Source organism: Dermacentor variabilis, chromosome 1 (genome assembly GCF_050947875.1).
Source record: "Dermacentor variabilis isolate Ectoservices chromosome 1, ASM5094787v1, whole genome shotgun sequence".
NCBI lineage: Eukaryota > Metazoa > Arthropoda > Arachnida > Ixodida > Ixodidae > Dermacentor > Dermacentor variabilis.
This window is the reverse complement of record NC_134568.1, coordinates 75,679,467-75,823,645: the sequence shown is the minus strand read 5'-3', so window position 1 is coordinate 75,823,645 and position 144,179 is coordinate 75,679,467. Positions and strand designations below refer to the sequence as shown.

The 144,179-nt window shown below is 46.5% G+C and overlaps 3 protein-coding genes and 1 long non-coding RNA gene across 4 annotated transcripts; 2 read left to right on the top strand and 2 right to left on the bottom strand.

Moving 5' to 3' along the window:
• Nucleotides 1-27,274: 27,274 nt before the first annotated feature.
• Nucleotides 27,275-28,192, top strand: LOC142571562 (uncharacterized). Its single transcript, XM_075680029.1, has one exon. It carries the CDS (start codon nt 27,275-27,277, stop codon nt 28,190-28,192), a length of 918 nt encoding a protein of 305 aa, XP_075536144.1.
• An 18,890-nt stretch (nt 28,193-47,082) lies between these two features.
• On the bottom strand, nt 47,083-59,306 carry LOC142579699 (uncharacterized). The gene is made up of 3 exons (XM_075690178.1): nt 59,118-59,306; nt 58,177-58,359; nt 47,083-50,872 (listed from the first exon to the last, which is right to left on the bottom strand). Exons 1-3 carry the CDS (start codon nt 59,182-59,184, stop codon nt 50,646-50,648), a joined length of 477 nt encoding a protein of 158 aa, XP_075546293.1. The 5' UTR covers nt 59,185-59,306; the 3' UTR covers nt 47,083-50,645.
• A 117-nt stretch (nt 59,307-59,423) lies between these two features.
• On the top strand, nt 59,424-107,988 carry LOC142579720 (uncharacterized). The gene is made up of 3 exons (XR_012827436.1): nt 59,424-59,550; nt 81,092-81,201; nt 107,721-107,988. It is a non-coding gene; the product is annotated as an uncharacterized LOC142579720 (long non-coding RNA).
• crok (crooked) lies at nt 94,513-124,623 on the bottom strand. The gene is made up of 3 exons (XM_075690203.1): nt 124,210-124,623; nt 103,789-103,947; nt 94,513-99,747 (listed from the first exon to the last, which is right to left on the bottom strand). The coding sequence occupies exons 1-3, from the start codon at nt 124,268-124,270 to the stop codon at nt 99,509-99,511; spliced, it is 459 nt and encodes a 152-aa protein (XP_075546318.1). The 5' UTR covers nt 124,271-124,623; the 3' UTR covers nt 94,513-99,508.
• Between the last annotated feature and the right edge of the window lie 19,556 nt (nt 124,624-144,179).

Below are 144,179 nucleotides of genomic sequence, written 5' to 3'. Positions count from 1 at the left end.
TTTCGTTTTTTTTTTGTTACTAATTACAAAATTTAGCCGAAGAGATTGCGCGGCGAAGTTGCCGCATTCTATTGCACAGAAGTGAACGCATATTGATTTGCGGCGATTATTTACCTCGCATTGACTTCCACGTGGTCTACCGGCTCTCCATGACGTCCTTTTATTAGCAGTTATCTCATGCATGCGCGTATCCTAATGCTAATTGAAACGTTCGAATATTTATTGTGCGTAATGAATGAAGTTAAACTTGATTATATAAGTAAGAGCTATTTGAAACAGGGGCATGTCAAGTGCTCTTATGAATGTGTAATAATGGAGACAGTAGAGCACCTTCACCCGAGCTTTCCGACATTTAAGGTGCGATGGTGTGTTTTTTAGCGAAGCAATGTTGCTCGGTTTAACATTTTTCCCCTCTCACGAACGTCTATCCACTTTGCAGAATTCCACTGAACTGATTTGGCATGCACTACGTACATGTCTAGATGTATAGAATCCACTTGCTCAACAACCTTCTAATTACTTGCCTTTGTGATCAGATGTTCGCGAAACACGGCGCCTCTGTCCTCGCGGTAACTGTACAGGCGTTGGCGGTTCATGTGCAGGATTTTTGGTTCGGAACCTTCATTTTATCTACAGCAGAAACTTGAACTTGAGGCACGTTTAAAGGCAAAGCAAGAGAATCGCTCACGAAGGCGGCGCATCATATACACCTCAAAAGAGAAAATGCCTGCGTGCTAGACAGCAAACTCATTACTTATTCTATATCCTGTTTTCAGAGGTTTGCGTAAAAAAAAATCTTACAGTAAAAATAAAAGACTGCTATATTACGCGTTTCTGAAGACACGAATGAAAAAAAACAACTGATCTGGTATTGCTGTCGAACCACGCCGTTCAGCAAATATTTAGTGCATTAAGCGCAGCGCATTTGCGTAAATTTACGACGCTATCAGACTCAAAACAACCTTACGGCACGCTATCAGCGAAAACGTACGTCGCTTGCCTTCCATAAGTTGCGCGCGGAAAATGAGAGACCTCGACGATAACGTGCGCATCCATTGAGCCTCTCACTACTTTCGGGCACAATATTTATGTAATTGGTCATCAAAAATTTCTTAGAGTAACGCTGCGATCGCCAGTAAACGCCGTAAGACGCATAGCTAGCGGTAGTGAGCCCGAAGCAAATTCCTCAAGTCTCTGGAGCCATTAGAAACATGCGCCATCGAAGCTCCACGAGGCCTGTAGCATAGCGAACTTGTTATGACAGCATGAGTGGTGCGCATTAGGCAGAAGGACAATGCTTATAAAGAGAAAATAACAGCGTCATTCCATTCCAAACGACACAGGACGCTGCGGTCGATCATCGCATGATTTTCTGTTAGAGTTGTGGCGTTTTATAACATTTTGGGAAACGTATTTCGTAATTATATTTCTGTGATGAAATCTGTAACACAACAGTACAATATTAATTTTATCCCCGAAGGTCGAACATTGTACGAGAAAAAAGTGAAAAAAAAAAGGACGGTAGAAAGAAAAAAATTAGGATTATTTCATTTCTGAACCAAACTATAGTTTACCGCAGAAGTGGCGGCTGCCGAGTGCCATAGTGACAGTAGTAGTAGCCACAAGTATGTTTGCAAGTACATTTATTTATTTATTTATTTATTTATTTATTTATTTATTTATTTATTTTATACAGTACTGCGGAAAACAAGTCCTAGCTGGAGAGGGTGTATCCAAAAATGCACTCAATATTATATATGGCGTTGAAATGCGTATTACTTAGGAAAGGAGAGTAAATTTTGGGCGCATCTCGACGACATAAGTGCAGCGCATTCCGGTGACAAACGCGGTCTGGAAGTTCCCGCGCAGGCGGCAGACGAACGCGACAGAAAAAAAAAATATTGAATTCCGGTTTTCTTGCGTGCCGAAAACTACCACGTGATTACGAGGCACGCCGTAGTGGTTGGATCGGGATAAGTTTTGACCACCCGGGGCTCTTTGACGCGTGCACTCAAAGCGTGGTACACGGGGCGTTTTTTTTTTTCTCTCTCTCTCTTTTTCGTTTCGCCCCCATTGAAATACGGCTGCCATGGGAACTCGAACGCGACACAGCTCGACATATACCAGCGACCACAGCATCGAAGCCTTCAGACACCATAAAGGTCTCGCGCGAAAACCCGTGCCTCACAAAGAGCGTTGGCATTCGACGAACAACGCGTCCTACAACTCGGTTCTGCAACGGTCAAGCGCCGTTGAGCGGAGAATATATAGTACGAGTCGCTGTAAGACCGGAGAGAGGGAGTCAAATAAATCCATTCGGTTTATTAAATACACGGTGGTGCGCACGACGGCGTGTATGCTTGTCGCGGTGAGGATATTTACGTAGCGTTTGTAGTTGCGTAATTCCTTAGAGTCGGTGACCGTCGCATCTCACTGTAAACTAATCTACACCCTTATGCACCTTCAAGAGTGTAAATTAGTTTACAGCGCTGGTGCGGTAGCTCTACAGGGACCGTAGCGGCAAAAGTGCCCAGACGGTTATTATAACGCGTACGCCGACGTGATATACGGGCGCTGTCCTGTGTTGTCGGGCGTTGACGTACACTTTCCATGAAACGGAAGTCTGAGGAAGACGTTGGCTAAAAAAAAAAAGCCGCTTCTGTGGTAAAAGTATAAAAGAATTGCTCCAACAAAAAGCTATTTCATAGACAATTTAACAGCCTCGTATTTTTGGTATGCGACCTTTTTAATGGGCTTTTCGTTCTTTGCTGTCGCGTTCATAGTAGCAGGAAATGAATAGAATAAGGCACAAATTTGAATGTAATATTCCAAAAAGGCGTTCATTTCTTCCGGTTTTTTTTTTTTCGGCTTTCTCCAGTCCCCTTAAATATATCTAATCGCCTTACATGTTTGGATGCACAGCCACCGATAAATGCGCGAGGAAAATTGTGAAGCTGAAAAAAAAGGACAGGAAAAAAAAAAAGTGGTGACGTGCTGCGCATTCAGTATTGAGCTGACTGAGGTATACAATGGCGATATAAGCGACAAAGAAAATTTAATAACGAATTGTATTAATTTCTGAAACTCTTATCAAAATTCATCTCAGAAGCTTTAAACTGAGCGATATTTTTCAAAGAGAGAAACTTCTTCACTTGAATAAACACTATTTTATATGGCGTAATCAATCCTTAATTGCGTATTGGAATGATCATTCGTAAAACAACAAAGGCAGGAAAGTAACGGAAGACAGTGAATTCGTCAGCAGTTTACTGCTGATCTCACATCAAAATTGGAGAACTTAACATTGCTTAATTGCTGTTATTTATTTATTTATTTATTTATTTATTTATTTATTTATTTATTTATTATTAGACCCACTGATTGAGGGAATTGCATAGGAGGTCTTGTACAATTAAGCGCAGGCGTATACAAAGCTCACTAAAAAAACTAATACAAAATAATACAGTAAAAAAAAAGAATACATAACAGGTGCAATAAAAAAATTATACAGAATAGTTACAAAAAAATATAAGTATTGCATATATATTTACACCTTACATGAATAACACAGAAGCGTAATAACTCGAGTTATTAAAGGAGAACGAATCAAGAACATTGTCAAACAATGGTAAGAAGTTCTGTAACGGTTAAAGTACAGAACAAAAGTATAAAGTAAAGCAAATTGAATAAAAGTGCAAAATACAATTAAACATATAGAAAAAGAAACTAGTGAATTAATAAACACGCTATGAGAAAAACAAACCAGCGGAATATTAATCTGGGATAGTTGGTAGCAAGTACGTTATTATGACTGAAGTCTTTAAATTTGCTGATCTCAGTTTCTGTAGCGATGTGTGATGGCAACTGGTTCCAATCCTTTAATGTGCGCTGTATGAAAGACTCGGCGTATAGTGTTTTGAGCGGCATATTATCTGTTTTACTTTCGTAGGATGTCCCCGGCGAGGATAGCTGCTGGTTGCAGGAAAAAGTCGTCATGGAGGGATGTGTGATTATATGGTTTATGGAAAATTGATAAGCGAGCAAGTTTACGGCGATGCGAAAGCTCTTGCAATTGAGCGCAATTTTGTAAAACAGTGACACTAGCGAAATGTGAGTATTCCGAGTAGATGAAGCGAACAGCACGGTTTTGAAGGACTTCGATGTCGTTGATAATGCAGCATTTATAAGAGTCCCAGATAGCAGAAACATATTCAATTTTAGGTCGGATTAACGTGGTGTAAGCAAGTTTACCAAGGTGAATAGGCGCTTGCCTAATGTTACGTTTAAGCCGGCCGAGAGAACGATTAGCGGAAGCAAGGTTGTGTTAATATGGTGATCCCATGTTAAGTCGGATTGTAAATGAAGGCCGAGGTACTTGTACGTTGATGTCAGCTATCGTTTAATTTTTAAGACGAAGGTACACGGCAAAATTGCTTTTGTTTTACTGTGGTTAAGTGGCATTAGCCAGTATGAGCAGCTTGAACTTGTCGTGTTAAGGTCGAATTGTAATGTCAGCTTGTCGGTGGCGCAGGATACATTACGATATATGACGCAATCATTGGCAAAGAATCTAATTCTGGATGACAGTAGATATGGAAGATCGTTCATATTGTTACGTTGCAGAAATCGCATGTAAGGGTTTATTTACGATATTTACAAGAGGGACAACGATGCATAAACAAGATGGCTCTCAAGACAGATTTTAGCTACACACGTCAAGTCGTCTTCTGACTGGTGCCACTCTTGGTTGCGCCGTAACAATATAGATTAAAGATAGTAACGGTCCAATCACACTGCCCTGGGGGACACCAGAAGTGACGTGTCCGAAAAATGAGGTAGTGTGATTAACAGAGGTGAATTGTACGCGAGCTGATCAGAAATATTTTATCCATGCTAGAGAAAAGACGGGGAATGCGGGAGATGGAAATTCAAGACGATGAGCAAAACGTGAACAAGGTGCCAACGTTTCGACAAGTGGACTTATCTTCTTCAAGGCGGCATATGCTTTCCTCGCCACAGTATATATAGGTGGGGTTCTTCTAAAGGGGAGAGGGAGTGAGGCGGGAGGACGCGGAAACGAGGGGAAATGTGTTAGCGTGTCGAATTGAGAGTAAAGAAACGCTGTGTACAAAGTCAAAGACAGCCCCCCCCCCTCCTACCCCGGTCTGTCAAGGGCGTCTGACAAAAAAAAAAAATGCTAGAACGTTAGGGTGAACGTTAAGCTTTTACAATTTGGGTCAGTAGCCGGTGGTGAGGCACGCGGTCAAAAGCCTTTGAGTAGTATAGAAAAATTGCATCTACTTGCAAACCCGCGTCTATTAATAATGGTATTAAACCAATGTTGTGTATGAAGGCGCCGCCGTGCAGTCTTGGAGCCCTTTCGACCACAAACGCAGTGTTGCAGCTCACAATGAACGAAACTGTACTTCTTTTTTGTTTACTTGCTAGCTTAATCTCTCTTTCTTTTTATTTTTCTTTTTAAGGTACAAAACGTTTTTTAGAGTTTCGCTCACCAGCTCTGCTCCGTCTGTCTTTACTGCATTTCAAATGGTGTGCGATACAGTTATATTAGGGGCAATCACTGCTGATTAACGATGACAACCAAGTTAGAGGAAACTCTTTGACTAGTGGCAGGAGATGCGTGTCTATCACGGAGCAGTGACAAATAAGTAGTTGAGGAATGCACATCGCTTGCTTCTTCATTCCTGTCATGGCAAGGAGCCTCGATATTTGCTTCATTTTTTCCTATTAATAACAAGAAGCTACATGACTGCAGCTCACGCCCAAGGGATGGCGCGACAACAATCAACAAAAATACACACTGGTATTGGGGACATCGTCGGATAGATACCGAGACATATCAAAACTTGTAAACTGTGGGAATCCTGTGGGAAACAGGCAGACAGACAAGATAGACAAGACAAGACAAGACAAGACAAGACAAGACAAGACAGGACAGGACAGGACAGGACAGGACAAGACAAGACAAGACAAGACAAGACAAGACAAGACAAGACAAGACAAGACAAGACAAGACAGGACAGGACAGGACAGGACAGGACAGGACAAGACAAGACAAGACAAGACAAGACAAGACAAGACAAGACAGGACAAGACAGGACAGGACAGGACAGGACAGGACAGGACAAGACAGGACAAGACAGGACAAGACAAGACAAGACAAGACAGGACAAGACAAGACAAGACAAGACAGGACAAGACAAGACAAGACAAGACAAGACAAGACAAGACAAGACAAGACAAGACAAGACAAGACAAGACAAGACAAGACAAGACAGGACAGGACAAGACAAGACAAGACAGGACAAGACAGGACAAGACAGGACAAGACAAGACAAGACAAGACAAGACAGGACAGGACAGGACAGGACAGGACAAGACAAGACAAGACAAGACAGGACAGGACAGGACAAGACAGGACAAGACAAGACAAGACAAGACAAGACAAGACAGGACAAGACAAGACAAGACAAGACAGGACAAGACAAGACAGGACAAGACAGGACAAGACAAGACAAGACAAGACAAGACAAGACAAGACAAGACAGGACAAGACAAGACAGGACAAGACAGGACAAGACAAGACAAGACAAGACAAGACAAGACAAGACAAGACGGACGGACGGACTATATGTCTGTTCTCCACGAATCCCATTCCCTATCTGTACCTGTTTCATATCAATCATACCGAATAACAAGCGCTGCCGGCACCAACGCCGAATGAGTGACGTGGAATTCCGGGGACCTCGCACAGCGCTTCTTGACCCCTAGCGAGCGGTGCGAGTACCATTGCTTATCCTCCCGCTTTTGCGCTGAAAGGTAAACATCGTCTTGCGTTGTCGTACAGAGTGCTGGCCTCCGTACCCCAACGGGCAACTCGAAAACCCCGCTCCACCAAGCGCTTTCTCTTCCAAGAATTCCTCACTTAAATTCTGTAAAGCTCGCTTTCCTGCTCCATGCACGCGTATTATAAGTTGCAAACGTAACAAAAGCTTTCCGAGCAACCCGCATCGCGACTGCCGAGCAGGAGACCGAGAACTGTATAGTGTCACCATTGACACCCCAGTAACGCTACAAGCCCCACGCTGACATTTGTTAGGTAATTCGTAAAATACGAACATTTTACTTCGCCTAATGCCACGGAGATAACAAACTTTGGTGTACACGCGCGCCATCGTGAGAGCCTCACTTCGCCGCGTTCACGACTGACCTTCAGTCCTTAGTCGTGCATAGAGGTGCGTGTGGAATAAAAGCTACGACCAACACTGTGGAGGTCACTTCGCAAATGCGACTATAACTGCGTGAGACTCTTTCAGGCGGCGTAGCGACCGCGCACGCAGGAGCCCCGAAGGAACGATGTTCACTCGTCGGGGTTCGCTTCAAGACTAAATGTTTATTTTACAAAGCACAGGTGCCAGTGAAAAGGAAGAGAAAATAAAACACAAAATCCAAGTTTTCCGTTGACCGCACCGACGCCTTCGTCCCTCTCGGAAGCGCCGGCGATTCGCACCCAGCAGGTGGTAAGCCGAAAACACCGGGCACGAGGCAGGTTGCTGGTCGAGGCGCCGGCCGGGACGCCATCCCAACGGCGCGGCCCTAGTCCGTTCGCCGGCTCTCTCTTGGTCCGTCGTCGGGCCCCCAACCTCGGTTACAACAAACGTTCGGCGGTCAGTGTGGTTCCATATACCCCATATAAAACGGTAGCAGGCACTGGTGCAACTTCCACCGAGGATAAGGAGAAGCATTCTGCCACTAATTTGGCATCTTTATGGCCTCAAATTGTGCATCACCGGCGCTGTTGTCAACTTCACAGCACTGCTACGAACAGACCGCCGATCACGCCCCATCACCCGAGAGCTGTGCACATGGAACGCGTCCCATATCGCAGCTTTAGGAATCGCTGGAGCGATGTGCTCAGCTTGCAACATTGGCTTCCCTCTGCCAGCACATCTGAATTCTCGGTCGCATCAGAGGAGAGAATTGTCACGCTGGCTGCTGACGACACGTCGGTGTGTCGCATCTCTTCTCTGTTATTAAAGCGAAGCTTTCTTAGTGAACCCTTCCAGACTTTCGCGACCGTGGTTGCTGCTGTCTTGCCGAATAGGCGCGTGCCTCACGTCACGTAGAACGTGCGCGCGAGACCATGTTAATTCGCGCGAAAGTATGTGCGTGTGCCAGCTTCCATTCTAGGCCATGGATTCGGGAATGAAACGGGGAAAAGAGTGGTCAACCTTACCCCTGTCTTTCGCGACGCACTTCTCTCAGCATATATGGGTACTCACCACCCACCATTCTTTCCTCGACAAACATTATATTCATCCTCGTGACGTCACTGCGTCGACGCCTCACCGTGTGCATTCACCTGAACTGCTGTTTGCATCTAAGCTTAGATTGTGAACGGTGTAGCGCATACGCATGAACATTGTGTCATATTTAAAGTTGTGACGGGCACGGTGCATGAACGTAAACATTGCAAGGAGAAAGCAAAAGAGAAAGCAAGGAGAAGAGAAAGGCAGGAAGGTCAACCAGACAAGCTTCCGGTTTGCTACCCCACATTTGGTGTAAGAGAAAGGGGGAATAGAAAGAGGAAAATAGGTATAGAGTGAACACTATGTGTGCACGCTGATTTGTGTGCAGCGAAGCGCCGTGACACCAAAGTCAAGTCTCATAGCTGGTGATGCGCGTCAAAGTCACCTGGGATGATCCATGGATGAGTGGTCGTTAGCAGTATGTCGCGGTACGTCGCAGTGTGTCTCATAATAGATCGCGGCCTTTTTGGCTTCAGTGTGAATAGAAGGCTGCGGGAGAGCTATGGTACTTACTTGAGACTTGCAAGCACTGGATTCAAAACATCAAGCACTTGCACTACACTTCGCGCTGACTGAGTATACAGCTTACTCAAGAGTGTACGAACGGTATTCATGAGAGACCGAAGCTTCACAACCACTTGCCGGCCTTCGGGCAACTTGTCAGGAGCCGGCGCTGCGGACTCTACCGCGGAGCGCTCTATCACTTGAAGCGGCTGTGGCATCAGCTGTGGCTTCGGCTGTGGCTTTGGTGAGATTACACCGCCGTCGCCACGACGTTCTGTATAAAATCCAAGTACGATAAGGTCGCGGCCGCGAGCCGTATGTTGTAGGTGCGAGTGGAATCATTCGAGGGTCAGCCGAGTAGGGTGGTCGCTTGATCTCGCGCGCGTATGGGAGTAAGGCTGGGAGGAAGCGCGCCCTCTTCAGTCACGCGTGAGCTATAGCGTGGGGAAGGGGGGGGGGGTTCTTACCCTGGGTCGCGGCTGCGTATGGCGCGGCTAAGCACGGCCGCGTGGGCCCTATCTTGAAAGTAATCTGCGGTGGGTACAAAGTCTAGGCACGCCGAGGGCTGGTGGCTTCGTGTGGGCTGTGATCTCGCGCGCCTAGTTCGCGTAGAAGCGAGAAGCAGCACGGAAGGGAATTCACTGGCTGCTGCTGCCACTCTTCCTCACTCCAGCGTTCTGACAGCGAGTGTCCGCAGTTATCAAGTGAGGTGTGTTCGTGTTTGCCTGTGCGCTCGTGACACCATGTTAATTTAGTTAGTAAGCGAATGTTTACACGTTTACATGGCCGATAAAGCTACTATGCTCACTTCGTATAGCTGTCTAATAATTTGCAATCGCTATCGATGCTTCGCCTTTCAAGCGAAACTGCGACATGTTTATTATTATAAAATAATAATAAACAAATATATTATAATAATAAAAAGATCCGATCTGGCGCCGCAGAGCGTGCACTTGCGGTGGCAGAGATCAATTGCGCCTGTATGCTCCTAAACCGGTGCTTCTACTTTAACCATATACCCTGACAGTGGCATCTCTCCAGCCCATAACTATGTTTGAAACGTTCGATTTTTTTTTTTTTACTGCGCGACTTCTCATTTTCTTCTGCTAAGTCAAGAGCATCGTAAGCGTCATCTGCTGACAAGCACACATCCACCACACGGACGCTCAATCTTCTGCATATAAGCGCGCCATAAGTATATGCTGCTAAACCCTCCCACTAATATTGACGTCCCTCAATCATCGTACCAACAGTGTGAGCAGGGGAGCCCCGTGAAGCAGAGTGGCGGCTGATGACGTCATGCTCCCTTCTGCGCTGAAGCCTCCCCTTTGTGAATAGCGCTTAAGCCACGCAACTGTAGTTTAACTATTTTATTTCTGGGCAGCAAAGTAAGCAAAGAACCAAACGTTATTAAAAAATGTGTTCAATAAAGGTTTGAAATGGAATAAGCTGGCAGAGGAGCATGCAGGGAGCACGCAGTGGACCCATAAGTACAAGATCGTGGGTTGCCTCTAGGAACTTAACCCGCTGCTACCGAAATGGTTACAAAAATTCTATACGATTATACTCACTCTTTAGTTCAAGACTAACGTATGTATAAAGCACACTTACAGAAACTAATAACAGAAAGTCATTAGTTCTGTTAAAAGAGCGACGCGCCTTCGAACAATATTATGTTCTTATTAGATATCAAAGGACTAGACAACTTCTAGAAAAATAGTCATTGCTAAAAACACATCAACTATACTGTTTGAAACTTCCGAATAGGTTAAGCAAAATAGGTCTGAGCGTTATCAGGATACGCCAGGAACTACATACTACAACATGTGTCAGCAGGGTAGAAGAATCTAAAAACTCGGGACAAATTGCGGAATACCTGCACATGCATTACATCCATTACTAAATGGACTAGCGAGCTCCACCGATATTAGTTACCACCAATATTACATAGAAATAAGTTGATATCATAAGTTTGTATAACTACAAAGGTGTTTTTCATACTAGTTTTTGTTAATGCAAGATCTTTCTATGATATTTCTCACTGTGCGATTCTGTATGTATTGGTCTCGTTAATGTACACGTCTTCTTTTCCACATATTTTTGTGAATGCTAACATGGCACAGTTCATCATAGCATGTCAACTTCAATATTTTGTCTGTCGTGAAATAGCGATGAAGTAATCACAGCCTTAGCCACCATATTTCAACTTGAGTTGATCGGCCTCCGTGCCTAACTGTAATAGTAGCGGACGCCTTTCTTAGGCTGTAAGCAGGTAGGATACAGAGAGATGTTCATCGTGGCAAAAAAAAATCCTATTCGTCTCGGCGCATAAACCATCAAAGCAAGAAACGTCCGGGTAGCTAGCATGGCGTTGTATTAAATTTACTGTTACCTTCGAAGGTACCGTGTGTAAGTTGGAGCCGTGAGAGCCCAGTGGCTGCATTTGCGTAGCTGCACTTCTTAGGTACAAACAGGTGCACCATCGAAGCCCTGCAGTGCATCTATATGCCCACATCGCTCTCTGACGATCTCGAACGAAACTTGCTTTCATCAGCGAGGACAAAATTTCTGGCACGATGCGTCACATCTCCCCAGGGCTTCGAGTCGTTGACGGCTTCATGCGACTGGCCGGAGTCGTGAAGGAACAAGTCGTCTGCCATCCACACAACTACCAGCACGTGCACTTGGCCACCGTGCATGAGCATTGCTAGAGGCTGGTCAGGCGCTACCTTACGATGGACAATGTGAGCGAGTGTACTGTGCTGCTGACCGAAGAGATCTGAAGGCGAGTGGGCAATCGGTCTCGCCCACGAAAAAAAAAAACGCGCGAACTACGAATGCGCCTGCACCGAGTGCATCGATGCGCATATAGCTTTCGTATAAGACCTACCTCTCCTCTCAAGTAAATTAATACCGTATTGTGTGTCAGCCATACGCGCACATTTTCGGATTTATCTATCCTCACTTCATTACACCTGTATTTTGTCAACCTTGAACGGGCATGCATTATACAAGCATACCACAGGAGAGGTCGATATCGGCTCGACAGGTCTGGCTTTCCTATAATGTTCACAGAGTGATACGCTGATCAAATGGAACCCCTTGAGCGTGTGGAGTCAGCCTAATAGCACTGCTCACGCACCTACATATCAAGCAGCGCCTATCCTGGCGCAGCAAGCGCTTTGCATAATAATGTAAATGCGCATTTCCTTATATATATATTTGCGACACTCTAAAACTAGTTTTCGGGGGATAGCAATTGGGCGGAACGCAAAAGCGCCCTGGGGCACCCTGATTTACAGGCATTTTAAAGAAGCCGATTTAGTCCCAAATTATTTGGAGCACTGCACTGCGACTTCTCTTAAAACCCTCGTGACAATTTTGGGCGCCAAACTCCCCGAATCATACGATACAAAAAAAGAAATGCTACGACGTTTTAACGTACTGTTACTATCCGTGCTTAACTTAAGCTCATGTGGGTCCACGCTTATCACATACCAAGATGCAACTACGCCGTCAACCCCTGGCGGAAATGAAATTGGCTTACCTCTGCTGGAATGCTAAAACGTTCCAAATTAAGTTATCTCTGAGTGACGAACTACATGTCCTACAAACAATGACCTCGCTGACATGCACAAGCTCTCATGCCAACCTGTGGGGCACAGCAAGCGTTTAAGATGGCAACGTGGTAGGCGGTTTCCGACATCGACACGCCCGTTGCGCGTTGAACAAGAAAACCCCCCCTCTCGCCTATAGTTTGAAATCGTGCCATTGAATGATGGCTTCATCGCTTCGTCACCTGCTCACTGCCAGCTGAATGATACAAAAGGTGTACGGAAGAGGTACATCGTGGGAAAGAACGTACAAAAGTTTTGCCACCAGAATACTTGAATCAACGTAGGCAAAGGCAAGCATTTTCTAACCTTTCTTATCCTCTTTATCACAGTCTCCGTTTCCCTCTCGTTTTCTGTTAGTCGCAGAGGCCTGCCCTCCAGAAAGACCTGAGCGAGACACGTGGGCGGTGCCAGTTGCACTACCTAGGGGTCCCAGTGGAGACAGCTGCGCATCGAAGGGAACGTGGAGCGAGACATAATAATAATAATATTTGGGGTTTTACGTGCCAAAACCACTTTCTGATTATGAGGCACGCCGTAGTGGAGGACTCCGGAAATTTTGACCACCTGGGGTTCTTTAACGTGCACCTAAATCTAAGCACACGGGTGTTTTCGCATTTCGCCCCCATCGAAATGCGGCCGCCGTGGCCGGGATGAGCGAGACATCCTCACGACCTGCTGGCGCAACTAGTTCTCAGATTTCTCACTCACGTGATGGACATAGGTTCAAGTCTCCCCCCTGGCCTCTTCGGTTTTTTTCAGTCTGTAACAGATTTGCTTGGGTACGTACGTAAGACAATATCACAAGTCAGGATTACTCTAACGAGCTGATAACAAGTAGCGCGGCAAAAGACGTTTCTTCGATTGCAGTGGACCTGATGTCAAGGTAGATGGGGTGCGAAGTTGTGCGCACACTACATATACACAAACAGAAACAGGCGCCTGTTCCTGTTTGTGCGTCAGTTGTGAGCGCATAGTTTCGCGCCTAATCTAATATGGCATGAAAGCTCATTTCGTGCAACGAGTTTTGCTGTATATAATTGCTTGTAAAAGTTAAGCCTTTGAAGATCGCTAGCTAAGTTCTCCCTAAAAATTTTGTGAGCCATAGTTTCTTTCTGCCTGTCCTGCACTGTCTCGTTTTTTCACACTTCCGCCACTTGAGGCAGGATATTAATCAAGAAGGCTTGTACACACGAACCTCGACGCGGTTTTGTAATGAATGTACCTGCCCTTATGCTGTAGACACCTGTGTATCTGGCTTCACCACACTAAGAATCATAATGGGGAGAAGCCTACTTACGCAAGTAGCCTCGTCTTGCAGGAAAATATATCCACAAGGTACCGCAGCTAACTTAAAGGTGGCTCAAAAAACTTTAAAAAAACACTGAGCTTGCAGCGAATTATTACAGTTTTCCCCCCTGAATACTACACGATTACGCCGCTGCCAAAAATAAACACTACCAGCGAAGCAGCATACACTTAGTTACTGCAATGTAAGCTCCGTGTTTGTCTGATTGAGTTCTGCGCCACCAGGTGGCTGCACCATGCACGCCGTTCATGTTTGCGCCCTCGCTCATCCGGTATAAAGCCCAGTCCGATTGCGTTTACCCGAATACCGGACACGCTACAATTGTATCGTCTTTCATCGACACTAGAGGTTGAACCGCCTTCCACGTTTTTTGATACTGAAGTGCGGTCACCGCAGTCAGCCGCCGAGGATTTGGGGTAGGGACAGCTATGCGTGTTCTCGGAGTGGAGCTGGCGGAAGATGTCACATTCAGCAGATGTGATTGATGGGTGCTTGCGAGGTCGCAGCGATGACTGCAGGGAAGCAGATCTTACGTGAGGGACCTCGTAGAAGGTGGATGCGGGCTGGAGAGTGGGAGGTTGTTTGTGCTTTGCGTTTGATACAACACTTTGGTGAAGGTATGAGAGATACTAAGCGGGCTTTTCGTCGTTGTGAATGGTTACATGAGAGCATGAAGCTCGTGAGGTGGCTTACTTAAAAGATAAAGAGAAAAAAAACATAAATTTCCTAGAGACCATACACATCCAGCCTCATTAGTGTAGACCGGAACACCAATGTCTCTATTTGTTTATCGCACTGAAATGATAACGTCACATAGTCCGAAACACTACTACAGTATATGGGGTGATCATTTTTAATTTTTACGGAATTTTCGAAAATCGCCTGCGACAGATAAACTATTTTTCCTTGAACTGGATTATTCGGAGAGGAGAACAGTAGTAGCAAGAGAAATCGAAATACATATACGACTCAATAAAAAGAACACTAATTAATTTCCTGGTTAATTAATTTATGGCACATATTGCAATTTACTAATTGTAGCCGGTGAGTTTGCAAGACGTATTGTTACGATCGGCCAGCGGAGGAACCTTCCAGTCTCTCCTACCCTGCTGCGACGAATCGCTTCGCGAAGCTAATAATGCGTGCCCTCGGACAGACCAGCGGCGACACCAAGGCGAGAGACGTTCGGCGAATAGGGTGTTGATGAATGGTACACTGCCACCGTCCCCGACGATGGGAGCAACAAATTCCTGGATAAAGACGTCCTACGCTGCTTCTTCACGGCCACGTACTGCTAGCCGCCAAGGCGGTTTGACAGACGCACCAGCTTCCTGGGCCATCCCAGGAACCAAGACACGCCAGTTTGAGTCGAGCGTGACAATCCCTGTCTACGAGACTGTATGTTCAGTGAACAAAGGTACGGGAGTGATTTTACGCACCCTCGCCCTCAATGCCGACCCTTTGGCGACTTTGGGCGCTCCGACTAGACGAAGGTATGAAGGCAGATTTCCCTGGTCTAGGGATCTATACGGAAGACAGAGGGGATTTAAGCGGACTTTTTCGGCTCCTCAGTGTGTGCTTGAATTCAGCTATGCTAGACTGTTCAGAAGTAACGTTCTCTACTCCTCATGTAGATACAGTGAATTCTCACTTGAGTGAACTTCAAGGGACCGAAGGAAATAGTTCACTTAACTGAAAGTTCACTAAACTGAATATTCACTAGACCAACATAAGACATGGCATACAGAGTCAAAAGTTTGAAGTGCAATTCATGGAGCAAAAGACATGGCATCCATAGTGCTAGAACTGTGTGAAATGGAATTTGTACATATTACCTAGTACAAGGTTCATAACAGTTATTATGCTGCCTTTCTCACTTAGAAAAAAAAAATCTGTAATCTTCTTTTGCACATGTACTTTTAAAGCACAGGATGTAAGAAAACTGTCCAAAGAGTCAATGTTTTTGTACGCTTCTTCTGGCACAGCTTGCTGTTTAGACGCAAATTATCTGCTTTCCAATGTACCATACAACCTCAGCTAGAGTTATAGGGCTTGAAACTGGCTCGGCAGTTGCCTCTTCTTCGTCTCTTCGTCTTCTTCGCCTCTTCTTCTTCTCCTCTTCGTCTTCCTCGCCTCTTCAGGGACGCTGTAGCGCCAGCGGCGTTACATTGCCGCTGGAGCGGCGGTTTGATGAGGGCGGGCATCGGTTCTGATCGTAAAAATAAGCCTTGGCCCTCTAAGCGAGTTCGTTAAACTGAAATATTGACTGTTCCGAAATTCGTTTAAGTGAAACGTTTTTGCATAGAATCTATAAGAAAACTGCCGGGGATATTTAAAAAGTTCGTTATTCTGAAATATTCGATAAACCGACGTTCGTACAACTGAGAATTTACTGTATTGTAAATAAACCCAGTGCTCTTCGTTCTCGATAAGAACATGTACCTCCGTTCAACAACGTCCTTAGCGTAGATGAGTCGGACGACAGCATGGGCCAGGTACCCCTGTTGATATGCCCGACCCCAACTCCTACAACTGGCTGGCAGCGGTGAAACGACTTTTCGACGTGGTGCTATGCCTGCGGTGAGGGCTTGGTTTTTGCTTTGACTCTCTAGGCTTCATTTTGTGGTTGTTCAGTTTAGAACTGTAGGGAAGCTGGATTGTTGATTATGAGTTAGGTTGTGTTTATCTAGTTGTGTTTAGCGAGTAGAACCAAAGCAGTAAAACGGAAATCATGGATTTGAGGACACTGCTGAGAGAGAGAGAGAGAGAGTCAACATTTATTACGCAGTCTCCCTCCGCCTAGCAGACGGCCAAGATCCCCTGGGTCTCAGCGGCTGCTTCGGCTAGCTGGACAGCCCAGACCTGGTCTCGCTGGTCTGAGCTCAGCACCGACGACTAACAATTCGTCTCTAAGCAGTGCCGGCAGCAGTGAGAGACACTACTGAGAAACGAATTGTTGGTTGTCGGTGAGAAACTGGGCCTAGAGATACACAAGGAAATGATGAAATCGGAAATATTAAAGCTGATTTCAGAACAGGCCAGTGAGGATGACATTGGAATTGGATTGGAATGTTTAGGAAAAGAGATAAACGAGAAATAGAGAAAGAGGAAAGGTACAGAGAGAGAAGAACAGAACGTAGAAACAAAGAAAGAAGAACAGGACAGAGAGGAACGCGAGAAAGATTGCGAGTTAAGAAAAATGCAACGTGACCTTGAAAGTAAACGTTTGTAGTTGTCTCGAGGGAGCGAAGGGGCTCTGGACCGATCAAGTGAGACAGAATCATACCGCATGGACAGGCTGTTAAAGCCATCTGAAGTCGAGAACAGCATAGGGTTGTTCCTAGGAAATTTTGAAAGGACTTGTTAGAAGAACTTCGCTGCGAGTACATGGCCACAGCGGTTGCCGTCTATGTTACCGTGTGAAGCTGCTGAAATAATCACCAGACTCAGTGCGCCAGATGTAAATGACGACGCGAAGGTTAAGGCTAGCCATTTGAAGAAGTACCGCCTTTCAGCCGAAGCTTTTCAGCAAAGGTTTCGAAGCACGGTCAAGAAGGACAGCGAGGGATATCGGGAATTTGCGTACGGCTTAAAGGCAAATCTAGAAGAGTGGTTTAAAAGCGCAGAAGCGCACGAGAGCAGAGACATGATTATTGAATGCATATGTCTAGAGCAGTTTTACAAAAGCAGTAGAGCTCTTGTTTGAGCTAGTTGGTGCATTCTTGAACCGATAACAGGGCAGCGCGAAAAAACAAGGACGATGAACGGAACGTACACAGGACGGAAGCAATCCCTCAAAAAGCGCATGGGAAAACGACGCCGCGGTAGCTCAGTTGGTAAGAACATAGCACGCCTAATGCGAAGACATGGAATCGTATCCACCTGCGGTCAGTTGCTTATTCATTCACTTTCATTCATGTATCATTTCCTTAATACAATAAAATTAGTAACTAGAAATAATTTCACCTGTGCTGTCCTTCGTGACATTATTTATTGGCTTCTTATGATATGACTATATATATATATATATATATATATATATATATATATGTATATATATATATATATATATATATAAACTAGCAGAAAGGAAACCGAGGGGCCTGCTTTTTCTTAATCATGTCGGTAAGAATCTAACAAGGAAAACATACGGGAAATTATCTGCAGTTCGTAAGTGAATTAAATAAATTATAAACAAATGAAAATGAAGGTGGATGAAAAAGAAAAAACAGGCCGCAGGTTGGATAAGAACCCCCGTCTTGGCATTACGCCTGCGATGCTCTTACCACTTGAGCTACCGCGGCGTCGTTTTCCCATCCACTTTCTGAGTTATTTATGTTTATGTACTAGAACTAACGTGGGAGTGTTAGCCAGCGCCACCACTCATGGCCTTGGCGGCGGATGTGAAACATCCTTTCTGCCGCAACCGGTCACGTCTACACAAACTATTTTGTTGAAGGCAGCTAGTCAATACGCCCACACATGTTACCTTAAAGCATCAAAGCTACAAGAAGGCTGTCAGCCCACGCGCTCAGGCCAGCTCAGCAGCAGTATTATATATAGAAGGCTTTATGACTGGCCGGGCAATTTCGTAAGTCAAGAATCCATATTTGTGCGAAAGAAAAATGATGTTTCTCGTTATTGGTAGAGAGCTGTGTGGGCTGACGACTAGTCATGCTGTGCTCTTTGTTATGGCGACATTTTTCCTTCTTGGTAGGCAATGTTTTTTACATACCCGTGCAAGTCCTGTAAACAATCAGTTGTTAATAGGGCCATTTCTTCGCTTCGTCTATTCCTCTTTCGTGCCCCTCTTTGTAGCTTTTGTATATATATACATATATATATATGCAGAGAGCGTCTTCGTCATTCTCAATTTACAACGCAACAAGAGAGGTTGTCCAAAAGAGAGATGCCAAAAGGAAACGGACAGCACTGCCAACTATAGGCAGTGACTGGCACGGAGGTTACCCGTTCCTTTTATGGGCGCCTACGACGTTGACAGCGGATACGTGACCACAGCAGCACATAGCTGCACGAATCGCATCGTATATAGTGCCTTCCTACTGACAACCGATAGTTGTCGAGCGTCCGCCTCCTCCGTGGTTTCGACAGGGAAACCTTTTCTGTGCTGTTATCCATTTTAGGCCTCGCGGCTAGCGGAATCGCAAGGGACGGAGGCATAAAAAGATAAATGGAAGCGCAAACACGGCGCCGGCCGTGCATGTCGTCTGGCTTCCTTCGTACTCCCCCAATCATTGATCTAAACCAACAATCCCAATTCTCTGCGTTTCTGAATTTAAGAGCTCTCTTTATCCATATTTATTTTATTCTTTCCTATTGTAATAACGTGTGGATGCATTCGATTGATTGATTGATTGATTGATTGATTGATTGATTGATTGATTGATTGATTGATTGATTGATTGATTGATTGATTGATTGATTGATTGATTGATTGATTGATTGATTGATTGATTGATTGATTTTACGTCCCGACGTAACACAGAAACTGTGAGACTCCGTGCTGGAGGAATCGGGATTAATTTTGTCTGCTTCCGTGGTTTTCTCTAACGCGCACTCAGGGATCAACAGCTCAGTGCTTTCTGCATTCTGTTCTCATTGAAACGCGGCTGCCGTGGCCGGGAACCGAACCCTGGATCTCGTGCTCAGATCCAGAACACCGTAACTACTGCGGCGGCTGTGGATATTAAGTAGACACTCATAGGCACGTACCCAAGGGGGGGCCCCTCCCCCGTATTTAAGACGCATACACCCCCCCACACACACACTCCCCGCCCAGGCCCCCATTTCTCACACACATTCCTAAAGCGCCGCCAAATCAATGTTGAGACTTGACAACTATTCGGCAGTCAACATTCTGCTACCTTTTTCACTACTTTTGGATGGCGGTAGTTATCGGCGTTGTGATGGGATGTGATGGCCAGTTTCCTCATCAATTCGGTGCCCGTGCGATTAACTCGAGATGCATTCAGTTGTTACCGTCTATTCAACAGTCAAGCCCATCCTTGTTGCTTCGTAAGTTCAACCTTCTTCGTTTAGACTGATCCAGGGACCAGGAAAGGGTTTCAGTTCGTGGTCAGCTGCTCTGTATGCACGCGGAACGAATTACGGCCAGAGAAAATGCCACTTGCGTTTAACTTTTATTTTTTTTCATTATTTCCTCGAGTGACGGCTCGCCGCGACGCTGACAGATCCTCGGAACCATATAGCCGTGATATGGGTTAGATAAGGTGGAAAATAAAATAATGCGAGATAGCATCCACCCCCAATCCCTGCAATAACCTTGAAACTGATAGGTAATATGACTGTCACCTGTTAACTAGTCTGCTTTTTCCCTAATTGTACAGCTCTTTTCGTGCAAAATTACCAAGTGGAAACAAGAGTCGCAAGGATTTGAGAAATTTAGCGATCTACTAAGGGAGAGAGCCAAGGCAGCAGCCAAACAGGATGGAAAAGCTGAAATTCACAAATATAACTGTTGTTTATGAAAATATTCGTGGATCATCTTTTTATTTTAAAAGGAAGTAGAGGAAACGCCGCCGGAAGTGGAGGACAATTCCGTGTGTTCTGAATGACGCTTCTTCGCTGCTGAGCACGAGGTCGCGGGATCGAATCCCGGCCACGGCGGCCGCATTTCGATGGGGGCAAAATGCGAAAACACCCGTGTGCTTAGATTTAGGTGCACGTTAAAGAACCCCAGGTGGTCAAAATTTCCGGAGTCCTCCACTACGGCGTGCCTCATAATCAGAAAGTGGTTTTGGCACGTAAAACCCCAAGTATTATTATTATTATTATTATGAATGACGCTTCTTCAGTTATCAGTCAAGCCGCTTGAGGTTGCCACTTCTCTGCTGTGCTTATGTAGGTGTTTTTCTAACCTTCCGCGGTGGGCGCAGTACGTCTAGGATCGCAGCTTCCTGCGCCATCTGAGGTTGTACGCGACTGGCGGCCACGCATCGTTACGTAACTTCTCAAATAACAATACGAGTCGGTTGTGGCACTTGTTAGAGCAGTAAACGAGGGATCCAAAAGAACTGTGATTGTTCTGCAAATATATATTACTCTGTATATTTCTTCCAGAGATAATTCAAAAAAACGTTACCATAGTGGGATACAATTTAAGAGGAAGCTTTAGCTCGGGCGCAACTGCGAGGCGGCCTATTCAAATACACGTAAAACGCAAAAATGTTTTTCTGAAATAACTCCTGGACCGATTTTAGTGAAATTTGTGGCATTTGAGGGAGAGTTAAATTCTAGTTTCTGTTTAAACTGGAATTTCGATTTAGTGCCTGAATTTTGTTAAAACGATTTTCAAATATCCGATAGTTTGAAAAAAATAGAAGCACGAAGTTTACAAATCCATAGCTCTGCATCAAGAACAGATGTCGCGGTTTTGTAAACGGCATCCATTAGACCATTCAACGCGGACAAATTCGATATATCATTTTACATCTTATGTGAATTTGTTACTTTGTTTACAAGGGTTCTGCAAAAAGTGTATTTCCATATTACTAAATATTTTGAGATTCATATGTAACATATCAATTTTGTCCGCTTTAAATGAACTATTACATGCAACTCACAGAATTGTGATATCATTTTTCGTTGCCGAAAGACAGGGTTGTAAACTTGATAGTCTCGTTCTCTGAAAATTTTCGATTTTTGATAACTTTTAATAAAAAACTTGCTGGTATGAAGCGAAAATTTGAAACCAACAGTCACTAGAGTTTAAGTTTTTCTTTTAAATGCAACAAACCTCGTCAAATTTGGTGCAGTTGTTGCTGAGAAAAACGAATTTTCCTTTAACATGTATTTAGATAGGAGCACCCGAGCTAAAGCTTCCTCTTAAGTCTGCAATGAAGCCCCGCCCACGCCCTCATAACCGCCAGCCAGTGTTCCTCCGCGAGGCTGCAAATAATTCGTACTTCAAACCTCTTCTGTTACCCAAATAAGGCGGTAACTACAAAAATAAAATTATTAGCGCGTAATTTTATACCTTTCCCCTCGCCTATTATAGTGGAATGGCGAATACCTAATTCAATATTGAACTGAAATAACATGCTTGCTTCGCTACAACTATTTGTTGTGAACTTTCGCTTCAGTTGGCAGTGAAGTTTCATGAGTAAAACAGGTTCAGCAGTGAAATGAACTGCACAGCAGGCTTTTGAAGAGTGAAATGCTCAGACTCGATACATTTTGTCCATGTCTGTTGCACACCTCATTGTTTCCGCCGATGAAAAGACTTTTGAAGAACAGCAGACGCTCCGGAGGTATCAAGTACGACGCCATTTTGAAAAGGCCGCATGGCGACGATATTGTTTGCTTCTGTCATTGGCTGGCGAGTAACAACTCCGCGTGGTCCGTGTGCCTCTGTTGCCAACTATTGTTTTTAAAGTTCTATTTTGCTATATATTGCTCTTTCATGTCCTTTTTTTGTGCAACACTGTGCATAATGAATTACCAATTATGACTCAACAGTTCGTACTTCTGCGCTGTTTTCAAGCTTGCGAGCTGGTACAGGCAATACAAAGGTTCACCACAAGTCAGACAGCATCGATTGAAACTTACCCGCGTTGAGCGGCGTTTTGGTGTTGTAGTTGTATTGAACATTCAAAGTGTGATTGGCTGCAGGGTTGGAATTGCAAGAATTATAATGTAGACGCGTAGGACAGCTTTAAAATCTGTCACGTCCGATGTAGCCGTGCCCGGACGACGAACCGGCGCGGTCAAGCAACAACAAGCGATGACGGGCCCTACACTCTGGGCGGCTGATTCAGGCTATATTTACTCGTTTTCTGGCTCAGACAATGTTAATACAGGACTAAATGATTTAGCCGAGGCGCACGGCACTTGGCAGTAACTAGGTACATAAAGTCGGATACAGCATGCAGACTTCGTCGAGAACGTGTTTTCGCAGAGAAAATTTATCGGCGTAGCTCTCCGTGGTATCGTTGAGGCAAGATAGAAGCATAAAAATGAGGGAAATTGAAAGTGGCTCTCGGTCTTCACTCTTGCGCCGTAACGACGTAACTTCAGCACCGTCCTCGTCTGATACCCGTGTCTGTAAGCACTTTGCTTTCACTGCTAGCTACATTTAACTTTCGAGCCGGTCTCGTGTAATCTAAAATCGATTACCTCTGATTTATTAACAGCTGCTACTCTCGCAATCACTACAACAGAATAACGATGCTAGGGGGCTCATCTGACTGTCAAAATAGCATGATCTAACTTCCTAATCATCCAATCGAATTAATCATTCGGTAATCAATCAAAGGCAGATACGATCCCAAGCTAGGGAACTTCGTTCCATCGCTTGTGTTTCTGTTTGATTATTTTACAAAAGATGGGTGGGTAAAAAATAAGCTTGTTAACGAGCATGTGCGCGAGTGTAGAAAAAGGCGCCAGATGCCGGTCTGTGTTCTCTACGTGCAAGACGCGGGACACTGCGCTGCTCACTTTTGTCAAACGACACAGGTAAGCAACCTCTTGAAACATCGCTAAGGCAAACGAACCGGCGCGTCGAGCGCACCGTGGAAGTCGCTCAAGATCATGAGGAGCACGCGGTCGCCATGGCAACATGGCTTTTTCAGCGCACGCAGAAAGCAAAATGACAAACGCAGCTCGAGGCACGCTCTGCAATTGTGTTTCCACAACGTTGCTACAAGTTTGTGACTGCGTTGAAATGCCGGAGTACTTCTTCTTTTCCTCCTTTTTTCCCTTTCTTTTTTCGCGCATAAATGCTGCGCACTGTGTGGCGCATCCTGTGAACTATTACCTCTTTTAGGGCTGTCATTTCCCCGGTATATCGTCGCGGAGTTTTTTTGATAATGCTCGAAAAACGCTTTAGTTATCAGAGTAGGCTCATTAACAATGATTCCACCATACTCTATATCTAGTATTTGCTTCGACAGCGCGTGTCGGCGTTCATCACCAAGGGCTCTACTGCAGGGCTGTTCTTCCAGGAAACGCTGCTCTCGCGCACGCACTATTGCACCTCTGTATTTTCCTGCGTTCAAAGTCTGTAACTGTGCCTTGACCTTATGAATATCATCAATATATTGACCCGGATGTAGGCATTCAAGCTCAAGCAATTCACTCAGAAGTCTATACAATGCTTTGTAATTATTCTTTTCTTCAAAGGCCAATATTGATGATTCTTCGATAGCTATCATTTTAACTTCCTGTTTGAATAATTCCCACACAGCAAAGAGTGGCAAGTCCTTGCGGCATGACACATGAGCTATAAGCTCAGTAACACGATTTAAGAAACACTCACGCGAGAGTAATTGGTTATTGAACTTCCACAGCTCCCAGCACATACGCCGACTTTGATAACGACGGCTGCCAAACGATGCTGAGACTAGGCAATGGTCACTAAAGAATATAGGATGCACAGCGTAACCATAAATAAGAGGTAGCGCGCTAAGTGAAACGTAGATTCGATCAATCCTTGCATGCGAAGTACCCTGGAAGTGCGTATATCGACATCCCGCCTTTTCATTTTCCCCCCAATGTCCACAAGCTGATAATCACATATCAGGCGCTGCAACGCATCACTACTTGGATCATGTCTCAGCTTGAGTGACGTACGATCTTGCGCGTTACATACACAATTAGTCTCCAAAGAGGACCAATGCACGATCAGTACAGAAATGATGTTCTAGAGATAAGAAGAAACACTCGCGTTCACGTAACTTGTTCGGGGCATAAACACACACAAATGTAAAGCGCATACCACTGATATCAATATCGCAACAGATTAGGCGCCCTTCCCTATCTGTAAGCAAATGTAGCAAATCACATGGTAAATGTTTTCTAACAAATAACATGCAACCTGTGGAAACGCCTACTGCATGGATGACTCAAACATTATAGTCAGCTAGGAATGGAGATAGAGCTACTTCTGTGTTTTCGTCGGATTCAATTTTTGTTTCTCGGATCGCAGCAATATCTAATTTTCTATTGCGTAACAAATGAAGAAGCTGCACTTGCTGTCGCTTACTTCGTAAGCCACGGACATGTAAAGTGCCAAAATGGAAGGGAAGAGCGCCCGCCATGATTACCTATGTAAGTGCAGCGTTTAAACGCTGCTCCAGAGGTGCACCACTCCCTTCTTGATGAGGTGATGCACTACGGACCTTTTGGGGCACGTTAACACAAGGGGCATCTGCAGGAGTAGGTGTTCCCCAGAGCTGTTTTGTCAACTTCGACACTTTGGAAACGCGAGCCTCCTTTCCCGTGGGCGATGGATTGTCAGATAGCGCTGGACGCTTCTTAGCGGCCTCGCACATTGATCCAGATTCCACTGACGGTGGGCGATCTTGAACTGGTGGCGATTCTGCCCGTGACACAGTTGGTTCGTGGTCAGGCGCCTTAGTCTCATCCTCGCTCGCAGGCTTCTGGCTGAGGCTAATGTCAGCCGATGACGGCTTAATCTGTTCTTGTCGATGAGCCTCAGGGAGTGTTTCTCCAGTTGTATCCACAACTTCGCTCACGTCCATTAGATGATCGGTGATGTTATCATCCTCAGCTGGTCTATTTCCACGAAGCTTGTCAGCGTAGATTCCGATGCATGCATCTGCAGGATGACCGTAGCGGTGGCAGTTACTACAGCGTGGTGTTGTACATTGTAGCCAGATATGCCCAACTCTCTTGCACCGGAGGCAAAGTAGTGGTCGGCCAGGTACCAAGATAAGGCACTGGTGGCCGTATATGCTCAACAGATGTGGCAGATTACTGGCAGAAATTCCATCTTTCAAGGTGAACGCTACGTCTCGATTAGTCATTTGCCAGTCCTCCTGCACACCGCCACATTTCTCTCGTGATGGACTGCACTGTGCCATATGGCTCTAGCGCTTCAACAATCCGTCTCTGTTCGAGGTGTGGGGGAAGCCAAAGAAGCTTCATCTTGATATTCTTGCATTCCGGGTCTATGACGAGGCACTTGAGGCCCTTCACCAACAACTCGCCTTTGTCGACAAGTTTGTTTCGCGGTGCTGTTAACACGTGTCACCAACCACAAATGGCTCATCTGGTATTGTCCAGCGCCGAGTACGTCAGTTACATTTAGCACTGAAAGGAGAGCATCGCGAAAGTCCGGGGCCCGATAAGGCCGCCCTGCCGGGTCAGCATGCAGGAAAACTGAATTGAGAACGGTGTTGCCCGTCGGTAGACGAGGAAGAACGACTTTATAATTACCAGTATCAGTAGTTGACGGTGGGTGTGATCCTCGGCCGAGGGCCGATGCGCTGTTTCCAGCGGAGCTCATCGAAAACGTGGCCGTTCGAACAAGCCTCTTATCCTTCCTCTATTTCGAGACCATAAGACATTGGATACAGATGCTGCCAAAAAAATTGTATCGTTGCTGCCCCACTTAAATCAGGATGATTACGATTATACAAATGAAAACATTGATATTAATGAGGTAACTGCATGCATCGATTCGTTAGCGAAGGGCAAGACGCCCGGCCCGGATGGCCTTACTGCCGAATTTTATCAGTGTTTTCGTTCCCTCTTATCGCCATTATTACTTCAAGTGTACCGTGAGGCTTTGGAAGTAGGGTACCTAACCGCCACAATGTACGAAGGACACACCGTCCTTATAGCCAAAAGCGATGGTGACACTAAATTGCAAAACGTTGACGGATATCGACCTACCTCCTTATGCAATGTGGATTATAAAATTTTTGCTAAGGTATTAGCTAACCGTTTGCAAGCTGTAATAAGATCTGTGGTCAGTGATCATCAAACATGTGGCATCAGGGGCCGGTCCATTCAGACAACATTCATGTTGCGAGATCGGTGCTAGAGTGTGTAGCTGAGGGGATTGGACAGGTGGCAATGGCACAGCTAAATCTGGCTAAGGCGTTCGACAGGGTGAATCACTCATTCCTGTTTACTGTACTAGAGCATATAAATATCAGATCCCTGCTCTTTAGAGGTGTCAGGATATGTTATGCTAATGGCTCAACGAGGCTGATAGTGAATGGCTCTCTCTCCGATCCGATTAGGCTTGTGTCATCAGTGCGACAAAGATGCCCTTTGTCACCGCTTCTGTTCTGCTTGTATTTAGAGCCACTTTGTAGGAGCATTCTAAATGAACAAAATTTCCAAGGGTTTAAATTACTGACTAATAAGGTTCGGGTTCTTGCGTATTCAGACGACGTGGCCTTTCTTGTACCGATAAAAAGAGTGTAAAAACTGCTCTTGCAATTACAGAAGAATTTTGTGCAGCTTCTGGTGCAAGCGTTAACATTGAAAAAAGTTCAGGTTTTTGGTTTAGAAGACGGGCCACAATGTCATCACATTACGCAGGAATTTAATGGAAAGAAGATCTGCGTTATTTAGGTGTGCCTTGCTCACAGTATAGAAATAGCAACGCTCATTGGGCGGGAGAAGTTGGCAAAATTCAACGTAAAGTGAATTCATGGCGAGGGCGGACTTTGTCAATGTTCATTCGTGCTGAAGTGTGCAACGTGTTCCTCGCTTCCCGTCTCATGTATGTGCTGCAAGCACTGCACTGCTCTCGACTTCGCCTTCAGGCACTGCATCGCGCATTTGCAACATTTATTTGGAGTTCGAGTTGTAAATCGATGCGGCGCGACAATCTGTACCTCCCCCTTGAATGTGGTGGTCCAGGATTAGTCCACCGCTTCGTCAGGCAAATTGTTTCTCGCCTGTTTTTCTTTCGAGACAGCGACCATCCGTTTTTGCGTGAAATGTTGCAACTTCGTTTAGTTCACCTTGTTCCTAATATAGTAGTGTCATCAAATGCCAAAGATGTTCCACAGGCTCCTTGGGGCTTTCTCAAGGAGATTGTTGACACATTTCTTTTCTTGAAGGTTAGATTCAACCTGGAGTACGTGTTCACTGCGAGTCGAAAAGCAATTTCTGCGGCACTGGTGGACTCTATTTTCTTAGATCCTTTGTATCGTGTACCTTATTTAAGCCGACCTTATAAGGATGTACTTAAGCGCGTCCGAAAAATGTGTGTACCTCCTGGAGTAAAAACATTTTTCTTTAAATTACATTCGGAAACACTCCCTGCTAAAACTTGGTTGAATTCGAGAGGTTGCTTTGTGCCGTGGTCAACAAACTGTCGACTCTGTCCACGTGCCGAAACCATAGATCACTGTTTCATAGACTGTAGGGACGCTGTATTTTTCTGGGACATTCTCCAACGGACGCTTAAAAAAGACATTGACATTACTCCATATTCAATTGGGTTTCTACCGTTTAAGGTCACGGGTGGTCCTCCCTATGACATGTTCATAGTACTTGGTTTATATAGCCTATGGAGAAGTAGACTGTGTGATCGCCATGCCGAAAGCCCGCGATCTACAAAATCCTTCTTTCGCGAAAGTGCTGCTTATATAAGAAGTGTGTACGCTGCGCAGGAACCTCCGCCAGACTAGATGCACTTGTTGGATGCATGTGTGTGTTTGCCTGAGTTTTAAGTGTATAGTTTTGTACGCTTTGTAATACACTTTCACTTTTGTTTTCCATGTAATAAAGAAAAAAAATCGTCGCGGAGCAGTTGGCTAGAGCAGCTGACATTTAGGAGGGAAGGTCCTAGATTCGATACCCGTTGCGGTGCCTTTTTAATTTTTTTTATCAAACTTTCTTACTTCATTTCATCGTCATCGTGACGACAGGATGCTCAGTGGCGTAGCGATAGGGGGGGCCGGGGGGCCGTGGGCCCCGGGTACAAGGGGCCAGCGGAGGGGTGTCATATATACGTCTGAAGACACCCGGAACTTGTTGATATCCTCGCCTTCCTCAACTACACCCCCCGGGGGGGGGGGGGGGGGTGACGGAAGACCTAGTGCCAGACGACCTAGCTACGCCACTGAGGATGCTTATCATAGTTATCAAGGATTCCTTACGCTCGTTTAAATTTCCTTATATCAACCACCGCTGACGACCGGCTGATAGTGTTGATAACATAGGCGGAGCGCCGCTCGGGTCGTAACGAAGCTCGGAAAGAAAATATTAAAATAGAATCGCTACAGCCTCCCGGCCCATGTATTGCTGCGGACGGGACACGGCTCGGTGTAGCTTTGGCGCAGGGTGCTGCTATATACTAGGTGTTCACAAATGAGTTCATCCTCGTCGTGATGGCATGAAGATGACCATTTAATTCTTGTTGCGCAGATCTGGCTGTAGGCGGGACACGTACGCCTCAGTTGACAGCTTCGGCGCGGAAGGCACCATTAATTAACAGGTGTTCGCTGTAAAATCTATCAGTGTCGTGCGATGTTTTGAAAGGCAATTTCCCCATACACCCGAGATGCAATATATAATGTAGCGAGGCGCAACGGCAGCAGCACAACGGCTTCTTACGGTCGCGCCGTTCACGGGCAGTGAGCAAGAGCAGATTACATACGGCGGATGGGATGAACCCCTGATAGATATAATTTTTCAAGTACAATTGAGCGCATCATCTCAAATCTCATTACTGCGGCCACTGTTTGCAGCGTCACAATCGCAACAATAAATTTATTTTTATTTCTCTCTTCAGATTTTCCCGTGCATTGGGTGCAACGCTAAAGAACCCCGGGTGGTCAAAATTTATCCGGAGTCACCCGTTATAGCGTGCCATGTAATCATATCCTGGTTTTAGCACGTAAGACCCCCCAGAATGTTCTTAATTTTATTATTTATTAATCACTTCAATAAATATTATATTCAGGGCAAACGTGTCAATGGGAAAATTGTAGACCGTCCCAAAAATTCCCGACGTGCTACATAAAAGTTTCTTACGAGCTTGAAAAGAAGTCCGCGACAAAGTGCCGCCCGCCCAGTGGCGCGGCACTTTTTCGTGTGTGTGTGTGTGTTATGTGTGTGTGTGTGGGTGGGTGGGTGGGTGGGTGCGTGCGTGCGTGTGTGTGTGTGTGGGTGGGTGCGTGTGTGTGTGTGTGTGTGTGTGTGTGTCTGTGTGTGTGCGTGTGTGTGTGTGTGTGTGTGTGTGTGTGTGTGTGTGTGTGTGTGTGTGTGTGTGTGTGTGTGTGTGCGTGTGTGTGTGTGTGTGTGTGTGCGCGTGTGTGTGTGTGTGTGTGTGTTTTCATTTTTGGCACAAGTTACGTGGGGCACCCAGTATAGACAACTTGGGCCGCTGGATATATGCGCGAGTAGACAACTGGCCTACAGCAGGCAACTTGCATCACTGGGTATGTGCCCGAACAGACAACTACGGCACTGAGTCTGAGCAAGCGGGTATATGTGCCACTCGGCATGATGCCCATTCTCGGGAAAATGCCCAAGAATGGGCGTACCACTGCACTGTGGCACAAGGGATATGAAGCCTTAATAAATGTATTTAGATCAGTATCGTACTTCTCTGTGCCCGGCACCTCTCGTCAACATTCTTTCCTCGATAAGCACCGCACATCGCCTTCGTCTCCTCGCGACGACGACAGCTAACAGGTGTACAGGCGACACGAGGTTGTGCTCCTGTCATACGCTCCTGCTGCTACCTCGCTGACTAAAGCAAGCTTCGCGTAGTTTGAATTCCAGCACTGCGTTGGACCTACGCGTTCATTTATTTAAATTCTTTATTTTTTCGCTGCGTTTCTCGCAGCCTCTTTCGACTTTTTACTATTTGCTTCGTGGACCTCTTTAACGTATAGCCGACCTCCGTGCACGACGTGCTCGAATATTTTTTTCTTTTTCTTTTTTTTTGTGTTTTTTTACTGCGAGGGCAGCTAAGAGCTCGAAACTGGGTTTACTTTGTGCATCCGTCCATTACACGACTGTTGTCGTCATCACTGTGTCGTCGTGTGTTACTGTGTCGTCGTGTGTTACTGTGTCGTCGTGTTTGTCCCCCTGAGCCTCATTTTCTCCATCACCGTAGGGCGAAGTAAACTTTGTCCACCAGCGCCACTAAAGTGCTCGCAGTGCAGACAATGCAAGCTCCGGCAAACCAGTATATCCTCCCCAGACCCGAAGACAGCTGAGCAATCGGTTTTCAAGTCGTTTCTTATATTATTACCTACAGGGAAGTTACGAAAGCGCAAACCTTTTTTTTTTTTTTTTTTACCTAAATACCACGGTTAAAGGCCGAGGGTAGCATCACCATGTACGTGGAGAAAGTACCCGTCATAAGAAATATGCGGATTCCACGCACATGGAGTCTGTGAAGTAAAGCTTTATCGAGGCGGTTAATAAAATGCTAAACAACAGCGATGCGTGCAATCGTGTTTACTTTCATCCTACGCAACTGTGATCTCATGCACTGTTTATGTTTATGCCGAAGGAGCCAAGGTTGACGCTCGAACATGCGGATCCACGCTTGATGACGAAGGAAGACGACGTTGAAATGTCGACGAAGCGATGACAGTGCGATGACAATGACGGCATGACGGAGTGACGATGATGAAGCGACCCCGATGTCACGATGACGATGTCATCTGCCCCCGCCGTGGTTGCTTAGTGGCTTCGGCGTTGCGCTGGTAAGCACGAGGTCGCGGGATGGAATCGCGGCCGCGGCGGCCACATTTCGATGGGGGCGAAATGCAAAAACACCGGTGTACTTAGATTTAGGTGCACGTTGAAGGACCCCAAGTGGTCCAAATTAATCCGTAGTCCCCCCCCCCCCCCCCTACGGCGTGCCTCATAATCAGATCGTGGTTTTGGCGCGTAAAACCCTATAATCTCTCCACACGTGTACATACATCCGGCGAGGAAAAGACGACGAACCCAAAACCCCAGGGAAAGACAAAGAAAGCCTCGGTTTAAAATTTTTTTCTGACGGCGTAACATCGTGTGGTAAGTTGGCACGTTGATGCCACGTGTTGGAGTTTCTCGTGGTATTCGAAACGCACTTCACGGATATTTTTTTGACGCCTGTGACGACACAACGGTCTAGGTCAAACTAGCGTCAATTTTCGCGAAAGCTGCAGGCGATAATATGCCTAAGCCACTTCCACACTGTTCTGCATATATCCTACTTTACATCTAGCATGACTTCCGTAATCACTGCAGGACGAATATTGGTTTTTAATTAAGGCAATGTACGTTTATCATATTCAAGGGGTCGCATGTACGAGCACATGGAATGGCATTTTCACCCAAACAGTGGTGCCAATTAGAGCTAATCTGTTCTATGTAATTAAACAATAAATCACTACATAATATCTGAATAATATAGAGTTGGCTCGTCGAGTTCTTCAAAGCACACAGATTTGTTAATACAGCAGCGCATGATATTCAACGGTCTCATAATGGAGTATGAAACACTTCAGTAGTTGCGACGGGTCCTGGTCAAAACCTGGTCAAAACGCGGCGGAGGGTAACCACAATAAGCGCCTAAAACAAAACTTTGCCCGCCACTGGGATTCGGACTCATGTCACTGCAGCAATTTGTACTATAGGGAGTCCGACGCGCTAATTACTGCACTGTCACTCGACAATGGAGGTTGCCAACAGTCAACCCTACAACCTAACTGTCCACCCTGCTAAGCGCTTGGCAAGCTGTGGAAATTTTTGTGCTCCATGCATATATTTCTGAGGTCATGGAAGGCCATGCCGTAGTAGAGGAGGATGACGTGTGCATGACACAGAAGTTGTTCTTGAGAAGATGGCGGTATATCGGTGTGCAATTCGTCGTCATGAATGCGTTGTCGACGGCACAAATACGTAACAATGGTGAGGATGAGCCTCGAATATGGCACATACACAGAGTACAGGATGCGCCAATTGAGCAGTGCGGCTGGTAAAAAGCAATGTCGAAAGCATCGACAGAGCCATACTTAACTTTAAGAGAGCCGTAAACTGCTTATGTATTCTTTGATTCCATAACATGCAACACTGTATCGTACAGAAACCAAGTTGCGTGCATCACAAAGTAACAGCTGATTTATCTAAACAACACTTTCATTTCGTTAATATCACAAAAATTATAATCATCGATTGTAATGTTATTTCATTTTTTCTTTAATATTCTTACTTTAGGTTAGTACGTTATTATTCTTCAACCACACCTACAGATGTGAGGACTCGAGGGAAAAAAACTAGAATTGAAGGTGAATTTTTTTTCTCGTTTTTATTTTCAGGACATAAAAAGCGGGGAAAATAACAAGGGGTTCAGATTTGCCAAATAAACTGAAGTGCATCGATGCCAATTATGAGAAAGTTAGATTAGTGAGTTTAAACATTCAGGTGACATATTATTTTATCCAGATTGTGTAAGACTTTTTTTATGGATGTAATGCACCGCACCTGCATTGTTTGTTGCTCAGAGAGGCAACCTCTACATGCGTAACTTATCCCGGTACACAGGATCCGACCTTTCAAGCATAAGAAACGACAGGGATGGCAGGCCTGGCATCCGCGCTCCTTCTGAATAATCCAGAAGAAAAAAAAACGCTTTGAAAGCTTCTCAGATGACTTGCCTAGTCTACTTCTGGGTCGGTACGCAGAAGAGAATTCGTTGTTCCTAAAGGAGTACTAAAGGAAAAGTTCTGCCTTATTTCTTTATTCCATAGATGTCAACCCGGAAATTACGCACGCTATGGAGCCTCATTTGCTCGAGAGCGCACCAAATATTTAATTACGTTACACTTTAATGCGAGCAACTCAAAACGCGTGCCACGTGCAGCGCGGTTTCGGACGTGAAAAAGCAGACTAGTGAAGTCACCGAAACTCGATGTGAAGGTCTAGTGGTACCAGACACCTCTGACGCGTAAGGCCGTGCTGCCGAAAGCCGAGTTTATTCAGCACTCGACGAGACAAGAGGAGAAAGCGGGTTCCCCAGGTGCGTTTCGAAGAGCATCGCACGATTGCAAATGGGAAGTATGGCAGCCTTGGTCACTGTATGACTTTTAGCCACTGCGCCGGGCTCACGAGCGCACGACATTTTGTTTGTGATACCACGTGACCGCCACCTCCACTTTCGGTGACGAGGGTAGTTTTCTTTTTTTCACGACCAAAGCCGCGCTGCACTTGGTGCGCGTTTCGTAAAGGTCGCATAAAAGATGCTGTCATTAATTATTTGTGGAACTTTCCGCTAATCGAAACTTCGTGCTATATTTATGAAGTCAACAGCTACTTGAAAAGTAAAAAAAGAAAGGGGGGGGGGGGTTACACATAAATTTCGCGTCAGCCACTTCAGTATATACTTCTTTAACCTAATGCACACTTGCCACCATTTACGATATTATCGCAATATGCCCAATTTTTAGCTGTCGTTTACGATTGTCGTATTGACATAAATATCTTACGGTTTTCATTTGCATATAGTTTTGGGCACGAACAATCAAAAAAAGGTCAAATACAGTCGCTTAGTGATTTTTACGGCACAGTTTTGGGACCAAATGATTATAGGTACCTACCCGAGCGACAACGACATCAATTGATATGATAAAGGTATAACGGCAAGCGAATCTACGGCTGCCATTACGTGAACATTTCATTAATAGGCTTCATAAACCTTTCTGCTTGTCTGCGGCGCAGATCATTGCTGATGCGACTATCTCGAGCAGACAGGCTGTTCACGGCATCCCTACAGAACAGAGTCTGGGAATCTTTAACACAAGCCTGGAAAAATGTTCGCAGCGTTGCAACACGTCACAATTGTGAAGGCGGATGGTCCTGGCTTCGAGACCCGGGCCAGGACGAATTTTTCTTCAACTGCGAGGCTTTTCTTTCGAGGAACCCGTATGGGTTTCCTTTGTATAGCAATTGCTACGATTGGGTGGATGTCTCATTTTTTCTTAATTAATGTCACGATTGTGCGCCTCTTCTGGGTGTAGGAGTCGTGCTGATGGCGCGTCAGACGGGCCACGCCGAAGGCTTTTGTTATATTCAAACACTGAGACCAGTTAAGAACTGCACTGTAGGCGTGTTACAAGTCAGACCGCGCCGTTACTCTTACTAAATGTTATTTAACGTGGTGTTATTAATCAGCTGCATAACTAGGAAAAGTTGAAGCATTTTAAATGACCACCATAGTGGGAAGGATCACCCGATGGTATCCTTAACAATTTTTCGAACACCTTAGTGGAAGCATCCGGTGTACACAGGGTCGTAACTGTGAAGCATGTGAAGCTTCGGTGTCCTGTCCTTTAAAAAAGAAAGAAAAAAATTGTCAATATTGCCCTAAAGGTGAAAATTAAATTCTGGGGTTTTACGCTCAAGAACCACGATCTGATTATGATTCACTCAGTGGTGGGGGACTCCGGATTAATTTTGGCCACACGGGGTTCTTTAACGTGCGGCCAATGAACGGTACACGGTCGTTTTTGCAGTTCACCACCATGGAAGTGCGGCGACCGTGGCCGGGATTTCATCCCGTGACCTCGTGCAATTAGCAGCGAAGTCAAAGCTGCTAAGCCACGGCAGGTTCGAAAGGCGAAACGCTGATATCGATAAAATATTAGACAACTACACGAAACCTAAATTTAGCGGCAGTCTAAATTGCAGCAAACATTCGCCTACTAATTAAATTACCAATCATGTTGAAACGTGCGCACAGGTAAATGTGAACAGATCTCACTCGATGACCGCAAGCCCTCTCTGTCACAACACTGGCGTGATGAAGAGCGCCGGCAGCAGGAAGCGACCGCCTCGCGTTGCCGCTCGGTTCACCTAAAGCCCCTACATCCACGCGCCACCACCGCTTTCTTGGTCACCACCTGGTCACCAACTGGTCGGCGGAATCGTGTATGGAGGGGCTTTAGGTTCACCGCGTCTCTTAAACTTGAGATAACGCGACTTCCAACCGCTTCCAACACCATAGGCGCCCGGACAGACAGCGAGTACGATCTCGGCTCGTCCTTAATCTTTGTACCCGCTGCGATTACCTCCGCGACACGGCGCAAGGGCCGTGTATGCGCTATAGTGGGACCTTAGTATGCGCTAAACTGGGCGCGTGCACAGCCACGACCGGGTTAGAGGAGAGAGAGTAAAACATCTTTACTGTTATTTGAACGGCGAGAGCAGTGTGGGAGGAACCCTCAGTCCAGGGTCCCTAAGGTGATTCCGGCGATGTTTCGAGCCCGTTGTGTCACAGCCCGGAGGACCTCGGGAGGTCCGTCGTGGAGGGCATCGTCCCACAGCTCCTTGTTGCGTAGGGGGTAAAGGAGAGTTGGCAATGGAGGAAAGAGGTTTGCAGTGCACTCAATCGTGACGTGGAAGATTGTGGGCGATCTGCCACAGCCAGGGCAAGGAGACGCACTCTCCTCCCTTTGCGCGCGCTTGAGCTTGCGACTTTCAACATTGGGTGTGCGGGAAGACGGCGCGCATCAAGCGACCGTACTTCTTGGCTCGTCCTCTCACCAGCAGCATACGGCGCGCGGGGCACGATGTATCGCACTTTCACTTTATACAGAACATCACGGCTATGGCGAAAATTCACCTGGAGTGTCCATATAATTCTGTTGCAATAAAAAAGTATTAATTTGTTTGCATCGAAACACAAAAGCGAGCAGCGTTCACAGGGCTTTTCCCATTTCCGCTTATTGTGCTATGCCAGCATGGGCAAACTCGTCGAGTGGGATTATAAAAAGGGCCTGCAGCATAGCCCGTCTGACGTTCACGTGTGCAACACACTATACACCGATCCCACCTTCCCGTGAGGACATCGTAGCGTTTGTCTCGCACATCGGATGGCGAACGCAAACTTATCCTTAGACTGCAGGCCCTGCTCGTCAGTGCGGCCCTCTTTATGGCATCGACCCTCAGTGGAACTACACCGTACCGCGGGGAAAAAGCACGTTCAGGGTGTCTTTCATCAGTTTAAACTTCGTGTAGCTTACACCAGTAGCTCTGTTGCTCAAGGTCATCATCATCGGCCTATTTTTTATGTCCACTGCCGGACGAAGGCCTCTCCCTGCGATCTCCAATTACCCCTGTCCTGCGCCAAGTGATTCCAACCTGGCGCCTGCGAATTTCCTAATTTCATCCCCCCACCTAGTTTTCTGCCGTCCTCGAGTGTGCTTCCCTTCCGTTGGCACCCATTCTGTAACTCTAATGGTACACCGGTTATCAATCCTACGCATTACATGGCCTGCCCAGCTCCCTTTCTTTCTCTTAATGTCATCTAGAATATCGACTATCCCCGTTTGCTCTTTGATCCACACCGCTCTCTGCGCGGTCCTTAACTTGTTCTCGAGCTACTTTGTTAACCTCCAAGTTTCTGCCCATATGTTAGCACCGGTGGAATGCAATGATTGCACGTTTTCTTTTCAGCGACAGCGGTAAGCTCCCAGTCAGAATTTGATAATGCCTGCTGTATGCACTTCAACCCATGTATATTCTTTTGTAAATTTCCTTCTCAGTATTAGGGTTCCCTGCGAGTAATTGACCTAAATAAACGTACTTCTGTACAGACTCTAGAGGCTGACTAGCGATCTTGAATTCTTTTGAACATTGTCTTTGTCTTCTGCATATTAATATTGTCACGGTTGAGCGATGAATACGACAGCGATGAGGGGCATGACAGAACGCTCGAGCTAGGCGGGAGCCTGCATTTCCTAGTGCTGCGCAGCTTGACGAATACTAACCAGCTATTGCCGATTCAATACTCCTCGTAACATCTTTTGGTGGAATTAGTCCCTAGTGTTGCTGAACAGGACAATGTCATCTGTAAACCAAAGCTTGCTGAGATATTCGCCGTTGATCCTCACTCCTAAGCCTTCCCATTCTAATAATAGCTTGAATACTCCTAAGTATGCAGTGAATAGCATTGGAGAAATTGTCTCCTTGCCTGACCCATTTCTTAATAGGTAATTTTCTACCTTTCTTGAGGAGGACCATGGTATAGCTGTGGAATCTTTGTAGATATTTCCCAAGACATTCACGTATATGCCTCCTGTATTCCTTGATTACGCAATGTTTCTATGACTGCTGGTATCTCTGAACCAAATGCATTTTCATAATCGATGAAAGCCATATATAGAGGCTGATGGTACTCCGCAGATTTCTCGATTACCTTTATCGCAGACTGAATCAAGCCAACACTTAAGCAAGCCAGCGCACCGTACGACATTGGAGAAGTGGCACACACCTGAATTCTCCCAACATCGACTGCATTCCCTCGACCCACCTATGCAACTGCGGCTGTTACCAGGGCTTCCGCGAAATGAGGAAACAATGCTGTGCCGCTTACGCTTGGGCCTCGCATTGACCAATGCATATACGTTTTTGATTGGAATGGCTGATAGCGCCGAGTGCAATGCCTGCGGTGTCGAGGAGGCTATAGAACATCTACTGTGCTACTGTCCATCTTTTGAAAACGAAAGACATGTCCTCTGCACAGCTCCTAATCAGTTAGATAGAAAACCGTTCACCTTGAACAAGATCTTGGGATCATGGCCTCGCATATCGCAGCTAAAAAAGGCCACAAAAGCGCTGCTGCGATATTTGAAAGCTACCGGATTGAGTCACCGTCTGTGATCCGGACTGAATGATCGAATGATATCCCCAGTGGACTTTCTCTTCTTTTAATCATTACCTCTCCTTTTCCCTTTCCCCAGTGTAGTGTAGCCAACCGGGCTTAGTCCTAGTTAACCTCCCTGCCTTTCATTTATCATTTGCTCTCTCTCTGGATTACCTGATTGATGATACAGATGTGATCCATTGTAGAAGATCCCTTCCTGAAGCCAGCCTGTTCTCTTGGTTGACTGAAGTATTAACCTGATTCTGTTGGAAATTGGTGAATATTTTATACAATAGTTGCTCAACATAGAGCAGCTCAGTTCATCGCTGTGCCAGGCTGTGTGCAAACTATCTGCAGACACTGAGCATGTGTTGTGTGCCACTGCCGCCATTGTACCACTGCGCGGGTAGCAGCAAAGACTACATTTGGTGTACGAGGGCAATTACGGGCTAGTGGTTTCTAGGGTCCTAGGAAAAGTGGGGTCGCAATCCAAGCCACGAAGGCCCTGCTGTTATACCTAATATCAGCCGGTATTCAAAACATTCTTTGACCTTTTGTGTCATCTGGCCATGATTTGTTCATTCCCACCTAGTTTCTTTTTTGTTTTTATTTTTAATGCAAAGCTTTCTTAGTCCCTTCCCTACACGTTGGTGTCCGTTTGTAAGCGCTGTCGACTGCGCAAGAGCACGCTGACGTCAAAAGGACACGCTCTGGCAACTCCTGGAAATCGTGCCACAAAATATATAGTTATGTATCGGTTTATAGGTATAACAGCGCCTAATTCAGACCACATATCCGCAACCCTTTCCTCACCCTTAACTCTCATGAATATTTAATCAACGCCGATCGACTGTGGCGTTTGACTAAAGGTTGTGCGCTACATGCACGTGTTCTTAGTTCACTCGCATGAATTATGACGTATGTGCATAGTAGCAAGCTATCTGCACGCTCGGAAACCGTTAGCGCGGTGTCTTTCCACAGTAGCAAGAACAGTTGGGTCACTCCACGCGATACCTCCCAGACTCTAAAAGCGACGATCGCCAATTCTCTTGGTAAAAATTGGACTAGTTGGATAATGTGTGAATGAGGTTTCACCGAAGTATTTCTCACGAAAAAAAAAGTTTTATTGCGATAGCAATTATATATGGACTCTCCGGGCGAATTTATGCCGTCATCGTCGCCGTGACGTTCCGTATAAAGTCCAAGCACGATAACATCGTCGCCGCGCGCCGTATGTGCTAGTGAAACTTGCGAGGGTCACCCGACGATTGCGGCTCAATCTCGCGCGCACAATAGAGGGAAGCAGGGAGGAAGCGCGCAGTCTTCCGTCGCACGCGAGGCACCGGAGTGGGGAGGGGGTTAGGCTCCGGCGTCTGCGATGTGGACGAAGTGCGCGGTCGCGCGGGCCTCATTTTTAAAGCTATATGCGATGTGGACAAGGTGCGCCGAGTGCTGATAGCTTCGTATGCGCTGTACTTCAGGCGCTTAGTTCGCGTTGAAGCGAGAGGCAGCACGAAGGGCAATTCGCTCGCTGCTGCTGCCACGCTTCCTCACTCCAGTGTTTTGACAGCGAGTGTGCGCGGTCATCGAGTGAGATGTGTTCATGTTTACCTGTGTGCTCGTGACAGTTTGCTTGTTAATTTAGTTACTAAGCGAATGTTTAGAAGTTTATACGGCCGATAAAACTACTATCCGTGCTATCGGAATCGATAATTCGCCTTTCAGGCGACACTGTGACTGTTTTGGCTACGTAAGCGCTATATGAAGTTACCGCGAAGAAGCAAATGTTGGTTGGAGGTGATTTCTTTAAACTCGAGAGTGAAACTAGGTACAATGACGTCATATTTTAGAATATTCTACTGGCGTGGTTCTTTCATGTGATGTCATCGGTGAACGCATTTATGAATTTTCATTGTTTAATTGGCTCAATAAGCAAAAAATTGTGCATTCTTAGAAATTATTTAGCATAAATATTGTCAATGTTTGAGCCACAATATTTTTTCCCGTTGCTATGGCTTATGCTAAAAACAATGACTATGAAATCAAGGGGGCCTTTTCCAGAAAATTACGATCAAATTCGGTGAAAAGTCACTTCTTTATGATGTTCACATCCAAATTAAACATCAAAGCCCTCAAATAAACATACGTGAAATATATGCACCAACATTTTATCTCGTGATCTAGAAATTTTATTTCGAGTAATTTTTTTTTTTTTGAGGCGCAAGACAAAATTTTGAAGCCCACAACCAATCTCACCGGTAGGCACTACTCAACTGCATCTTCACTGCAAAACACATGCAGGCCACAATTGAACTTTTGCCGTGCTCTAACTTTTTATGCATAAAATATGAGCGCATGCTTTTTTTTTATGTGCGGTAAATGGCAGTAATCTATCCGTATCAGTAAGCTACCGCTTTCTAGCACAATATTTTGCAGTCATGACTCCGACAGCAGACTGGCCAGAAAAAGGTGTATTGGCCAGGACACGAGCATAAAAGGTCTCGCATATGCAATGCCTTGTGTTGACACCAGGCACTTGCTTCTTCAGAGGACACAGGAATGCAGTTTGGCACGTGCTCGCAGATCCTGTATTACTTTATCCCCACCTGTACATACTACGTGTTATGTTGCAATGCAATGTTCTCCAAAACTAAGAAAACTTCGCTTACATGGTCAGACATTACGAACGTGTGGGGTCTTACTTATTTTTTTTTGTCTTTTACTTCTCTGTTTTTCTCTTCTTGTCATCTTAAACACCTCATATGAAGTAGCAAGCCCTGCATATGGCAAGGCTATCTTCAGCTTTCATTAAGCTCCCTCGCTTTCTCTCCGGTTTAGTGCCAAGGTAGTGGCAATTTAATGCCAAGGTAGTGCAGCGGCATGATCCCGAAAACACCAGCGGCGTGGTGACAGTGGGAGGGGAGGCTTGGCGAGGTCCCACATTGCGCATACGGCCAAAGTCCAATTCAGTGTGGGCTCGAGTGAGCTTCACTGACTGGACATAGTTAATTCTACTAACATGTTGTGGACATATATTTAGCATAGTCACTATGTTGTACAAATTTGCTACTACAATGATTATCTTGTCCATTGCACGAGTTTTTCCACGCTGGTAGCACGATAAGGGGAAATAGGAAAAGCCCTGTTATCACAGCTTGCTTTCATGCCTCAATGCAAACTAGGCTTTCTTTGTTTTTTTAATATGACAGCACACTGGAGCTTTGACATGCCTTGACAGTTACAATGCTGCATAAATACCTGGAAACACAGCTTTCATGCTCTACGCCTTGTTTACCTTGTGCCACAAATCCAATCAATGAATATGTTCAGGATTGTTCAGAATACAGAATTTTTTTTAGCTGCACCAAATTTTTCAAAATTGCCCATGGCAGACAGAACAATTCTAATGCCTCATATAAATTACTTGATCAGGCGGCCATTTCTTCTACGAGAAAATAAAACAATTAAATAAGCATAGTTATGCTAATTAACTTTTCAATTATTAACATTACGGCCACTATTTCAATCTACGAATTATCGCCGGTGAGTTCACAAGGTTTATTGGAACGAATTCTTAGGACTGCACCAGTTTCAAGATACCATTTTCAAAGGGCCCGACAAAATGCATTGCTGTTCCAGCTACTTTTGTTCTTCAATGAATAAAATGGCATTTTCTTAAAAAAAAATAAAGTAACTGGAACACCAATGCATTTCGTCGGATGTTTTGAAAACTAATATCTCAAAACTAGTGCAGTCCAGAGAATTCGTTCCAGTTACAAGTGGATACGCCTTGCGAACTCACCAACTATAATTCATATATTGAATTAGTGGCCGTAATGTTATTAATTTAAAAGTTAATTAACGTAATTATTGTATAAGCTTTATTAAAAGTTGAATTTATTGATGATGTGTAACGTGGCGGGGTTGCAATAGGTGTGTCTGTAACAAGTTAGCGCCTGCGGCCTGTTTAGCTTGGGATGTGGGGGTGGAGAGACGTTGTCTTAGGTAAGTGTTTAGCGATTTCGCTGTACATTACTGAGGCGTCCTTGTTCGCCTCCAACTCGTCAAGACACGGTTGCCCGGGGGTGACAGCGCGGTCGGTAAGCACACGCGCAGTGTCATGGGCCGTCTCGTTGAGGTTGGGCGGGGCGCCCAACATCCGACCAGGTGGTCAGGAATTATGCTGATTGTTTAATTAAGTATTTTGATTTCTCAAAGAAGTAATGGCCACCTGATCGAGTAATTTACATCAAGGATTAGAATTGTGTTATCTGCCAGATGCATGTTTAAAAAATTTGGTGCAGCTAAAGAAAAGATACCCTTACAGCTAACATTCAATTGCAATTCCTGTTAAATTTTTCACTACACAGCTATGAAAATATTTCTCGAAGCCACCAGGTCTTTCCTCCTAGTTACATACGCGAGTGATGGATGGATGCCTAAACATAAGGATCCCTCCCAAGTACTGACCAAACCCAATACTGCACAGCCAAAGTAAAGTGTAATGTAGTGTTAAGGTCCTGCACCTGACTGTTTGCATTTATTGATGAACGCTTTCACAGAGCAGTCTGTGTGATGCATCATCACCAGTAAAATGCAAGAAGGGTGCGAGAACAATGCCATGAAAAGCAGCATTCATGTCTTAAGTGGAAACATATATTGGGACAATGACCTCTTTGCAGTTTGCTTGAGCATTCACAATATGAAACTATTTGGCAGGCCATTTTGCAGCCCATATGGCTTTGGAAATAAACACAGCAATGCTAATTCTAATAAGGAGGCACTCACAATGAGTTGTTTTAAAGTGTAAAAATGTTGCATTTATTTTGGTAAATTCTTGCTTGAATATTGTACATGCCAACACTCACCAGAAGCATTACTACTCAACTTTGCCATGAAATATAAAAATGGATGAACAAAAACAATACTATGATTAAATAACAACGGCATCTGCTTAAAATCCACTATGAAATAACACACGGAAACCGGGCATCAGCCAAACAGCAGGAAATGCAAAAAGCAGAGATTCAGGTAACTGCCACATCTTTGTTAAGGCAGTAATAGTGCTAGCTCACATTACACAGAGGCTTTTTCAGCATACTTAAGACATATTGCATGAATATTGTGAGCACGCAAAAATTAGTTGGTTCACATAAGACGTGATTCACAACCTCCACTATGCACTCTGAAATGAGATGAACAATGTTTTTAGAATATGGCTTCAAACAGATGCGAACACAATAAATGCTAGCGAGAAAGAGAGCACATCCTGTAATAATTCTGAAATAAATGAGATTCAATATATGGTCAGAGATGCCACACATCTGGTAATGGTGACTACTCAACTCACACATGTGCACACACAAACCCCACAAAAAGAAAAGAAGAAAAAAAGCCATAATCAGCAGCTATGATGATTAATTGTGAGCAAGACAAGGTGAACTCAGCTGCTTGCCTCAATAAGGCCAACAGCCTCACAGCAGCATTGAAGATTGCAAAGCTAGTATATTGTAGCAAGTACACAAATTGGTCCCACACTACGAAAGCTCTATTTCTGCAAAAGGTTTATGAAGAATAAACAAAATTGCATGGAAGTTGGTTGCCCTAAGGAAGCTGGTTGTACATGACATAAAGAATCTCAAGGTTCACAGAAATGGTGTGGCCCACCAGTGAGGCACTGTGCACCTGAGACATTTGTGCAGTATAACACACAAGCTGGTTATGCTGCACAGGCATTTTAATGCCCAAGAAAAGTAAAACCAAAAAGCGAACCAACAGCAAAAAGACTGCTTGTTTAGAACAAATCCAGAATGAATTAGAAATAGGGGTGTTCGAATAGCAAAATTTTCTAATCAAATATGAATACTAGAAAAAATGACCTCGAAATCAAATACTGCATATCTTCTCATTTTTACACAAACCGAGATATAAAGTTTGTGTAGAGTCACATTTGGTGAAAAAAGACTTATATACATTATCTGATACATGCACATAATGGCATTCATAAGTTGATGTCCGTACACTGAGGAGCTTGTATATGATAAACAGCTGCTTTCAATTATGTGGTGCACAATTACAATGACAGTATTGACCTAAGAGAACAGCACACAGGGTGCTGTACCATTGTAGGAAATAAATTATTTGCTTATAGAGACAACAGATTTCTATGCTCCTATAAATGAAACATTCTTGGTAAATTACAGGAAATTGTGGAGCAGAACTTATCATCTCTGTGTGTTTGCTCAGGAATTGGTGTCTGTGCACTAATCAACCACAGCTCTCCTGCAATGGAATCATTCAAATAGTTTCTACTTGTATTGGTATCTGTCCCCTGAAACTCCCATAAGCGTTATGCTTAATATTCAAACAAAAATTAATATTCAACAATTTCAAATAGTGAATTCTCAAACCGAATATGAGTCCAATAACAAAGCCTATTTGACACATTCGAAATGTTAGATATTCACACAGCCGTAACCAGCATATGTTTAATGTATATATTTTCATAGGCATCAAAATTCAAAAATAAATATTTTGCTTCTTATTTTAAGTTGACTACCTATTCCAGCACTTTATATCCGATTCCTGACTGCATGTAAAGTTTAAACTGCCTCGCACATCCAAAAGCAAAGAAGCACCATTCTCGCATCCACCCGGAGGTGGATGCCTCCCACACATATTGAGTGTCTGGGGACGCTGCTGTGCCGGCACCTCCGTCGAAGAGGACGGCATGAAAGATCAGCTCGACAGTGCGCACACTGCAAGCAATAAATCAGTTCTTGCCTAGAGCTCCACAATACCCACTGTATTTCCCACATTATTGACGCAGATGTGATATTGCTAATCTCTGAGCTCCCCTCAGCCCACAGGAACCAGAGGTTCAGGTTTTGCACGTGGAAAGGAGGCATGTGGCAAGCATAAGCATTGACGAGTTGCCGTTGAGAAGGATCAGCCCCAGAATTTGCACGGGGAACACTGTGGTGTTCCATTTCAGGCCACAAATGCCACAAAAACTAGATGCAATTAATACCAATAGTGCAATGCTACAGTGCTTTTGGCTTAGGGCTTTTTGCAGCATACATTACGGTCAAGTACTTCTATTCTTGAAAGGATGCCCATTCATCATTTTCATAGACCACAGCATTTTGACAAACGCCTTCTTATCGAAAACTAAATACTCTGTGAGAGGAACGTGTCATTTAGCTTTCCTTGCTGAATTCTCTATTGATCCTCGGCATGTGAAAGGCGCCAACAAAATCTGAGCCAACACACTGAGCCACGTTTCAAGCCTTGCAATGCCCCAGTTTATGCTTCGGCATCTCACAGAACTGCAAGAGCACAATAGGCAACTTCGCACTCTTCATTCATCTCCTTCTCTGTCACAGCACCTCCATGACGTCTACTGTCCCACTCCCAGCATATCCATTGTCTGTGACAGTCATGAGACCAGATGCCACCCTCCTCGAGTTCCATTGCCACTACGTCATCTCATTTTTGACCACATTCACCATCTGTAACATGCCAGGATTCGCGCATCACAGCAGCTCGTGGCAGAGCATTTCGTCTAGCCTTACATGAATGTGGATGTGCGCGACTGGGCATGTGTGCCTTGCTTGTCGACAGTGCAAGGTGTACAGGCACTGCACTACGCTGATGGCCAGATTCACTCTCTCAGACTCTCATTTCGACGTCATTCACATTGACTTATTGGACCTCTTCCTCCTACAAAGGTATTCCAATATATAATGATAATTGTCAACTGTTCCATGCATTGGTCAGAGGCTGCACTAGTATCAAACATAACAGTGGAGCCTGTTGCCACTACACTTGTCTCCACATGGGTTGCCCGTTTCAGTACTCTGGCTGAGACTGTAGCCAACCATGGCCGGCAGTTCGAGGTAGTCCTATTCCAGCAATTGACAAGACTCCTCTAGCCACTTCAGAACTATAGCTTACCACCCACAAGCCAATGGCCTTGTTGAGCGATTCCATCACTAGCTCAAAGCTGCGCTTTTATGGCTGACAGCAGCCGTGACCAACGGGTCACACTTCTTCCCATCATACTCCTGGAGCTGCGCACCACCATCAAAGAAAACCTTGGTTGTGTGCCTCCTCACCTCGTCTATGGCCCCTCCTTACAACTGCCAGCAGAACTAACATAGCCACATCAAGGCACATACCCAACTCTTCTCATGCTCACGAACTAGTGTACCCTTTCGCGCACCCACGTGCTCCTCCTACCCAAGCCCAACAACACAAGTCGCCGTTTGTCCAGCATCACTTAAGAGACAGCACGCATGTATTCTTTCACATCAACTCCACCTGCCGTTCTCTCAAGGCACCATACACCGGTCTGCACCACGTTGTCACATGCAGGATAAGAGCAACTCTGTGCATGAATGGTCATGACACTGTCGTATCTCTGGACCGGCAGAAACCTGCCTTTGTTGAGGCTCATGTGGCTGCTCCTCTGATTCTTCAGAAATTGTCTTGCTACGGCCTCAATAGGCATGACAGCACAAGACCCACCCTTATTTTCTATCCCCAAGTGTGTGTGTGTTGGCAATACTCATTCCCCAAAGGAGCCCCCTGTGGTGGCAACGACGATGAAGAAAATCGCACATTTCAATGGCGTGCGCACTGCGGGGGATAAATCAGTTCTTGCCTAGCACTCCAGGAGCCAAGTCGTCTTTGTATAGCAAACCTTCCCTGTACTGCGCCCATCCTTTCATGCACTTCCGTACAGTTTAATGTCATATACAATTTGCTGCCCTTTGTGCATTTTCACTAATCACACTCAACATAGCAAGTTCTTTTAGCTAAGTTATCAAACTGCAATTCCTGCCCAGTAGCATGTAACAAATCATAGTAAATTTCATAGCTTTTATTCATGTAGTGAAAAAAGCTTTCGACTTTTTTCATTATGCATACATTATCGGTCAAAATAAATTTATTTGATGCTGCTGCCATCAACATTAAATATTGGTTAAACACACAAGAGTAAACTAGTTCAAACCACTCCAAAGGCATACTCTCTAATAACAGCTGAATGACTACTGTATCATTTCCTTTAAATTAGAACAAAAAACTAAAAGAAAAAAATATTAGTTTCTTTAAACATCATGGCTCTAACATATTAAGGAAATGAAGGAGATGAGCAACGTGAGCATCACAAAAGCAAGTCATTCGTTTCTGCACTGTGGCTGCTCCACATAGCCGTGGAAGGATGACATAATGAAGTATGTACTGCCTATCATACTCGCTTAGGCATCATGGACGGAATAGTTCTTGCAAAATAGTACTTTACCTGTGAGATAAACATGCACAGATAGATCTCTACTGGGAAACACAACTGGGCAGAAATGCCCTCAAAATAAACTTTTATGTAAAAATATTTATGCGAACACCTGTGCAAAAACTTTAGGAAAATGTGTGTGCAAGTTTTTGCAAACACTGCACATAAAGAAAAAATTAAGTGCGCTATCAAAATATGGGTCTCAAGGCGGCATTGAAAAAGCACTCCTCAATGTAGTGAATGAACTATGTAAAGAAAGCAATTAATTTTTCCATGTCTTTCAGACTTCACTGTAGCAGGGTACACTGGTATTGAGTGGTTATTCACGCACGCGAAAGGGCTGCCAGCACCTTCTTCCCAACTGATGGTCTGCAGAACAAGGCTTTTTGCATACTGAGGGGTAAAATGGCGGCGCATGAATTTCTCTTCCAGCTTTTCTGGCTTACAACCGGAAACAACAGTGTATGCATACCATATTTGCCCTCTCTTTACTTTTATTTGAGTTATTCAGACAGAAACACCTGACACTTGTCTTTTATACTCCATGCATTCGCATATTGGCGTCCCCTCTGGTTTGTATTCAGACTCCGGAATGAGAGCTGGAGACAAGTTAGAAGCAGTGTCACTGCAGTTTTAAAATATCATATTTGTAAATGTACCTTTACATCCAGGCTCAATGTGCCGACACAGAGTTCGCTCACTCGGTGTCCTATAGGACACACATTACTGTAGCAAGTTACCACGACAACCTCAAGACAGAAGGCACAAGTGCACTGACAAGCTTTCTTAGAAAATGACACAACCAACACAAGGCAGCAAGAGGTGGGCATACATTGCATACAGGTGTTTTCCCAAAAAACTTCATAGACAGCCTTCTTTGTAACCTTTGAGCAAATATTTGTAATAACTTTCACTAAAAAGCAAAGCCGACTGGAAATTGTAACTACAGTCGAATCTCGCTAATTCGAACTTTTGGTTTATTCGAACTGACGTTGTGGTCACGTCAAAGTTATATGTATTCCAGTGGGCGAAAACACTTGTGATTCGAACGCGCAAGTATTTGTGGTGGTTAATTCGAATATACTGCACCCCGACAATGTTCTCAGCAGCGTGCCAAATCACACGACAGCACCTCAGACCAGCAGATCCGTTGACAGCTGTAGCCATACTGCGGCAACGCTAGGCCTAGCTACTTCGACGTTCATTACCAAGCTTCTTGCTGTTTGGTGCCATGTTTTCATTGAAACAATTCGTCGCTGTTAGCAATGACATTGACTCCATCTTTGTAATCCTTGCCAGTGGCTTCGGAGAACGGAAAGTATGGCACCATTGCATAATGCCAGTTCTCGAAAGAGTTTCGCCCAAATACAGCAGTGTTATGCGGTGAAGCATGCCAAAAGTTAGACAGGGGCAATTGTCACGGGACATGGTACGTTTCTTTTAATTATACACGCGTGCACCTGCCGTCTCCTATCACAGTACGAGCACCGATACACCTAATAAGTGTAATGGCAGGCCTTCAGAGCAATGTCAGATGTGCTTGTGGCAATTTTAGCCCTTCAGGGGTAGTAAAAGGCATTCATTCATTTTTGCGGACCGCCTGATTTTTCGGGCGTTTTCGCGGCCCTACGGAGTCCGAAAAATCGGACATTGACTGTGATTTGTAAATGCATATGAATAAATCCGCTGGAGCTTCCCACTCATGTGTTAGCTCAGTGCACATGCACCACTGCAGGTAAGTCATCCATTCAATTAGCTTCCTTTAATTCGAACAAATTTTCGAGCCCCTTTGAGTTCGAATTATTGAGTTTTGTCTGTATTACTCAGTGTATCTTGGCCCGCAGGAAGCCTCAAGAAAAGCACGGAGTTATAAACTCTTTGTTAGCAACAAACCACAGTCAGCTCTCATACTCCCCTGCACCAGCCCTTATAAAAAAAAAAAAATTTTTTTTGAACTGGCACCACACTAAATAAATTACAATTTTTATCTAACCAAGATAACTATTTGTGTCAAAGTGCATACTATGCTTCCAATCACATTGTTCTATGAATTAGGTACACAATTCAACACTCAACTCTCCCATATAGCTGACAATAATTGTTTATAGAATTGGACTTCTTAACCTTTAAAATTAATACGAACTACCTTGAATCTTTGAAGACAAAAACTTGGCAAAATGCCTGCCTTCCAGTTCACATATCCTTTACAACTTAGCTAGGAGACAAGGTTTCTGCAGAGCAAAACCAATCAGCACAAGGGCAGAGATATCAGCATAAAAAATGTGCATACTTGGCTGTCCACAAGCTCAACTCAAATATTTTTGTGGTAAGGAATTCCACAACAAGCTCTACAACACAACATGCCCTGGTGCATTTAAACTCTAATGCTTTACCAGGTATACAGTACTGGTATTTGTGTAATGAGATGCACAAGTTGAGAAAAATTGGCAATATCTTGAGATGTGGCATCTCGCAATAAAAGAACAAGGTGTAAAACATGGACGGAGCGTTACACTCAGTGGTTATAATAAAACAAACTCAGCACAATGATAAATTTTTCAGTCAGCATTTTTACAAGCCTTCATCTAGAGGCGAAAAAATAGTGCACTTCATGCTTCAAATTGTCTGAAGCATTTAGCATCACAGGTCTGCACTTCAAGCACTAACTAAATATCCCCCCTAATTGCCGAGGGACCTTTTTTTTTTTTTTCAGACTGCCACTGTATATCTGACAAAGTTCTGTGCTTTACAAGACAAAGTCCATTATAACTGTGATACTACTTAATGTATAGCACTACACACACACACAGGTTTGAAGCATCAGGCCCACTCAAATATTTCCAACAAAAATGCTAAAAACCGTTAGCCATATACTTCCAGCACACTCATCTTCGTGGGGTGTGTGTTCAATGTCCTCCTAGTAAAACAGGCTCTTTCACATGTTGCCATGAATAACCAGCTGAAATGTACATAGCTGCACATTATCGCAAAAATAAAATGTCTCTTATGGAAGAAATTCAATGAGTCAGTGTCAACTGAGAAGAATCAGGATGCAAGAGCATAAGGTACAATGCATGAGACCCATGTAGTTAGGAGTTAGGCAAAACCACAAGACTCCTCCTATGCATCTTCCAGCCTAGGTCACCAAGTTTTGGAAAATTTCTTCTTACACAAGGCACATGAAGTAGTTAACCAATCAGAAGAAATTACGGTGCCTAAGCAATGCGAGGCTTCCACACAACACCAGTAGGGCATGCAGCGAACGGACATTAAGCTGGTCAGCACCATTGCAGCTATCTTCAGCACAGTAGCACTCCTCCCAGTAGACGCCATTTTCGTGGTAGCCCCAGTCACAACCCCAGTTGACACCCCGCTCCGAGATCTGGGCACAGCGCCGCTCCACACTTCTCCATCGGCCATCCCCTTCAACAAAAATACATGAACGTCAATCAGCTTCTTTTTTTTTTCACAAGTAAAATCAAAATGCCAGAAAGCTAACACACATTTTGACCCAAATTCAAGTATGCTTACAGTGATAATAAAACAAGATTAGCAATAACAACAATGCATGTGAAAAGCACGAAATGGAAAACAAGTTGACCCATGCCCTATGGACATATGAACCTTGTGCAGAAAGGTACGTGACACACTAACAAAGTGAACTACATAAAATCTTCGGAAAAACTAGCATAACAGTAGACTTCCTATTACCATTTTAATGCCAGTTGTTTCTGATATTATGCAAGTGGAGAGCAATACAAGCATGTAGCATCACATTAACAACTTCACAACATTAACACCGCACTACACAGCAATGCCACCTATTAAAGGGCCACTGACGAGGTTCGGGCTTTACAAAAAGGCAGTGGAGTGCGTAGATCATGTGGTGAAAGTTATGTCTCCAAAGTATTACACTGGTGAATTCTGCAAAAACAGTGAAAAACTCAAATGCGCTCTTCTCTTAGGAGGCACTCTTCCTGTCAGCAAAAATGTTGCCGCTATTGCTCTACATCACATGCAATACACAAACAGTGAGTAGTAACGTCAATGTGAGAAGCCCCGCGAGTTACAAAATGTGCACCTCATGAGATGCAAAATGTGCAAAATAACCCTGGAAATATGCCCCGCAGCAACAAAAAAAAAGTGTGGGGGAGAGAAGGAGAAATGGAGGTGGGGGTTGTGACATGAACACGACATGGAGCCTCAGCTCCAATATGGAGAAATCGGGGGAGAAATGTTGATGAAATGTTGCTGAGTAAAGGGTACCTCACCTCTTCATACCATAGCCTTGGAACATTTCATCCTTTCTCCACTATTAATAAAACCTTTTTAAAAATTCTTGTGGTAGAAGGTTCTCTGGACAGCTCTTTACAACTTCCATTGTATAAGCAAAATTCTAACATCTGGTGTGGGTTCCTTCCCAGCATATGATGTCACTCCCCCTCTTAAGGATGGTTAAACGATCCTGGGAAAATAGGCGCCCCTCTCAAAACAATCCCTTAAGTGGCATGATTTGCATGAAAAGTACCCGAAACAATGGCTATATTTCATCCAAGGCACTCTGTTTAGGAATCCAGCCTGCTTAAATTAAATACATTTCATTTATTTTTCACACACTTTTCCAGAGATGGCTGAGCTTAGAAAAAACCCATTGTGGAAAAAATGCCTGGAATGGTCGCCGTGAACTGCCATCACTGATTACAGAGTTACAATGTTGTAGGCAAAACATTTACTTATGAAAATAGCTTTATGTTGCTATTCTTGTTTATGACAACATTGTTGCATCTGAATGTAGCAGTTCAAACCAGCTCAAAATTTGATACTGCAAAAAGACTTGCTAAGGGAAGAATGCACAAGGAAATACCACATTATTTAAGAAGGCATAAAAAAGTCTGACAGCACCCAAAACGAAACACACACAAGCCACTGAAAATTTCTACAAGCGACTTCGTGAAAAAGGAAAACCAATAATCCACTCACAAGATGTGGAAGTGCTAATTCGGCTACGGTCATTCTAAGTGAGCAGGTATGCAAACATTCAGCAAATGGAACAATAGGTGAGGATAGCAATAAATTGTTCTATTTTAAAGCTGTGTTTGGTGTGTTGGAACTTATTAATGAAAGCAAAAGTGTGTGTGTGTGGCTAATTATGTAATCTCAGCTAATTGGATACAGGTATCTACCACACTGTTTCATGGCTCAACTGTTTGTTCAAGAAAGCAATAAGCCTGCAAAAATTTCATAAAATAAGTCACGCACAGTTTGACTGGGCTAGGCACAATACACAGGACCAAAGAAAGATGAGACAGATGGGACATATCTGTCTAGTCTTCCTCTGGTCCCATCTATTGCACTTCACCACAGTCAAATGTGTTTCACCAACTGGTTCAAAATTCTACTTTCCTATAGTAGTAAAGTTTATGTGTCCTGATGTGTGCATTTCAGAACATATGGCTGCACCCAATACAGCTCTAGGGAAGAAACACAGATTTCTGTGAGAGGAAAAGGAGACGAACGTCAGTGATGCTACTCTGGCCAAACATCCTGTGAGGAGGTCAGTGGCAACAGACTGATAAACTACACTCTCAATGGTGCCAGCAAAAACAACAATGCAGCTTTCACACTACATACACATCGTCATAAAGCTTGCTTAATATGTCTACTAAACATCAACTGCAATAGGTACCTTAGACATTTCACAACAATGTACGAAGAGCAGCTTTACCTAGAAAGTATTAGTATGCTTGAACTACAAGCACTTATCTTAATGCCAGTGTTTTTGCACCACAAGTAGAACATACTTCATCTTGGCCAGAGCCTTAAGTTCATGAGCTTCAATTACTATGATGACAATATAGTTACACTACCAGCAAGGTATTTTGTAAGTATGACTTCGGCTGAATTCCTTACAGGATCAGCTATTTGTCTCCTTTTTTATTTCTTCTTTTTTTCTATGAACAGTTTCTGTTTCATTCGTAAGGTAGTTACTCTGTTGCAACATCATGAAGCAGAATGCGGTTATGTGAAAGCAGGGCATTCAAACTTTTTGCCACTCAGTCCATCTTGCTCGGTCACCTCCTATGCTGCTACTCATTGAGGGGCGATGTAGCAGCATAGCAAATGACAAAGCGAGCCAGCCGGAGGAGTGTCAAAACCTCGCAATGTCCTGGACCCATGCGACTACCTTCTGCGTCACTTGGGGTCATATGTTAGAACACAGTAAAAATGAAACCACAGTTACTGTAGTCATTCTGCAAATTGCAATTGAGGGTACAATAATGCTGTTAAAAATGGCACATGTGAAACTCAAGCAGCCCATTAAGCTCCAACTTATGGTTAGACAGAAGAAATAGCTGTGTAAGTGCATAAAAAGTGTTGCAGGGTGTGCATGGAGAAAATGCTATGCCACATGCACAAACTTCTGGGTAGAGGTGCAGACACCTCACTCTGAGATGCAGACACGTTGAAGATGATAAAAAAGGCCAGGTAAACCTCTGATGATGCGTGCAGAAGGAAATGTCCAAGAATAAGCAATATTGTTCGAAACAATAGTGCAGTCGCATTATCGCATTATCAACACGCAATGGACGACTTTAGATAAAGTCAGCACCACCAGTGGTGCAAAAGGCATTATGGGAACATTGAGGGTAAGTTTTGGATTTGGGGGACATGTGCTGTATAACTAGATGCGACGGCCATCATGGGATGTCACAACAAGCCCTCTCTCCATCAAAACACTAGGACAACCGTATGCTCCGAATGGTGTCTATGGGTGACGTAGTTTCAGAAGCGTAGGTCTGGTGACGCGAGCCAGCCCGAGCTTGTACTTCCATTAGCACAAAATGTCTTGCGTGGCCTGCACACGCTCATCCTATGCACGAAAATTATTAGGGTCAGCAGCTGAAGCAGCTGATCTTCTTTTTCACGGGCTCTACGACTACACTTGCCAACACCACAGGGTGTCTACCAAGTTGACATATCCGAATTCCCTGAGTTTTCCAGGTTTTCCCTGGGTGCCTTTGCAAAATTCTATGAGTGACACAGAACCTTGTTTTATGTCAAGACGAGTTGACACCATGACGTTCGATGTAGCACTCTGAAGTAAGCATGTTAAAAAATTAAAAAAAATGACTTAATTCAGTTTGAATAGCAAGCAGTAGTGTTCATTTTATTCAAAAAGAAACAGAAGGGAGGGGTAAGTAAAATGCCCAGCGAATAACATATCTTCGAAAAAAATGGTAAGGCCCATTGCAAATCGAGCCGAACATTTTCAAATAGGAATAAAAAGAGATGCATGCAGAAGCAAATATTTTCGTACCTGAGCTATTTATGTCAACTGATAGCAAGCTCATTGGTATGAGGCCCAAACTTTGTCGCAAGTGAGAGTCTCTCTCAGCAGCTGGAAAGTCAACCTCAACTGTCCTGACATACTCTCAGCCTGCGCACAATGCCTCAGTGTTGCGTTTCACTGCTTTAAAGAGTTTCTATTGGTTTGAATGAGGGAGACCTGCATCTCTGCGCTTTTTGAGCTCGAGCTCCTTCAAAGAGGCGGCGGCACGCTTCCCTTCCCCGTTCATTCCTCACTGCGTCGGTCCTTTCTGTTCTCGTCCTCCTTCCGCCGCGCATTCGCCCCACGGACTAGTGAAGCATCCTCTTAGTCAGTTGTACTACACTGGCAACTGCTCCAGCCGACGACACGGCGTCAAAGAAAATTCGTTACGATTTCTGTTATTTGAGCCAGCATTAGCGCGACTTTTGTTCTTTCAATGAAATTACAGCTAATTTTCCCTGATAGAAGCACAAATTCCCTGAGTTTTCCCTGAGTATTTCCAGACTATTCATAATCTCTGAGCATTCCCGGTTGGTAGACACCCTGACACCACTATTCTGTGAAAAATGTCCGAGAAGTTACCTGTCCACGAAACACGTGAAAATCTGGTGAACAATATTGGATGACTGCTGCAATCAATCACGGTTCCACAGCATTTTGTGAAACAGTGTGCTCTCGCTGTGCTCGTAAAGAAACACTAAAGGCAAATATTAAGTCAGGCTAAAGTGATAGATTAGTGCTCAAGAATCTCTGAGGCGCCACCATAATTGCGAACGAAGCCTTAATATTCAAGAAATTGACATAAATGCAGGATATGACTACAGAACCCCCTGGGACATTCAGGTACTTGCCCGATGACAAAAGCACTCCTCACTTAAATTCAATCCTTAGTACTCAACCACTCGTTGCAAAAAACATCCTTGTATTGTATTATAAGACAAAATAAAATGCTATTTGTCCAGTTTTATTTCATTTTCAGAAAAAAGAACTCATTGAAATTATGCAAGGGTTCACTTTCACTCGCTTCCGCACCGCCAACGCTTTTGCATTTCAGTAGTTTCATTATCGTGTAGTGCTGCGCTGGTTTTGCTGGCTTGCAGAACTCTCACATACTGCATGTAGCAGAGGATTCAAATTCCATGTGATGTTGCGGGATGCCTGAACGGTCGACTCCACTGGACCAAAAAGCAGCTGCAACGGCAAATACACCGGGCTGGCTTGGCACGGTACCGCCGTCTGTCGGATGCCGTTTTACTCACCGACGGCAGCAAAGGGTGATGATGGCACATGCAACGTCACCAGTCCGGTTGGGCGGCGGGAGATTTGAATTTTGAAAAAAGGTATTTGGGCCCTTAAGATGCAATTTTCTCAGAAACTAAGTCGTTTCTTGGCACAAAACAAGTGTTGCACGGTTTCTGGAATGGTATTTAAACAGTTCACGTCGGCTTAGTATTTGCCTTTAGTGTCCCTTTAAAGATAAAAAACAAATCTGGAGGAACCTCGTAGCTGTTTCCAGGCATATTTTTCAGCACATGCTTGAAAGAAAGAGCAAGCAGCAGGCAATGTTTACGTGCAACCCATTGGCCGCTCTTAGCAACTTTCAGAAATGTGTAAAATGACATCATCAAAGATATCCATTCAAAATAACACTTTTGGTATTCTAACTGGCATGAGGCATATTCCAGTGCATAACACACAAGGCCAAGAGCCCCATGAGAAACTGTCTGTGTGCCAAATTGTTTGAAATGTTATTGCTGTCGGAATGTCTCCACGCATATTTACAGCCAAAATGCAACAAAGTAGTAGTGTAGACAAAACCTCTTCATGTTCTGATGGCATACCACCGTCTTCTCAGCAGTTTGTCTTGGCCATGCAGGTCATGACTCACGAGATTCGCAACATATAAGTGGCAGTCAGGATGCAGTTGCTGGAACATGGATGCACTTGACGCACCGAATGTGCAGAGATATGACTGCTGCAGAACCCACATTTTGTGGCCACTTTGGTTGCGCTTATCTTTGTGACCTGTTAGCTAAAATGGCAGAAGGCTTGATTCCAGCTAGACGAGACACATCCTATGCGTGACTGCAAGTGAAGTAGGCGATGGCGCGCCTTCCATCAAGATTCCCATAATGCCATACCAACAGCTGCTTGAGGGCACACGCCACTTTCTAAAGTCGTCCATTCAAAAATCTTATGCACTCCTTTGACAACCTTCCATTTCACCAGGAATTCAAGATTAAAGAAACTGTTCCAAGTTTTACACGTGCCACTTTAAGCATGACTGCACACCTTAACTTACATTCCTGCTCACAGAGTAAATATGAGCAGCAGTGAAATTCGGGCTTTCTGTTATCAGTTGGATATTCAAAGCTCCTCCCATACAAAGTTCGTGCACCAACTTGTGCACTCCCCACAGGAGTGCCAGTTTCATTATATTTTGGCAGGACTGTATAACCATGACTAACTATTCTGATACTTTGTCTTTTAGTAGTGCCCAAACTTGCTCACTAATGCAGAATACTTAAAATAGACACTACAAAGCAACACTAAATCATTTAGTATGTTTATAAAGGCTCTTTCCATTTATCTGATGAAAAAAGGTTGGCTACTAGCAGAGAAAGGCCAAAGTTTCCATTTTTGAATTATGCAGCGTCAAGAATTTCTAAGTATCTTTATGCATTTGTGCTGTTTTTATGTGGAGAAAGTCATAAAAACTCACAGGTTGAGTCTTTGGTATTCCGAGAATACAATGTAATTCATGTTCATCAATAAACTGTCAACTGGTTCGAGCAGAAACCATCAAACCCAAGCTGTTATGGAGATTTAGCACAGGAGACGGCCCTTTTCACATTTGCGCCTTTTCTTCCTTATCATGTCTCCACACACAGTAAGACAGATTTTCAGTGTCCCAGAAATGTAACTTACCAGAGCAGCTTAAACAACATAAATTACCAACATAGAAGTTTTTCACCTATCCTCTATATTAAAAAACGGCCCTCGACTTCGTCAAGCAAACCACAAAACTAACCGTCAGCTGAACAGGACACTGCACTAAAATAAGTGAAATTTGTTTGATGAATTGCTTTAGAAACACCATTCCGCTCCAATGCACTGGAGTACATAAAGAGGGCGCATGGGTTTTTGCTCAGGAAGTGGCACTGAAGTGCAATGAACAGAACATTTGAGAGGCCACACTGCCATACAGTGTCTGGCGTCAAAGTGAAGTGTCAAGTGGAGGAACAGTCATGATTTAAGGAGGCCTGTGCACTTTTAAATGCAGTTTTGTGGCAAACAAGTTCCACCTTTCTGGGCGATATTACTGAACTGTCGGCGAAATTGTGCACAATAACCAGCATCCCTCTTTCAAATGAAACATATACAAAACATGACTCACAGATAAAGCCCCTAGGCCCCTGCATGATACGCTTGTAACAGAAGGTGCCTAGTGCCTTGGCCTCTTCCCCCAAGCACTCAACAGCCGTATTCTTGGTTTTGTCATAGTAGGCATACGCTCCACATAGGTCTTCGCCCTTGGGATCCTCACTGCTGCTACACTGGTAACACTTGATGGCCATTGCTGAAAAATGACAAAGTACATACAATTAATCACATGCTTCGGCCTCTTCATGTTGTAACTTAGTGCAACTTTCAAAAGAGCCATGTGCCATAATGCTTGTCCTTGAGACCGTTCCATAACAACTCTAGCCTTAAAACAGCTTTCTGATGTAGTGCACACATTTTTCGTTTCTGATGTAGTGCACACATATTTCGGTTATTCAGCTTGGAAAAAGAAACGAGGAGATTTGAAGGTACACATCTGGTACTGCACTTAGCGTCAAGTGTTTTCAAGTCGCCAAGTGTCTTTTCGCACTGGTATGGATAAACAAACGAACGGCTGATGCAGAGGAATGTCGTTGCATTAATTGGGCCCACGGATATAATGCTTGGAGTCCCTAACTGGACCAAAGACCGGGCATATTAAGCTCCACGAACCGCAGTCTTCCAAGCACAGCTCCATTTTACATTCACCAAGATCGAGCAAGAAATCTGAGTCAAAGGCGTTGTCAAACTTACTACGCTGGCCAGCCTCGCGAAACCACTCCCAACAAGCATTCTTTCGACAGTGAACTTGGGCGCGGCAAATCACTATGTCAAAGTCAACGTTTCATTTTTCACTTAGCTTTCCTTTATACGCTAACCTCTACTGGTTATACCTCTAGAGAAAAATTTTATTCCTTCATTGCTGCACCCACATGATTATTTGACATCATTTTCGTACGGTAATCGCCATGTTGGAAAACGAAAACTCCAACTACAGCAGGTTCTGGCGCTTACCTCGATAGAGGCAGGCGAGGAAAATGCATGCCACAGTGATAACACTTAGCGGCTCTAAATTCTTCATGGTGTCTGGTGGAACACAACCTGAAACTACGATCTAAACACAAACGATCTTCTTCACTACTTCCGCAGCGGATAACAACGCAACAACCACTTGCTGCACGGAGCGCGACTCAGTTTTGAAACGCGTAAGATGCGACTGCGTTTCTCATACCAACTAACAGATGGCGCTGCCAGTGTGGATTTTTTTTAAACGACGTACGACGTGACTAGGCATGATGCTCGTTTTAGCGGTCGAATCATTGCGTGCGTAACCTGAAGGAAAGCTGTTTCTTTATTCTTTGCTATAGGTTTTACGTAATAGTTCTGCGGGAACCCGCAAGGTGGAGAGAAGTAATTAATAGAGGGAAAATGAGACATCCACCCAAAGGTAACCCGTATGTGTCGTCTGCCCTTTATCAATAAACAAGATGTCGATTACAGATAGGCCGAGCCCAAATTGCGTCCCATATTTGAAAGCTGTGTACAGTAAAAACGATGCTAAGAACGCGTTGAAAGGTTGAGGATACAATACGCATGCAGTGCAATTCTCTTTGCTAGATTCTGTCCTCATCCACCGTTCACGGCTGGTAATTCAATTAATGAAATGTTCACGCTCTTCCCCCCATCGCAGATGGTTTTTCTTTCTTTCCTTTTTCTTTTTTGTAGCATAGCGTATACGTGCCTGCCCGGTAATAAACCTTGTTCTTGGCTTCGAAAATGCGCTTTGGTTCCATGACACAGATGCAAATATGCCATACACCCACAATGCCGCTATTTCTATCGTTACCGCCCATAGTGCAGCCGTGGGATCGAGGATGTGGTGGTCACGCGACCTAAGCCACTATCCAGAAGACGCAAGAAGGACCGACACGCGAAGGAAAGGGAGGCGCGCGTCCGTGCCATCAACTACTCAACCCAGTAAAAAAACAAGCAAAAAATATGAGAGTATTTCTTAGGGGGACCGAATTGGTCACATTTGGACATCATTGGAGACCTAATTAGTTCCAATTGAACATTCACCAACTGGCACCAATTAAACGTCACTGGGGCTTGAATGGGGCTTCGTCCCATTTGGAAGTCGCGCTGGATGATTAATCTTGTGAAACAACAAGATAGTTTATAATCATAATAGCATAATTATAATGCCAGTCATCAAATAAAATAGCCTTGTATTTTGGTGTGATCAATGGAGAGAAGCATTTAGCCTTTTTTCGTGTGTGTGTGAAGTTAAAACTCTGCTTTCATAGTTTACTCATTTCTCTTGAACCCCTGGCACCGCTTGGTAAACCAAATTTCGCTTACATGTATAGCACCTTACTTGTATCTATCATTGTGAAGTGATTATCTAATTGTGATATCACGTAAGAAATTATGTAAGGACGTTGTAAGTGTCGTTTTTGACGACCTTTGTATGGCTCGATCTATGTACTCTGGAGGCTCTGGACAAAACGTCCTAGAACGTGTTAAAAGAATGTACCATCCGGTGTGAAGACATTTTTTTCTTTAAATTGCATATTGGTGCCTTGTAAAAACATGGATGGAACAGAAGCACTCTTCGTTCTTTGGGGTATAAACTGCTTCTTATGTCAAAAGCCGAAGACGATCGAGCACGTTTATTTCTTGACTGTTGGGACGTGGTTTTTTTCTGGGATATAGTCCAACGTACCTTAAAGAAATAGCTGCCATTAGATGCGCACGGGACAAAGTCTTTAGCAGTAAAATACGATGATGGCGCACCTTTTGATCTATAATGTTGCTGCGCCTGCACAGTATATAGAGGTCTCGATCGGCTTTTCGTCCCAATAATGGTGATGGAAAACATGCCCGTGAGTATTTTCGCGAGGCTCTAATAATATTGTTACGGTGATGTTGCGAGTATATAAAGACTGTGATTACAATATATATATACAGGCTGAGTCAGAGTAGTTAAGATGGCTGACCATCAACAACACGTAGCAGCCAGCGTCTCCGATCCTTCTTCGTCCTCTCTCTTCTTTCATCCTTCCGTAACAGGACCCCCGGGGGGCGAAGGCCGTCTCGGCGCATGGTAGGCGAAGAAAACCGAGCGAAGTATGGCTTCAGCCGCGAAACGTGCACGACTTCAACAGGCGTCTGACTTGAGGATGCACCGAAGTGTAGCGGCGAAATCTCGTAATTTACGTCGTTAACTTGGCGTAGGACTTCATAAGGCACTGTGTAGCGAGAGAGAAGCTTCTGGGAGAGGCCAAACCGATGACATGGTGACCGGAGGAGCACCCAAGCACCTGGCGCGAACTTAATATCGCGATGGCAGTGGTCGTAACGCTCTTTTTGTATATGCTGCGAGGATAATAAACGAGATCGGGCGACTTGACGTTCCATGTTAGCGCGATCGATGACTTCACGAGCAACACGCGGCACAGAAGGGAGGATGGTGTCAAACGGCAATGTGAGGTCGCGACCATACAAGGGAAAATATCCTGCGGTGTCATGTCGGGACGAGTTATACGCGAACGTCACGTAAGCTAACGTGGCGTCCCAGTCGCGGTGACCGTTGGATACGTACATCGACAGCATCTTTGTGATTGTTCAGTTGAGACGTTCCGTAAGACCGTTCATTTATGGGTGGTAGGCGGTGGACAGCTTGCGCTCAATGGCACAAGAGCGGAGGAAGTCGTCAACTCGAGATAAGAACGAGCGGCCGCGGTCTGTAAGTAACTGTCGAGGTGCACCGTGGTGGAGAATGACGTCGTGGAGGAGAACATCGGCAACTTATGTTGCGCAACTAGTCGGCAACGTCTTTGTTACCGCATAGCGTGTCGCGTAATCAGTAGCGACGGCGATCCACTTATTCCCTCTAGTCGTCGTCGGAAAAGGGCAAGCAGGTCAAGGCCTACGCGAAAGGACGGTTAAGAGGGAACTTCAATTGGATGGAGTCGTCCGACAGGTGGCAGAGGAGGTTTCTTCCGCCGCTGACACAATTCGCAAGTTGCGACATAACGACGCACAGAGCGGTAGAGACCCGGCCAGAAGAACCGGCGTCGTACGCGGTCGTATGTACACAAAACTCCAAGGTGTCCCGCCGTCGGTGCATCGTGAAGTTGTTTGATAACGACGGATCGCAGATGACGAAGAAGGACAAGGAGCAACTCAGGGCCGTCAGGGTTGAATGCTGCGGTGGTAGAGGATGCCGTCATGCAGCACGAACATGCGGCACGTGCCGTCGATGCGGCCAGGTTGCACTCCAGCGATGATGGACTGTAAGGATGCGTCGCGTTGTTGTTCAGCGCGCATGTCAGTCATGCCAGTCAAAGCCATCACCCAAGTTAGTGGATCATGGGCAACATGATCGGGAGGATCCAAGGGGTGACGCGAGAGGCAGTCAGCGTTCTTGTGGAGGTGTCCAGTCTTGTAATGGACACTAAATGAAAATTCCTGGAGCCGCAAAGCCCATCGACCAAGCCGTCCAGTCGGGTCCCGAAGGGAAGACAGCCAGCAGAGTGCGTGATGGTCTGTGACGACCGAAAACGTGTGGCCGTACAAATATGGCCGGAACTTGGCCACAGCCCAAACTAAAGCCAAGCACTCCCGCTCGGTGATGGAGTAGTTTCTCTCGGCAGGTGACAGCAGGTGGCTGGTGTAAGCTATCAGGCACTCGGTACCATTGTGTTGCTGGGCGAGAACAGCACCAATGCCATGGCCGCTTGCATCAGTGTGGACTTCGGTCGGTGCACATGGATCAACGTGGGCAAGTATGGGAGGGGTAATCGGAAACCTGATGAGAGCGGCGAACGTGTGAGCCTGCTCCGGGCCCCAAGAGAATTGCGTGCTCTTCTTTGGAATATCTGTCAAAGGCCGAGCAACGTCGGCGAAGTTTTTGACGAAACGGCGAAAGTAAAAACACAGGCCGACGAAGCAGCGCACGTTAGAAGCAGAACGTGGCAAAGGGAACTGCGTACGGCGCGAACTTTTTCCTGATCTGGTTGGACACCAGATGTGTCAACGAGGTGTCCCAACACGGTAATCTGACGGCGCCCGAACTGACCCTTCGTGGAGTTCAGATGAAGGCCGGCTTTTCGGAAGACCGCAAGAATTGCAACGAGTCAGGTAAGGTGGCTGCCGAACGTTGGAGAAAAAACAATAACGTCGTTAAGGTAACAAAGACAGGTGGTGCATTTGTAGCTCCGCAGAAGAGAGTCCATCATACGTTCAAATGTCGCAGGAGCATTGCATAGGCCAAGGGGCATGCAATGCTCCTGACTTTGAACTGATATAAGCCATCCGGCGTGATGAAGGCCGTCTTCTCGCGGTCCATTTCATCAACTGAAATCTGCCAGTAGCCGGATCGAAGATCGATGGACGAGAAGTATTTAGCTCCGTGCAAGCAGTCCAAGGCGTCATCGATGCGTGGGAGTGGGTAGACGTCTTTTCGCGTGATCTTGTTTAAGTGGCGATAATCGACGCAAGAACGCCAGGTACGATCTTTCTTTTTCACAAGGACGACAGGCGGAGCCCAAGGGCTGGCTGATGGCTCGATGACCCCTTTGCGGAGCAATTTGTCCACTTCTGATTGGATGACTCGACCTTCAGCATGCGATACCCGATAGGGACGCCGACGAATAGGATTCGTGTCTCCAGTGTTTATACGGTGGTGAACAACAGATGTTTGGCCTAAAGGCCTATCGCCGAATTCAAAGATGTCGCTATACGATTCAAGCAGGTGACGTATGTCCGTGGCCTGTGCAGAGGTGAGGTCAGGTGCAACCATTTTCGTGAAGTAATCTGTTAAGGAACCAGAGCTGTGAGCTGCAATTGGCGCTAATAAGCCACTCTCTGCGTTCAGACTCTCAATGTCAAATTAGGAACCACTAGAAACGCTGGCCAAGAACATGCCGGCCGGAATCACTTGAGGGCACAGGCTGAAATTCAGAAGCGGTAGAACGACGTTGTTGTTAGTAACCGTGACCAACGTGTGCGGAACAGCAACGTTCCGGTTCAAAAGCACGTCGCTGATAGGGCGTAGCACATATTCACCGTCAGGAACCTGTGGCTGGGCGGTGAAAGTGACGTAAGTAACTGTCTCAGGTGACAGACGCACATCGTGAAGTGAGCACAAGTGCGATGAGGTGGTGCTCAGAGCATCGGCGAGTCGAGACATTTCCAGCTGAAGAACGCGGGTCGCGCAGTCGATGAGAACAGAATGAGTGGATAAAAAGTCCTATCCAAGGATAACGTCGTGAGGGCAGTTGTCGATCACAGGAAAGAGAACAGAACTAGGGCGGCCGGCTATAATTAAACGCGCAGTACACATTCCAAGAACAACCAGCACGCCGCCGTCGGCCACACTAAGCACTCGGGCAGAGGCTGGGGTGAGGACTTTCTTTAAACGTCTACGTAGGCTAACACTCATCACAGGTACGTGGGCTCCCGTGTCGACGAGTGCTTGGACGCGTACGCCGTCTATTTAAAGTCTATTTAAAGGCTTCTCCTTGTGGGCACAGACAGAGGATTTGCTGCGGTAGTAGGCAATGCAGCACCACCTCCTAGGACTGCATTTCTTAGTTTTCCGAAAGGGTGCGGCCAAACGTCACAGGGGACGAAAGGCGACGTGGCTGCGGCGAACGGGAAGATGGACGACATGTTTGTGGAGAACTAGACTGGTGTCAGCGCGGCGATGGTGAGCGACTGTACCACGTGTTCCTAGCAGAGTTGTCGGCGCTGTTAAGACTCTGCGGTGGGCGAAACATTGCGGGCATTTGCGTCAAAACGGCTCAGGTTGGTTGGCGTGCGAGGTGTGGAGGGCCACGAGTTGTGACAGTATCGGGCGACATGACCAATGTGGCGACAGGTGAAACAGATCGGCTGGTCGTCCACAGTTCTCCACACAGTCAGGTTGCGATAACGCGGAGAGAAGCGTCGGGGTGGAGCGAACATACTAGAAGGGCGGGCGTTAGCTGTGGGATTGGCGACAGCACATACAGAACGTAAACCAATGTTTTCAAGTTCCTGGCGAACGATGGCTTGTACGAGAGGAACGGAAAAATTGGTAGCATCAGGGCTACGCGAACAGAAAGCTGCGTGCGCTATCGCATCCAGTTCACGTCGAACGATTCGCACCACGTCCTCTGATGGCGACGCATGCTGCTGTGCGGGTTGATCTTCACAGGTCGACGTTGCGGCAGTATTGGGAAGTCTGGCGAATGAATGCAAGACGCGTCGGCTTTTGGCCTGCTCGAATTGTCGGCACTCTTTAACGATAGTATCAACTGTAGAGCAGCTTTTGCATATGAGCAGAATAAAAGCGTCGTCAGCAATGCCCTTAAGCACGTGCCCGACCTCAGCTTCTGTCATGTTGTGATCGGCTTTACGACAAAGTGCTAGCACGTCCTGGATGTACGAGACATAGTACTCTGTGGGGGATTGGGCACGGGAGGCCAGTTCCTGCTTTGCGGCAATTTTACGGCCGGCTTGGTTTGCCAAACAACTCTGTCAACTTCTGTTTGCATTGGTCCCAGCTGATTAGCTCCTCTTCGTGGTTTTCGTACCACACCTTTGCCGTGCCTCTTAGGTAGAACAGGTTAGCTAGCATTAGCGTTGGGTCCCATCTGTTGATTCCACTCACGCGTTCGTACATAGCCACCCACTCTTCGACGTCGGCCACATCGGTCCCGCAGAAAGTTCCAGGATCCTTGGGTTGCACAACCACAACCGAAGGTGACAGCGATGTAGCTGGCGACGGTGACGTTGGAGACGGCAACGAAGTCGATCCCGCCTGCTCACCGTCATTCATGGTGCGGACGGTGATGCGACGTCCACTACGGAGCTGCGTTTCCAGCCATGGTACCCCACACCTCCACCAATATGTTACGGGGATGTTGCGAGTATAGAAAGTCTATATTTACAATATATATACAGGCTGAGTCACAGTAGTTAAGATGGCAGACCACCAACAACAAGCAGCAGCCAGCGTCTCCGATCCCTTCTTCGTCCTCTCTCTTCTTTCATCCTTCCGTAACAATATTTCTCGAAGTGCGTAAAAAGCAGAGTTGTGTTATGGAGTTTGCGTTACTTGCGGTAACTGTACTGCATATGAAACATTTCTAATTTCAACAAGTTCAGCTCGTGTTGGGCTGACATCCGAACTATGTTGTAATTCATTTGGCATTTTCACTTGAGTGTATTTATGTACATTGAGTTTTGTCGGCAATAAAGAAAAAAAAGTGATGAATGTTGGGTATGTCTTTAATGTATCTGTTCATGCACGAGTATAAGGTTCTCAAAAGGAGTTTCAAGTATATTATTGTCGTAATAAGATGAAGGCCTATGTACTTGAAACTCCTTTTGAGAACCATATACTCGTGCATGAACACATACTTTAAAGACATACCCAACATTCAAAATTTTTTTACTGTTGACTTTCATATTGATCCCAACGTATCTAACTGAGAGGCAGATTGGGTGCAGCTGTTTAAAAAAAAGAATCAATTTCGTTGAACTGAAAATACCAGTAAATGTTTTTATTTATTTGCATATTTATTCATTTATTTTTTTATTTTTACTGGGAAGGTCCTGGCGACCATATATTCTATGAAACTCTTTGCATGCGAGCAGGATTTTCACCGACGCTGCTTGGACTGCTGACGCCCGGGAGGCCACCCTGACAGTGGTCACACCCAACGATCGAGTCGCAACGATTCAGGATCCTAGGACTATACAAACCTCGAACCCACCAGCACCCAACTAAGTTCAACTATCCAATGCCGTGCGGATGGCGACGCTCGCTATACGCAGTAAAGCGCTACGCCCAAGCTCCCTCTGCAGATGGACAGAAGATCGGGACCTCACGATACTGTGCGACAACACGGAGACCATCATGCAGCTATGGGGACCCAAGGCCGCTCCATCGCCGATTTTGGTCGACGGAAATGTGTACATTGAAGGGCATTGTACATACGGGGACTGAGTCCCTCGAAATCGCTAACTTCAAGAAATACACTTCCTTCGTGTCCGTGTTGACTGGGTTCCGGGACACGTGGGCCGCATCGGAAATGTGGCGGCCCACGTACTTGCGAGGTCGCTGCAGACCACCACTAAACGACGTAGAGCAGCCAGCCTCGCAGCACAGAAGAAGCAGATAGGAAGACTGTACAGGACACGGTCCCGCGCAACGAGCACCCCCTCCCGAACTCCCGAAAGGCATTCCCTAGGGGTGCGCAAGTACACTTATCCACAAGGCCGGCACCAGAGATGCCCTGACCAAGGACGTGCTGCGAGAGTGGCACTTCTATGTCAGGGAAAACACGGGGAAGGCGGAAGGGGGGTGGCCGAGCGAAACTACGACGACACAAAACAGGGTACATGATACCCATGCCAATCTCTCTGCCCCTGCGCATATTGTAAAGAAGCCGCCACCAGACATGACATCAAACCAGGGACTCAGGAACCGGGGGAGCAGGGGGAAGGGATGCTCGAGTCATCCCGCTCCCCCTGGAGTTTGTCTTTACTAAGCTCAGCTCCCCCCCCCCCCCCGCCGCCACCCGCCACTTCCTGTCTTTCATCCCCGCTCCACCTTGCCTGTCATGGCCCCACCTACTCCTTGTTGCCGGCATGTCGAATAAACAAAAAGTTGGTCATCAATCCATCCCTCCCCATGTCTCTCGTATTATCTATACCTTCCCTCTGATGATGCCGGTGGGCCAAATGGGCAAAAAGCGGTGTTTGGTCTAGGCTCAGACATGTCGGGGGCAAAATTTGGCAAGGACCCCACATGCGGAGCTGTCCAACGTGAAGCCCAATTTTACAGTGAGCAGCACGTGTCGGTTGTTTAAACTTTTCTTCATACAACTATCTTCTCGCTGTGTCACGCTGTAGAGAACACGTGCGACACGGTTGCAGGGCTAGCGTTAAACTGAAACGCAAACAAGTAACGAGCCGAGTATTGTGCAATCAGCGCACCGCACCCAACTCCACAAAGTACACTTGAGTATAATACTAGGCCCGCATCTGGCATGTACCGCCGACAACGCGTGCAAGTAACAAGAGCTGGCGTGTAGAACGAAAGTATCTATTTGCTTGGCGAAGTATGTAACACGACGCTACAGCGTCGATGCCATCATCTACCTGATCAAACCTTCGCCGCTATGAGCAACCTCAATTACTGTTAAGAAGTGTGATGTCGCGACAATTATCTTCCTTCTTTTCGCACTCTTTCGTGATTGCGAACGCACACTATACATAGATGCGCACCCTCTGCTCCGTGATACACCGTGTCTATACACGCCAATCGCATCACGAATATGTCAGCAGTTTGACCGGCGTATTCGTCGCACGCCTAAAGTGGTTAAAGGCCAAGCGGTTAAGATAAGCCGGCGAAAAGAGTTTTCCGCACTCTTGCGTCGCCCGATCACCGCCTGCCTGGACATGCAGCCTTCGCATATTCCGCGCGGTGCTATATCAGCTGCGATTAGAAAAAAAAAGCGCGCAAAAGGATAGAACTGCATCGCATAAATATTGCGTAAACGCTCATGAAGACTAGAGAGAGAGAATAAACTTTATTGTACGAAGGAACTCCGTGGGGTTAATCTCGGGTGGAGCCTTCTCGTAGAACCCCACTGGCCGTAGAGGCTCGCCGGGCCTGGTCCAGGGTCGCCAGTTGGCTTCCCAGTGCCAGCTCGAAAAGCCGTGCCTCCCAAGACCACGTCGTGAGTGTTTGTGATGAGCTCACCAGCCCAGATACTGCCTGGGCTGGGCGCTCCGTACACTGGTAAGTAATTTGCGTCAGTGTGGCTGTGTGGTCGTTACACAAGGGACATATCCCTGTTGTGTATACCTCTGGAAAGATTGCGTGCAGTCTCGATATGTGCGGGTATGTGTTTGTTTGAAGGCGGCGCCAGTCCCTGGCTTGTTGGCTGCTTAAGTTGGGATGGGGAGGAGCGCACTTCCGTATGGTCAGGCCCTGGTACTCCAAGATCTGCCTGCCAGTGATGGTTTCTTCATGGTAATCTGAAGGGGGTCCCGAGGAGGGTTCTGCAGCTCGGCCAGCAAGTCCTCGAGCTACGCAGTTCGCCTCCTTGTTGCCCCCCAGGCCCGTGTGCCCCGGGCACCAGGCGACGGCATGGTCCTTAGTCAATTCTGGGCCCAGGATATCAGTGACGCACCTGGGAAGTGTGCCTTGTTAGGAATGCCCTGCCGAGGTGGCAACATGCAAGTTTTCGCAGCCAGCTGCAGCTGCGAGCGTGGCGAGCTTCCCGAAGATATCATGGAAGCCTTCAACACCCGCCGCGGTGATTCGTTTCGTAGGGATCCCGAGGTGGCGCGTCAACAACCCCTCGGCGCCGCTATGACTAAACACGATCGGCGGATCAACTATTGTCAGTGAAATCGGCAACGCCTTCATGGTTCGACTGAAGCAGGGGGATTTCCTGGAAGGAGATGCCTTGCGGTGCCTTTTCACGGGCCTTTGAAGAAGCCAGGCAATGGACAGCGGCGGAGGCCACTGTGCGAGGTCCACTCTGGAATTTAGAGGTGCCGGACAAGGGACAACCGCTGGCCACGGTGCCTGGTCAGCTCGGGGAACCAACGCGCCTTTCAAGACTCAAGATAATGGGCAAGCGGCGGGTCGACTGTGTTGACGTTTGACGCTGCTAATCGGCAGTGAAAACTGTGCGTACGTGTGTGTGTAAACCGTCCCGCAGAGAGGCGGCTTGTTTACGATGACGTCGAACGTTTTGCCTCACCTAGCTCACGACCGGGACCTCACGGGATCTCAGGGATCTAAGGAACACGAAGTGTTTAAAAACGGCTGTTTGTCGGCTGCTAGGTGTGCTCGTCGTCGTGCTCTGTGCTCGTGAGCTGCGTGCTCGTGAATGTACTAATGAGCTGTGTGCTCGTTTGCTGTATGCTTCGTCTTGCGGGCTCCATTTGGGAGTCACGCTAGACTGTGTAAATGTATTCCACGTTTAAAATGTAAATACTGTAAATAAACCCTGTACGCCTAATTCCTCCCAAGTTCCTCTCTTCGACCTCCAACCCTTACCAATGGTGGCAGCGGCGAGATCGTCCGACAACTCCTACAACTGGTAACAGCGGTGGGATCGTCCGACAAATCTTACAGCCTCTGAGGTATAACCGACAGGCGGCTTGTGAATCTGTCAGGATTTATGTGGGGAGACCCCTTCGTTCTGCTTCTCTTATTGCGAGAGCTATGGCTGCTGCCTCCGCGGTGGCGCTTGATCTGGTTCGTATAGACGCGCAGGACACCACCTTGCTTTGGTTGGTTACTGTCATTGCGAATGCCTGTTTTCTGGGTCCTTTTAGTGGTGTAGAGTAAAGGCTAGCGTCGGTGTAGTAGATATCAGGACCGTTCGTTCTCTGGAGGAGTTTCCGTGCTCGCGCTTGCCGCCGCTTTTGGTTGTAGAGCGGATGCATGTTCTTGGGGACCGGTTCCACGATGATACGTTCCCGTAGGTGCATCAGAACGGTGACCGTTTCGTCTTCGCAGTATTGGAGGGTGATCGGGTATCCCAATCTTCGCAGCAGTTTTCTGCCCTGGTGTGTGGTGTTGAGTCGTTCTCTTTGTGCGATTAGCGTGACGGCGGCCAGTTTTTCATATGTGTTATTTATGACGATCGACATGAGTCTGTCTGTGCTCGTGCCGTTGGGAAGTTGCAGTGCAGCTTTGTATGCGATTCTAATGAGCTTGTCGATGTGTTCTATTTCGGTCTTGCGCGTAGCTTGAAAGGGTAAGGCGAAGGTGATTCGGCTGAGGACGAAAGTCTGTACGAGGCGTAGTGTCTCGACTTCTGTCATTCCATCTTTACTTCTTGCTATTCTAGCTATGAGGGTTGTAATACTCTTGACAGTGTGTTTGAGTTTGTCCATTGCCGTCTTTATGCTGTTATTTTCTTGAACGTACATGCCCAGGATTCGCGCTACCGGGCTCCTGTTGATGCCCTGTCCGGCAATCGTCAGGTGAAGGGGGGCGCACGGTTGGACTGGGTGCGCAGTGGCCTTATTTGCAGGTATTCTGATTTGTTGGGGAGCAGGTAATACCTGCTGCCTGAAGGTAGCTTTGAATCTTGTCTATAGCGGTTTGCAGTATATCTTTCCGTTCTCCATAGGAGCCCTTGGTTGCCCATAGTGTAAGGTCGTCCGCGTAGAAGGCACTGCCTAGGTTCGCTGTATCCTCCAGTTGTAGGACAAGTTTTCGGAGGCCGATGTTAGAGGAGCGGAGACAGGATGGAACCCTGGGGCATGCCCTTCAGTGGGAGGTCATATGGTGGTGAGTTTATGCCGGCCATGCCATTCTGTGCCTTCCGATTTCCAAGGAATGCAGAAACATAGTGGAATATGCGCTCCCCGCATCCAGTGGCGGTGAGACCGTCTAGTATGGAAAAATGTGCGATGGTTGTCGAAGGCTTTTTCGATGTCGAGAGCAAGGAGTATGTTGTTGAGGCTACCTGGAGGTGGGTTGAGCACTTCCTCTTTGAGCAATAAGAATATGTCCTAGGCAGGCATCCCTCGCCTGAATCCGTACGTATATGTTGGTAGGAGCCCCTGTTGCGTACTCCAGGGTAGCGTACCGTACTGCTGCCGATAAGTAGCGACGCCTGCCTATCGAAGCTCGACCGACATTACTTATTGGGTAGCGTGGCGTTGTCGGCGGGCTGCAGGCATCCGGTAGATCATGGCGACCAAGCAGGGGCGAGACGATTTGCTAGTGCGATACTTGCACTGTTTATTCAAAGGTAGTTGAAAGAAAATACGAAAAGCATGAAGTATGAAGTCTCAAGTAAGAAGTATATCAAAGTACATTTCGGAGCCCCTTTAATAGCTCTCTACAAGTGTGGGCGGGATCTTGCTTCCATCGATGACACGTGACAGGCACGGAGATAGGGCCCCTCCTCCTGCAATACCAAGCACGGGTAGGAGAGGTCGACCCTCTCATCGACGAATCCGGGGAGAAGGTCGGGTGAATGACCCCTCCGGTGCACGTGGGCTCCGGTTCAGGGCAGGTCGGGTGAATGACCTGTCGCCACGTGTTGTCAGACGCCAACCCTAACAGCATCTCCGGCGGGGGAGGAAGATGCCGACGTGTAGGGGCCAGCAGCCGCTGTACGAGGGATCGGCGTTTCGGTATCAGGATTCCACGTGGAGGTCACGAACCCTTCGTTCGTAGCAGGTAGATTCCGGGGAGTGGTCTTCCGTCCTTGGTGGCGCTCTTGACTTTTCTCCTTGGTCCGGTCCGGTGAAATTGGTCTTTGCCAGCAGGTCTCGCAACTTTTCGTCTCCTGCGAGGGCAAGCAATCCCCCCAGAACAGTGCCGGACCCACAACCACAAAGCAGCGAGCACACGGTCACTCTCCCCCAAGATACACCCGGCTTTTAACAAAAAAAGAAAACCCGCTACACCTTTCCCATTTCCTACGCGCGTCCTTGCCCCCCTTAACGCTAAAAACAGCCATTTCTTGAAAGCGTTAAGACGTGGTTATTAAAATCAGCTAACAATCGGCTTCACTTCGGAAAAACATATGAATGCACGAAAAATATGCCACGGAAACCCGGATGAGCATGAGGCTTTCGATACTCTAGGGGCAACGACTTAAACCGTCGGCATTGCCGTTAAGCTTACCCTTCTTGTAGCGAATATCGAAGGTGTACTGTTGAAGAGCCAAGCTCCAGCGCAAAAGGCGACCGTTTTTCGTAGACATGGACTGCAGCCATGTGAGGGGACAGTGGTCTCTATGGTGAATCTTGAGCCACCGATATAGCAAGCTAGCTTCTGTACCGCTCAAACTACGCAGGCGCATCCCTTTTCTCATGCACTGTATGCTTTCTCACGAACTGAAAGCTTTCTACTGGCGTACAGTACAGGATGTTTGTTCTCGTCATCTTTCTTTTGACAGAGCACCACCCCCATACCCCGGTCACTGGCATCACACTGAAGAATGAATGGCTTAGAGTAGTCGGGCGCGTTCAACACTGGCTGACTCGTTAGTGCGTTCTTCAGCATACTAAAAGCCTTTTCTTTTGCGTCATCCCACTTTACCATTTGTGGTTCTGTTTTTCTGAGAGCATCCGTTAAAGGACTCGCAATCTCGGAATACCGCGGAATATATCTTTGGTAATAACCCGCCAAGCCAAGGAATGATCTGATGTCCCGCTTGGTGCGTGGTTGCGGGAAGTTGTCTATCGCGGTCAGTTTAACCTCGGAAGGCCGACGATGGCCTTGTCCTATTACATGACTTAGATAAGCTACCTCCGCGCGCCCTAATTGGCATTTGGGAGCCTTAACAGTTAAGTTGGCCTCTCGTAGCCGACACAACACGGTTCGCAGGTGTTGCATATGGTCCGCCCATGATGAAGAAAAGATAGCTATGTCATCGAGATAGGGAAGTGCAAAGTCCTCCATTCCTCGTAGCACCTGGTCCATAAGGCTAGAGAAGCGATATGGCGCATTCTTCAATCCAAAACTCAGGACTTTCGGACGAAAGGTTCCCATCGGGGAAATAAACGCTGCAAGCCTGCTTGCCCTCTCGGTCAACGGAACCTGCCAATACCCTCTGACTAAATCGAGCGTAGAAATGAAATTAGCACTGCTCACTTTCTCAAGCCTTTCCTCGATATGCGGTATTGGATAAGTCTGGTCCTTCGGGATTAAATTGAGCCTGCGGTAGTCGATACATGGCCGCGGCTTCTTCCTGGGACCTCAACCAAGATAAGAGGCGAGGTATAATCACTCTCTCCTGGCTCGATTACACCTAGCTCTAACATCTTGTTTATTTCAGCGGTCATGACTTCACGTTGACGAGGCGAAACGCGATAAGCTTTCGAACGAACAGGGTACGACGAGGTTAACTCGATATCGTGAACGATCGCAGTCGTCCTGCCCGGTGTGTCTGAAAATACGTCTTTAAATTCAAACACGAGTTCCCTCAGTTCGGCCCTCTGAATGGGATTCAACTTCGCCTGTTCTACTAACTTATCAATGGTCTCGTCAATGTCTTTTGTCTCCGTCACTGCTGGTAACTCTGGAAAGTCGACAGGCATTTCCTCAGATTGGTTATTCAACGAGGGTTTCAGGTTCATTACCTTTTCCCCAACTTCAAAGCGTCGCGTGCGAGCCGTCCTGTCATAGTAAATGCTCAGCATTGTTTTGTGCTTTACGCATTTCCTGCTCAGCGATCATTGTGGCAGGGCTTACGTTCAATAACTTGCTGCATTCTGTCTCGCGAGACATTTCAGGCTCTGCTGCTTTCCTGACTTCTTCATTAGCCGCTGTACCTTCTGCATCATCCCCTATAGGGTTGTCCTGTTCGGTACTGGTGGACGAATCCTCCTTCAAACCTGTTTCCTCCACTACTGGAACCTCATACACTGCCTTGGCGGTGAGCTCCCGTGCCTTGGAACGAGTTAGGGCTTGCACTGTTCCCTCACTAAACCCGATTCCCTTGCGTCGTAGCAAATCCTCTGATTTGTTAGAAAACAAATACGGATACTGCGGCGGAAGATGTGCCGAGACGGCGGCTTCAGTGTCCAGTACTCCGAAAGGGCCTTCAATACGAATTTTGGCCACCGGGAGACAAACACTGGAGGCCTCAACGGCTTGCCTAATCGAAGCACACTCCCCCGTGAACTGACCTGCCTCTACGTACGATGGATGCACTACGTCCATTGTGGCTGCCGAGTCGCGAAGCACTCTACACGGTTTGCCGTTTACCACGAGGTCTCGAATGTACGGTTCGAGCAAGTTCAGATTCTCTGCGTTACTACTTAGTGACATCAACACTAGTTTGGGATTTCTGCATCCCACGGAGATATGCCCCGTTTGCCGGCAGTTGTAGCAAACTATTGGTTTCTTGGCCTCGAAAGCCTTTTTCTTTTGCTTTTCTGCCCTCTGTTCGGGTGACTCCTTTTCTCCTTCGCTGTCCTCGTCACTACTTTTCCCTGAATCTGATCTTTCCTTTGGTTTATACCGACTCGACTTTGACCATCGTTTTGGCTTGTCGGGTCTGCATTTATTCATCTCCTCCTTAGGAGCTTCGCTGCCTTCGTCCGCACGGCGAGTTACGTACTCCTCAGCGAGGTTGGCCGCTCTCGTGATAGTGTCTACGCCTGGCCTATCCTGAACCCAATGCTTGATGTTTACTGGCAGCCGGCGGTAGAACTGTTCTAAGGCAACGCACTGCATTGTCTTTTCGGCATCGCCGAGTGCACCCTCTTCTCTGAGCCATTCCTTCAGGTTTACCTCCAAGGTGTATGCAAAATCTGAATATGACTCACTTTTGGTCTTCTCGACTTCCCTGAACTTTCGCCTGAATGCTTCAGCTGATAATCTATACTTTTTAAGCAGATTTGCTTTGACTTCATCGAAGTCCTCTGCTTCTTCTTTCCCCATGCGGGCGATAATATCAGCTACCTCACGTGGCAGTAACGTAAGCAAGCGTTGCGGCCACGTGTTTCTCGCGAATTTTGCCTTCTCACACGTGCGCTCAAACTGCACCAGAAAAAGACCTATGTCCCCTCCTACTGCGTAGGGTGCCATCAAGTCTGTCATTCTGCGCTCGCTTTCACGTGCCTCTGTGCTAGGTCTTTCGCTATTTTGTGCTTTCAGAAGCTCAATCTCTAGGCGCTTCATTTCGAGGTCGCGCTCTTCTTTGGCCTCACGTGCGGCTCGCTCTTCTTTGGCCTCACGTGCTGCCCGCTCGCGCTCCTCTTTTTCCTCTAGGCGCTTACGCTCTTTTTTTTCCTCTTTCTCGAGGCGCTTACGCTCTTCTTCTTTTTCTTTAATGCCCTCTAGGCATTCCGTCAGTTCCTCATCGTCTGCCCCGGTCGCTTCGATCGCCTCAATGATCTCCGGCTTTCTCTTTGATTCGGCAATTTGGAGGCCCAACTCTTTGGCCAAGCTCAATAATTCCGGCTTCTTTAGTGCCTTCAAGTTCATGGCTGCCCTTAGTGCTGCTAAACCTTCACTCTATACAACCTTGACGTACTCAAACTTCCGTCAACGGTTTAAAGAAAAATCACTGCTATGTACTTTCCAAAAAATACGTAAAAGCCAAGTGATATCTCAGTGAAGAAAAGCCGTGCACTCACCATATGCAGTCATGATCCAGACACCTTCCTTCCGAACGTTGTTGCCAGGACGAAGAGGCTACGATCTTGTAGTTGTCGTCCAAGTTGGGGTCTCCAGAATTCCGTATCCCAATCGCTGCCAGCCAGTTTGTTGCGTACTCCAGGGTAGCGTACCGTACTGCTGCCGAGAAGTAGCGACGCCTGCCTATCGAAGCTCGACCGACATTACTTATTGGGTAGCGTGGCGTTGTCGGCGGGATGCAGGCATCCGGTAGATCATAGCGACCAAGCAGGGGCGAGACGATTTGCTAGTGCGAAACTTGCACTGTTTATTCAAAGGTAGTTGAAAGAAAATAGGAAAAGCATGAAGTATGAAGTCTCAAGTAAGAAGTATATCAAAGTACATTTCGGAGCCCCTTAAATAGCTCTCTACAAGTGTGGGCGGGATCTTGCTTCCATCGATGACACGTAATAGGCACGGAGAGAGGGCCCCTCCTCCTGCAATACCAAGCACGGGTAGGACAGGTCGATCCTCTCATCGACGAATCCGGGAAGAAGGTCGGGTGAATGACCCCTCCGGTGCACGTGGGCTCCGGTTCAGGTGGGGTAGGGTGAATGACCTCTCCGGTGCACGTGGGCTCCGGGTTCAGGAGTTAGGGTGAATGACCTGTCGCCACGTGGTGTCAGACGCCAACCCTAACACCCCCCTTCCTCTGTGTATTGTTCGAGACAGGCGAGTATAACTTTTTCAAAGATTTTGCCCATGCAGGATGTCAGTGAGATTGGTCGTAGCTGATCAAGGCTTCTACGCTTTCCTGGTTTGGGTATGAGTACAATCTGTGCCAGCGTCCATTCTGTGGTTAGTTTTCCACCCGGTGTCCAGATTTCCTGATTGAAGTGGTCCGTGGAGGCTTGTAATGTGCCAGTACTAAGGTTCCGTATCATGGCGTTTGTAATGCCGTCCAATCCGGGTGCTGTGTTCCTTTTGAAACTTGTGCCACTGCATACACTTCCGCAAAGGTGATGGGTGCGTCCAGCTCGTGGCTGGGTGCTCCTTTGTATTCTTGACTTGGTATCGAATTTGCGCCTCGCTTGTGTCCTCCCGTGTACCGTTGTATCAGTTCTTGTATTAACTGATCCTGTTCCCCTTGAAATTCCCCTGCTAATCGTTGGAGGGTAGCGTTTGTTTCAGTTCTTGTGGTACGGGGGTCCAAAAAACTCCGTTGGATGTTCCATGTCTTTTTCGTGCTTAATGTACCTCTTAAGCAGTCACAGAATGTACGCCAATTGTTGTGGTAGAGTTCTTGGGCGTATGCCTTTGCTTCCTCTGTGGTTTTCGCTATTCGGATTCTGAGTTTTCTGTTTAGCTTCTGTCGGCGCCACCGCTTGGTGAGTCCCCGACAAGCTTCCCAAAGGTGTGTCAAGTGTGTCAAATGGTAGGGGTGTCTGCCGTAGTCTGATATATTTTAGTGTTTTCCTCATAGATTCCCTTGAGGTAGTGAGTCCATTCAGTTATTGTTTCTGGTTTGGTCCCATTTCCTACTTGCTGTTGCTCTCGATACTTAGTCCAGTTAGTGAGTTTGGCTTTTCCGAGCGGGCGTCGTAGTTGAGCTGTTTCGTAGGTTATTTCCACTATATTGTGATCGCTTCCCAGGGTGTCGTCTAACACATTCTAGTGCATGGCTGTGGCATCGTTGGTGATTGTAAGGTCGGGTGTGGTACCCCTGTTTACGCTGTTTCCCATACGGGTCGGCGTGCCCGGTGTCGTGAGGAGTATGTAGTCATATCGCTGCATCGCCTCTAGGAGTCTCGTACCTTTGGGTCTGTCTTTGGCATATCCCCATGTCGTGTGCCATGCGTTGAAATCCCCTGGGATGATTAGGCGGCCGCGTGGTTGAAGCATATGGTGTTCAGATGTTGGAAGATGTGGCCAAACTCTGCTTTCCAGTCTTGCGGGGGACTATATAGGTTGCATATTACCTGCTTTGGTCGTCCCTTTTTGGCTGGCCAGATCGTGACTATGTGGTGTGGAGTTTGTTCGTGTGTTACCGTTGTAAGTGTTGCTGTCAATTCCTTCCGGACGAGTGTCGCTACCTTCGGGTGGTTTGGCTCTATGTGTAATCTGTAGCCCGTAATCGCCTTGGGCCTAGCTCCCACCTCTTGCAGGCAAATTATGTCTGGAGGTAACAGCGCCGCCTGTACGTATAGTGTGAGTGAAGCGTGTTTGTTGTGCAAGGAATGACAGTTCCAGGACCATATTGTGAGATTCTCTTTTGTTCGAGGCCGCCTATTTGCCATGATAAGAGGTGGTGGTTGTGCTTTCAGCGTCCGAGGTTAGCATGCTCTTGTCCTCGGACTCCTGGGAACGCTGTTTGGTGTGCTTACGTTTACGCTTCGGTTCTTTGTTAAGGGTTTCATGAACGTATCGCTTTAGTTCCTGAAATTCTACCAAGAACTGCTGCATTTGTACGTGAGTTTGCTGCTGTATTTGTTGTTGAATTTGTTGTAGTTGTTCTACCGTGAGGTTTGCTTCTGTTTGTTGTGTTCCTGAGTGAGCTACAGTATCTCCAGGTGGTGTAGGTTGTGGTTGTGTGTGCCCGTTGTCTGGTGGTTTTTCGATGGGCTACTTATTTGCAGTTGTGTAGCCTGTACTATGGGTCTTGTGGTTCCCATAAGCTGGGCCAGCTGTTTTTCGAGGTAGGCTATTTTGCTCTCATATCTGTCTAGGCATTGTTTAAGTTGTTTGTTTTCTGTGATTACCCTTTGATATTATAGGTTTTGTGTGATGGGTGTAGTATATGCAGGTTTGGGAGCCACAACCTCCGCCCAGCTTACCTTGGCTGATGGTGTCTTTTGGGTGTGTCCATGGCTCCCGCCGATGCTTTTGCCACCTGCTGCTGGCGAATTGTTGTGGTGGTTCTTCTGCTGAGTTGGTGTTTGTGCCTTGTTCCTTGGTGGCGTTCGGGGTCGTCGGCCCGGGGACCGCGAGCGCGACCGGGAGCGGCGCTTGTCGTCGCCCGACTTGTAGGCTTCTTCTTCCTCTTCAGAGCAGAACCAGCGTATGTCCTTCGTCCTCTGTGGGTGGTTGTTGTTGTCATGGGGGGGGGGGGTCTTATGGGCGTGGTTGGCCTCCTGTTGTGGCTGTCGAGGTTTCATTGGCTTAAGTCTCTTTTTGCAAGTTGGGTCCCCTGTGGGATGGGCCTCCCCACACGAGGCGCAACTAACAGCGCATGGGTGTCCATCTCTTGGACCTGTCAGTCGACACAGCCAACAAATAGGGCGGTCCGGATTTGGGCAGACGTCCGTGCGGTGTCCTTTCTCTCGGCAGACCTTGCAAACTTGAATTGTGGGTCTGAATGGGTAGCAACGGAGCTCCCCTCCATAATAATATACTGTTCGAGGTAGCCTGGGACCGAAAAAGGTGATGACTACACTATTGGTTGTGCTGATCATTCGGGCTGTGATGATCTCTACCCCCTGCGTTCTCACGTGGCGATGGGCCATGAGAGTCTCTGTCGAGGTGTTCATCGGTACACCGTGAATGACCCCTCTTAGAGTGTCGTCTCCGTTTGCAGCGTAGGCGCGGATGGCGTGGGCCCTGCCCGTTCAGTACGAGCTTGCGTATGAGGCGTGCTTTGTCCGCAATTTCCTCGTGTTTGGTCGATAGGATCGCTATGTTTGATCCAGGATTAATTCTAAGGATGAATTGGTCATCCTTGAAGCTTGCTTGACATTCCTCTATGATTGCTTGTGCAAGCGTGGGAGTGAGAATGTTCCTTAGAGGGAGGCCCTGGTTCGGGCGAATGACGATTTTGTAATCGTCCCTCGGCAATGGTGGTAGTTTAGGCAGTTTCTTATAGGTTGACGTGCTCGTCTGAAATTGGTTTTGGGGCCCCGCGTCGCCGCGTCTCCGCTCCAATGCCTCTTGTTTACGTTGTTTGGTGGATTTAACTGCCTGACAATTAGCGTTCTCTTCTTCACGGGAGTAAGAGTTTGCGTCTTGACTCACCGAGTCATAGTAGTCTTGAGCTTGGTCCATTTGGTCGTCCGCTATTCCATCCTGTTGTAGGTGGCGGAAGTCTCGCTCGGTTGTCGCGTCGAGAGCCATGGCGCTCGACTTTCACCCCTCCGACATTCGACACTCCACACTTCCGGCGCGGAAATCTCCGGCGTCGGTGAAGCTGCCGTCGGCTCACCACGTCGGCGTTGCGTTAGCGTTCACGTGATGGCGAGCTGTTTGGAATCCTCCTGTCCTTCCAAGAACTCGTAGGCCCACCTGGGTGACGTCCAGGTATTCCTAGGAACTTTGTGAAGTTGGTGGTAAAGTTTTGCAGGCGTTTTCAAGCGAAAATCCACTGAAGAATGATGAAAATGCAGAGCGCGAAGAGAGCACGTTGGTACTACTTCGCGCCCCCTGGCGGCTCCTCCTCATGAAGACTACGATCTTAATTTTGTTAACCACTCATCTTAACATCATTTGCTGGTAGCGACAAGCCGTGTAAAGTCCTGCCAGGCTTCCTAGCGTCTAGCTTGTATTAATCCACGCTGCTCCACCTCAGTTTTGGAGGGATCGTGGCGCACGTGTCATACGTGCGCCACACACTTAGAGGCTTTTGTGAAAGAACCAGAAGTCCACAAGGTATTACATCTCATGCCTGTACGTGTGTGTTTCTTACACTTCTTGAGCGCACGTGTAAATTTTAGTGTTTTATTTACTTGCTCATTTCGTGTTAGCGGTAGGTACCTATCTTGAGTCTCCGTCTAAGCAGCCCAGCCGTATTACACAAGAGACGTGCTCTGGTGGTATGGCTTGCCGAATAAAACTGCGTTTTAAATAGCAGCCAATAGAAGCAACTTAAATCTTGTGATTTTCGCAGGAGTCCTGTCGGAACTTGGATCGCCATAGATATCGCCGACGGACAACGACTACGGCCTGATTGCATCAAGTCTTCCCAGTCATCGCCATCGTCTACAGACTGTTCCGCAGGTGTTTCGAGTGTTGAAGCTAAATGCGTGCCCCACAAGTTTAAAAGGACGGTAGACTCTCAATATACGCATAAAGTCATTGCAAATCTTCCGGGATGACCACACAGGCCAAAGTAATATTTTCTTCTCTTCGTAGAAACGCCTGCGACGTCGGGCCAGTTGACCAAACTGTAAGATGAGTGAACTTGAGCGAGGTAGGCAGCATGCTCGGTGGTGGGAGTTCACCATGGAGCAAACCGAGTGGACGACTCTGTTTCATCCGGCCTTCGCTCGCTTCCTTCCGAAAGCTACACATTTCCAAGAAACAAGAGTAACAGGTCCTGCCAGTGGGTTTGGTTTGAAAAATTCACGTGGCTATCCTACGAGAGCAAAAGCGCTGTAATTTGTCTCGAGTGCGTTTCATATTCAAAGGGAAAGCGTAGCAGGCCTGGTGCAACACAACCAGCTTTTGTGAAGATTGGTTTTAATAACTAGAAAAAAGCCATAGAGAGGTTCCGACGACATGAAAAAAGTCAGTTCCACTTAGGTTCTTCGAACCACAACCTGTCGAGGCGGAGGGGTATTCATATAGCACAGTCATATAGCACAGCTCCTAACACAGCTAGCAGTGTATCAAGCCACAGGAGGAAGCCAGGACGGTACTACGTGTCATTGTAAGCTCCGTCCGCTACCTGTGTCGCACGGGCCAAGCTCTGATTGGGCGCACTAAATACGGTGGGAATCTACTCGATTTCCTCGATGAAAGGACAGGGGATGTACCACCATTGAGGAAATTTATGGCAATGAGAGACAAACGGATAAGCAGTGACATGCAGAACGAGGAAATTGAGATCATGGCCCACACGATACGGCGGGAAATTATTAGAGACGCGATTTTTAGCCCGTTCTACGGTATAATAGCTCACGGAACAACTGATGTGACAGGGGAAGAGCAGTGTGCCATCTGCGTGCGTTGAGCTGACAGGGCACTCAACGTCCACGAAAACTATATGTTGGCCTGTACAACGAGCCAGATAACAAGGCTGATACACTGCATGTACATACATGATCATCAAAGATATGATTTTGCACCTTGGCCTTGTATTCCACAACATTCGTGACCACTGCTTTGGCGGGGCAGCTAACATGTCAGGCCAATTTGCAAGAGTCCATAAAAATATTAATGGTTCTGAGCCGAGATCTCTATATGTACATTGTAGTAATCATTGCCTAGATCTTGTGCTGCAGGAAACTAGTAAGAGCTGCGATGGCGATGCAGCGGCGATCATTGGCGAGCATCGGCGATGCTTTGAGTACCGTAAGATATATCTTTAAGAGTCATTCTTGAATAAAAAAAAGCACAAAAGGGTTTATTCGTCCGTTGTTCTTCCCTCAGTATAAGGATCCATCGGATGAGCCAGAATAAATCACACTGGTGTGCCCGACAAGGTGGACAGTCAGGGTAAAGTGGAAGAAAAGGATCGCTGAGAATTACGCTAGGCTCGAAGAGACACTGAATGAGATACCTCAAGGAGTAGGCTTGACGGCAGACAACAGCAAAGCCGTTTTGAAGGAATACCAAACACTCCTGGGAAAGTTCGAAACGTTGTTGGGAGTAAATATCTCCATAGCTGATGAGGATAGCTACATGGGCTTGTTGGTACGGAATATCTTTTTTTTGTGGTTGTAGCGTAAGCCGAACGATAAGGACAACAGCAAGACACATTTGACAAACACGGCGCTAACTGTGTGTGTCCATAGCTGTGTTTGGTCCATGTGAGGAACTAGCAAGGGTCCTCCAACGCTCAACGTTTCGTTCGGCAGGTGTGAAAGAAGCTGCAAAGAGCAAATGTCCCGTCTGCGGTCTGGAATCGCGTTTTAGGAGGTGTGGAACCGCACGAGCGCTGTTGCAACTCAGCTAGATCTGAAGGAGCCTCGCAGTGGAAGGCCTACAAAGCTGCCGAGGAGGTTCGAGATGTCCAGCACGTCTCTCCTGCCCTTTGCGCTCGATCGCAAAGCCGTATTGCGAGCGAAATGCGGCGGCGATTTGATCAGCCTGCTATGGAGTTCACGGTAAAATATTTTACGCCCTAAAAGTGAAAAAGGTGTAAATGTGTCTATAACTCATACCATCAGGGTGTCAGTTATATAACGCACACCCTAAGGGTGTGAGTTAGACATATTTACGTCCCTTTTCACTTTTAAGGGTGTAAGTGATTTTACAGTGTAGCGAGTGAAATTAGAAGGCACGTTGACTAACACCGCCAGAAGAAGACAATTTTCGGCTGACGGCCTAAACGCAGCAGTGTGCACGCAGCTGATTTTGATCTAAGCCGTCTCTCAGTGCAGCTGGTTCTTACTTTTTCCTGTTATTTTGTAAAATGTCGAGTCTTTATCGATTCAAAGCACTTCGAAGACTCTGCAGGCAGAATTTGAACTAGTCCATGAGCTGCTAAACCAAGTCGTCAAAGGCATGCATCTTCTTTCTATAGCTGCATAGCTTCGGCAGAACGCGTGCAGCGTTTTACGCCGAATGAAAACTTATTTGTGGAACTGCATGACGCAGAGGAAGCTAACATGTCTCATTCTGCACGTTCACAAGGGAAGGACCGCCACGCTCAACTTAGAAGACGTGATCAAGGAATTTGTCACCAGGACTGCTGAGCGAACAGCCACTTTTGGTCTTTCAAGCGATCAGCAAGGTGTGCATCTGTCATCATACGTTTGAAATCTGGAGCAGACTGCGCGCAGTAACTATGTGCAGCTCTCCAAGCATGAGCTATCTAAGCAGCTATCTAAGTAGCTATCTAAGCAACTATCTAAGTATAAGCCATCTGTCTCAGCATGAATTATCTAAGTATGAGCTATCTGTCTTCTTTTCTCTATCTCAACTCGTTACCTCTGCCTTATCCGCCGTGGTGGCGTGACGCCTATGGTGTTGCGCTGCTAAGCACGAGGTCGCGGGATCAATTCCCGGCGACGGCGGCCGCATTTTGATGGGGGGCGAAATGCAAAAACACCTGTATACCGTGCATTGTGGGCACATAAAAGATCCTCGTGTGGTCAAAATTTGGTCCAGAGTCCCCCACTATACGGCGTGCCTCATAATCAGATTGTGGTTTTGGCACGTAAAACCACAGCGTTCAATTCAATTACCTCTGTCTTGAATTATCGAACGTGGGACCTTAGGCGGGCCGTTTAGAGCCGTATGATGAAGCGGCATTTCCTTGAATAAGCTTTTGCGCATAAAGAATCATTCTGCGGTGAGCAATACATACGGCGGTGTTCCGCGCACAACTCTTCCCCGTCCCCCTTTGAGCGCTGTTTGTTTTCACGCACAGCCCAGATCGGAACGCGAGTTGCAAGCGCACTATCACTTTTAACATCCTTTGTATTATGCCTAAGGGCGTGCTTTCGAATTAAAAAAAGTGCACTATCAAGCAGAAAATAAAAAGACGGGTATTTATTTGAGCTTCGCGCGACGACCAGGAGGACTGATAACCCCAAACTTTTCACTTGTAAACCGATGAAATGCTTCATCATCACTTGTATATATTGCAAACGCTGTAATTACACCTGCGGAGAATTGATCGTCGTACCTCCTGCAATTAAAAGCGTAGGGCTGTTCATATGTATATCTGTTGTGCATCTTGGGTATACAGGGTGTCCCAGCTGACGTTAGCCAAGATCTTAAAAATAAAATGTAGAATATACGTGGACACAACGAGTGGTATTCTTTCAGCAGTGACGTACCACACCAGGACGATTTTTTTCATAATTGAAATATGGATAATTAGATTAGATTAATTGAACTTTTTAATTGCTGAATGGAGGGCCCGAATTTTGATAGAAAAGTAATATTTGCGTTTTAAAACGCATGATTGAGTTGTTTTCAGTGTGCTATGTCTCTCGCAATTGCCGTATTTGCACGATTCTAACGCGCGCCTTTTTTGAATAAATAATATGTTGAAATGAGCATGCGCGTTACAATAAAAATTTGCATGTGTGTGTGTGTGTGTTGTGTGCCTTGGTTTGCAGTCACCATTTTCTAGTTTGCTGCAAGTGTGTCCTTTCTAATGCTATAAATGGAACTGAAGATGACTTTTTTGTAGTCGGTAAACAGCGAAAAGCAGTGTCGTCGAACCACGATAGCAACTAGCCGCTAAGATTCAGTTGTGTGTGCGTCTGTGTGCCTTTTTATGTCCCATAACGTTGTTTCAACACGGTACACCTCGGCTCATGTTTCGTTACTTGACGTGCGCTGTAGAATCGGCACCAGGTTATTTTCTTTGGTATTTGGGCGGTAATGTAAAAGCGCGTTACAATCGGGGGCGTGGGAGAATAGTGCAATGACGGTTTTTTTTTTCGCGTTATACAGAAAACCCGCGAAATATGAAAATAGCCGCATGATTACCACTTACGTCGATCCATTAACGCGACACCAGCGGTCCCTGGCGTTACTCGGAAGATTGAACTGTGCTCAATGATTGCATCCTCCTCTTCGATGCCGCTGCGCACTGCATTGGTTTCGAGCTTCACGCGGAAAACGGAGCTCGCAGTTCGCGGTGACCAACGCCGATACCAATGCCTCGCCACTTTCACGTGGCCGCCGAGCCAGGCATTCTGTTTCAACGGAGAAAAAGAGCGCGTATATATGTATATGCACACGCAGTAGAACCTCGTTGATATACGTACGTTTTGCCGGCGCCAACGTTCGCAATCGAAAAACAAAAAAATGACCCAACGCTCATTTTTACCGGTTCATACGTTCCCGGAAAACACAATTTTTCGGTACCAAAGTTCAGTACGTCGCCAAACTCCGATCGTATGATACGTTTTCCGGCCGCTAGACCCCATGTAAACAAGAAAATACGCGAGGCGCACGCGATCGAGAACAGTATATATAGCTGCTCGCCGCGGCAGCTTCACCGCAACACTTGTCTGCCCGTCTCACGTGAAAACGCCGGCGCGCACTTGGTTTCTCATTTCGGTACCAGCAAATCTCCGGGGCCGTTGCACGCGGCATTCACAGCCATCACCGCCAATCCTGTGCGATAAGAACCTTCGCCTATCTGCTTCACAATGCGTGGTGCTGTCGGAAGCGTAGCGCACGCTTTTAATAGGCGACAACCGAAACGCGCCGCCATTCCCTGCTGCAGACTGCGATCATATACGGTTTCCGGCCGCTAGATCCCATGCGAACAAGAAAAGGCGCATGCGATCGAGGACAGTATATAGCCGCTCGTCTCACGTGAAAACGACGGCGCGCACAGTTTCTTATTCTGGTACCAGCAAATCTCTGCCCGGGTCGTCGCACGCCGCATTCACAGCTATCGCCGCCAAACTTATTGTGATAAGCATCTTCACCTATCTGTTTTACAGCGTGTGGTGCGTAATGTCATTGATAGAGTACCGCACGCTTTTAGTAGGCGATAATCGAAACGCGTCGCCGTTCCCTGTTGCAGGCGGCGCGATGTGGGCATCGCGTTTCGCTTCGGCGGCATCTGGCGTCACCCGCCAGCTCGATTTCGTTTCGGTTTCCCATCGGCCTCTTAGAACAGCAAGCAAGAGGTAAACAACAAAACGCGCCTCGTGCCGCCGGAGTACCATCAGCTCGACGCGCGTCGGCGTCTCCTGTAGCAACGATCGGCGCGACGCTTCGCATTACGTATATAGGCTTCAACAGCAGTTTGTCCAATTCTTTAGTTACCTCGGATCGTACGTTTCCCGGCTAGCACGTTTTTTCTCGTGTTTTTTCCGACACGTATGAACGAGGTTCTACTGTATTACACACACACACACACACACACACACACACACACACACACACACACACACACACACACACACACACACACACACACACACACACATATATATATATATATATATATATATATATATATATATATAATATGACCTTACCACCCCCGCCTTTCGTCATGTTACCTTCGTCGTCAATGGACGGCCACGCGAGCCGGTTCCTTGCGGCCGACCCGCTTTCGTTTTAAAACAAATAACGTTTCTTTCGCTTTTTCGCCTCTCTTTGGGGTTATCGACAGTGGTCGGACTTGGCGCCGATGCAAAAAGGGCACGTGATCTTGCAAAACGATGCTGCGGGGCGCGTTCGTTGCCGAACGCCAACTCATGGAGACGCACTTGCCGTCGCGCGAGAGCGTTGGGGCGTTTGAAGGTTCTGGTTTAGATAAAGGTTTACATGCTGGGGCGAGAGCGCTCGGGAAGTACAGCCCTCCTCTTTTTTTTCGCCGTTCTCTCCCCCCTGTTGCGGCTGCAGGCGAGAAGGATGGCTGCCGCCTTCTACGCTGGCGCTCGCGCCGCTGGAGACAGCGCACACATATGACAAATCGGCTAATACGTACTGTTGCGTTTCGCCTGCGACACGCGGTTTTGCCGGCGCGACTGCGGCGGGGCGGCAGACATTTTGGCCCGTTCGGCGTCGCCGCAACGCTCCCCGCCAGGCGTTTCCAGGCGTTTCCAGGCATGTTCCGATGCCACGTGTCTTCATGTGCGTGTGTGAGTGTATGTGCCATTGTGCCCGAACCAGGCGATGCGACAGCAGGGGTCACCCTCTCCTTCCAGTCATTGTGCCCGAACCAGGCGATGCGACAGCAGGGGTCACCCTCTCCTTCCAGTCATTGTGCCCGAACCAGGCGATGCGACAGCAGGGGTCACCCTCTCCTCCCAGTCTTTGTGCCCGACCGGCGGCGCTACGACAGTGTGCGTCACCATTAGCCCATTGTACAATCACGTGCTCGTCTATTGAGGGGTTCCTTCTTGCCCTCAACTGCGAGAGTATAAAAACAGCTGCCCCCGGACGCCAAAAAGAGGGCTCCGATTTCTTCTGTTGAGTAAAGTGCTCTCCCGTCTCTCTACTTCGGTCAACCTGACCGCCAACTCTTTGCGATGTTAAAATAAACAAGTTGTTTTGTTGTTACCAGTCGACTCATGCTTTGCCGGGACCTTCGGATGCTTCCAGTTGTACCCCAGGCCGCCAGGCCAACGCTACCCTTGGGGCTTGCGACCCAGGTACAACCACGGGCGTCAGCGCCGAGTTCCCAACAACCGATGCCATCGGTGGGATCCAAACAGTACAGCACCCTATACTACGTACCGCTACAGGCGCGCAAATTAACGGCTCTGTTCTCCGCAGAATTACGCAATGACACAACAACCGGACGAGAACCGGCGTATTCAGCATGGTATGGCCGATGGCCTCGGGCCTGCCAGGTCATAACTGAGCAGAGTGTCAATAAAGTTGTTACCACCACCACAACAACCGCTACCTAAGTATTCTCACTGCAACATGTACACGCTTTCGAGCGCATCATTCCTGTAGCACGTTCGGATGAAAAGGCGCGAGTTAACGATGCACGCAAGTGTGTACCTAGCGTCTCAAAAGGTCTATAAAGTGAATAGCTTTCTAGAAGTATTCTACTATATGTTCGCTTACATTGATATCATCGTCGAAGGTTTCCGCACATTCTATTATTATTATTATTATTATTATTATTATTATTATTATTTGCCTACTTTAGGTACTTTGAGTCTATCTAGCCCGATCCAGCTGGTGACCCAAGTTGTCTGCTGTAGCTTGGGCCACCAGGTATGTGCTCGTTTTCGTTTCTTCAACTGCATATTTATCAGGATATGCATTACATGACATTTGACACGCATACATGATGACGTGAATGACATGGCGTGACATTACATTTGGGCCACTAGGATTGTGTTTGTAGTCGTGATCCGCGACAAAAATGTCACGGCATGAACGAAATGCATGACGTGCTCATGATGTCGTCTTGGTCGTTATTTTGAATGGATATACATGACGATCTGCGTGACTTGACATCTGGGCCACCAGGCTTGGGTTCGTGGTCGTAATGCCGTCGTGGTCGTTTCTATAACTGGATATATATCAGGATATGCATGGCGTGACATGAATTACACCTGGTGACGCTTTGAGGAACCCCAAACGATGCTAGCATCGTATGGTGTTCCTCAAACGTTCCTTTGGGTTTTGCTGGTAGCTGGATGTCCAGCTGGACATCCAGCTACCAGCAAAATGCTTCGCACAACACCGATTCTCACAGCGCGTGGGATCTGCATAGTTTTAATGCGATTATCATCATTTGGGAACTTCACGCACTTCTAGAGTTCTGCGTCTCTAACCGTTTTCCCGCCAACTTTGGTCTCTCGGTAGTCCATGGTCTAATGCAAGGGTTCCCAAACTTTCTGGCCTTGGAAGAGCCCCACCTACCTTACCAGAGATCCGTCGAAAACCCTGCCGCCCATATTTGGCAAACGGTTAAATGCGCACAATGCGAGCCGGAGAGAATATCGTCCCGATATTTTTCGTCAGTTCGTGCCATAACTGTAGCCAGAAAGAACGCCTATGTAATGTTAACGTACTGCAGTTTCAGTGTATAGTCATGCGCCTGATAGACACCGTTCGCAGAGGAGGGCGACATGTATATGTGTCTCGGGTTGACTGTAAGTTAATTAGCGCTAAAGAATAAACAAGATAAGCAGTTATGCACGATCGCGCAGCAGAATCATCGTTCGCAGGGCACAGAGGACGAAGCCATGGCATCCGAAATCCAGCGGCGCCCGTATACTTTCCATGTCCGAACTGCAGTCGTCCACTCGTCAATGTAGCTACTATACAGATTAGAAGATTACACCCACACAGCGGAAAGAAAACAAGTCCGATGAACGGCGTATGCGTTTGCCGTATCAGGAACAATGAAACTTGAAGTAAACAGTACCTTCTCAAACGCCGCAATAAAAGGCACATCTTCTTCTAATACTATAAGAAAACATTATACACTCACCGCAAGAGGGCTTCTTGCCAAGATGTACATGCTCTCTATAGAGAGGAGGCTGCAGCATATCATTATAGGAAACATTTCAACGCGTTGCTGCACCACGCGCGCTAGTAGAGTTTCTGGAAGAATTAAAAAAAGTGATTAAATAAGATTACGGCGCCTTTGGTGTCTTAAGACGTTGTGTTTGTGGATTTGTTTTCTTCTGAAATCACACATCCGCGTTTCCTTGCGTTTTCGTGTTGGTGTGGCACTATTGGTGTTTGGAATGTGGCACTCGTCAGGCACACGACCTGCCGTGGAAAATTTCTATTTTGGTTTCTTTCATACGTGAACTAAGCAATGTAGCATATATATATATATATATATATATATATATATATCATCAGCCTAGTTACGCCCACTGCAGGGCAAAGGCCTCTCCCATACTTCTCCAACTACCCCGGTCATGTACTAATTGTCGCCATGTTGTCCCTGCAAACGTCTTAATTTCATCCGCCCACCTAACTTTCTGCCGCCCCCTGCTACGCTTCCCTTCCCTTGGAATCCAGTCCCTAACCCTTAATGACCATCGGTTATCTTCCCTCCTCATTACATGTCCGGCCCATGCCCATTTCTTTTTCTTGATTTCAACTAAGATGTCATTTATCCGCGTTTGTTCCCTCACCCAATCTGCTCTTTTCTTATCCCTTAACGTTACACCCATCATTCTTCTTTCCATAGCTCGTTGCGTCGTCCTCAATTTCAGCAGAACCCTTTTCGTAAGCCTCCAGGTTTCTGCCCCATATGTGAGTACTGGTAACACACAGCTGTTATACACTTTCCTTTTGAGGGATAGTGGCAACCTGCTGTTCATGATTTGAGAATGCCTGCCAAACGCACCCCAGCCCATTCTTATTCTTCTGGTTATTTCAGTCTCATGATCCGGATCCGTGGTCACTACCTGCCCTAAGTAGATGTATTCCCTTACCACTTCCAGTGCTTGGCTACCTATCGTAAACTGCTGTTCTCTTCCGAGACTGTTAAACATTACTTTAGTTTTCTGCAGATTAATTTTCAGACCCACCCTTCTGCTTTGCCTCTCCAGGTCAGTGAGCATGCATTGCAATTGGTCTCCTGAGTTACTAAACAAGGCAATATCATCAGCGAATCGCAAGTTGCTAAGGTATTCTCCATCAACTTTTATCCCCAATTCTTCCCACTCCAGGTCTCTGAATACCTCCTGTAAACATGCTATGAATAGCATTGGAGAGATCGTATCTCCCTGTCTGACGCCTTTCTTTATTGGGATTTTGTTGCTTTCTTTGTGGAGGACTACGGTGGCTGTGGAGCCGCTATAGATATCTTCCAGTATTTTTACATATGGCTCATCTACACCCTGATTCCGTAATGCCTCCATGACTGCTGAGGTTTCAACTGAATCAAACGCTTTCTCGTAATCAATGAAAGCTATATATAAGGGTTGGTTATATTCTGCACATTTCTCTATCACTTGATTGATAGTGTGAATGTGGTGTATTGTTGAGTAGCCTTTACGGAATCCTGCCTGGTCCTTTGGTTGACAGAAATCTAAGGTGTTCCTGATTCTATTTGCGATTACCTTAGTAAATACTTTGTAGGCAACGGACAGTAAGCTGATCGGTCTATAATTTTTCAAGTCTTTGGCGTCCCCTTTCTTATGGATTAGGATTATGTTAGCGTTCTTCCAAGATTCCGGTACGTTCGAGGTCATGAGGCATTGTGTATATAGGGCGGCCAATCTTTCTAGGACAGTGTTCCCGCCATCCTTCAACAAATCTGCTGTTACCTGATCCTCCCCAGCTGCCTTCCCCCTTTGGATAGCTCCTAAGGCTTTCTTTACTTCTTCTGGCGTTACCTGTGGGATTTCGAATTCCTCTAGGCTATTCTCTCTTCCACTATCGTCGTGGGTGCCACTGGTACTGTATAAATCTCTATAGAACTCCTCAGCCACCTGAACTATCTCATCCATATTAGTAATGATATTGCCCATTTGTCCCTTAACGCACACATCTGATTCTTACCTATTCCTAGTTTCTTCTTCACTGCTTTTAGGCTTCCTCCGTTCCTGAGCGCATGTTCAATTCTATCTCTATTATACTTCCTTATGTTAGCTGTCTTACGCTTGTTGATTAACTTCGAAAGTTCTGCCAGTTCTATTCTAGCTGTAGGGTTAGAGGCTTTCATACATTGGCGTTTCTTGATCAGATCTTTCGACTCCTGCGATAGCTTACTGGTATCCTGTCTAACGGAGTTACCACCGACTTCTATTGCACACTCCTTAATGATGCCCACAAGATTGTCGTTCATTGCTTCAACACTAAGGTCCTCTTCTTGAGTTAAAGCCGAATACCTGTTCTGTAGCTTGATCCGGAATTCCTCTAGTTTCCCTCTTACCGCTAGCTCATTGATTGGCTTCTTGTGTACCAGTTTCTTCCGTTCCCTCCTACAGTCAAGGCTAATTCGAGTTCTTACCATCCTATGGTCACTGCAGCGTACCTTGCCGAGCACGTCTACATCTTGTATGATGCCAGGGTTCGCGCAGAGTATGAAGTCGATTTCATTTCTAGTCTCACCATTCGGGCTCCTCCACGTCCACTTTCGGCTAACCCGCTTGCGGAAAAAGGTATTCATTATCCGCATATTATTCTGTTCTGCAAACTCTACTAATAACTCTCCTCTGCTATTCCTAGAGCCTATGCCATATTCCCCCACTGACTTGTCTCCAGCCTGCTTCTTGCCTACGCTGGCATTGAAGTCGCCCATCAGTATAGTGTATTTTGTTTTGACTTTACCCATCGCCGATTCCACGTCTTCATAAAAGCTTTCGACTTCCTGGTCATCATGACTGCATGTAGGGGCATAGACTTGTACTACCTTCAATTTGTACCTCTTATTAAGTTTCACAAGACCTGCCACCCTCTCGTTAATGCTATAGAATTCCTGTATGTTACCAGCTATTTCCTTATTAATCAGGAATCCGACTCCTAGTTCTCGTCTCTCCGCTAAGCCCCGGTAGCACAGTACGTGCCCGCTTTTTAGCACTCTATATGCTTCTTTCGTCCTCCTAACCTCACTGAGCCCTATTATATCCCATTTACTACCCTCTAATTCCTCCAATAACAGTGCTAGACTCGCCTCACTAGATAACGTTCTAACGTTAAACGTTGCCAGGTTCAGGTTCCAATGGCGGCCTGTCCGGAGCCAGGTATTCTCAGCACCCTCCGCTGCGTCACAGATCTGACCGCCGCCGTGGACAGTTGCTTCGCGGCTGCTGGGGACTGAGGGCCGGGGTTTGATTGTTGTATTCATATAGGAGGTTGTGGCCAAGTACTGCACCAGGGTGGCCAATCCTGCTCTGGTGAGAGAGTGCGTTACCGGTTCTGGTCACCGGGATCAGGCCGCACTCCAGGCCTGTTTATATATATATATATATATATATATATATATATATATATATATATATTAACCTTAAAGCTTTTTGCATTGTTTTGTGGCAGAATATGTCAGAGAGGAGAACAAGCGTCGCCTTAGACACAGCTAACAACAACAACAAAACAGAACAGAAAAACAAGAAAAAAGTGGTGATGTTTCTGGACCGGCAAGAACGCGGCGGCGAACCTCGCGCTTCAAGCAAAAACGTCATGAGCGCGTTTGGGCACGTTCCACTCTTCTTCGCGTCCTGGCGCGGTGACCTCAGCTTCGATCGAGGGCGCTTCGAACGCGAGGACATTCTTGATGAAGAAGGCCAAAGAGTCATGGCCCAGGCATTGGAGCCACTAATTAAACGTTTATTACCTCTCTCTTTCGAGCGCAAGCTGAGCCGCCTAAATTATGCCACAGTTCTGAGTGCGCCCTCTCTCTGTTCCCCTTTTCCTTACCCCCAGTGTAGGGCAACGAACCGGACGCTCGTCTGTTTGACCTCCCTGCCTTTCCTTTCCTTCCCTTCCCCACAATACGTTTCTTTATGCGGAAAAGCCCCTACAAAAAACTTGTGTGCAGGTGCCTTTTAAATGGTAGTACATACTATACATACTATACAAGCCTCTTTAAAAATCGATGAAGCATTTCCTACAGATGCGAAAGTTAATCTCAGTTAAAGCAATATTCAAAAGTAGCTTTAGACAGTAAGAAACTTACTGCCTCTTACATGCATCACCGCGCGACTCCTCTTTTAGCTTGTTTGTTTGTTTCCTCCCATTTCCTTAGTGTCAGTATGATCGTGTGACTGTGATGTGTGTGGTATGCTTGCATTGGAGTAATATCCCCCCTCCTCATCTTTTTTTTTTCTTTTGCAGGGATCGCGTTGGTTCGTTAAATGATTATAGGGATAGCCAGCTCTGAGGTATAGCCAAAATTACAGTAGGTTTGCCGTCAGTAAAGAACAAACACGTGCCGGATGACTGCTTCGTGCGTTTGTAGCGGAGCTACGTTTAGAACTGTAGGCGAAATAATAGGCACGGAAATCCACAGTGGTCTTGAAAGTGTTTATTTGTCGCCACGGCTTGAGCATCGTGCGGGGCCACACGAGTGGCAATGAATGACTTTTTTTCTTTCTTTCTTATGGAACAGAGAGAGACGTCTCCGGCTGATGCGTAGGAAGCTCCGGTGCAAAGTGCAGACCGACGAGGACCACCAAATTATAATTTTGCGTGCGTGGCCGGGAACTGAAATTGACAGCATATATACTCGAAACACGCGCATTAGAGAGTTTTAGCTTAGCGTTTTTTTTTACAGTTCGCTCCGCTCAGACCCGTGTGTCCTACCAATTTGCGCACAGCCGACCAGACAGAATGTTAGTGCACGTACGCTCATTGCCGGCAGCGGAAGGCAAAAGTCTACCTTCGCTACGCAGCCGAGCCGTTTGCGAGTGTTGTTGTTGTTGTAGCGCGACTGTGCGTTCACTCATGTTCTTCATCGTTTTTGTAGCCAGACTGACCGCACGTCGCCCGCGCCTCTGCGAGATGCGCTTACGAAAAATGCCAAATATCTCCGCAGTGCCTGCCTCTGCGGGTCAAACGGGAGCGGAGCGTACCGTAAGCCGACGGTCAGCTATAACTTTCCATCATTACATCGCTTCTTCTTGCGCACAAATTCAAAGAAGTGTGATGATGGAGGAGGGAGGAAGAAGAAGATTGCTTAAAGTGTTAAGACAAAAAGAAAAACAAGATAATGAAGCCATTGGAATAGTTTGCAGTACAAGACAAAGACAATGGGAGCTGCACATTATCGAGTTGCGGTCTGAATTTCGCGTAGGCAAGGCAACAAAGTAATGGTTACAGGTAGGGGAAACTATGTGATCGCGCAGCTATACAAGAACGTAAAGCACGTTGTTAAAGAAACAACGTATTCTAGCGTACTTGTGACGGGGCCACCACCCAGCCCCTGAAACACACAGAGGATCTTTCTAAGACGATACAGAACACACTTATTCAGTAGGTTTCAACAGTAGTGATAAAAAAACAAAGGGATAGTTGTGTGCAGGGCAAGCGCGGCCGGTAAGCAAAAATTACAAAAGAAAGCTGAAGGCGAATATTACACCAGATCGGTCTGGTACAATTCCTACTTGGTAGTCTCTAGCCGCTTGTTTTTCGGGGGAAAATAAAGAATTACTAGCGGAGCGATTCGCAAGGCCGAATTCATAAAGTTTAGCTCATAGTCAAAGAGCGGCATTACTGACGATGTCGTACAACGCCACATATTTCGTGGCATTTCATCGGATGCGAGTCCACATACTGCAGGAAAGGCGGAACAGTCGTGTTAAAGCTTCCGTTTGCGATGAATCTTTTTAAACAGGTCACTGACCAGCCTCGGCTGGTTGTTGATCGTAATATGTGACGCCACAGCAAGCCATCGCGAAAATGGGAAGGTGGCGTCGACACAAAGCCCCCCTCACTTTTACGTCATCTTCTATAGCGCACACATCTTCCAACCCGAATGCCTTTTTTTTCTCAATAAACGTGGTATATTCGCCATTTCAGAATGGCAGTCAAAGCGTCTATAATCCAGCCTGACTTTAATTTTTTTTCTTTAGTATAACCCTATAAATCTGAGCGCAACTGAAAGGCATTACTCCAACATGCGATAAATATAACCAGAGTTTTGCAAATCGGCCACCTTCCTGTCAGTTATGCGAGGCTCTGGCACTTTCTTGTATTGTACTTCAATATAAGAAAGTAAATAGAGAGGGAGACAGAGACAGCCGAGGAAGTGTCTCTTCCTTGGTTTTCTTTCTCAACATCAGCACCGGGCCAAAGCGGTTGCACCGCACGTGATCATGCAACAAACTCGCGTTGCTGCGCCCGCATTCGAGGTACAAAAATATGGAGGATGTAAGAGGGCAAAAATGATATAAAATTCCCGCAGTGTACGACCCTTCATTCACTCTACGCATTCACTTGGTGAATAGGAAACATGTTTGCATATGGAGGCCATGAATATTCATATATTTCGTTTGTACACGCACAAAAAAAAAGATCCGTCTAAAAATGCACTGGTTAATCGCACGAGCATTCACACGACCCTTTCGCGATACACGTATACGCACACTCCATTCTCAGTAAAACACGGTAACTAAAGAAGTACAGCATGAAAAGGAGTGATCTGGTTACCTCGGTGATTTGTGGCACTTGGATTACTCAGGGGTGTTACAGTATGGACGGAATGTTCACCCGCACAAGCTGGTGGTATAAGGTAATAGGCAACGAGTTAACAAAATGATCGCGCTTCAACATGAAAGTCGCGCGACTCTGGTCCCTGCCCGAGTTCCACGCTGCTCTGCGCGTTACTTTTCGGGCTCCGTTTGTGCAGCGCATCGCTTTATGCGAAGTATGCCCCTGCAGGCAGCTCATAACTTCCGCACGGAGTTCATCGGAATTGTGAACGCTGAGCGGAAAGATATGCGCAGTCTTGGGAGACGATAACGTGAGCTGAACGTTGTTCCTTCGATATCACGAACGTCATCTTCTATTTAACAATTGCGGTTGTCTTCTGAAAAAAAAAAAAAAAAGGGGGGGGATACGTATAATATATCCAAGACAGCGCTCAGACGCCAACGGCTTACAGAAAATATTTTCGCGGGTACAGGTATACAGTGCGCCAAAAAGAAAAAAAAAGTAATAAATAATAAAATAGGGTGTGACATTCAGAGTTTCTCAAAGACAAGCATTTTCTCCTTCTTTCCGGCAAGCCACAACCTGACCTTATTGCACGTTTAGCTCTTTTCCGAGAAGAGACAAGAAAACCGTGCCTTTAAGGAATGTGTTATGCAGTACATCGAGTAGTCGGAATGCATAAGATTTGGGTTCTAGGCATTCTAACTTAGAGTAAAAAATTGTCTCATTGTCGTTTCTTCATAAACTTTACTGGCGCTGAATTCGCTATGCCGTGCGTGTCCTCACCAGGTCGATAAGTCGCGTACAAAGAGAGAAAGACAGAGGGATAAAAAAAAATACTGATTTTTAGCGTATTTTACGTCTCAGCTCATTAGCAAGTTCACCCGTTCACCTTCAGGTTTTCTTGAATCGAATGACTTTGGCGAGGGTTGCTCGTTCACGTTTAGTAAATACGAAACAAAACCTAATTGCAGTTCAATGGTGCTGGTACCACACGACTTACAGCGACAGCAAGCCATAGATTCGATCATGGAAGGCAGTTTATACCGGTATGCCGCCACGCACGAGATTCTTGTGAGACACCTGTAGACTCGACAACCTCGCGCACTGAAAAAGAGCGAACGCTATATGCCTGAGGCTGACTGGTGTCAAAGAGAAACGATGACGGTTATCCGCTACGAACAATGTCACTGCAGTTGGTGTAAAGGCGATCACAATTACTTAAGGCACTGCAAGTTCCTGTGTATAGTGCAGGCAGATCAAGTGAGTTGTGAGACTGACGCAAAGGATCACCTCTGTGTGTCAATATAGGATAACGACGCCGTACGGTAACGCGCCGGAAATATGAATGCAAGTGCTTGTATAGTCGCGCCCAACAACGTGCGACGTGTGACGGCAGAAACCTGCGGTACTATATTTAATGCAGCGTTCTGCGCTCTTCTGAAGAAACACAGAACAAACGGTGACACGACAATTACTTCTCCTTCCCCTCTCCTTGTGCAAGTAAAGCAGATTGCAATACTAAGCTCACGACGAATTCGCGTGCCCCCCCCCCCCCCCCTGCTCTTACGCTTTCATAGCGTCAACACAGTTCGCCATATGAAGCCATGCTGGCTTCATGTGGTTGTTACTAAAAAATGGAGCCCTCGGTTCCCCTGATTCTTTTACTCTTATTTTCTTTTTCACAGTACCCTCGCAAACTGTTTTTTATCCAGACCAGATTCTTTTATTTCAGCTATATCCCCTCTAAGCCTCCTCATTTTAGTTGCTCCGTCGTGGAGCACATGTATGCAGAGCAACTGCAGCCCACAGCTTGTCCTCGAACTCATCGCATGGGGTAAATACATTTGTACGCCCGGTAAGACCAAACTACAACCTCTATAGTCTTTTTTTTTTATCCGTCATTCTTAACGTACTTTGGTCAACAGGTTTTACCTATTGACCTAAAGGACAAGCCACTGCCTTTGCCTATATGTTGTGGTCATTCCAGAACACGGCTGTACTGACCGGCCTCTGTGCTATCCTTCTCAAAAGTACCAACGTTTTTGGTACTGTGACCTCCCGAAAGAGCTAGCTGCAATGGAAAACGTTGCTGCAGGATGGACTCCCTTCCTGCTCCATATTTTTTTAACCTGATAATGCATTTTTGGTCAACATCCCTGCCTTCTCTTTTTATTTCCTCCTCCTCCTTTAATCTGCTAATGATCAGCGCACGGCGTTGTTGCATATCGACCACCTTGGCTTCCACAGGAGTCTGTGGTTTTGGCGTCCGACTCTTTAGCGTCGTAACCAAGTGCCCCGTGGTATGCGCGCTAACGTTCGCACGAACTAAGTACAAGATCGGCGGGGTACGCTGCTGTTGCCTGCGCACTCTTGCCAGGGATTCGCCCACAAGCAAGTTGGACGGACATTTCACAACCAGCCTGAACTAGACTCGCCTTCAGCAGGATCCTGCTGAGTGGTGAGGCTTGCGTCCGAAAGGTGACTCGAGTCACCTTCCAGGCCCAGGCTTTACCACTCTTCTGTTCCAATCGCAGCAAACACTATCGCCACAGTACAGAGTAAGCTCCGTGCGCAAGAAGCGAACAGCAAACAGCGATGTCTTCTTTTTGCTGACCAGCCAACAACTCGATGTCAGGACCTCGCATCCGGAGCAGGTGGAACGGCGACAAAAAAAAAAAAAAATGACCACCAGGTGGCATTGCTGTCAGCTTTAGCTCCACTAGTACCACTAGCGTCAGCATGGCAAAATGTCCCAGAAGGTGCACGCACGTGTGAGCCTTAGGCAGGCCACAAGGCGGGGTGTCCGAGTAGCCCACGCGCATAGTGGCATAGCGTACGCCGAGCGCAGTGGTCAATTGCGGAGGGCGCCCAACACCACCCCAGTGGCCGCAGCTGCTCCGAGCGCCAAGAGTAAAAGCGGTCCGCTCTGTTGCGAGGCTGTGTTGCAGCCGTCCTTGCTTTTGCAGGTGCAGGTCTCGACGAATACGTCGTAGGTGCCAGTCCGCATGAGGCAGTAGTTCTCGTCGTTGGTGCCTTCGCCTGGCTCGCCCAGGAAGGCGCAGGTCCGGATGAACCGCCAATTGCCGTTCACTGCGCACCAAGCAGACATGACCGTCAAGAAACAAGCTTCGCACGTGACCGGCAATAAGTATACTACGAATGACGAACCGTGGCGCTCAGGCGGGTTCCTAAAGCTAGCACAGCATCACTAAAACGTGAGTATACTGCGCTTTAGCTGCGACAGACTACAGCGACTACTATCATGCCAACCTGTGAACTTAGAATTCGTAATAATCCCGCTGACACGACACCGGGAAGGAATGGGGATATCACTCATTTTGCTTTAAAGCTTGCCCTGAGCACACGGCTTTTGTGGGATACATATATGCGCACTTTGAGGCACATTATTAACGATGATTTACGTTCAGACGCAGCACACAAGCATCAGCAAACCTGGAACAGCGGAGACTGACAAGCAATACATTGTCTTTAGAGTATACAGCGACTATGCTTTTGCCAATTTCGCCTGCTTTAGGAACTTGTCGGCGTAAACGTGCCCCCTCCCCCCTCCCCCAGATTCTTGAAGCAAGTACCTTAGTTGGGCGTCCTTTCACCACCAGAACACTTACACAACGGAAGGCTCGGAGACCGACGAGCGAAACGTTTTCGCGAACAGAATTTACTTGCCGTGAACGTTTACTAAAACGTGAAACAAGACATTCGTAAAACCGAAAAACGAGGGCAAATTCGTAAACATTACGTGCAGTTCAGGAGCGTTGGCAGGTATGTATACCAGACGCTTCTCGTGCACTGTCCCCGATTCCTGATCAGTTCAAAGCCATCGAATATCTACAGACAAGCTGAACAAGAGGGAACGTATAGCAAAACTGACAATTCGAGAAGTTTGGTTTGGTCCCTTGTGCAAAATTTGGTCATGCTATTTATAATGATATGCGCGAGTTAATAAACATTGTTCACGGGCACTTTCATGCAGTACATTTTATGTAGCGTACGTTTCGTTTTAATAATGGAGCTCAAGTTTCCTAAGATAAACGTCAGGATTGTTTAATCAGTGACGAAATATGACAAAATTAAAATATTACTAGTTTAATAACGCGCGAGCGCTACGACTCGGCTGTTTCGTACAGGTTCTGCGACGACGCTTCTGCCTCGCCGCGGCGTGCTCAATTACAGCGTTTCCGAGGTCGACTGATAATTTGGAATCCGGCACATGCTGCTCACTACCATCATCGTCACCATCACCACCATCATCACGGTACTCGTAAACATTCAACATTTGTTCATTGCCTGCTGGAGGCAATGAATAAGTTTGTTAGTGCTCTTGAGCGAAGGATTTCGGTGGCCGGTGGCTCTTTGAAGGCACATTTGGTGCCGAAACTTCCATTTTCTCCGTCATTATCTGCCCAGATACGAGTACACCGGGCTGATTTACTGTGCCTTTAATTATTAGTTTTTTTTTAAATGTTCCTACCCTGTACTTATTTATATTTTGTTCAGACAAGCATGCGTTCTTCAAACTGTGCAGGCTCGAGACCAAAGGCTCTGTTTCGCGCTATCCATCTGAGTCGTGGATACTGTCGACGTCAGGCAGTGACCACGCGTGTTTTTTTTTTCTTTTTCTCTCTTTCTTTCTTTTCTCTTTCTTTCTTTTTTTCTTTCTTTTTTTAAATCCCCGGACCAAGACAAATTTTGCAACTGCGAAGCTTTATTTCTCCGAAACCTATATGGGTTTCGTTTGGGCTTCGTACACCAATGTCGGGTGGGTGACACCTTTTCAATTTTTTAATTTAAAAAAATGCGCGCCATTGTACAAGGCTGAATCGCGAACATATTTAATTCGGAGCTGAGGCGGTGGCTGCGTGCGGAGTCGCCCGCATGCAGCCTTTTACAGCGTATACGTTACAAGAATTCTAAGGGTAAACTGCATACCCGGAATACTGATCAGCTATCCATATGCAATTTTTTCAAAGTTCGGCAGCGTGTTACACTCCTGTAACACGTGAAGGCTAAAGCCTGCTGCACACTGGGTAATGCATAAGGTTATATGATCGGAGGACTGAGACATCTTGCAAGACAAAATGAGCCGCAGTGTGAAGTAGACGTGTGGCAAGCTGTTGTCTGCGAGCTTCGGCCTCCTCTCTACGTTGCCATCTCGCATCGTCGTGTTGCTGCTTACGTAGTTCGGCTTCTTCGGCTCGTTTTCGCCGCTTAGCTGCGGCATCGCGAGCTCGCATAGCGGGGACTGGCGCCAAGCACGTTTCTCTACGATATTACGTCGCATGCTCTCAGCGGGGGAAAGCAGCCCTCGCGGTTGAACGCCTTACTCCACTCCCGCCGCTTCGCACGTGGCACCTCGTTTCACCCTGGGTGAGCTTTCTCGGCCGTAGCGTATACTTCCGAGGGGAGTATGCAATGCTTTATTGACGGTTCGCATGCTTGTATTGAGCTTGTTTTTTTATTGAAACGTATGCTGTTTCGGGTGTTGTATGGGTGATTTCAATGAATGTACGAGACATTGCATTTCTGCTTGCTTAAGGGGGTATATGAGCCATTGCTGCTGATGATAATTTTTGTACCACTCGACTAGACGCCGCCTTAATGGGGTATGCGCCGTTGCAGCGAGCCACTTAACGCTATCACCTTAATACTATGCGTCGCAACTTGCGCAGATCTGCAAATATGTGCAAAGCTTGAAATTGCGTGGAGTATAAACTTTCAGTTGGATGTCCAGCGCTTCCGACCTAATCTATCATGTTCCATTACGCTATCTGGCTACGAATCCATCAAATCTTCAACGTCCACAGCGAAGTGGTCATTTATATCGGCACGTAACCAACTCGCATACCTTCCGCATGCGGTGCAGCTCCATGGCGAATACCACGTCTCTCGAGCCTAGAGAGCGACACGCGCACTGCTGGAATTCCCGAAGTCTAGAGACGTCAGTGGCCAACTGTGGGCGTCGATGTGGACCTCCGGATGAAGCGACAGCCTCGCTGTCCTCCCTCCCTCATCTCGTTTCATGCCTTTAAGAGAAAGCTCAAGGGCTCCTATCTAAACGCATGGGAACGGTGAAATAGTTTCTCTCGGCGACCCCTGCACCGAATTTCATCAAGTTTGTTACAGTTAAAAAAGAAAAAAGTTCAACTCAAGCGACTGTAGAAAACAGATTTTTTTTATTTGGGACGGTAAATCTTTATATAAATTGTTCGAAACCACAACATTTAGAAGGAAGAAAAAGAATGAAACGGAACTATCAAGTTTACAAATCTCTAGCTCAGCAATGAAAAACGATATCACAATTCTGTAAACTACACGTAATAATGCGTCTAAAGCGGACACAATTCATGTACACACTTCTCCGAAATATACCGCTGATACGTGAATAAGACTTTTGCGTAAAGCCTTCTAAGCATTGTAACAAATACACGTAAGTTGTAAATTCATATACAAAATTTGTCCGCTTTGCATGCTTTAACGGATGCGGCTTACAGAACTGCGATGTCTGTTTTTGGTAAAAAGCGCGGATTCCTAAACTTCGCACTTCCTATTCTCTTCAAATCGACGGCCGCATTTCGATGGGGGCGAAATGCGAAAACACCCATGTACTTAGATTTAGGTGCACGTTAAAGAACCCCAGGTGGTCTAAATTTCCGGAGTCCTCCACTACGGTGTGCCTCATAATCAGAAAGTGGTTTTGGCACGTAAAACCCCATAATTTAAAAATTTTCTTTAAACCCACTGATTATTTGTCAATTTCTGAAAAAAAAGAAAGATCCAGGCCCTAAATGGAAATCGTGCTTCCTACAGTCACTAGAGTTTAATATTATTTTTTCGGATGCGACAAATTTCATTCAAATCGGTCCAGGGGTTGTCTCACAAACGCATTGCTGCGTTTTACAACTATTTGAATGGGGAAATCGGGAGTTAGCCCCGAGCTAGGAGCTTCCTCTTAATCCCCCTTTCCCCACTGCAGGGTAGGAAAACCGACTCGCGTCTGGTTGACCTCTCTGCCTTTCCTTTCTCGCCTCTCTCTCTTGTGCCGTGGCGCTAAGCCACTGTGCACACCATACCTCGCAGTTAAACAGTTTATAAAAAGGGCACTTGTAATACCTTTCTGTCGAATCTTGCGGCACATGGAGGCCTTGAGTTTTGGGTAGCTCTGCAACGACCGGGCAGCGCATTCGCCGATTGGAAGTGACTTGTTATCGAACGGGTCGGCGCACCGTGGATCGAAGTGAGAGTTGCACTCCCAGCACTTGATCGTCCCACCTGCGAACGTAAAAAAAAAAAAGTAAGTTCGTACTTGTCAATTCGGAAACAGAGAAAACAACGACACACTTACGACTCAGTTGTACGCCAGAAGTATGCGGGCTACAATGCTTGTTTTTTTTTTTTTTGTTCAGCACATTCTTCCGAAGGTACTTTCAATTGAGCGACCTATAGCTGGCATTTGAAAGCAATAACCATACTCCGTGTCTATTTTACTTTTTGGCAAAACATGAAAGAATGTATGTAGGCTTAATGACCACCTACTTCCGACTAATATATATTCATCTATATTGAACTAAGGTAAATATGTTTTTCTTTCTGACTTGCTCATCTTCTTTTGTTATTATCATTATTATTGTTATTTTATACCATATACAGACGTCTTAAACATCGTTTCTCGTAGACAACGCAATTCCGCGCTTTCGCATAAGGGTTAGACGGACAGGTGGACTTAAATTGCGCGATGAATCACAGTTGCTCATTTAGAAAATCAACAAGAAATGACCAACATGCTTTTCAATATGCAGATACCTATCACTGTCTTTAAGCGCGATCTGTTTACACTAACCCTTCGCCGTCTTTTTATTTTTATTTTTTTATATTCAAGGGGAGGGTCAGTGAACTGTAAGTTGCAGCCACAGATATTTTGACGCACAATCAGGCTAAAAAAGTTATGCAGCAGGAAATGGCCTAACGTGTACTGTAAACTACCTATCAACGCATCTTCATACAACCTCCTTGATAACGTGTACGCGCTCTACGCATACCTAGAAAATCTCCTGGTCATCTCTTGATATATAAGCGCTGGGAAACAGAGACGAGAATGCTCAGCTATGTAATGCGCGCTGTTGCGCCGACCTTGAAGGCTCGTTGCCCAAAACCCGTCGCAAAATGCAGTTCACGTGGTAACCTGCTACCGGTGGATTCCAGATCGAATGCACCCGCCGTGGTGGCTTATAGAGGCTATGGTGTTGCGCTGCTAAGCACGAGGTCGCGGGATCGAATACCGGAAACGGCGGCCGCATTTCTATGAGAACGAAATAAAAAAAAAAAAAAAACCGCCCGTGTCCCGTACATTGGGGCCACGTTAAAGATCCCCAGCTGGACAAAATTAATCCGGAGTCCCTGACTACGGGGCGCCTCATAATCAAATCGTGGTTTTGGCGCGTAAAACCCCGGAATTCATTCGTTCGTATTAACAATTACTGCGCGAAAAAGACGAATAAAAAGATGAAAGTAGATAAAATGAGACAAGCAAACGCGGGTGAAGGGCAGTGCCTATATGGAACGTTGCGCATGTAAAATTTAGGCATTTAGTAACGATATCTTTCTTTGGTTTTTCATTTTATTTACCCTTTGTAACTGGCTCGCTCGAAGCTGAGCCCGCGCTTTCACCGAGATCAGCTACTCGGTGGGACCGATATGGGGAATACGCGGAATCGGAGGCATATAGGGCGTGCGCAGAGATATTTATAAGGGGTGCCAAATTATCTTGCTGCGCCATGTGCACTTGTCTGTTTAAAATGGCCAAACCAGGTGAGGGGCCCTTTAACGCAAAAGCCTGTCTTCTTTTTACCAAAGCTGAATGATCGAAGCATGCCTGCACCAGTAAACAGCGCAACATGGCCTGCTCAACAAAGGCAACATCGAAGGCGATCATATGGGACATGAAAATAACGAATGTGCACTCGCTTTGACTCCCCCCCCCCCCTCTTCCCAAGAAGGCCTGGGGGGTTCTGAGGCCCTTGACACCCCCCTCCCTTGTGCGCACGCCTATGATATAGGAGGGAAGGAATCTTAAAATATACGGCACCAGGCGCAAACGCATCGCGTAACACAAACCTCCAGCCAATCAATCCCGAAATTGCATTGACTGAGCGAATGGGCTTAAGGCTACACCACGGTGCACAAGGGTTGTACATTAATTTTCAACCCCTAAGTCCTTTTATGTTGCGCATAAATCTCCAGTACACCAGATGTTTATTTCCTTTCCTTTCTTTTTTCTTTTACCCGCAATTAGAATTCGCCTGCCCTTGGTGGGATGGAATCCGTGAACTATACTATACCGTATAGTGTTCAGCAGAAGAACTTAATTATAGCCGCTGAGGTATACTGCCGCGGATCGCTCAAACTGTGGTAGAACGAACTTGAACTAAAAAAGGCCGAACTTTTACTTCAGCCTATCGGTTCTTTCGACAGCTCGCGATATCTCGTAGCGAGGGGGGAAGATAAAAAGGAGGCGCCCCGGCGCGCATGCACTCTGGCTGACGAACACGACGTATACATACAGGCGTGATGGGTCGGCGCTGATCGCGAAGTGGCTCGAATGCAGATCACATGCCATTACAACATCCGGATGCCGTTACTTAAACACACACACACACACACAATATATATATATATATATATATATATATATATATATATATATATATATATATATATATATATATATATATATATATAAGAACAATATACAGGAAAGAAACCCGAGTCGAGGCGGGTAGCGGAAGACAGATACGTATACACATTCACTCCAATATAAACGGGCGTGTCCGCGCGTGAAACGCCGACGGCTGTGAAAGCTGCGGTCGGCGCAACGGGGTCGACGTGCACGGCGGCGAATACCGAGAAGGGTGCGTGGCGCGGACGTTGATCCAGGCGCGCGTTAATACGCGCCCGGCTCCGTGGTGTGGTTTGTCGCGCGCATACGGCTGGCGCGGGATCAAGGACCTCGCGCGCGAGGGTGACGGGCGGCGCGCGCGCGCGCGCAAGTGTCGCGACAGGCAGCGCGACGCTGCGATATCGAAAGCTAACGACCGGCTGCTCTTCTGTGCTACAACCGGCAGTCGAGTAACACCCCCTTTGTCACGTCGCCTTGGCGTCGCTCAGGCACATTCGCGTTCTTTTTTATTTCTTAAACGAAGCTTTCTTTGGTGATCCCTCCAGACTTTCCTGAGCGTGGGTGCTGCTGCTCTCTTGCGGACAACTTTCTGCGGCAATGAAGGGAAAGTTGCGAGCACAGCTAAGAAGGGGGGGGGGGGGGGGGGAGAGCTTCAGCGCATGTGTTACGACGCCAAGTGGTCCGGCACCGTTTGACAGCGCTTTTTGGTTTCTGGGAGCAGGAGCAAGGCTTCCACGTGCAACGGTTTCGCGTTTGCCCAGGCCGCGGAAGGAAAAAAAAAGCCTCAATATAAGCAAACTTTAGCATATGGTATTGTGTTTTGTCTTATTTAGTAGTCGCAAAGAACGTGTTTAAGTTTTGTCTTCTTAAGCTTTAGCTCGGGCGCTGCCATCTAAATAAATGGGAAAGGAGAAATCGTGTTTCTCTGAAAGCACTTCGCCAAACTTTTGATGAGGTTCGTGGCATTTAAAAGAAAGAGTTAAGATAGAGTAACATATTGAAGCGGATTTTTAATTTAGGCCGTCCGTGTTTTTATAACAACTGTTGAAAATCGCAAATTTCTAGAAAGTGAAAATGTCAAGCTTACGACTCTATAACTCAGCAATGAAAAATGACAATTATGTAAATTGCATACTATAGTACATCTAAAGCAGACAAAATGGGTGTATTATAGCTGATCCTTAGATACCCCGATAATATGTAAGTAAAACATTGCAAAACGCTTGTAAACATTGTAACAAATTCAAGACATACAATAACACATCAAATTTGTTCGCAGTGGTTGATTTCACGGATTCGGTTAACAGAAAAGCGATATTTGTTCTTGTTGCAGAGTTACTGACTTGCAAACTTCGGGCTTCTATTTCAGAGCGCAGCTTTCAGGCGCCCGTTCCCGCGTTGGGCGTCGGCGGGCCTCGGCGGCGTAACCGAGCGAACGAGCACAGCGAAAGATGAAAGAGCGAACGTGCAGCGCAGCGGGGGATGAAATACGGCGAGAGCGAAGAGAACGCGAGCAGGGAAGCGCAGGAGGCCACCTTGAAGTAGGGCACTGGAGGGCCTGATTTTTCGGACCGGGCCCGCTTTATGAAGCTCGAGCCCAGCCCGGGCGCGTGATACCAAGCTGGGCCCGCCCCGGGCATTCATTACTAAAGAGAACAAAAGAAAAAGAAAATAAAAAGAAACATTTTCTTAGTTTTGTTCTTTTTTAGCTTAGAGCTCGCGAATGCACGCAAGCTGCTTCGAGAAGCCGGGCGCGCGGCAATTTTTCATGTATACATTCGCGGGCTTATTTCATGTTTGGAAAAACACTTTTATGTAGCATGTATTGAGCAACAGAAAGGTGTATCGGGAGGAGGAGTAGATTTTAATGGAGAGAAAGGAGGAGAGGTCGGCCTGGAGAGCGTGTCTCTAGCCTGCTACTCCTCACTGGGCAATGGGGAAGTGGGAAATACAGGGAAAGGTAGGTGGCGGATGATTATGATATGGTACAATGAGATACTATATACACGTTGTCCAATATGCGGATGCGCACTGGAGACGCAATACACTAAGAGTAATCTTGTCCATACAAAAAGTAATCTTGCCACAAAAAGTTTTTGCGCAAACACATTTCGCACTGACTACACGTCTCACAGCTTCTAGAGGCGATTGTCTAAACCAGTCTCACTTAAAAAGTTCAAAAGTGCTTTTATGGCACGTTGGGCACAGTCAACACTCCTCCACGCGGAGTTTTACAGCGAAGCTGTGTATTGCTCAGATCCGGGGTTTCGTGGCGTCTGCGAGCAGAAATTATCATCAGCCTGCAATGGCTCGAGCGCAGTCGTCTTCTTCGTTGGCGCCCCTCGCAACCGCGCGAACGCGCTCGTGCCATTGCTCGCGCCTTCTTCTAGCTCCGTTGTGCAAAAAAAGTATCATCATCACCAATGGCTCTTTTGAGTACGGCTGACGTCACGGCTATATAGGTGAGCGACGTAACTGATCCCAGTTTCGTTCCGCCGGTGCAGTGGTAGGCCGCGGGTCGTCAGGACTGCAGAAGGACAGCTCGCGCATGAAGAGCGACGGAGGGAGCAGCGACGCGAGTGTGATCGTCGACGACGTGCGGACGCCAATGCGATGGCCAACGGGCGTGCCCGCGAGACGGAACGTAAGCGACTAGCGAGAACCGACGGAGCATACCGTGAGTCAGAGAATAGCGCGAAGCGCCTTCGGCGTCAAAGGGTCAACGTGGACGAGTTCAAAGGTGCGAACGCGAGGTTCTAAAGAGACCTCCTTGATCGTCATTTCGGCTCTATACCTGCAACGTCTGTGACACAATGTGCTTCGATAACAGTCTCGCTACGATCGCTACCGCGAGGGACATCGAGAAGCGGCAACGTTAACGCGGTGCTTCCCCTGCGAGTGTGTGCTCCGTTGCCGCTCATCATTCCAGCGTAGAATTTCACTTCTGTCGTCCTAATGGGCAGGCCGCGTTCACGGGAGTATGATCCATTGCTTAAGGGGGTATGAGCCATTCAATGTCTTACGTGACGGACACATTTAATAACAGAGGTGACACGCGAATGTCTGTGCGTACCTACCGGGCTTTCAAAATTAAGCTTTATGGTTTTCTTAAATTTAGACACTGGGAGGCACGCGAAGACCACCTGTGCAAATATGCGGCTAGAGGGACACAAACTGAGATGATAATTATCGCTGTCAGCAGCCCAATTAACTAAAATTGAATAGTTAACTTTTTTAGTGACTGCAGTAAGTGTGTATGTTTATGTTCAAAAGTTAGAGGCAGTCGTGTTTCTACACAGTTTCACTTGGAAGAATTCTTCTAGCATGTCTGTGCACCGAGATATCCGACTCCAAATTTTAATTGTCGTTCGTATGATTACGCATACAAGAGAGTGAGGATCGGCGCAAAGCTCTTCCCTTATGTGACGCGGCTGTTGCGTGCGGCGTTTAGTCCGACAACGGGGCGGAGGCATTGGCAAAGATGATCCCCTTCCCCTCGTATCGTCTTCGTATCGGTAGCAGTGCGACTTGCCCCCCCCCCCCCAAAAAAAAGACAAAAAAAAAAAAGGAAGAGACAAGACTGCTTACGTGTGGGAATGCGAAAGCATTATAGTCACATGACTGCGACGTGACGTGTGCAATGACGCACGCACTATTGGTACACATTAGTCAACCAGACTTGTGGAGCCGCCGTGGCGTCGGGGAAGAGTGCTCGTCTCTTACCGTGGAGGCCCGAGTTCTATTCCCACCCAGACCGACACGTTCCAAATTATAGGAACCTCCTACGGAATATGACATCAATCCGAGCACTGCTGATGTGCTTTTATTCGTTGCGCCGTCGCCCATTTTTGGTGCCATCGCTCGGTCACGACACCGGCGACGCCGGATTTTCGCGTGATGGGACATATAATGCTGTAGCATTAAAGGAGGAACGCTAGTCGGGCCCGTTTTTATTCTGTTAAAGTATAGAGAAAAAAAAAATTACCGACGATTACGTTACTTCCTAATGCGAAATTTGAGCGCAGCAAATAAGCTGTTTCACCTTTTCGATAGATTGAGGCAAAGAAATCGAGCAACACATGTATGCGCTATCACAGAATTTTTTTTTATATTTCCCGTACTCCTGGATCATCTCGACGGCGGCGACGGTAAGCTTCTGCTTCGGCGGCACGCACCTCTGGATTCTGACGGCGACGGCGCTGGGCCTCTGCTCTGGCAGCTCGTTTAGCAGCAGCAGCAGCAGCAGCAGACGGAGGACTTCCATCGGTCGTCTCGCTCATGGCTCAGAAAGAACTGGCAGATAATTTCGCAGTGGCGAACGGCAGCGGCAATTTCGGCTCGGGCGGTGCACATATACAGATCCGCCGCCACCGATCTGGCTCTCTGATTGCCACCGCACAGGGCGAACGGCAGCGGCAATTTCGGCTCGGGCGGTGCACATATACAGATCCGCCGCCACCGATCTGGCTCTCTGATTGCCACCGCACAGGGGTTGCATTGGAGGAGGAGCGAAGAAAGGAATTAAGTTCGAGCCGGCGCTTTGACAACCGGAGACTCGCAGGAAGAGGGGGGAGGGGGGCGGCGTGTACACCCAGCGGCAAACGATGGGGGCAGAAGCGCGCGCAGCAAGCGGACAACACGATAAAGGGAGGAGGGAAGAGATAGCAGCGACTGACTGATGCCGCTGACGCCGATAGTGAGTCAACCCCAGCTGCGGAGTTGGTTTCAGGGACAACGCCGCCGATGCCGACACAAACAATATGATACCCTCGCTTCCGCAGCGCTAAGAACCAGGTCTAGCCGTGGGAAGGTGGTCACGTATTCGTCGACGTGCCGGGGCCTACGTGAAATAACCGGCGCGTCGGCAACTGAAGAGCACCCTATCCGCCACACAAGAACAGGGGGGGGACCCTTTCCTCCTCTTTCTGCATGGCGGCGACGGTGTTCTATGCAGTCACGTTACCTTGACTCTCTAGCGGCGTCAGCGGCATCCAGCGGTATCAGTCGGTCGCTGCTAGCGCTGGGGGGATGAAAGGGGGGCGGAGCTGGTTACGAGGCCGACGACAACGCCGACGACGACGCGAAACCCAGGAACGGACGCCAAAGAGCTGCGCTCTATTAATTGCAATACAAATTGATATAATATGTGCGTGCGGAGAGGATTGGGAAGGGGCGCAAATCCGATGTACACGGATGGGCGCAGGATCCCTCCCCCCTTGCGACGATTAACACGCTCCTGACTAAAAGACGGGCCTCTTCTTCTCTCGTGGAACGAAATGTGCGCCCTACTATCACGCTACGTGCATCACGGCGCAACGAAGGCTCATACAAGTTCTCGCGAATTAAGCCGTTTGCTACTCGTATATCCTGTGCAGCGTTGCCTGGACATTGCCACTTATTTGTTTTTCATAGCGAACCTGTTCATGACTTTGACTGACATGACTTTGGAGTCATTCATTTTAACTACAGGGTTCCGTGCATTTTTCGTGTCCTTCAACATATCTGTGCGAGCAAGAATCACCAGCAATGGCTCGTGCCACTGCTCGCGCGTCCGTCGTCGCCTACTTCCACAGCTGGCTCCGTCGCCGCTCATCATGCCAGCGTTCCCATACTGACCCTCCTCCTGCGCTGACCGCACTGGCCCACTGCCAGTCGGCGCGGTGATTTCGGTCTCAAATTCTTTGCCTCAATATATCGCGAAATGGAAACGCGAATGCATACAACGGGCGCATAACACGAATGAACGCGGATGTGTACAAATAAATGTGTGTGCGTACCTTTCGTCACGATAAGCACCGATCAAGACGATAAATGTGTCCGTAAATGTGTTCCGAGATTCTGTCTTGCAGCTCTTTGTCGTCTGCTACACAGCTTCGCTGGTCATCCACCTTCACAGAGTGGAATGGCTCAAGATTTTTTCATTAAATTATAGCAACCCCTGTAAGAAATAGAACCACATAATCTATATAAGGTGTTACGATGACTTCGTATGTCGCACATACACGAGGTCAGTCGCAAAAGATCGCGCAGTAAGTTAAAATGAAATTCATTTCACAAACTTTCACATACGTCAATGTGGTCATCTTCAAAATAATAGCCATTGGACCCAATATACTGATTCACATCCTCAAAATGTTGCCCAGAGCACCAGTGGGGTGACAAAAAAAAGTCGCAGGGGGCTAAATCCAACGAGTCGGGAGGGTTTTCCAGCACCGCTATGGAACTGCGTGCCAAAAATTCGTGCACTATCAATGCAAAGTGCGCAGAGACATCATCGTAGTGCAGTATCCAGCGCCCTTCGATAGGCGAATTTGTTCGCACGCGGCGCACACGATCTTTGAGACGCTTCAGGACTTCCACGTAGGACGCAAGCTGCAATGGCAGTTTGGCCTTCAGGTACAAATTCGTAGCGCACAATTCCGTGGCAGTCAAAAAAACATGATCAAGTCTTTGAGTATCGCTTTGCTCTTCCGCGCTTTTTAAGGCAAATAGCTTCCTTTGCCTATTTCGCCTGTTTTCGTAGTTGGCGGTTGTCGGGAAGACGCGAGGAGGTGCCGAGGTAAAGGGCGCGTGCTCTCGGGCAATCGAGTTGCGGGGAGGGACGGGAAGGAGGGGGAGGGGGGAGTAGCCTGTCGCCCCTTCGTTCGCTCGCTCTGGCTATTCGCTTACACTGAGAATCGTCTTCGATGGTTTTTGACCATTTTTTTTTTGGTTATGGCTCATCTTTACTTTTGCACTTCTTGCTCTGCCACTTCAGCTCGATGTTAGATCTGTAAATCCAAGATTCGTCGCTGGTGACGACGCTTTGCAAGAATTCATCCCCGTCGTGTGAAGTTTTGTGATCAAAGCGACATTCTTTTCGTCCCAACTTTTGCTCAGGAGTCAGCAGTTTGGGCAGTGGACGAATTTCCCAAACAAAGCGTTTCTAATATCATCGTAACGCTCATTCAGCGGTTGCTGAGTACAAGAGAACGCATACGATCTATGCTTTGATCTTCGCACAAGGTGGGGGGGGGGGGGGGGCGTCCTGACCTTGCGTCGTCTTTGAAGTCATCAACAGTTTTCCTTTAGGGCATCCTTTCCATAGGCCTCTTGCAACATTTGATGAATTCCTGAACCATTCTTGCCAAATTTCACAATAAATAAATAAATAAATAAATAAATAAATAAATAAATAAATAAATAAATAGTTTTTTATTTCACGAATAAAAAAAATACATAGATAAATTAACAGAAGGAGGTCAGGAGCAGAAGGCTGCATGGGGACCTCCTGTCAAGAAGTTAATATAGCAATAGATGTGGAGTACAAAAATACAGAATCTCAAAATATTAGAAGAAAAAAACGAGAAATCCTATATTGATCCTTTGTTCCGTCTGTTCATCGATCTCCATTTCGACGACAGCTAAGAATGGCTTGCACAAAAAGTGTACGCACAAAATTATGCCTTGCCATACAATAACGGTCCGGCTCGTACGAGGGACTTTTCGAGTGGAGAGAGCGGCGCCACTACATTTTCTCCGTGTTCCTTTGCTGACTCACTGCAGGAACTTTTGCGGCAGACCTCATACAGAAAGAAAGAAAAAAACAAGAGCAAATAAATCGCGTAAAACAGAAAACACTGATAAGAGTGGCCGTCGTGAATGATAGGGCAAGGGGATTCGCTCCGCCAGAAAAGGAAAAGCATAAACCGTCTTTCGGGTGAAGAGAGAGAGAATGCTGCACTTGCGAAACAATGAAACAGACAACTCTGAGCTGAAGCTGTGGTTTCTCGTCCGCGTAGAAACAGATGTACATCTCCCATTGTTTCTTATAGATGTATAGCCAACGATGTCAGGACGTACCTCGTTACACAATCCTTTGTCTCTCGCTCTAGTTACAAGACACCAATGCTGTCGTGCGCTTAGTGTACTAGTCGTAGACAGCTCTCTTGCTCAGGCGCGTCTAGCAGAAGACGAGCGAAAGGGGAAGTCGCACGTACAGGATATCCACCCAGTATATCCACCCAGTATAAGCGCGTGAAATACCCTGTATCCTCTCTCTCCTTCACATTTCGAACACAAAATGACGCTCTATCATCGTTATATTAGTGTTACTCTCTTTACGTAACATCAATTACTTCTTATTAGCATGCTGGCGAATATGAATAAATGAATGAAAGCGCCACTTCATCGGCCAGCAAAGCGTCATCCACATTCCCGCCCTGCACGTGAGAATGGGAATGACAGATTCAGAGAAAGAAGGAAAGAAAAAGCTTCTCCTTTGCTTTGGATATAGTGGTGCTGCAATAGAGGCGACGGACATCCCGTTTGTGGAGAAATGCAAGATTGTCACTATATGTCATCCATTCAATTACTCCACACTTTAAAGGGCCCACTCATTTTACTCTACTCGGTTTATTTCTGTATCGGTCAAAGAAAGACGTCAAAGATACCGACAAACTTCCAGCACTGGGCCAGCCGATCGTGATATCAGACGTATTATTAGCGCAGGCGGCTGGCCAATGGCTAACAGCACTTACCGACGAAGAACTTTGTGAATTTGGCCCCTGGGCCCCGTTCACTAAAAAGAGAAAAAAAAAAAAACTTGCGCTAGAATTGTCCGGAGAAGAGCAAATTTCAGGAGGGCGCACCAGGTACGTGCCCCCCCCCCCCCCCTCGAAGTTTCGGAGTGCCTGGTTTTATATCTGGTGTATAATACCTGGTATAAAAGGACGTGCGAGCACATCCGCCTGCGGTCGCACTCGACCCCCCCCCCCCCCCCGGTCAAGTGCGAGCCCCTCACCTGGATGCGCCACAGAATCCAAATGCTAGGCATATTATTAGCGAAGGTGGCCAGCCAACGGCAGCGAGCACTTGCGAACGAAAAGCGTTTGTGGATTCGCTCCCTAATAGTTCGCCCTGGGTAGGTATACGCACGCATACGCCTCACGCCGCAATGGCTTATATGGCTCGCTGCGAGGCATCAGGCGCGCAATTCACAAAGGTTCGCGAGTGCTCTTTGCCGTTGCAGCCTTCACTAATAGTTTGTCCAGCATCAGGATTTGCTGGAATTTTCTCTCAATAACAATTATAGCGTAAGTTTTTTTTTCTTTTTTTTTCAAATACGGCTTCATGTTAAGGGAGAGAGCGGCGCATTTACTTGTGTAGTAAGTATTCCTTACTTTCTTTTCGCAGGGGTGTGTGTTGTGCAAGGGAGTCCTTGAGAGTATACTGTATATGTGCAAGCCGCCTGCTTCCACTATTTCTACAACTCTCAACTAGAATATGTGAGCACAGTGTTACCGCCTTGAGCCCGACACCGTCAGTTGGCTGACAGACGCCGTCTGCGCCGTCGCGAAGAGGTAGAGCTTGCTAGCGCGCCGCTGGGACGTGGTTACGACGGGGGCCGGCTTCAGTGAAGCGGAAACGTTACGCTAAACGGGCGGTGTGCGCACACCGCCTGCTTGCACGCTTTCGCTTGGACGGCCAAAGGAACGAAGTACCGCTACCACGTGCAGATTTTTATACTTACAGTCCAAAACATATTTGGTTAACAAATGTGAATTATACGGGAGATCAAGCCTACACGGCGCCTCTGCGTGAAAACTAAATTGTTGGGTTTTACGCGCCATAACCAAGATATTACTACGAGGTTCGCCGTAGTGGGGTACTCCGGATTAATTTTGACCACCTGGCGTTCTTTAGCGTACACGGGCGTTTTCGCATTTCGCCCCCATGCATCGACATGCGGCCGCCGTGGTCAGGCTTTGATCGCGCGACCTCGGGCTTAGCAGTGCAACGCCAATACGCCATCACGGCTAGTATACGTATACACGCAGAGCATTTCTCTTACCAGCTATAGTATCGGTTTCGAAATGGGTGCAATGCAAGCTGATTTAACTCGCAGAGCGCCGAGGAAACGTAAGCGCATGACGATGTTTCTCCCTAATTCACCTCAAACCCATTAGCACTCAAGCAACGCAAGTAAACAAGAGCAAGAGCTGCGTATATCAGGTGAGCTCCTATACGGGCGTCAGCCCCATTACCGACGCATACGGGGTGATCATTCTTAGGTTTTCCGAAACTTGTAAAAACCGCCTGCGGCAGATAGCGTAATTCTTGTCCCTTCGAGCTGATCGGCAGCGGACGATTTTTCAAAATTCATGAAAACTTAAAAATGATCACCCTTTATACAACCAGCCGTCCGTCAGCTAGCGCGTCGAAACGTTTTAGGCCACGCAGTCCGACTGCATCTCTTTCACTCATCCATAACACGGGTCTCACACGGCGCACTTCGATCGCGATCAAGCCCGATCTGGATCGAATTTCTCAGTCGTGATTGGCTCCTTTGCGCAAACTGCGCTCGGGAACCAATCGCAGTCGAGAATTTCGATCCGGATTGGGTTCGATCGCGATCAAAGGTGTTCGTGTGACACCGGTATAAGAGAGCATGCAAGCCTGCGTCCAGCCGGTGTGTGTGGACGAAAGGCACGATGCACCTTTGCCAGACGAACTTTCGTTAGCGCTGCCTGCCCTGGACGGTTGTTGTAATAGTGCTGGAGCCAGCAGTGAAGAGGAACAGTAATTTGAGAGAGAGAGAGAGAGAGAGAGAGAGAGAGAGAGAGAGAGGAACAATGCGATTGGGCACTGCTGCTGAGCGTGCCAAACAATGCGCACACACGTGAGATACTAAGTCCCGGTTGGACTCGAGCACGCGCTCGCTTGAGCACACGCGCATTTACAATCCAGTCGGATCGTGGCTGTATAGGCATAATTTAGCGATCAGAGGTGGGCGCCATATTCGGGGAGTCAATCTTGTTAGCGCTATATAGTTAAAAAAAAACGAGCGCGACTGATAGACGTCGGTCACTTAAGTGGTGATTGCGGCGATAGTAAATATCTGCTCATATGTGCCTGCATATGGAACAGCCAGAGGCAGCGCCGATCGAAAAGAGTATTCCGAGTCGCAGACAGACTGCATCAGACCACTAACCGTGTTGGCGACGATCACTGCGATAATACCTTTCGAAAACCACGTCGCACGAGAAGCAATGTTGCAATGCGGTTTATAACGCGCTTTTCATGTGTCTGCGATCGAGGTCGAACGTGCAGCAAGAAAAAAAAAAAGTACTATCACCCCTGGCGACGAATGTGGATGGGAAGAAAAACTCTTCATCCCGTGCAGTCATTATGACTGAAGGCTGGCACGACTGTAATTTATAATTGTGTTCTTCGAATTGTCCGCGCGCCTCTTGGGCGAAACAATCGCGTGGATTGCTTGAGCGTAAAGCGCTTAATACGCTCCTTCTGCATGGGCCCACGGCTATTGCACTGTGCAGCGAGTGTAGTTGGCTGCGCTTTATATATATATATATATATATATATATATATATATATATATATATATATATATATATATATATATATATATATATCATAAGAAGTCAACAAACACTGACACCAAAGACGACATAGGGGAAACTGTGCTAAATAAATGAAATAAAGAAACGATAGATCAATGGAAATCAAAGTGGTTTTTTATCCACTTTGATTTCCATTAATTTATCGTTTCTTTATTTCATTTATTAAGCACAAGTCATTCCCTCTGCGTTGTCCTTGGTGTCAGTGTTTGTTGGCTTCTTATGATGCCTAATAAAATCGGGCACCTCGGTACCCCCTTTCTTCTCGTTTTCTCTCTCTCTCTCTCTCTCTCTCTATATATATATATATATATATATATATATATATATATATATATATATATGCAAATGTCCTTTCTTCCTTTTTCAGCACTGTCAAAGAAACAGATAGCTCTTCGCAGTTCATCAACACGATCGTTAAGAATCGACATTTGTTAAAAAAATGAGTTCCTTCACCGAGCAAACGTACGAAGAAAAAAGAGCAATTAATTATATTCACCGCGCACATTGAGAGCTGAGGCTGCGGACTGATTTTTTATACCGCAGTTGCTACACTTACGTACGAGCTGAATTTCCAGGCATAGAGACGATGTGCGCAAGGGGAATTATCAACGAACCTTCGCACGCAGAAAGTTTAGACGCCACCTACAGTACCGCCCCCTCTTAATTGCGTTCGATCACACGCCATCCCATTCTTAACCGCCTCTCTACCTGCTTTCCCCGCGAGTTGAAAAGAAGATAACGCTTTATGTGCGAGGCCTAATTTTATGCGATGAGAGCGGCAAGGGATGGCAGCTTCGGCTAGTCGAAGGGGGATCGTAATCACAAACTTCCTCCTAATCACGGGAGGCGATCCGAAATGCGCCAGTTGTTTTCGAATTTGCACGCTTGCCGGCAAGGGGAACACGATATACGCAGCAAACAGGCCGTTCAAAGTGTGTTCCAAGAGGAGAAGAATGTTTTCTTCTTCTTTTTCTTTCTTTTTTTTTTTTTTGCACCTGCTGGACGGCAACTGCGTGCGCGAGAAAAATAATGCAAGAGCGAGACAGTGTGGATGCAGGAAACGGATCGACACGAAGGTCTTTGTTACTCGGTTCCGTGTTTTAGTAACCATTATTATTGCTTATTCAGTCACTCTTAATGTTACGGATTAGAGAAGAAGCCGGGCAATATTTTAAAAGTATACTGTCGTTGTCCGTTTCCTTTTTTAGCATACGTAAACGAAGCACACGAAACGCTGGGGAAGCACGAGATCGCGGCTTTGCGAGTGCGCTGCTATACAGGGTGTGCCAACTATCATGCATCAAAATTTAAAAATATGCAGATGCCACGTAACTGGACAGAACCAAGGTAGCGTTGTTTGCCGTCGCTTGGAGATACACAGAATATTTTCTTTTCATTCTGCCTAATTACAAAATTAGTCTTAATTGATTAATCAACTTCTCAAACATTGTAGTTCGATGAAAACTGTCAATGAGAAAATTGTAGAGCAACATGAAAAACTCCCGATACAACTTTCTGTTGCTCAGTACGTGCTAAGTAAAAGTGTTTTTTCCGAGTGTGAAAGAAGTCCGCAAATGCACGCGAAATTGCCGCGCGACTGGCCGCTTGGGGCACTTTGCGCGTACTCGCGGGCTACTTACACGCTCGGCTTACTTACACGCTTTATGTAGCACGTATTGAGCAACAGAAAGAGGTATCGGGAGTTTTAACAGCAGAGCTGTTCTAAGTCGAGCCTTCGCCGTCCGGTGTCACTCAGGGGGGGGGGGCAGAGCGCGCGCCGGAGGAGGAGGGAGGAGAGGGGTATAGGAGCAGGTGTTTCGCCGGAGCTCGCACGAGAGCGGCAGCGCCGGCGTCGCGCAAATCCCGAGCTTCGCGAGCGAGAAGCGCAAGCCAAGCGCCGGCGGAGGGAAGCCGCTACCGCCGAGGATCGAGAACGGGAAGCGCAAGCCAAGCGCCGGGTGGAGGCAAGCTAACCCCCAACTTCAAGATTGGGAGGCCGAGCAGAGACGTCGACGCAGAGAGATTCCTCCCACGGAGGGTGCCGATGGACGGTTCAAGCGAGAATTTCTCGACCAAGAGTGCGGCCACAGCTGCAAGGTGTGTGATAGACCGTGGTTTGATCACAACCTCACGCAAGTGAAGGGTGTGCGCAATCCGGAACTGAAGCTCGAATCTAGCAAAACGGCGACAACGAGACAAAAGACTTTCATGAAAATCGCGCTAAACACGAGTTCAAACTTGAGAAAACGACCACCAGCTTCGCTGTTTTGACAGTTTTCACTGCGTGGAACTGGCTTTACTTTTTTTCCATGTTGCTCTACAATTTTCTCATCGACACTTTTTATCTAATTATTTAAATTATGGAGTTTTACGCGCCAAAACCAATTTCTGATTATGAGGCACGCCGTAGTGGGGGACTCCAGCAAAATTCGACCACCTGGGGTTCTTTAATGTGCGCCTAAATCTAAGTACACGGGTGTTTTCGTATTTCGCCCCCATCGAAATGCGGCAGCGTGGCTCGGGATTCGATCCCGCAACCTCGTGCTTAGCAGCCCAACACCATAACCACTAAGCAACGACGGCGGGTTTCCTCGAATTGTAATATTTAAGAAGGGGATTAATTAATTAAGACTAGTTATTTAATTAGGCGAAATGAAAAATAATATGAGTATCGCCGAGCGACGGCAATAAAAAACATTACCTTGGCTCTGTCCAGCTACGTGGCATTTGCGCATTTTTAAATCTTGATGCATGATAGTTCGGACACCCTTTGTAATCTGGTGCACCCACGCAGTCGCAGACAATTGCCAATGCATGAGGTGCTCCAACCAAGTTTTCGCGCTCCCAAATTGATCGACTTATCGAACAATTTCTTGGCATAAGAAAGCGGTTGTTCGGAATTTCTTATACGTCTTCTATTAACATCCGAGGGACCTTTCTACCAACACATGCACACACACACATACACGCACACGAGGTCAAGGGCGATGGGGGGGTTAAGCAGAAAACTACTCAACTGACAAGCCGCCACTTACACTCGTATCTATAGAGTCTGCATAGCGCGGAGAACTTGCTTCCATTCCATGAGGTAAAAAACAAAACAAAAAACTGAATACAGAACCAACCCGCTTACAACCGCCTATCTGGCTATACAGATCTCATGGTCAGATGTATCGCGCTCGGTTCGGATATGCTGCAAGTTGGCGTGAAATCAATTCGGTTAACATGCATCGCTTTCTTTTTCTCGATCTATCGAATGCCTTGACAAGCTGTGTGTATATATATATATATATATATATATATATATATATATATATATATATATATATATATATATATATATATATATATATATATATATATATAGTAGCGATGAAGAGGACCGCTACAGTGGGTTATCCTCTCCAGCGCTTTCTAGTGGGGCAATCTCTTCAGCGTTTTGCTCGGGGAAGGCCGCTCGTGCTGGGAGTCCGTGCGCTGCTCCGACGGTCGGCCCATACGCTGGTGACTAATACACACCTTTATGATTAATTATATATATATATATATATATATATATATATATATATATATATATATATATACACTTTTGTAATTTGAGGGAACGGCGAAAGAAAGCGCACATGGTCTCAGTGAGGCATCTCAATAGTTAACGTACGCTTAATACTGCCTAGAGAAAACTGGCCACCACCATGCACGCGACACGGGAAATTTTATCATTGCTTCGCAAGACGTGAAACTAGCACTGGGGCGAAATATAGGGCGTTGGAAGTGAGAGGAGGGGTGGAGGGGAGTGTGGGGGGGGGGGTGAAAGGGGTGAAAGGAGCATAACAGCGGTCCGATATCCACAACAGCAGGTTTCACACAAATGGTTTCCAGCAGAACGCATGCACTGACACGTATACAGAAAGGGACGACGACGGCACGACACACGCTGTGTCGTCGTCCCTTTCTGTCCGTGTCAGTGCGTTCTGCTGGACACAACTTGTGCTATGTGCAATCGACCAGGCCAGGCAAACTCTGTTCTGAAGCAGGTTTCGGCCATGTATAGTGTCTGGGGGGGGGGGCGCCCCTTCTCCCCCCCCCTCTCTCTCTCTCTGGCGCGCACATCGAAACACTCTACCCCCTGTGTCTTATATTCCCACCTTCCGGTGTCACTGCGTGGAACACAAAATGCTAGAGCTCCTCAGTCACGCTAATAGACAAACAGGAACGACAAATCGGGAAGCCTCGGGGTGCACTGATGGATGGGACTAAAACATCGCAGAAGGACAAGGACGCAGGAAACCTTCTTGTCTTGGCTGTGCCCTTGTCTCTTTGTGGTGCTGCACTAAAATAGCGAACGAGGAGGCCCTGCTCTTGAATAAAAAAGAAAGAGAGAAAATAAATATTTGGCCAAAGTCGGAATTATATTTTTCATACATGCGCGCTTCTACGTGCTTCCGATGACAAGAGTTTCATCGGCGATACAGAACAGAATGCGCGCTGGAATCGCTTCTCCTGCGAAGAAACACACGTGATGTTCAGACTTTTTCCGCGCCAGAATGCAACTCACTGATAGACCACCTTCCCCAGCGTAGGAAAAAAAAAAAACCTTTAAAAAGTTACTGAGGCACGACTTTCGAAGTTGCTTTTAGCGGCCGCCGAATGAGAGACCGCTCGAAAAAAAAAAAAAAGAAAACGAGAGAAGAAGAAGAAATAGAAAAACGAATAAATAAAGAAACACGACACTGGTTGGCGCCAGTATATGGATTGCCTCAGGTAGAGACCAGGTGCTTATATACCACTTCAATGAAATCAATGAGCGCTTTTCTGCAATAAACACTTCTATCTCCAGCACAGAGACGACTGCGTGGTTAAGAAGACGAAGCGAGTTCCCAGGATACCTGCGCAATATGCGTGTCTGTCACGCACATAACGTTACATGTTACCAGCCCCTTTATGCGTAGCGCGCAATTGATGCTGCAGGTGCTGCTTTTCATTGCAAATCACACCTGCCAGTACACAGTGCTAAATGTGAGAAGGACGGGTGGCAACGGGAGCATGTTTTTACCACGGCAGGGCCGGCACCGCGGTGTGGTAATGGCACTTGGAAACACGGTGTAGCTTTTCTCGCAGATGAGACTATAGCTCGTCGAAATTTCAACACTAGATATACGTACATATATATGCCACATTTTCGAAAAAGAACCCTCGCATCTATACTAGCAAGCGCGTGCGTTTTAGAGTCCAGGCAATCCTCCGTGGGTGCGCAGCCTCTACCTACCAGGCGCAAACAGCCATACACGCAACTCGGCAACGCCCCTGCATTTAAAGATTTCTCCTAAGACGTGGTGGCGGTTCTGCCAGGAGAAGCTGTCAGCGCGGCACATCTCGCGGTTTCTTCGGCCCTCCGCGAACCTGCGACCATGGCTCGCTCATTGCGCGTGTCCTTGCGCACGTAAAGCACCGGTTGCTGCAGCCATAATAGACGCTTCGTGATCCACGCGTTTGCCGCGCTCGGGTGACGTCACCTTAGGGCGGAAACCACGAAATTCCCGCGCTCCCTCGAAGCGTTCGAGGTAACGGAATGTGGGCACGAGTCCAAGATGCCGTGTCACCGGATGGGAGCGCGCACGCGGGCACCCGCCGCTTTCGAAACAACCGCGCCACGCAGGTTCAACCAACGCGTCGGGACGCAAACCGAACAGACCGCTTTGTCGGAACACGCTCCGCAAGCGGTCGGTTGGCGGCTGGCTAGGAAATCGCCATTCATGCACGGAGCTTGACCTTCGTCTAGCGGGTCGTCAGATGCGCATTTGCAAGCGCTGCGTCCATTTTATTTTTCTTCCACACGCGCGGGCCCCGCAGGAAGCACGCAACGCGGCCGCTTCGGAAACACGCGCCGCCGCGGCGCGTGTGTTTAGCGAAACCGTTGCGCGTCCGTCCGTCGCCGGCCGCCGGCAAATAGCGCGTGACAGCACCGGCAGGACGACGCAGAGCTGCGGCTGTAGGCGCCGCTTTCTTAAAACTGCCGCGCCCGAAGATGACGCCACTTCCCGAGGAATCGCTGTTTGGGAGCGAAATTAAAAAAAAAAAAAAAAAAGAACGCGGAAAGCGGCTATAATACTATAGATAGGCCTAATATCCAGTCCGTCGATCGTGACACGCGACATTTCACGCGATTCGTGTGGCATGTCGCACACACCGCTGCATCTGTAGCGTCGATGCCGACACGCCCGCGACTTGGCTATACGGGTACGCAGGAGGACCGCCCAGTAGGCGAGCAAACGACAACCACAGCGCCGTCGTCCGCGCGCGCAATTCGCTCCTCGTGCGTAATTTCGTATACCGCCGCGCCACACCTCGCGGGGCAATTGACACACTCGCGCGCAAGTAGCTCGCTGGCGATCGAGGCGCGTCGCGCCTTTTTGCCGCGTCGGATGACACTAGCCGCTTTCCAGAGGCAGGACTCACCCGACTCCCACAGCAGCGCGAGGCACAACGCGAGCGCCGTCACGAACACGCCGGTCTCCATGGTTGCGCGTGAAGCGTCGCCTCTCGGCACCACCACCTGCTCGTAGCGGTAATCACCGGCACCACGTTTTGACGGGCGTCGTCATCTGCGATTTACCTCCGCGGTCAGCGCCTCCAGCGCCGGGGGCCTTTGTGACACCGGCACTGCCTCGTCAGCGGCGGTGGGTGGGGACGCCACGGCAAACCGCCAGCCAAGTGAGCAGCCGGGGCTGACTTCGAGGAGCGGCCGTTGCGCCCCTTGCCACCCGGCCTCCTTTCCGCAAAAACAGGTACGGTCGGTCAGGTAACCGTACTACGTCGACGGCGGCAGGCCTCTCGCATGTGCGGAAAACGGAGCGGCGGTGGCGCGCGCGCTGTTTGTCGTCACAGTCGATGGGAGGCGCTTTGAAAGTTGTCCGGAGAGCCGAAGGGAAGCCCGCCTCCCCACCTGCCGTAAGAACGCCGGTGCATCATCCTTGCGCCAAAGCACGTTGTTCACCTATTCGACGTCTCAGCAACACTGGCATCAGCGGCAGCTGGCGCCACTCAACTTCTAAGGAAACACAAACGAACGAGCAAATCGCACGCAACCGTGCCATCATAGCTGTTCCATGCGGACTTGAAGGAGCAAGTCCACCTAGGGCGCACCAAAAAGTCGGAAATGCCTGTCCTATTTCGCCGCGCCTGTTTCGGCGAAACACTGCGTCGAAATAATCTAGACGGTGTTTTTTATAGACCACACAGATTTTTTATTAAAGAAATATTACGAGCTCAATGAACATGTCGTTTGACAGAAGATCTTTTAGGCGAGGTGGACATACTTGGCCGCAAATAACTTCAGCTTCCGAAGAGTGAATAGCAAAAAAATCATTAATTAACTTATTTATCTGCGCCTTGGGGGCATGTGTCTATATGGTAAATTTGGAGACAGTCAGGTTTTTTTTTTATGTAGAAATTCGTGCCTAATTCGCGATATTCATGAACGAATTTCAAAGCTTAATCGAGGAAATATGGAAACAGCGCGTCTCGCGGCGCGTCAGATAGCAACGCCCCGTTAAGAAGTGTGTGACGAAGTTTGAATGATGGCATGTCGCGGCAAATCTGAACATGGCACACAACCACACATGCCTGCCAGGAAAAGCGAGGCCGAGTCAGCAGCTGCCGCGACTGGCCGAGACGTTCAGTTTCAAACTTCCTCGCGCGTGTCGTCACACGGGGCGTTTCGGTTTGGTACGACAGCAGGGCCGCCTTTCCTGCGCTTCGATTCCGATATTGCTTCGATTTACCCTTACAATTCGATCATGAATATCTCGAAGTAGGTGCAGCTTTCAAGATTTCAAATTATATATATATATATATATATATATATATATATATATATATATATATATATATATATATATATATATATATATATTTCTTGGTAACAAAGTGTCTTTATGCGTTGATTGATTTCTACTAGTAGGCGGTCTCTCCTCGTCCGCAACAGAACATTCGCATTATGCGAAACTTGCCGTCTGCTTAAACCCATGCAAAGCGTGCGAAAACCAGGAGGACGAATTCACAAAGCTTCTCTTTCATAAGTGCTGCTTTTCATTGGCAGATGGCCTTCGCTAATAATGTGTCCTACATCACTTTTGCCTGGCCCGAACGCTTTTAGCGTAAGGACGTTTTGTGAATGCGGGCCAAGGAGCTTAATTCACAAAGCCTTTCTTTAGTAAATACTCTTAGCCACTGGTAGGTCGCCTTCGCTAACTATATGTCCCGCGTATAGGATTGGCTGGAATTTTCTGTTACGAAAAATTCTAGCGTAAGAGCAAATTCGAGTCGATCCTGATGGTGGGCATATTCTTAGCAAATGCGAACGGCCAAAGCTAAAAGCACTTACGGAGGAAAGGCTTTGTTAATTCGGCCCAAGAAGCTTTGTGAATACGGTCCCAGTTCTGCGCCCTACCCCCACCCCTAACAAAATGAAGCGAAGAAATAAAATGAAAAAAAAAATAGAAGAAAGCAAACAGATAAGTACTTTACGTGGCTAATATGCATTGCCATCTGTCGATTATTATTATTATTATTATTATTATTATTATTATTATTATTATTATTATTATTATTATTATTATTATTGTAAAGGGGCTTGTGATACAAGTATGTATAAACGGTTCACAATTTCTATCAAGAATTTAACCAACGCGCTGACGACAATTGCTTTCTTGACATTTTACGGAATTTTAGCCTAACTGATAGATTACCTTGTGAAAAGCAAGGTACATCGTTAAAAGATCCCCTAAGCAAGTCGTTAGCATAAGGTTAGTAATTCAGCGTGACCGATGTGGCTAAGTTCTTTAGTAGCGCACAGGTAGTGACGGTATAAGGTTAGTTAACAAAAACCAGAGTGGCAAGCTCGTCCCATAAACGAGGATTGACTTCGCTTAAATAAACTCGCGACCATGTATGCGCTTGCACACTGCTCAGTTTCCTTTGTAGCATAATTTCTGAATCATATCCGAGCGCAGAAATCACTACATACGTCATCGCCATGCGTGATCATCACAGCCACTGTAAACCACATCATCGTCAGCATATAAGATGCATTCTGATGATGTGGTTAGACCTTCCACAGTGTCTAACCACATCACCAGAATGCATCTTATATGCTGACGACACGACTGTCTTATGTTCGAGTAATTCTCTAAGCAACATTTCAACAACCCTTAAGAGGAAGCTTTAGCTCGAGTGCTCCTATCTAAATACATGTAAAAGGAGAATTCGTTTTTCTCGGCAACCACTGCACCAAATTTGACGAGGTTTGTTGCATTTAAAAGACAAACTTAAAATCTAGTGACTGTTGGTTTCGAATTTTTGAGTTAGGTTGTCAATTTTTTATTAAAAATTGGCAAAAATTGAAAATTTTCAAAAAACGAAACTATCAAGTTTACAACTCTGTAGCTCTGTAAGCTTCCTCTTAAGAGGAAGCTTTAGCTCGGGCCCAACTCCGACGCGGCCTATTCAAATACATGTAAAACGCAAAAACGTTTTTATGAGATAACCCCTGGACCGATTTTGATGAAATTTATTGCATTTGAAAGAGAAAGTTAAATTCTAGTGACTGTTGGCAGCGGAATTTGAATTTAGGACTTGAATTTTGTTAAAACGATTTTCAAATATTTGACCGTTTGAAAAAAATAGAAGCATGAAGTTTACAAATTCATAGCTCTGCATCAAGAACTGATAGCGCGGTTCTGTAAACGGCTTCCATTAGATCATTCAAAGCGGACAAATTCAGTATGTCATTTTACATCTTACGTGAATTTGTTACGTTGGCTACAACGGTTTTACAAAAGTTGTATTTCCCTATTATTAAATTTTTTTAATATTCATATTTAACATATCAATTTTGTCCGCTTTGGATATACTATTAGATGCAATTCGCAGAATTGTATTATCATTTTTAGTGGTCGAGTTACAGAGTTGTAAACTTGATAGTTTCGTTTTTTGAAAATTTACGATTTTTGCCAATTTTTAATAAAAAATTGACGACCTAACAGAAAAATTCGAAACCAACAGTCACTAGATTTTAAGTTTGTCTTTTAAATGCAACAAACCTCGTCAAAGTTGGTGCAGTGGTTGCCGAGAAAAACGAATTCTCTTTTTACATTTATTTAGATAGGAGCACCCGAGCTAAAGCTTCCTCTTAACGCTGAACTTATTAACGTTAGCGCATGGTGTGCTAAAAATAAGCTTTTGATAAATCCCTCGAAAATTAAGTTCTTAATTTTCTATTCCAGGTCAATAAATAACGCGCAAGTTATGCCCCTCTTTATAAACACACATCCTATTCATCTGTCAGATCAATGTTCCTTCCTTGGTATCAAGCTTGATTCCCGCTTAAAATTTAATTTGCATATTAATGAGCTACAGCGGAAAACTTCCTATGGTATTAGGGTATTACTAAAAGCTAGATGTTACTTTGACTTGACTACTTTGGTCACCTTATATTATGCATTCATTCACAGTCATCTAAATTATTGTATTGCTTCCTGGGGTCAAACATATCATTGCCACCTTTCTTCCCTCCAACACGTACAGAATCAAGCCATTCGCATTGTCACCTGGAGCAACCGACGTTCACATGTTACTGATCTGTACCGGGAACTGCACATACTGAATATTGACAATCTAATCAAATTTAATGTCTGCACATTTGCTTATCAAGCAGTTAAAGACCATAACCTTCTCAAATTTGTTCTTATCCGACACCTTACTAACTCAAATATTACGCGCTTTTCCTCCAATAACAATTTTATCCTCCCTAAGGTACGAACTAACTATGGTTCACAAAGAGTAGCATTTGTCTTAGTCAAACTTTGGAATTCATTGCCTTTTAACATTAAATGTGCCTTTTCTATATCGTCATTCAAACATCAGCTTCGCAATTTCATGTTTAACCTATAGCTCCGTTTATTGAATATGTCTTTTAAAACACAACTTCAGTTCTGTCGTTTCTAACACTGTTTGCTTCGTTTCTTACTTCTGCTTAAGCCTTATCCCTACCGTTTTTTATTTTCCATTGTATTATTCTTTTGCATCATATTGTATTTGCATTTGTATTTGCATTTTCGTATTTTTATAACTCGCTGCCTTTTTGCTGTCAAGTAGTATTAGTGTTTTTTTTTTAACATTATAAAAGGTCCCCCTACAGTGTTTACACTATGGGACCTTTTTCTGTACTAAACATCAATATTTTTGTATGTGCACTAAGTATTCAATAAACTTCAAACTTCCTGGCGAACTTCCTGGCGAAAAGCACTGCAGTTAAGGTATAGCGACAAACGCGGGAGTGCGCGAGTGCCGCTTGTCGCGTCATCGCAAGGAGGCCAATTGAAACAATGAGCCCATTTTCTCCACAAATATAGAATGCTGGGGGCAGTATTTGTCGAACCAACTGTTTACAACTACGACTTCGTGCAGAAAAGTAGCATAGGACTGATAGCTCAGCATCACCAAAGAAATGTCACGTAATAACAACAAAGCAATAATACACCGCAGGCTGGACCGGTTAGTCGTGTTTACGACCTGAACATGCTCATCGATTGTGGCGCTCCTCATCAATTGGGCTTCTCTCTTCTTCTCAGCAACCGCGGCAAGGCGTTCATTTCCCATTTTCCCGAGGTGGTAAATTTCGGGACTCTAAGGATTAATAGTGCCACAAAACTACTAATACGCAGCACACTTATATACTGAGCGCATCCACAGAACATTGTCTGACATCACTTTCTTGTTTGTCATTCTTGATCACACTAACCAGATAACACCCTTCCTTTTTTGACGTTTGCATACAACACTCCTATTCGACGGATCGCCGACTACGATTTCTTCTTCTTTTTTTTCGTGTACAATGGCTAATTAGCTTTCGCTGTTTTCAACGTTGCAGTGTTTTCGGTTCGTACGTCGCCTAACTACTCCTTTCTACAGGAGAGCTTGCTTCCCGAGTGGCCCATTGCCATCGAGTCGCCCGGCGAAACACGGAAGCTATGCCCAAGCAAACAGAAAACGAAGCTTGCGACAACGAACGCACGAGCTCATCATCTTCCACCCTGTCAGTCTTGAGCCCTGCTCTGGACTGCTGTTCGAGCAATTCGTTTGACGTTAATACAACAAAACATCCGCAGTGAACTATACCGGATATGTCACCGTACTGGCTCACTCTGTCGCAGACCGCCCGGTCGCTGTGTATATCTCGCCTGAAAGCCTTTCACTTCCCGTTCAGGTGTGCTCATAAGTTCCGGCCAGTTAGGTTGACCGCTTTTTCATGACGGAGGGAAGTCAGTGTGAGCACAATTCACTGTACTTCATCTTTCTCAAAAAGAGAAAAACAAAAGACCGCAAGAGAATTCAGTGCACGATGTTTCGCGAATAAGCAACATTTCCTGGATATACTTCACCAGGCAGCCTCGAATTTAGGGGAGCAGTGTGCTGGTCGTACGGGAAAAGACATTCTCCGCAGTTTTCAATCTGATCGCGACTATGACAAAATTTTCCTCTCTCTCTCTCGGACCTCGTGATCTGAAAACATTTGCGGTCCAGGGAGCGCCACCCATCATTATTCCTTATGTTGTTTCGTCGCCGGGGTGCGTTGCTTCGAATATAGTCGTAAACGCATGTGCGTCAATGTCCAATCCTTCGGACGACGTGTCAGAAATATGCCTGCTTCGGCTGTTGGAAACTCATGTACCCTGTTGGAAAGGTGACGAATGCAGTTATTAGTACGACAGGCCGTACGTACTAATGCTATGCGGAATAAGTGTCTCCTGCAAAAAGCGCTCTGTACATACCGGGTGCTTCAGCGAACACATTCAAAAATTTTTAAAGGTTACCTGTCCCAGATAGGACAATTCTAGTTAATGAGCTGGTCCAATCGAAGAGGCGGACATGTACAAAAATTGAAACGCATAATCAACCAATTAACAAAGATTCACTAATTAATTTTAAGACTAGTTACCGTAGGGCCCATATTACAATTTACAAATTCTAGCCGTGGAGTTCGCAAGGCGGCTACACTTGGAACGAATTCTCAGGATGACACCAGTTTCGAGATATTAATTCCCAAATTTTGCGGAGAAATGCATTGGCGTTCCAGTTACTTTTGCACCTCAATGCATAAAACGACGTTTTGTTAACAAAACGCCGATTTCGCCTGGCGAAATCCACGGCTAGAATTTGTAAATTGCAATATGGGCCATACGGTAATTAGTTATTCACTTAATTGCTGCTTTTTGTTAATTAGTATGCTATGCATTTCAATTATTTGTGCAAGTAATGTCCGCCTCTTCGAGTGGACCAATTCATAAACTAGAATTGTGCTATCTGCTACAGGCAACCTTTAAACAATTTTGGGAGTGTCCCCTGAAACACCCGGTATACGTCTATATATAGCTCGGTCGGCCTCCGTCTCACATATGCTGTATGAATGAACGAAGACAAGGGAAACAGAGGGACTCGATTTTTGTTAGTCACGACCATATCATTCAATTAATCAATCAATCAATCAATTTATTTTCGCCGTAGACAATACATTATTACTGCGAAAATAGGGGGCCAGAGAATGTTTTTTATTTACTATGTGGTTCAGTTATATAAACGTATCATCAAATATACAAACACTCGTACAATACCATTATACATATGGATATGGTTACAAAAACAATAACACACTATTACACGCACGAGCAGTTTCAAAAACAATTACAGAAACAGGTCAAATAAGTTTTTTTTAATTATTAATGGCTATGAACGTCAATGTACACCTTTCGGGTCTAATTCATTTACTGCGGTTGCCAGCGCGCAATGCACGCAAAATGCCGCGAGACGTGCCGCTCGGGGCACTTCGCGTGTATTCGCGGGCTTCTTTCAAACGCGGAAAAAAACTTTGATGTAGCACGTATTGGAGGAACAGAAAGCTGTATCGGGACTTTTTCATGTCGCTCTACAATTTTCTTATTGAGATTTCTTATCTAAGTAATTTCATCTAGTATTTGAGAAGCTGATAAATAATTAAGGCTAAAAAAATAGTTTGAGTATCTCCAAGCGACGGCAAACAACATTGCCTTTGTTCTGTGCAGCTACGTGGCATTTGCCTCTCTCTAAACTCTGGCTAAAGTTAGCTGAGACACTCTGTATATGTGTATAAGCACTCACGTAATTAAATCTATAACGTATTTGATTGGTTTTATTTCTAAATCATCTATATCATGGCTATATGTTTAGGCTTCTGGTAGAAGGTGTTATTTCAGGGATATATACTGGTAGTAAATACATTGTGTGGGATAATATTCGAATATGCATGATTAGAAGCTTCATGACGGTATGGATCAGTGCCGAAGACTTAATTAATTAATTTTGTTAATCACGACCATATAGAGCCAACAAGCAATGAAGCCAAAGAAAGCATAGGGGTAATTAGCTGTGGTTGAAATTGAAATGTAAAGAAATATGAAGAGGAAAAAGAAATGACAATGAACGAAAAGATAACTTGTCGCCAGTGGGGACCGAATTCATTCCCACCGTAATGCGAAGGTTCTGCGAAATTTTGGCCTCCGTTACGTGAATATACCCCGAATAAACGTCTCGAACATTTCTGTTTTTATGTGACACATATAATTCTTGCGGCGAATATAGACCAGCTTGCCTTTTCACATCGTTTACGCAGAGCATTGTCAGCTAAGTTTTCTTTTTTTGATAAAAAAGTGTACATCTTGTGCAGAAAACAATTTTGATTCTTTTCACCAAATGTTACTGTTTTTTGTCTTGGACGGTAGTGTTTTTGACATATTGAAGTTGCCAGGTCTGCCTTCCTAGGGCGCCTCAGTGCGCCCCTCCTCCCCCGCTTTTCTTCTTTCCGCCCGAGAGCGACAAAGAAGCAGTGACAGGTCAGGTGGAGCGTGTTAACAAGCGTGCTTAAGCTAATCGCATCTATATGTAAACGGCGCTAATCGCATTGACGCGCCATAAGAGGGAAGGGTGTGCACGCGTTGCGAGTTAAACAATCGTAGGGAGCCTGTGGGCTCCCTTAACGATCGTCCAATGGGTGGCGTCTATGGGCCGTTGCGCCTAGAGTTACTGTATGGCTGGGAGCCTACGCCGTCAATCTATATGTAGTCGTCGCGTCTGCTGTGACGTCATCGCGAAAAACGCGGGAGCCTCGAAAGCCGCTGCACGAGAGAGCAAGCGATCTATCTGCGTTTGCGTGAAAGCGTATCGCATTTCTTAGCGCATATACAGGGTGTCCCAGATAACTTTAGCCAGAGTCTGAAAATATGCCACTGCACTCTAAGACAACGCGGCCAAATGCATATTGCTGACTATTATATGGAGTAAGTCACACTATTTTTTGTATTCTGGTTAATTGCATAATTAGTGAAGATAAGTTAACCAACTTCTGAAGCAACGAAGTTAGGCAAAACATTCCAATGAAAAAGTTGTAGAACGCTTAGCAGAACGTTCGACTAAACAGTTTTTAACTTTCTATCTATTGGGTATTAGTGTTTTCCCGCTTATTGCAGATGCTCGCGAAGTACAAAAAAAATGCCACGCAACATGCCCGCTTGCGCGTCGTGATTGCAGCGCTCCTAACGTTTCACGTACAAACGAACATAACATCTAGCAGGGCGTGCTGCCGCTTAGTAGGCGACAGGGCAGTGACGCAGGCGTTGGCTGCGCGATTTACGCCACCGATGTGCTTCCCTCGCGGCAGTTCGTGATATCGATCAGCAGGCGCAGGGGCAGGGCACCCGCCTGAACGATATATGTTCGTTTGTACACGGAGCGTTTGGAAGCGCTGCAATCACGGCGCGCGCAAGCGGACGTGTCACGTGGTATTTATTTTTTTCGCGGCCATCTGCAGTAAGCGGAAAAACACTAATAGCTAATAGATAGAAAGTTAGAAACTGTTTAATCGGATGCCTTGCTAAGCGCTCTACAACTTTCTAATCGGAATTTTTTCAAGCTCCAGCCAGAGCTTGAAGAAGACAGTCAGGTTGGATGGACGGCTTTTCAAGCTCTGCCAGAGCTTGAAAAGTCGTCCATCTAACCTGACTGTCTTCTTCAGTCTCTTGATATACCATACGAGTTCTTTCATTAATCTAACGCACCATGCCGGGAGACGCAACAAACGCGCAAGCGACCTTCAGAAGAAGTTTGGTAACAGCAACGAGGCGGTGTACGTAGACGCGGCGCGATATGGAGGAGGGAGAAGCGCACACGCGATAGCGGTTGTAGACCGCTCGGGTGAGTGCCTCGCGAGCGCCACGGTGACCACGGGACACACGGAGGCGGCCGAAGAAGCCGCGATAGCCCTAGCACTCGTCGCGGTGCCGAACGCTGCGATCGTGATCAGCGACTCGTAGGCGGCGATCCGCGGCTTCGCGCGCGGTCGTGTCTCGCGGGAAGCGGCCGGCATACTCCAAATTTCTGACGACGGCGACTCGTCATCGCCCTCGCAAGCACAAAATTCTACGGTCTTCCTCCTCTGGACCCCGGCACACACCGATGTTCCGCTCGCGGGCAACGAGGCGGCCCACGCCACGACTCGAGGTCTCACACGCCGAGCCGCCGCGGATTATGTGGCCGCCTCCGCCCCCGAGAGCGGGGCATCGGATCTGCCGGATCGGGACACTACAACAGAAACACAGCAACAAGAAACACACTAGGTGTGGGGCGATCGCCTAACCACGTTCAGAGACCTCACCCAACACTACAGACTCGAAAGACGCAGATTCCAACAGACGCGTGTAAAACATGCGGACAGAGAGCAACGCTGCGACACATGCTCTGGGAATGTGCCGGCAACAACGGTAATCAAACCAGCTCCGTTCACGACGCGTCCATAATCGCGGCCGTTGCCAGAGTAAGAGAAGGCTCGAGCTCACTTCTTCCCGACGCCGCCCCGGATGCGGGGGTCGCCGGGGACCTTCTCCGTAGGCGTCGCCGCCGCTGGGAGGCGGCTATCAAAAGTTCAGAGCTGGCAGACCAGCTCTGGGCCGTCCGGCAAGCCGAAGATGCCGCTCGAGTGCAAGGACTTCAAGCCGTCACCTGAGGCCACCACAGCAAGAACTGCCGGACTATTCTTTAATAATGTTTCTTCTTCTTCTTCAACTAACTCTGCCCTTTCCCTCTGTTTACTTTCGCAAAGTTTGTGTCTATCGCTGTGGTTACCAAATACGCCCAACGGTAAGCTGCCACTCAAGCCTACCCGGCCACCTGCGTAACTGGTGTCGCAGGCGTTCTTCAAGACGGCATTTATGTTCAATGCAGCGATCCTCTAATACTTTTCGCGGACTTGGCTCACCACTTTCTTTCCAATGCCATCGCTTACACTACTCGCTCGTGCTAGACACAACACAAACACGCAACGACTTTAATGAAGTATGAGTCACATGCTAGCTGACATGTCGATGTACATTTCCGCTGATCACCAGGATAAGAGCGTGGCCCTGTCTTTGGCGATATTCGCTTGTAACTCCTCGCTCTACAAGTCTTATTGTTCATCACTTTTCTTTTTCTCGACGGGAGCATACTGTATTCACTCTGAGTATACTTTCGGCTTTAGATGCAACATCTTAGAAGACTAGATGCTCGTGGTCATGTGCCCTGACTGATCACACGAGCGAACTCACTCGTACCCACTTATCCGCTTATAACAGCAGGAAGAATAAGAAGAAGAATAACTTATTCAAAGGTCCGGCGAGTTATTCGGGGATTGGGCGAATATCACCGCCTAGTCATCGGCCACGCGCCCTTGCGCTTTGGCGGCTTCCTCGGCCCGCTGGACGGCCCAAAGTTGGTCTTCGAGGGCGGAGCTGAGCAGCGTAGTCTCCCAGCGCGTTCGGTTCGAGGCTGCGTCCCCGTCTACTCCCATTACTCGCACTCCCATTACATGTGTACCAGGCTTGCCCTGGCCTTACAAAACTTACATTGGTTTGACGAATAAAGCTCTGGGTAACAGAGATTCAAGATCACCTGGTTGAGAAACGTTTTTGTTTGCAGCTGTCGCCTAGCGACCGCTTGCCTCTTATTCATTTTCTGGTGTGGTGGCGAAAATTTGCACCTCGCCATTCTGTAGTGTTGTGTGATTTCTCTGCAACTCGTCAGGCGATCCTCCCACTCCCACCCCTCGCCCGCCGCCGCCTCTGCTTAACAGCAGGACCAACAATTTTTATGTGGCAGCCACGCCTCGCTCGCCTGCTCATCACCAGAACCGGTTGCGCTGTCAGTTGACAGTTGCGCTCTGCATCTATACGTTCGTGTTGTGAGCCTGTGGCCTTACTTATACGTACTCGTCCCCTACATCGAGCCAATCCAGTACGTAACTTCCTTGTGTTTTTGTCGCTTAGCACCTTTCTATCGCCGACAACTACAGTTTAAGATATTGCAAAATATAGATAGACGTCCGACTTTCAAGCGTACAATACAGAGGCCACTATACAGAGGCCCTATAACGTAAAACTATTCCAATCTCCTGACGTCAAATTTCCGTAACCGCCAACGCAAGCATCGGGTGGTGACCCGCAAGGTTGTCTGAAGAGGCCAATCAAACAATCTGCTCATTTATAGGAGGCGACTTTTGTTTGCTTTAAAAACGAATAACATTGCCTACACTGAGTGGCTTGTCTTACCTAAGTGGCTGACAAGAGGCGAGGAGCACGCTCAAGTGGAGAGGGATTCGATGGGGCCGAGCCAGTACACTGAAAATCGATGAGTGGATGAAGAGGGTCGTGCCGGCGTCTGCGATTGGTCCGCTTTCCCCTACATAGCTTGAGGTGGCTGGACAAAAATCGCGGCGTCATGCAACGGAAGGTTAAGAATGCTGCTAAAACGTATCCTCAACAAAGAAGAGTTGGCAGGTGGTGGTGAAAACTTTTAATTGCTGCAAGAGAGTTTGGGAGCCACAGAGCGGCCCCACTACATGGTCGGCGTCCCTAGTCCGGGACATCGCATGACAATGCCCCGTCTCTCGCCCGTTTCACCAGAGCCCTTTGGGACTCAAGCGAGGAGCAGTTGAGGAGGGCAGTCTCCCATGCCTCTCTGGAAGGGGTAGGGGAAGGGGGGAGGTGGGGATTTTGAGTACATGCTCACACCATGTGGAAGATATCACGTATCCTCAACAAAGAAGAGTTGGCAGAGCGAGGTCGTAAACGTGCCGAAAGTGCTCTAAAACGTTACACGGTGGTGCAAAAAGTTTTATTGTACGCAAATAAACCCATGCTCTCTGCCAGGCGCGAGCAGCCAGTGCCTGAGCGATCGACGGCAGCCATCTTTTATTCCTTTCGGAATGGGGCAGCTTGCGGCTATTCAGAAAAAAATTCAGTTTTGTTCGGCATATTAATGCATCTTTAACGCGTACACATCACTTTGACGCGGCGAGTTTTCGCGGTTTTATGACGTCGCGTGACAGGCAGGTGAAATGGGTGCAGCCCTAAAACTTTTGACCAATAGCCGAGGTCTAATGGCGAAAAGGCGTCGAATCAGAAATAACAATTTTTCTTTGGTTCTGTCCAATCATGCATATTCAGTGTGTACACGTCATCTAACGCGGTTTTCGTGACGTCGTGTGACAGACAGGCGGAGTAGGGGTGGTCCAAAAAAGTTTGACCAATCGCAGAGGGCTGATCGCAGAATTGGAATAGAAAAGTTTGGAACAGCTTTAATTATGTTATAGCGCCCCAGGACCCAGTAACGCGTCTGTTATTCCTTGTATTGTTCGTTCTTTTTTTTTTTACCGTTGTAAACCACTCGAAAGTAACTTAGAGATTGCCGGTTGTTTTACGTATGCATCGTACTTCCAGAAGCCTCTCGTCCGAACAGTAACGACTTTTTAAGTATAGTGAAGCAATAATACACAGCTGAAACACAATAAACTTGCAAGGGATTATTAAACTCTTCCAAAATTAATACAGTATAATGTGATTTGAAACAATAACGTTGGCGGTCGGCAAAGGGCTGATCTTAGCACGCCTATTATAATGATGTACCTAAAGGCTATAAGAACCATCATATTACTCAAATTTGTTGCCTGAATTCCAACATGTATCAAATGCACAAAATAGCATTGGGCTCTGTCCCTACTTCAACGCCAGTCTTTCCTGTGTCACGTTGGCGATGTTACAGTTGTTCGCAGATTCATCCTTTATACCAGAGCAGAAACTGTGGAAAGCGTGGCATACATGGAGTCTATATATAGTGCAAGCTACATCGTGCAGCGAATCTTGTTGGCTTCCTACATGATTGCATTGTTATTTACAAGTTTTTTTTCTTCTTTTTTTCTATGACGTAAGTCAGCCCTTCGGTATATAACAAAAGTGCGAAATACATAGAAAGACTCGAAAGAAGCAATTTCTTTTGCTTGCGCGTTGGGCAACGTCATCGGCAGTGTAGTCAAATTATATCAACGGATTATGTTTCTGTCCAACCGAAGCCAAAACTTTCCCACTCCCGTTTTATCTAAATGATTTATGCCATCAGGGAAATGAGATAGACGCCAGAAAATTGTTACGTACACGCACATTTATAGGTTTATATTATCATAAATGCGATGATAACATGTATCCACAAGCGCGAGCTTTTTTTTTGCGTATCACAGTCTGGGCTAGCAGTGAGAAGCACATCGGTTGACCATGCCAGATCAGGCACACTGGTCGCTGTAGTGCTTTTCTGTGGCAGCACAGAAGTGCTAAAAACTTAGTTGGCCTTGCACGCCCGCTTATTCTGTTACGCTGACGACGATCGCTGTCGTCAGGCCACCGCCTCATTCTGAGCTTCACCATCACCACACAGACAGCTTTCTACACAACCGCGGTCACCGGCATTCGAACCCATACGTCACACACCCCGTGAACGAGGCGCCAGCGCCGGGCCAACTTTCAAAGCCGTCATATCAGCTTCGGAAAATAGCCCCACGAAAGCACGAGGCCTTCTGGTGCGCCAGCGAAAAATGGTTGTGGTCCAAAGACCAAGTCAGAGCCCAGTGTTGTCGAAACTCAACGAAATACCATCTCGTAATACTGAGGTTACTGCGCAGGTTACTGCGCAGGTTACTGCGTCCGCAGTGTGACGTCGTTCGTGGTGACACGTGACTTCGAGAATTATTCAAGGTAACATATGTTATTTTTGTGATCTGTTGCTTGAACTGACGAATTAAAGTTTAGAGAAATAACAAAACACACTAACGGAATGTCGGTGCGTTTTTTGTTTTACTTCGCACCGAAGCAAGAGAGATTTACTTCCGCTTCGTCTGCTTGTTCCCACGGTCGTGCGGACACGTGCGCAGGCACCGAAACTATGCCATCTTCTACTGTGTTCCAGCGCCCGTGATCATGCTCTGCGATCCGCTTGTTCTGCCTCAGTATTCGCGTAGCACTGAATTATACCGCTAGTCATGTGTCCTTGTGCACAGCGCGCAGAATCGTGCGCTTCGCGAAACGGTAACAGCTCGCGCGCAATGCCGCCAGCGGAAGTACGCAGCGCCTAAATACAAAGCGAGGAGAAAAAAAATGAAGGCGGAGCCCGTGACGTATTCGTCACGCGATCCTCGAGGTCCGGCATGGGAGAACGCAGGGAAGGAATTTCGGTTGCGGGGGCTAGACGGGGCAAGTGGGGAGGGTGTCCCGCTTTGCAATGAAGCTCGCCTGCTGAAATCCTGGGTTCGCGGCATTGAAATATTTCTATCTCGGCTAATACAGAGCCGATTTGAAAAATTTATGTGGCAGAATGCTCCCTAGAGGACGCGTAACAACTTCCAGCGTATAACCAAATTTGCTATGGGGCCTGGTGAGCGGCCCATTAAACCAAGAACGCTCAACCCTAACTTTAAGGTAGGAACAGCTTCATCATCAGCGACTTGAACACTCATTTAAACAAATAGTGATTTTTAAGAAATGGCATAAGGATACTATATTTCGAGGTCATGTCACTGCCAATACGGGCCGACACCACGTATCGACGAAAGAGCATCACACTCACGATACACGGGGCAGGTTACTGAATGATGAAAATAAAAAAAAATATGACTGTTTTTCAGTTCTCGCCACTTATTACACAGAACACGAGGCGTCCACCACCATGACACACAAAGAAATAAAGACAGCATGGTGTACCAATATTTTTCCAATGCGTGGGGCACCAAGAATATCTGGTTTAGGTGCTTTGCCGGACGCTGGGTAATTTTGATAAACAATGCAGTGCCAGTAAGGGCGACCTCTGTTTCGAGTAAACCATATATCACGTCATAAGATATGTGCTTATAATCTACCCCTATCATAAGAAGCCAACAAACACTGGCACCAAGGACAACATAGGGGAAATTACTTGTGTTTAATAAACGAAATAAATAAACGATAAATTAATGGAAATGAAAGTGAAGGAAAAAACAACTTGCCGCAGGTGGGGAACGATCCCACAACCTTATGACTAATAAAAATCGGGCCCCTCGGTGAACTCCCTTTCTTATTGTTTATAATGTACCCCTAGATTAAAGAGGCAGAGTCATCTTAATGGAGTGGCATATGATATTCCACAGTTGCTTTGAACTTCTGTAATTTCTTATATTTGGGCTACCGCACTCTTGGGCCACTGGTTATGCGCCACTGCACGGTTATGTACCCATGGTTGGCCAATATTCGGGAATTACTTGGGTGCGTGTCCGCATTTCGGCATAGCTTGTGACCGGTGTAATGTATACACGGAAGCACTGCATGAAGTTAAGGTTGTGACAAGTGCGATGCATAAACATGAACATTCCTTGAGGTTGCACGTTGCAAAGACAATTGTACGCATTGCATTTACGTGGACAGAGTTTAATTAACCATTTCACTCTAGCTTCGATTCACACAAATTTTGACACTTGCGTTAGAATCGCATATTGTTCTGATTAGTTCTGCCTCTTTTACCTAACTGCCTCTTCAAGATATACATGACAGCAATGTAATGCGCAGTGGGGATCAAATGAATTTTGGCACAGTTCTTTGCAGGTTCCTTGCAACAGTTGATGCTGTGGATGAGCTGGGCAAAGTAAGTGGCAATCATGCGAGGTTGTACCAACCTAGTTATATAGCAAAACAAAAGAGCGCAAGAAAGGACACGAACAAGACTGAACAACACAAGTGTTCATTGAGCGCTTGTGCTGTTCAGTCCTGTCGGTGTCCTTTTTTTTGCGCTCTTTAACTTTAATTTATACCATGAAGCAACTAGCCCAGCAGCAAACCTTGTTAAGCTACCTAGACATCTTCTTGGGCATTATTCGTTGGAGCTGTGTAGTAGCTCAGTGTTATAAATAAAATATGATTCTGTTTTCATTTGAATGTCGAATGCCCTCCCTCTTAGGTCCTGCATACTAACGTCGCCGTATGGTGTTGGGCTCCTGCTAGACTGCTTCTCAAAAACTTTGCTGTTCCATGTATTGGCTACAAGTACAGCATTGAAGACCAATATGTGCAATTATACAGGAGATTTCCGCGTCAATAAAACATTTCACCGAAAAAAAGGTAACCTCGAGGCGAAGCATAATCCACTGATAAAGGTCGGTGAAAATTTGTCATTAATAGTCAATTCAGTGAAGGTCACCGAGAAATAGGGTGAAAATAAAAACTGAAAGAAAAAGTAGGTAAAATTTGGCAAATAATAACTGAAAACATAGAACCCTCTACCCGAAACATCTTGCTTCTTGGCTTTTCCTTCGTAGCAGGTGAACCCAATTATTCAATAAAAAACAAGCGAGTAAAAACAAGAAAGCGCTCTTCACTGGAAGAGAATGCTGCTGTCTCAATAAATTATTGCAGAGATGAAGAAATCACTGCAGTGTGATGTTTGTGATATACCAACCACAAAGTCAAGGATCTTTAGCTGATCGTTCCCGAGAAGGACTGTATAGTATTACGGAAGTCATGCTAGTTGTAGCAGCAGCAACTATACGTTTCCAGAGGCCATTGCGGGCTAATAGCGCTCACATTGTTGGCACTGACACGGAACTTGTCAAAATCAGGCAACCAGAATTTTGTAAATGAAAGCACGGACAACTAAGAAAGAACATGCAAGAAAACGATGTAACGAGCTCGGGTTAAATGTAAGCAATAGTTTTATGACCTCATAAATATGTTGGCGAGTTTTGTGAATCAACTTTCTACAAAGAAAGAACTTGAACTCGTTTTCTTTTCATAGGAATGATAGTTAATATATATATATATATATATATATATATATATATATATATATACGCAGGAAAGAGACGACGAACTTTTTGGAAGACTTCTTTTACTTAACGTTTTCGGCTGGTGGACCAGCCTTCGTCAGGATACAGTATATATATATATATATATATATATATATATATATATATATATATATATATATATATATATATATATATATATATATATATATAGTTCCACAGGCCAAGTACAACACTTCAATAAAATTACTTTAACGCGGCGAGCCCGGTACTTCCCAGTAACGAACGCCATGCGCGTTATCAGCATGACATAGCATTCCCGACAGGAAAGTGGCGGTCGCGGCGTTTTCAAGAAAGGAAACGCAAGCAAGCATATTTGTCCCACAACAATAACCGTCATCTGCCTAGCTTGCGTTTCCTTTCTTGAAAACTCGGCGCTCGCTACTTTCCTGTCGAGAATGCTGCGTCACACTGATAACGCGCGTGCCGTTCGTGACTAGGAAGTACCGGGCTCGCAGCGTTAAAGAAAGGAAATGCGGGCAAGACAGATGACGATTATTCTTGTGGGACAAGATACGCCCCAAAGGGTGTAATTTTTTCTAAGAGTGTGACGATAATCGTTGTGTGGCAGAGATACACACCAAAAGGTGTAACTTTGCCTAAGAGTGTACAGTGTTAAGCAAAGGATGTAACTTTGCCTAAGACTGTACACTCTTAAGCAAAATATTACACCCTCTTGCCACGCAACGATAATCGTCATCTGTCTTGTCTGCATTTCCTTTCTTTAACGCGGCGAGCCCGGTACTTTCCAGTAACGAACGGCATGCGCGTTATCAGCATGACAGCATTCCCGACAGGAAAGTAGCAGGCGCGGCGTTTTCAAGAAAGGAAACGCAAGCAAGGCAGATGACGATTATTCTTGTGTGGCAGAGATATACACCCCAAAGGGTGTAATTTTTGGGCTTATCTTGTCCCATAACGATAATCGTCATCTGTCATGCCCGCGTTTCTTTTCTTTAACGCTCCGAGCCCGGTACTTCCCACTCACGAACGGCATGCGCGTTATCAGTGTAACGCAGCATTCTCGACAGGAAAGTAGCGAGCGCCGAGTTTTCAAGAGAGGAAACGCAAGCAAGGCAGACGACGATTATCGTTGTGGGACAAATATACACCCCAAAGGGTGCAATCGTTTTAGAGTGAAGAGTGTACAGGTTCCAGAATATTTGTCAGCGCGTGTTAAAAAAAAAAGATTTTGCACTCACCGCTGCACTGTTCTTGCTCAAATTTCGCAGAACGATCGCACTTTGTTGTCTGCTTCGTTTAGTATAACACTTGACACGATTAGTTGCCTGTTCTTCAAAACAAAAATGCGAAACTGTTTTCGTCTATGAGAAAAATGGCGTCTGAAAAGCTGGCCCTGGCAGAGACTTGTGTTGCCGCCTGCCGGCAGCAGCAGAAAGTTTGTTAGCGCCAGCTTCTTTTGCACCTGGGTCTCTTTCATGCTCTTTTTTTCTTCAGATACAACCTCGTCATTGCCTTGAAAATATTGGGCTGTTATTTTTCGGATGTAATTTAATGCCGCTTCCCCTTCCAATTTGTTTCCATCTTCGTCTACGATATGTTGTTGTATTGTTGTTGGCTTCCTGTGTATACACTCTAAGAACAGTTTACACCCTTTGGCGTGCCCCTTCTGCCACACAACGATAATCGTCATCTGCCTTGATGCGTTTCCTTTCTTTATCGCTGCGAGCCCGGAACTTTCCAGTAACGAACGGCACGCGCGTTATCAGAAGTGGCACTCCAAAGGGTGTAAACTGCTCTATGCTGATAACGCGCGTGCCGTTCGTTACTGGAAAGTTCCGGGCTCGCAGCGATAAAAAAAGGAAACGCATCAAGGCAGATGACGATTATCGTTGTGTGGCAGAAGGGGCACGCCAAAGGGTGTAAACTGTTCTTAGAGTGTAATAATTTTATGTGGTTCCAAGATATTCTAGGTGCGGCCTTCTTTTTCTCACGTATTTCTGACAACCAACGTTCACTTTCACCTTTTATCTTTGCTTGCACCAGTATTTGAACCATACACTTTTTCTCCCTGTATATTTCCCATTTATCGGCTACTTCATCCTGCGGTAACTGCTCCTTCTTTGCCTGCCTCCGCTCTCGGGATGCTTACTGTCGTTCGGCGATCGCTTCTCGTATCTCCCTGTTCCAC

What these genes read in the sequence shown, in the direction of transcription:
- LOC142579699 (XM_075690178.1), bottom strand. Translation starts at nt 59,184, where the DNA reads ATGAAGAATTTAGAGCCGCTAAGTGTTATCACTGTGGCATGCATTTTC. An exon ending in CCTCGCCTGCCTCTATCGAG is followed by an intron (nt 58,360 to 59,117) that starts GTAAGCGCCAGA and finishes GTCATTTTTCAG; the next exon opens with CAATGGCCATCAAGTGTTAC. An exon ending in GGGGCCTAGGGGCTTTATCT is followed by an intron (nt 50,873 to 58,176) that starts GTGAGTCATGTT and finishes TTTTTGTTGAAG; the next exon opens with GGGATGGCCGATGGAGAAGT.
- crok (XM_075690203.1), bottom strand. Translation starts at nt 124,270, where the DNA reads ATGGAGACCGGCGTGTTCGTGACGGCGCTCGCGTTGTGCCTCGCGCTG. An exon ending in CGCGCTGCTGTGGGAGTCGG is followed by an intron (nt 103,948 to 124,209) that starts GTGAGTCCTGCC and finishes TTACGTTCGCAG; the next exon opens with GTGGGACGATCAAGTGCTGG. An exon ending in CCGCAAGATTCGACAGAAAG is followed by an intron (nt 99,748 to 103,788) that starts GTATTACAAGTG and finishes CTTGGTGCGCAG; the next exon opens with TGAACGGCAATTGGCGGTTC.
- LOC142571562 (XM_075680029.1), top strand. Translation starts at nt 27,275, where the DNA reads ATGTATGTGCTGCAAGCACTGCACTGCTCTCGACTTCGCCTTCAGGCA.